This window comes from Gadus chalcogrammus, chromosome 5 (assembly GCF_026213295.1).
Source record: "Gadus chalcogrammus isolate NIFS_2021 chromosome 5, NIFS_Gcha_1.0, whole genome shotgun sequence".
Classification (NCBI taxonomy): Eukaryota; Metazoa; Chordata; class Actinopteri; order Gadiformes; family Gadidae; genus Gadus; species Gadus chalcogrammus.
In genome coordinates, this window is record NC_079416.1 from 6,203,103 (window position 1) to 6,347,281 (window position 144,179).

Consider the following 144,179-nt stretch of genomic DNA (forward strand, 5'->3'; position numbering starts at 1 on the left):
CCTTGTACTGGACAGTGAACTTATACGGCTGCAAAGACAGATACCACCGCGTAATCCGGGCGTTACTGTCCCTCATGCGATGCATCCATTGCAGTGGCCGGTGGTCAGTCTCTAGCACAAACTCTTTCCCCATCAACTAGTACTTCAGAATGTCCAGTGCCCACTTGATGGCCAGACACTCCTTCTCTACCGTGGAATACCTGGTCTCTCTGGGGAAGAGTTTGCGACTGATGTATAGGATCGGCCTCCACTGGTCTCCCTCCCCCTATAACAAGACGGCCCCCAGCCCCAGTCCTGAGGCATCCGTCTGGACAATGAAGGGTAGGTCAAAGTTGGGGCTCTGCAAAACTGGACTGTGACACAGGCTGCCCTTCAGGTCCTGAAAAGCCTGTTCACACTCCTCTGTCCACACCAGCTTGTTGGCGCTTGATTTGCGAGTGAGGTTGGTCAGCACCGCAGCCCTAGCAGAAAAGTTCGGTATGAACTGCCGGTACCACCCCACCAAGCCCAGGAAGGAACGCAGTCCCTTCTTGGTTGTGGGTGGCGGGCAGCCTTGGACGGCCTCCACCTTGTTCACCTGAGGTTTAATGTTACCGCCTCCAAGAACATACCCCAGGTAGCAAACCTCAGGTCTGGCCAGCTGGCACTTCCTTGCATTGACCACCAGCCCGGCAGCCTTGATCCTCTGGAACACATCAGCCAGGTGGGTCAAATGTTCATCCCATGATGAGCTGTGGATGATCACATCATCGATGTAGGCAGCGGCGTAGCTTTCAGCCCCCCTCAGCACCTGGTCCATCATGCGCTGGAAGGTCACCGTCGCTCCATGTTACCCGAACGGCATGGTGGTGAAGTGAAATGGCCCGGTTGGAGCCCTGAAGGCGGTCAGCTCCTGGGCCTCAGGCGTTAGCGGCACCTGCCAGTATCCTTTGCACAGGTCCAGTGTGCTAAGATACTGTGCCTTGCCGAGCCGTTCCACCAACTCATCCACCCTCGGCATAGGGTAAGGGTCGAAGGCAGGGATGGCGTTGAGCTTCCTGAAGTCCACACAAGCGCAGCCCCCCATCCTTCTTTGGGACGAGCACCACGGGGCTGCACCATTCGCTTCGTGATGGCACAATAACGCCCATCTCCAGCATTGACTGGACCTCCTGCTTCAATGTAGGAATCAGCCTTGCAGGGGCCCTCAGTGAAGTCTGGCGGATTGGCCCTGGAGACCTCAGCTTAATGCTGTGGTGTATCAATGTCGTCCGTCCGGGCTCCTCCCGGAACAGACCCCCAGGGACAACCTGCAGGAGCTCCCTCTGCTGCTGGTTGGAAAGGTGCTCCACAGAGGGACGTGAGGCCTCGCCTCCGGCGGTGGGGAAGTACTGCTCCTTCAGTTCCTCCTCCTCGTCCACTCTGCGGGCCCACATCAGGTCGCTGGTGGCTCCCGGTCTGGATATCCACTCCTTGAGCAGGTTAATGTGGAACACCTGCTTCGGCTTCCGTCGATCCGGCATGGCGACCTCATAGGTCACCGGGCCCATCTTGCGCAACACTTCAAAGGGACCCTGCCACTTAGCGAGCAGGCTGCTCTCTGAAGAAGGGAGCAGTAGGAGCACCTTTTGGCCTGGGTTGAAGGTACGACTGCGGGCGGTCCTGTCGTACCAGGTCTTTTGGCCCGTCTGGGCCTGCGCCAGGTTGTCGTGGGCCAGACTGCTCAGCTCCTCCAACTTGTCTCTGACTCTCTCCCATCCAGGCCTCTCTCAGGATATCCAGGGGTCCCCTCACCTGACGTCCGTAGAGCAGCTCGAAGGGAGAGTCGCCGGTGGACGCTTGCGGGACTTCTCTGTAAGCAAAGAGAAGATAGGGCAGCCACTGGTCCCAATTATCTCCCGTGTCGCTCACATATTTCCGCAACATTGCCTTGAGCGTTTGGTTGAAGCGCTTAACCATTCCGTCAGTCTGAGGGTGGTAGGGCGTAGTTCTAATGCCCCTGATCCCTAACAGTGAGTACACTTGCTTTATGAACCCAGAATTGAAGTTGGTGCCCTGATCTGTTATGATCTCTCTAGGGATCCCCACCCGTGAAAATAGCTGCATTAGACTATTCGCTACCTGCCTAGACTTGGTGTTTCTCAAGGGGAAAGCCTCAGGATAGCGAGTAGCATAGTCGCATATTACCAAGATGTACCTGTGGCCAGCCCTACTCCTGTCAAGGGGGCCTACAACATCCATAGCAATCCTAGTAAAGGGGACATCGATGATGGGGAGGCTAATTAGGGGTGCCTTCTTGCCTCTTTTTGAACGGGAAGTGAGCTGGCAGGTCGGGCAGGATTTACAAAAAGCTACAACCTCCTGGTATACACCAGGCCAATAAAACCGGGTAGCAATCCTGTCCAGGGTTTTCTGTTGCCCTAAGTGGCCTGACCAGGGAATACTGTGAGCTAGGTTCAGTACCTTAGCACGCAGTAGCTTAGAAACTACCAGTTGCTCTCCCTCAGCACTTACACGCATCAGCCTTCCCTCTCTCAACACAAAGCACTCTTTTCCACACACTGCCGCCCTAGAAACATCCTCCTCGTTCCTCACTCTCTTGAAGTGGGCACTCAATGTGAGGTCATCTCTCTGCACCTGCCCAAAGTCCGCAACCCTCACATCTAGTGGTGGTAGGGGTAGCTGCTCCTGTACTGGAGTTCCTAAAACTTTTTCTCTCCTCTTAACTGACTTGGGTTTTCTATCCTTCCCCCCTGAGCAACCTACAGGAAAGGGTAACTCCTGCCACGAAGCTACATCCGTGGCGTTAGCCTTAGCTTGAGCTCTAGTTACCACACAACTACTCGCTTGGGGTAAGTGACGCTGCAATAACTCTGCCAACACAGGCACGTCCTGTCCTAGCACCACAGGGTAAGGACAGTTATCCATCATGCCGACATTCAGCAAGTAAGACTGACCTTCAATCTCCACCTGTACGTCAGCTGTCTGGTGCTCACTCTCGTCACCGTGTATACAACGTACCTTGACGCTCCCCAGTCCCACTAACCCCTCTGTACCCAGACATGCTCTTCGGACAAATGTCTGGCTACTGCCTGAATCTATTAGGGCTTTCCACACCTTCCCCTCGATTCTGACGGGCACTATAGCATCCCTAGAGCTAGGGGTTGCCTTAGTAGAACCATTGCATGGGGTGTAACATAATCTGGCATCTCTAGTGGGCGCTAAAGGGCACTCTGGTTTGATATGGCCAGGCTTTCCGCAGTTATGGCAGATTATTTTATACCTAGGCTTACTGGGCTGATTGGGCTGCTGGGGCTTACTATTAGGGCTACTAAGTCCCCTGAACTCACGACCACCACCCCCAGACTTACCAGACGGCTTCCGGTTTATTGTCTCTTGGTTCCCGCCTTGGTAACCTTTCCTGTGTCGGCGGGCAGCGATGAAAGCCTCCGCCAGTTCAGAGGCTTGCTTCGAGGACTGTGGGTTATGTTCTTTAACCCACACCCTCAGTTCCGGGCTCAGTATGCGGAGAAACTGCTCCAGAATGATTATATCTCCGATCTGCTCTTTAGTCTTCTCCGCGGGGCAAATCCACTTTTGGAAGAGGTCGGTGAGTCTTGATTGAAGTTCCCTCGCCGTCTCATCCTCCAGGAAGCCCATGGAGCGGAACCTGTGACGATAGGCCTCTGGGTCAATTTCATACTTTGTCAAGATGGTTTGTTTCACCTTGGCATAGTCTCTGGTGTCCAGTATGTCCATTGCCACATAAGCAGCACGGGCCTTCCCTGACAACAGGGGTACAAGATACAGTGCCCAACTTTCCACTGGCCACTGGTTTGCAAGAGCAATCCTCTCAAACGTGGTTAAATAATGTTCAATATCCTCATCTTCCGCGTATGGGGTCATCTTCGGTGGACTCCATCTGAACGGCGCCGGAGGGAGATAGGGCCTTGGAGTATCCGAGAGAGGGCTGGATGAACGTGACCTTACGTCCGGCCGGGGTATGCTGCTGGCGGGACGTGACGTCCTCGGCGAAGAGCCCGGATGAGGATTTTGCAACGGAGCAAAGTCGGGCGCGCGGTGTGCGTCTTCCTCTTCTTCCCGCTCCTGTCGCTCCTCCCTGGTTTGCTGGGCCTGGAAGAAGGATCTTATTGCAGACTCGATCCGCCATATTCGGTCCTCTGGGGGGGCTGAATGTCCCCAACCGAAGCTGGGTGTCCCCAACCGAAGCTGAAGAGGGTGCCGACGGGGCGGCTGACGTTGCAACCGTGTTGGTTGCTCTCTGCGCCGTAGCAGAGCCTTTCCGCGTCCGTTGGGACATTCTGCGCTTGAGTGCCGACTCTAGCGGACCACTGGATCCCACCACTGCCACCAAATGTCAAGGGGTAGAATGTCGAGCGGTCTTAGGATCAGCACAAAAAGGCAGTGGTGCTGCAAAAATTACTTTTATTTACATTTTCAGAGCATATACAGAGAGCATGGCCTAGCTTCTGCCTTCTAGCTCCCCCCGTCGGGACTGACACGGCTCCCTTATATGGGCTGACCCGAGATTGGTGCATACCAATCCCTCAAATATCAGCGGGGGTGTATACTTATCAAATCAACAAAATATGCATCAAAACTGGTCAAACCAAACGTATCTTAAATGAATTAAACTACAACACCTTAGTTAATATTCGTGCGTCTATACCCGCCACTACTTACAAATTATATATTCCAACAAAGATAATTGATTTGGCGGAGACGCAACGGCGTCACTCGCACACGCCCCGCACCATATAGCTGTCCCCAGTCGGGCACGCGCTTCCTCGAAGCCGCAGGGATCGCACAGCTGACCACGGCGGTGAGCAGTTCTACTTTTTACCACTCCATAAACAAACCCGCCCCACGATCGCATCATACACCAAACCCCAAACAATATGCAGACACTATGCAGAAACTTGATTACGGGTTAATCTTGCACGTCAGATAAATCCGCGTCATCACAGTGTTCAAGCAATTGAAAAAAACTGTAACCCGACTACGGCTCTAAGACGCTGTGAGCATCTTACCTATTGGATCGTTTTTAGGATATTTATTTATTTATTATATAGGCTACGGAGACCAACAGACTCTCGAAGCAACGAGAATGTTTTATTAAATTCAAGATGGGTGTGCGAGAATAAAGATATAGTGCCAGACCGTCAATATGAATTTCATCCAGGCTGTTCATTGGTCATGATACAGATCTTGTTATAACGATAATTGAATAAAAGATGGTCTACTTATATTATAAGTAAATAATTTAACATTCATATTTAAATATAACATATTTTAATATGTAATTAATCATCAATCAATATTAAACCAATGAATTTTAATGGATTGGATAGATTTTTATGGATAGTTATAGATTGCTCAAAACAACAAACGATTTTTGCAGCAGACCCCCTCAAAAACTGAAACTAACCACGTCCCTTAAACCCAGTCTCACACCAGAATGTAGTATAACTACATTGGTCCACCGTGGAAAATGCATTACAATAACGGCTCTAATCATGACATGCCTTATTCTTTTCAATAGGGCTGCGTCCACGTCACTTGACTTTCATGGTTGCTATGTTGGTTAAAAATGTACCAACATTTGCAATTAATTAAATAAATTACAAATAAATAATACTGAAATGGCTACATTTTGGATGAACACATTTGAACGAAATATTCATGATCCCCCAATGTAACCCTGAAGTTGGTAGACTGTCGGAATGGCGGTACTAAAAGGTGTCGGAATGGGGGCATGTCGGAATGGTGGCATGTCGGACAGGAATGGCAGCAAGTAACCTCCAGTGTCCATTAATATGCCATTAAAAAGCCTAACATTACTGGGGGGCCCTCATATATGTGTATTTTGTATGACCCATAAGTGTTAATGTATCTTTTGGAGTTTTGCTTGATGTTAAATGTAATGAATTCATATAACGATTATCATGAGGCTGTTTTTATGCCCCTCCTGCACTTGATGCCCGACACGGCTTAACACAGACAGTGCAGGCAGTGGGGTTGCACTAGGGCCCATGGGGTGGGGGTTCCGTCGAGGGGCCTGATAACAATGTGTTGGACGGAGAATGGGCCCATTTGTGAGATTCAGATCACCACATCAGAAATATGCTGTTCTTTATTTTTTTTACTTCACTGCCCATATTAAACATTGCAGGCAATTTAAGCAGTACAATACAATACAAACACAAACACACAGATACAAACACTCTCTCAAGGAGAGGTTAAAACAAAAAAACATCAACATGGAAATACGCAGTTCAAAGGAGAAATCGCTATGGCTTAAGGGCATGGTCGAGGAAATTGCACAACAAAAGGCCATTCGCCATTTAAATAGGTGAGTAAAGTGAACACACACACGGACACACACCAATGCTCCTACAGTCAGAGATATTAGTTATTCATTAGCTTAGCTTATCTTATAACTGCAGGGCTCTCAAGTTTCATGCATTCGGCGTGAGACACACACAATTTGACCCATGCACACGCTCACACGCCACACTTCGTATTTCTCACGCAGAGAAATTACCAGTATAGCACCCCCCAATTTGCGCCACTATTTAACAGTGGAACAGGTAGGATTAAAATGGGTTCCCCGTACGTAGGGTAACCAGACGTCATCCTTTGCCCGGACATGCCCTCTTTTTGAGACACTTTTAAAAAAATGTGTCCGGGCGGAATTTCAAAATCATCCTGGATTTTATTACAAAGCCTCATACATGTTCACATTGAATTTGCGTTGCGTTTCTCTGAATCGTTCACAAACTAGTTAGGTTATTGTTTTATAGGGACAAACATTAACACATTTCTCCTACAGGGGAATGATGAAGTTCTATCTATTGAACAGAAAGAATCACTTGGTGATACTTTACACACTTTACCACAGCATTGGCCTATTGAATGCGACAGATATATTTTAAACATTTGACTGAATGCCACATAAATATATATTTTTGCAAGTTTGCAACGTTTACAATTTCAGGGAAAAGTATATGCCTCTACTGGTGTTGCTTAGGCCAATAGCCTTTTGAGGCAATGTTGTTTCTGAATATAAGTGTTAAGGGACAATAATGCTTACTATCATACATTTGTCACCATGTCTCTGGATACATTTGTATGCAGTCACATGTTAATATACCCCCCCCACCCGACAAAATATCACGCTGAACTCAGTTCAAGTTACTGGGTTGAATGGTTAGAGATATTAGTTATTCATTAACTTGCTGTTATGGGGTCGTTGAACAGCTAAGGCATTTAGTAAAGACTTGAACCACAAAGAGGAGACATAATGTGAATAACAAAGAGGGAAAGTTAGTGTTAAAGTTAACCTTAAAGCTTATCCACACAGAGCAGCTGCTCACAAGTTGAATCAGTCTCTAAAGCGCCACCCAGTGGACAAAGATGGGACTAGCAATGATAGGGGCACTGAAACAAAACAAACTTCTATACACACTCAGGGCCGTTGCTACGATTCCTGGGCCCCTAGACAAGATTTACTGATGGGCCCCCCTGCGCTGAATTGTTGACGGGGGGGGGGGGGGGGGGGGCGCTATGGTAGGACTATGGGCTGGTAGTAAAATAAAAAAATTTAAAAAAATAAAAATTGTGGGCCCCCCCTGGGCTGTGGGCCCCTAGAATCGTCATCACCTTTCACCCCTTATCGACGGCCCTGTACACACTGATGAGACTCCACTGTTTTGTTTGTGTAGGGATATCCTCCCTCCACACACTGATGAAGAGGTAAATGAAGACTCCACTGTTGTTTGTTTTGACGTGTTGGAGGTAATTTCTCCAGAGGTCGCTGCTTATTGTATCTCAAGCCACCAGTGTGTTGATGAAGAGCCAGCGGGAGGGACTGAACTGAAGACTGGGTCCACATCAGGGGGCAGGACCCCTTAGAGACCTTGGACTGAATACTGGGTCCACTTAAGGGCGCAGGACCCCTTAGAGACCTGCTGGGACCAGAGCCGGCCCTGGGCATAGGGAGTATAGGCAAATGCTAGGGGCGCCGTCATCCGCGGGGGGCGGCGAAAAAAATAAATATATATATGTATATAAATACTACTTTTTTTTTTACCAGTGCCATTACTACTATTATTTCGAAATATTATATAAGCCCACAACAACATAAAGTCATAGCAAAGACTATTAAATTATGGAGAAGCCTTTTTTCTGGGTGCCTGCCTGGCTCGTTGCCCCCGACCGTGACCCCGAGACGAAGAAAATGATTAATGACACTATATCGGAATTATGTCAAAAAGACTGAAGCCATCCGGTGCCCAAGGAAGGAAAAGAAGGAAAGAAGAGGAGGAAAAACGTGAAAAAGATAGAGGTACAGTAATGTCAATGTGAAGACGTGCATGAAATTAATAGTTGAATGCATCGTAGTTACCGTTGTTGGAGCAGAGTGTTAGCTTGCTAGCTATGCCAACACTTTCTGCACTCTCTCAGAAAAAGGGACCGAAAATTGTTTGCTCGTTTCAAACTGATTGGTACGAAAAAAAGGATTGGCTTTGTGGCTGTGCCACCAGTCAGCGGCTGTTCTGCCATCCCTGCCTGCTTTTCTCATCAAGTCAGACTGTTTGGACTGCAACGGGATACTGCGATTTAAACAACCTGCCCGCAGCTTTAACTAAGCATGAAAAGTCATCAGCTCACATTCAGTGTCAGATTATGCTGAAAACCTTCGGCAATTCACGGATCGACCTTGCACTTGACGAGCAGAGGAGGCTGAATATAACCTGCCACAATGAAAAGGTGAGGGAAAACCGGGAGGTGTTGAAGGATCTGATAAATGCGACCTGCTTCCTTGCAAAGCAAGAGCTTTCTTTTCGTGGCAATGATGAGAGCACTAGCTCTTGCAATAGGGGCAATTACATTGAGTTGCTCGATGTCATATCTGAGAAAGACGAGAGGTTGGCTAGACATCTACGTACATCTACTGTGTTTTCTGGAACATCTAACAGAATACAGAATGATCTGATCCACTCAGTGGCAGACGTGCTCCTCGCTGACATTAGGAGTGACATCGATGCGGCCCCCTTTGTTGCTGTGGAGGTGGATGAGTCCACTGATGTGACAAATAAAGCCCAAATATCTGTTGTTGTACGTTATGTATGTGAAGGCAAAGTAAAGGAAGCCTTTCTTGGTTTTGATGATGTGTGCAACGACCGGAGAGCAGCAGCCATTTCGCAGTATGTATTGGGCTCGTTAGAGAAATACAACTGCTGCGATAAACTGGTTGCACAGACGTATGATGGAGCCTCTGTCATGGCCTCAGAGCTAAATGGGGTGCAGGCAAAAATTAAAGAGAAGGTGCCCGAAGCTATATTCACGCATTGCTATGCGCACAAGTTAAATTTGGTTCTAGCCCAATCCGCAAAATGCATCCCCAAGTGCAGAACCTTTTTCAAGACAGCTGAGGGACTTTCTGCCTTTTTTGGCAAATCATCCAAACGCACCCATCACTTGGATGAGACTGTCAAACGCCGCATCCCGAGAGCAGCAGCAACCAGGTGGAGTTCAAATTCAAGGCTGGTCCAAAGGATTTTATTTCACCTTCCAGATCTACGTGCCATGTTTAAAGGAATCGGCGACAATCCCGACAACTGGGACGGAGAAACATTGGCAATGGCTGCTGGGTTTGAGTTGTGGCTAGGAAAACGGTCAACCTGTTTCCTACTGATGGCTTTTGAAGGGATCTTCAATGACACCGATGCCCTCTTTAGCATCCTTCAGTCCAAAACCATGGATATCGGTTTCTGCTGTAATCGCATCAGAGACACAATGAAAGTTTTGGACAGCAAGCGACAGGATTTTGACCGTTTTCATGCACACTTTGAGGAAAGATGTGATGAGATGCAACTCGTTCACCGCGAGACACGAGATGGGCTGTCAAACAAAACAGAACGAGCTCGCATCTACTACTGCATTCTGGACAACGTCAATGTTCAGATGAAGACCAGGTTCGTCGATCACTTTTCTGATCTGGATTTCATTGGACTGGTAGATTGCAACAGGTTTGAGGAGATGTTGCGCCAGTTTGATGAGAGCAAACTGGAGAAGCTGTCAAAGTATGCCAGGTACTTTGACTTCGTCAGGCTGAAAAGTGATCTTGTGGGGTTGTATGGCTCACAAGAACTAAGGGGCAAATCACCAACACAGCTTCTTGACTTTTTAAAAAATTACGACCTGGAAGCAACAGTTCCTGAAGCAACAAAGTTGCTGCAACTGGTGTTGACAATACCAGCCACTACAGCTTCGGTGGAGCGCACATTTTCCACACTGAAACGCATCAAGACGTACAGTCGGAACCGGACCGGACAAGCACGTCTTTCAGCCCTGGCCATTCTGTCCATCGAGAGCCAGAGACTGTGCCAACTGAAGGCCCGTAAAGAGGTCTTTTACAACGCTGTGATCGACGCCTTCACGAGGAAAGAGCGGCGGATGGATTTTATTTACCGATAGGTGAGTCAGAAACTATTTTGGGCTTAATTTTGAATTGATAAGTGTGGTTGAATTAATGTCGACTGCAAGCCATTTGCCTTCATGTTCTCATTGTTGCTGACTGACAAACATAATTGGCCGCTGTGCAATAATTAAGGATACAGTGGTTGTATTCTGATGATGTGTGTGTGCGTGCGTGTGGGAGAGTGAGAGTAATAGACGATATGTCATCCTGATTTGATTTTTATTTATTTATGCATGGGCGGAGTGGGACACAAAAATCTCAGTGCCTACCCACTTACTGACTTCACCGCACGTCACTGGATCTTACAGATTTTCCATTTGTACAGCCATATGGTATGACATCCTCAACCAAATCCAGCATGTGAGTAAACTGTTGCAGTCACCCTCCATGCAGCTAGATGTGGCTGTAGACTAGATGAAGAAACCAGAGATTCCATGGCCTGCTACAGAACCACTGGGTTTTCTGATGCACAGACAACTGCAAAGGAGATGTGTGAAGAGATGAACGTGGAGACTGTACTGAAACAACAGCGGTTAAGAACCACAAAAAAGCACTTTGCATATGAGTCTCCAGATGAGCCGATCAATGACGCACTTAACAAAAATGGAAACCACATTTTTTAATGTGGTCGTGGATACAGTTGTCTCTTCACTCGATGAGAGATTTCAGAACCTTAGAGAGGTAAAGGACAAGTTTGGAGTGCTCCTCAACTTCCCCAACTCAGCAAAAGAAGAGCTGCTACAACAATGTCAGACCCTGAGCACTGCTCTGACCCATGATGGGCAGCAAGACATTAATGACAGGGAACTTTGTGTGGAAATGCAAAACTTTCCACCTTTGCCAGCAAAGAACATGACAGCCATGGAACTCCTGACTTTCCTGCACAAGAAAAAGCTAACAGAGATGTATCCCAAAATGTGGGTTGCTCTGAGGATCTCCGCCACTCTTCCTGTTACAGTGGCTTCTGCGGAAAGAAGCTTCTCTAAGCTCAAGCTTATTAAAACCTACCTGAGATCAACGATGGCACAAGAACGTCTCAGTGGGCTTTCCATTATAAGCAACAACCATATTGTTGGAAAACAGCTGTCATATGATGACATTATAGATGACTTTGCATCAAGAAAGTCAAGAAGAGTAAGGCTGTAAAGTGAGTTTCTTGAGGTGTTGTTGAGACCTTTAATACAATCAACATGCAGATAGCCCCCTCTGTTGGAATCATGTAAATAGCGGTGAATCAAGAGGTCTCTAATTTTTCTTTGTTTTACTGTGTGCAATAGTGCGTGTTGTTATGTCTGCACTGGTTTCATTATTTATTATTTTGTGCAATACCATATTTGTATTGTATGTTTAATTCATTTTATGTCACTTGTTTTCATGTGCAGTGTTCGGCTTAATATGTTTGCCTTATTTATTTTGTATTTTTTATTCATTTTATGTCACTTGTTTTCGTGTGCAGTGTTCGGCTTAATATGTTTGCCTTATTTATTTTGTATTTTTAATTCATTTTATGTCACTTGTTTTCGTGTGCAGTGTTCAGCTTAATATGTTTGCCTTATTTATTTTGTATTTTTAATTTTATCACTTGTTTCTTTCTTTAGTTTTTATTTGGTGTGATATTTTAAAATCTTGCCTAGGGCACCAAATTGCTCAGGGCCGGCACTGGCTGGGACTGAAGACTGGGTACACGTCAGGGGGCAGGACCCCTTAGAGACCTGGGAATGAAGACTGGGTCCACGTCAGGGGGCAGTACCCCTTAGAGACCTGCTGGGACCCAAGGGGCTGGAGGGACATTCCAGGTGTGCTGCAAGGATAACCAAGAGAAAGCTCTGGAGAAACATCTGCTAAGCTTGAAAGAGTTAAACTGAAGAAAGGGGAAGAATCATGGACTGAGCACACAGTGCATGTGTAAAAGGCCTAAGCCGTGTTCTGGAGGTCAGAACCAGAAGGATGGTGTGGCGCTGTGCAGTAAGACTGATAGAAGCACTGCACACTCATTATGCATGTTGCAGAAACATCCTGAGGACCCTAGACAATGCTCTGAAGTTTTGGTTTTAGTTGAGTCTAAAACGCCACAAAGCAAAGAAGGAAATAATGTGTGTTGTGCTTTTTGGCTCAACATGTCCACTCTGACTGCTGCAGTGGCTCAAATGTTTCACTCTGTTTCTCCTGGTTGATGACCGCACCTTGAAAGAAAAGTTAGCCTACTTATTTAACAACTTAAACAACACCTCCAGCCAAAGCTCAACTGCAACATAATGGTGCTGAAATGCAGGATGCAGTGCAGTGACAAAAAGGGTGTCTCTAATTCAGTCACTCTGGTGAGAGGATGAATACGGTTTTACAAACCTACCTTGAATGAACCTATCATTATGTCTTGTGCTCATTTAGTGGGGTTGGGTTCGTGTAGGGTCTCTATCTTCTGTTCGCTTGTTGTGGTGAGTGTTGAGCACCAAAGGCTCTTCAACCATTCCAAACACCTTCACCACACACACACACTTGTGTCTTTTTCACCGTTATCCTGTTGGCCAGAAGGTGAACTGCACCGAGGTGGATTCACCCCTAGTGGCTCCACATGTAATGACGGAGTACTAAAACATGGCTTTAGTACTCCTCATATCTTAATATTTAGTCATTTTATCAGACGCGCAGGGACCGAATTAAGGTGCTGAGGGTGCCTCAGCACCCCGTTTGCTGAGAGGGAAATAATATTGTATATTATATTGTTGTTTTTAAATGAAATACATGTGCTTGTGTTAGCATTATTTAGTGTTGCAATTTAGCAAAAAAAATAGCAGTGTTGTGATGGAAGCAAATAAATAAAGCAGAGAAAATAATTGTGGATGTTTCCACGTTACCTGGAAAGTCTTTGTATGTTCCAGCGCATAGGCCTACTAAGGGCCTTTACACCTTCCCTTACATGGGAGACCAGGGGCCTACTAACTGTACGTTCACACACCAAAAGCTGTAAAAGATGCAAAATCGCCGAATAGCTCAAAACGCAACACTGTCCAAAATATTTGCAGCTCATACCGCTCTTGCGATTTTGCTTTTCTATTTAAAGGAGCCGCGCTTTTTGCCTACTACACGCTCGTAGCTGAGGCAAGTGCTTCTGCTGATGCCGAGCCACAGTTTGGTCAATAGAAAAAGAGTAATAGTCATAAATACATGAAACGCTGAATAACTAATTAATGGAGCGATTGCTTACATGCTAGATTATAGCTTAGTTGATCGCTATCATGTGTGTGTGTGTGTTTGTGTGTTTAATATTGTGTATTATGGAAAAGATCCGCTCAAGGGGAGCATTTGTGCCAGGCAGACACACAGCAAACGGACAACTTAGAAATAGATTTTTGTGTGGTATCTCCCTGCTTCTGAAACTGGCGCACATCTCAACCCACCACTCGTCCGCTGGTTTCCATCAGCATTCCTCTGTGCGACCATCCCTGTTGCATAATGCGGATTGCGTATGCCCTCATACATTGTTGAAATCATATGCTGGATGCTTTATTCTTTCTATGTCATTTTTAGTGAATGATCGGGCTATAATAAGACCACGTTAGCTATGCAATCGTGGACAAAAGGGGATAGTGGTTGGTGGAAAACGGGACATTTGAGCTCGGGACACGCAACTCAAAATCTCACGCATCATGATGAAGGAACTAAATGTGTAGTAGGAACTAGGAACTAAAGTTCTCGCATATGTTTACTGGGACCCACGCCGGTGAGAGACATCTTCAGGTTCCCTTCAGCACAGCAGCAATAGTTTGTGGAGGCAGCGAGGATATAACGAATCATCAACTTTTTATTTATGGCTTCTTATCAGGAGATCCTCTGAAACCAGGAAGTAATAAAGTGTATTTATGGCTCCTATCGCATCTATAGTTCATATGGAGCCTGTGCGTAAGAGACTTCATCTAGATGAGTAGGCTACTGTCTATTGTGTTGTTTCTACTTACTATATATAAGAAGGTGCATGTATTGAGCTCTGGAGAAACATCTGCTGATGATTTCAACTGAAGAAACAGGAATTAGAATCCTCTGAAGAACACCAGAGGCTCAGCTTGCCTTGGCTCAGGGTTCTCACTGCACCCTCTGGTGGCCGCAGCCGAAGATGCAGGCAGGGATGTAAATATCCTGATAATATAATCATTCTTTATTGTCATGCCTTGCAATAACTAATCAAACACAAAGTGTAAACTCATCGTGTGACGTGATTATCTTCATAAAATATGTTTTGGTCTAATTCTGTGGTACGGTGGCTGGCATGGACCCTCTCGTGCGCTAACCCAGGTAATATTTAGTGAACCCCCAACCTTAAAGATTAAACTGATCCTATGCTGAACACACGATAACTTTCAGTTGGATCCACTGAGTTTTTTATTATCATGATGCTTTAATAACAAATAAAACAAAAAAGTAGTCCCTTACATGTACACAATAAACAGAGGGACTTAAATAATAGAAGTATCAGAAATTACAAATCACAAACCCATATCTTTAATAACTAATCATGTTCTGCTGCCCTGTTGTTCCCTGTTGTTCCCAACAGAACACAAGGTATCAATATTGTGTTTAAGGTAATTCAAAACATGAACATCATTAGCTTTACCCAAAGACCATTTGCATTTTGAATATACATCTGTTTTAAATCAGGTTCGATCTTAGTCCTATCAAAATATAAACTGCCCTTTATTAAACTGTTCAACAAAATATTTATACAAATTACATGTACTATAAATCCAGATTGAAGATGGATTTTACATTAGAAATTAAATCTTTGTAAAACTTGCTAAGTAAACCTTACGGAAGATCTAAAAACTCTTTAAGTATAAGTATATAATACATCCACACAATACACATACAAACGGTATTTGTATTCAAACATGTTTGTGTGTGTGAGTAATTATGTGTATTTACCGTAAGACAATTAAAAGAAGAATCCCAACTAAACGCTGAGTTCCTTTTACTGGCCGGGTGCGGCCAGTTTAGACAAATGAACACCGGTGTCAATTAGACGCCGGGTCTGTTTTTTCTAGAATTTGGCGATAACGCACCAATAAGATGGGTGGCATTACATTTGCATTCATGGGATTTTGCTGCCGCTTTTATCCAAAGCGATTTGCAACAATTCATTCACACATTTACACACTGACGGTTGAGTAAACCAGGCAACCAATGCAACCGCCGTAAAACAATAACAAGAAGAAGAAGCCTGAGATTGTAGCTTGAGTGAACGTTTAAATGCCATGCCGCCACTGAGAAAGAAGTACGACCTGAAATTGAAGCTGTCAGCGGTCAAATTTGGGGTCAACAAAAAACTCAGGAGAAGCCGCAGGATTAAGGCTAACGAAATCTATGCCCCCGTGACTGACAGTAGAGATGAGGAATTTTCTGCTAGTGCTGGCTGGCTTGACAGAATCTCCCACTGCAATAACTTTCCTGTCAGAAGACATACAACGGTTGCTCAGAAAGACGCAAGGCACTTCACCGAGAAGCTGGTGAATTTTGTCCCATTTGTGACGCGGATGATCGAGAAAAATAAGGCAGAGGAGAAGAACATCATAGCTATGGAAGAAACAGCGGTGGTCGGCTAAAATACAATGGATACGAGAGGTGCGCGCAGTGTTCCTCTGAAAACTACAGGCCATGAGAAGAGTGACTTAACAAGTGGTGTTGGCTGCGAAAGCGGATTGGACAAAACTGAAGCCTTATGTTGTGTACAAAGGGGGTATCAGGGAAGTCAAGGCAATGCAAAACATCAGTGGAGCGATGGTAGTGTCCTCCAAGAACGGCTGGATGAACGAGGATCTGACTGCAGACTGGCTGCAAAAAGTGGCGGGAAAACTCAACTTCTGTCCTCAACCCCTACCCTGGGATTCGTATCAAATCAGCCCTGCCACCAAAGCGGAACTCAAGCGCGGCTACAACACAACCATGGCTGTCATACCGGAAGGTTGTACAAGATACATCCAGGCCCCTGACGTTGTTTGGAATCAGCCGTTCAAAGGCAGTCTGCATGAATCCTATGATAAATGGATGGCAGGGGATTTGGACAAGGAATACACCGCAGGAAGGAACATAAGAGCCCCAGCTCGCCGCATATTAGTAGCCTAGTCCTAGGTGCGTTAAGCGTGGAACAAGCTGGATACAGAGCGGGTGAAAAACTCCCTCAAGGTAGGTGTGTGTGTGTGTGCGTGCCTGCATTCGTAATTGAATTCCGACTGTAGCGTAAGTACCGGAATACCGTAGATTCCTTCCAGGTGTGTGGCCTGACAGTGGCAGCTGTCAGGCCACGCATCAGAGAGCCATGCGCATCAGGGCGAGAGCCGTTGGTTCAGGCAAGACAGGGAGAATTGGCTGAAGTTGGAGAGGGAGAGGATGAGAAGAACGATGAGGAGGAAGAGTTCAACAACAAACTGGTATTTGAGGACGATTGTGATGAGGAGGAAGATGGTGATGAGAAGTAAGAGGAGGACTTTTGGACATGGTCATTTATTTTACAGTATACCGGTGTGCCACATGCTTGCCCAGTTGTTTTACTGGTAGCCTTCATTCATGTTTTTTGGTTTTATTTTCATGTGTTTCAGCCAACTAGTTCTAGACTACCGTTTAGCCAGGATTTGGCTACCGGTATTATTGTTCAGCCTTTGGCCTACAGTATTACCATATTACAGTATCTGCCTAGCTTACAATGCTTTTGTGTTGAGTTCTTATTTGTAATCGTATAAGGGAAACAGTTTGTTAAGCAATGCAAATGCGGTACGTAAGGCATTAAAAATTCATTGTTGTTAAGATGGTTTAACATATCCCAGTGATTTAAGCAATGTGGTCTACCTGTTTTTTTTTTACATGCATAACTGCTTTGTTAAAAATCTTTTTCAAGTGCAAATAAAGGTTGAAAAAACTACAGTAACTTTCGGCTTTCATCCTTTCTTAGGTAGGGTTAGCTCTCTCTCTCTCTGTCACTCTCTCTCTGTCTCCCCCTCCCTCTCTCTCTCTCGCGCTCTCTCTGTGCATACGAGAGGTGCGCCTAGATGCGCGGTCTCTCGGAGCGAGATCAAACTGAGACAGAGAAACTGATGCACCATCCCATAAGTAAAACCCAGGGAGAAGGTCCTCCTGGGTGAATGTGGACTGGAAGGTGTGGATGTGTGTCAGTGTGTCTGAGGACCCTCCTACATCTGGGGACACTCTGTAGAAGGACAGAGTGCCAGCAGGCCGGTCCAGATACACTCCTACTCTGTTGGAGCCAGCAGGGGCGAGACGTATGGCTGTTTCACTACTGTTGTACAAGGCAGTGTAATGATCATCATAACAAGAAAGACTCCAGGAGTTGTTGTTCCATCCAAGCCAACTGTCATCACCCAATCCTTTCCTTGTGATTCCTCTGTATGTCACTCCTATATAAACTTCTCCTTCCCTCTTTACCTCCCAGTAACAGCGGCCAGTCAGAACCTCTCTGCACAAGAGATGGTGATGTGAGTCAAATCTCTCTGAGTGATCAGGATATGACTGGTCCTCTCCAATCCACGTCACCTTTCTGTCGTCCATAGACAGAGAGAGTCGTCGGTGGGCTGTGTTTGGATCCAGTTTGAGTTCAGAGGCGTCTGACGGGAGAACAATACATGATCAGGCTGTAGAATTTATCATCATCATTATCATCATCATAACAAGTACTATTCTCTTACAGTACTAGTTGGCAGTTGCTTACGTCTTATTTTTCTTATCCTTTCCTTTCTCTATAGCCATTAATTTTCTATCCAAATAATTAAAGGAGCAAGTGTAATCGTGAAATGCACATTATGCCCTGGACAAAGTGCCTCTCCACATCGGCGTCAAGCTATTCAAACATCTTTCAACGTTGCACTCTACCATGAAATGAGTGGCCAAGACCACCAAAGGAGAAGGAGACTGTGCCACAAAACCTAAGCAACTAACTAAAATAGTATAGATTTGGGTTCATTGTTTCTGTTAATAATGTATTGTCTTAAGTGTCCATATTCAGATTTATCATAAATAATTGAACATGCACGTGTATTTTAAGTTTGACACAAGGAACTTGTGTCAAATGTGTCAAATTTGACACATTTGAGCATTAACAAATGTACTTGAAAGTAACAGAATAATTACTTTCCACAGTAACTAGTTACTTATATAATTTGTAACAGTAACTAATTTAGTTACTCAGTTACTAATTTACTTTACTTTTTGGGAGAAGTAACTAGTAACTATAACTAATTTATTTTTTAAAGTAACTTCCCCAACACTGTACACACGTATACATAAGTACACATACATACTATATACTGTATACAAAGACATGTACACATACGCACACCTCCAAACCTCCATAAACATTCTGGAAATAGATAAACACAGAGAACGTATACATACATATACAAGTACATAAAAATACGCACAGGTGTATACATTCCTACACAATACTACTATTAATCATAATAACTCAATAATTAACAATAATAATTCCTACTTCACACAAGTAGGATTAATTGTGACTGTGGACAATATTAATGTTAGATAAATGATGTCAGCCATAATCTTCATTCCCAGTAGGATCTGAATGAACGGACATCACCTCCAGCTGTGTGGATGGACTTTGCATGTTAATAGTTGGCGTTGTAATAAATCGAAATAAACAGACACTTACACTTCTTTAGAGCTGGTTTCAGCCTCCACACTCCACCGTGCTCCACACTGGGGAGGAAACAAAGTGAGAGCAACATGGTGAAACATTCATCTTCATCATCTGCTGTCTCATCATTTTCTACACAACATGAGTAACAGCTGCCTTTTCAAACCCCTTCATCTAGCAGCGGCTTGAACCCAGTGGTGTAGTCTACGTAATACGCAGGTAAACGCCGTATACTCACTAGGAACGCACCAGGATTTGCGTGTACCCCCATAAAAATGTGCACGGATACGTATCAATCGTCTTGTGACTGATCTTTCATTTCCGTGTTTATTTTTCGCAAATACCGGTTGGGTATAACTGCAATAAAATACTTTTAGCATGGGGAAGTTATCTCCTACATTCATCATTCATAAAATTCCCCCTGCTTGCTCGCACTCTGCCCTGTCTCTGTTACGAAGCGCGAAGCTGCCCCTGCATCTCTGCATGTTAGTTTGCGGGCCGAGCCCCTCCTTCTCGCGCTGTGATTAGCAACCTACACAGATTGAAAGTTAAACGCGGGAACAATTGGCATAACAGTTAAAACAACTGGATAAAACGATAAAAAACACAACACAAACACTTAAAGAGTCCCAGGCTACATGCTACAATAACATTCAACATTACAATATGAAAAGCAAACTACACACAACAGCAGATGCCACTACCAGAGCTACGGAGACTAGCAAAGACACAACAGAAAAGTGTGTGTGTGTGTGTGTGTGTGTGTGTGTGTGTGTGTGTGTGTGTGTGTGTGTGTGTGTGTGTGTGTGTGTGTGTGTCCAGTCCCCGCATATTAATGTCCAAACCACATAACAAGTAGTCAACAGAAGACAATGTTTTAATCCCACTGTATATCTCCTTGTTACTTTTAGATGAGAACCCCTGGCCAGCCTTTCAGACTGGGTGTAGGGCTAGGGAATTTAAAAACAGGCATCCTTGGTTAGAGTGGAAGGAAAATAATTTAGGTAAATGTCAGCCAACATGCAGGTATACACAATTGAAGTTCATAATGTTAATCACTATGCAAATGAGAGTATAGCTAATTCATGGTAATTTTTAAGGTGCAGTAATTTCACACTTTTACACAATTCAATTACTGTATGGTATGTTAGATAACAACAGTAAGAGCTAAAATTAGAGCAATTGTAAGCGTGAAACATTAGTCTCCTGTCATCTCCTTCTCATGCACTGGTTAGCCATGGTTGTAAACAGTTCATTCAATTATTTTGAGTAGATTTTGTCCTTGTTTAGTATGTGCTATTGCTGCTATAGATATACAAAGGACAACTTGTAATTTTTGTGTTCTTTTTGTTCATACTGTTATTAAAACTGATAAACCTATTGAGCTTTCCATGATTGTTGATAATCGTTATTCTCTTAAATCAGCAGGTTGTAGTCCCCTGCATTGGTGAGTGTGGTGCGACACCCCATAAGCACCACACACGTACACGTACCGGTGGGACAGGTTTGTACGAGGCTGGGAGGGAATCATCACAGTATACCCAATAAAATAAAATAGACTACACCACTGCTTGAACCCTTGTAGGAGACATTGTCCCTGTGTTGTGAGCTGTCCTCTCGATACCTGAGAGTGTCCAGTCTCCAGCGTGGATCCTCCAGTCCAGCAGAGAGCAGCTTTACTCCTGAGTCTCCTGGGTGATTGTAGCTCAGGTCCAGCACTCTCAGATGGGAGGGGTTGGAGCTCAGAGCTGAGGCCAGAGAAGCACAGCCTTCCTGTGTGATCAGGCAGCCAGACAGCCTGCACACACACACCGACACCGAGACACACACACACACACACACACACACACACACACACACACACACACACACACACACACACACACACACACACACACACACACTCACACAAGCCACTATCTGGATGAGTTATTCTTTGGAATATTCTATATTTAGAAGGGTGAATTGTAACTATTCTTTATGAATATCTGTTAAATGTCTTCTGATATTGAACCTTGTGGTGCATTTTGAGTAAAACTGACCTGAGAGTTTCCACTGTACAGTGTGGACTCCCCAGTCCAGCAGAGAGCAGCTTCACTCCTGAATCCTGCAGATCATTGGTACTCAGGTCCAGCTCTCTCAGACTAGAGGAGTTGGAGCTGAGAACTGAGGCCAGAGCTTCACAACATCTTTCTGACAGATGACAGCCATTCAGCCTTTACACATAAAAACACAACATGTAAGGAACTGTAATTAAAGTTGTACAGGAAATGTAATTATTAGGCACGTTTCATAAGTTTAACTACTGAGCTACAAACAAAAGTTTATTACAGAGGGGTCAGATGGCTAACTAAAGATTAAAAAAACTCCAAAACATTGTCTTAAAAAGGTACTTTTAAGAAGAGGATGTTTTTAAACTACTTAACAACTCTAAAGTCTACTTTACTGTCAGACTACATACGATTGAGTACATTTAGAAAGTTACACAACATAAACCATATAGCATCATTAGAAAACGGAATATAATTGATACCTTATGTCATGGCAACAATATGTTGAGTCATTCAAATGAAAATAATATATTTATACATCTATTAACATTTATGGATGTTAAACTTTTTTTGTCTGTCTTATTGTTTGCACGTTGAGTAAAACTGACCTGAGAGTTTCCATTTTACAGTGTGGACTCCCCAGTCCAGCAGAGAGCAGCTTCACTCCTGAATCCTGCAGGTCATTGTTACTCAGGTACAGCTCTCTCAGACTAGAGGGGTTGGAGCTGAGAACTGAGGCCAGAGCTTCACAGCATCTTTCTGACAGATGACATCCATTCAACCTTAACAAACAATAAACAGGAAAATGTTAGGAACTGTGACTAAATGTTTATGAGGATTGTAAACAAACTGTTTTTACATACATGAAAAAATATAATTAATGTTAATAAACTGGATCTTTAAATATTAATTGTAGATGTTACATAGCTGTTAAATTATTAAACAAAATGAATCATTCTTCCCTAAAAAGGACAGATAAAGACGCTGTAATTAAACCTTAATTATAAACTCCACCTTACTGTCTGACTACATGGCAATTGGTAGAATAAGAATGTCATACAGCATACACCCTATACCTTTATTAAAGATCCCATGGCATGAAAAATTCACTTTCTGAGGTTTTCTAACATTAATGAGTTCCCCTACTAGCTAGAAATTTCTTTGGGTGTAAAACGAGCACCAGGCATTCTGCTCCGCCTTTGAAAAAACAAAGCTCAGACGCGCCGTTTTGGAACTTCCTCCGTATGTCATCATAAGGGGAGATGACACCTCCCCTTTCTCTGCCTTGCCAGCCCAGAGAATTTGGCCCGCCAATGAGACAATGAGCTACGACCGTTCGAGCGCCACATGTGTGTGTGTGATTACACACACTGTAACGCAATTGTTGTACACCTCTTTGTTTTTTGGAAACGGTTCTGCTGTGGTGTTATGGGGCATCAGTCTCATGGTATTTCCACCATGAGATTGTAGTTGGGGTTATCTCAGCCATGGTTGAGAAGGAATTGGGGGAAAGGAATTTGGCTTTGACTCCCTGAAGTACATGAACTGCGACATGGAGGAGAAAGGGATTGTTGCCCGCGATTGTCTCCCGCCGGAGTCCCGCTGCCCGCCGCCCGCTGCCGCGAGGCACCACTAGCTCAAAGCATCCCCACCCGGCAGCAGGCAGCTGGCAGCGGGCACCCGGCAGCGCACGGTTCAGTCTACTTCAGATTGATGTGGAAGTGGAAGAACCAGAGACATCGGTGAACCCAACGCAGTCGTTTGTGATCATAATATCATCTGGAGGCGCACACAGCTTTTGGCAGTGATAATATGTATTATATGATATAGATATCTATGTATAATATGATATTATTTAGATATAGAGCTCCAGGACTCCCGCCAGAGCAACCGGAGTCTTTTTAATTAAATATTTACAAAACACGGCCAAAGGTTGTGTGTGCCTCGCCATTGCGATACATTCACTGTAAACAGAGCGCATTGTACCGTGGCCGCAAGCTGCTCAGGGCCACACCCCCACCCTCCTCCTTGACCCGCCTCTCTCCTCCTCATTTGCATTAAAGCTACAGACACCGAAACGGCGCGTTTGGGGAAAGCTCAATGTGCGACTGGCTCGTAGTGTCTGTAATTCTGCACCACGGCTGAATTTCAGGAACGTCTTCAAATAATGTGTTAGGGGCCCACTAATATTTATATTAAAGCATCCAAAAAGTAGCATGCCAACTTTAAAAATGCATTACACGGCTATGTTGAATAGTAGATAGATTTTGATAGGTATTTCACAGCATTCTACGGTCTGTTGTTTCTGTATAACTTATTGTTACTATGAATAAAACACCGTTGATGGGGTGGATATTCCCAATGTAGAATCTTGATTATTATTTTTTAAAGCGGAAACAATTACATTTTTTAAATCAATAAAATCCTTTTGGAGTTGTTATATTGTTATGATGATGGGCTATCTGTACATTATCCCTAAATAACGTGCCCCTTATACTGTCAAGCAACAAAACTATAAATACGTTGAGTTATTCCTATGAAAATAGTATTTTTCTGCATCTTAACCTTTCAGGGTGTAAATATGTTAAATTTCTTCAGATTTGGAACCTTGTGGTGTAACTGTTTTCACATTGAGTATAACTGACCAGAGAGTTTCCAGTGTACAATGTGGACTCCCCAGTCCAGAAGAGAGCAGCTTCACTCCTGAATCCTGCAGATCATTGTTGCTCAGGTCCAGCTCTCTCAGACTAGAGGAATTGGAGCTGAGAACTGATGCGAGAGTTTCACAGCATCTCTCTGACAGCTTACAGCCATTCAGTCTTATAACAAAATAAACAGGAACATGTAAGTAACTATTGAATGTAAAATAAACAAATAGTTGTTGTTTTTTGTTAAAACTCTCAATGTTTTTTCTTATTACTTTTATATAGTCATATTATGTTTATTATGTTATTAATATTGTAATACTTGTTATTGGTACACCTACCTAGATATTTTGGAGGCTTTGACCACTGGCAGCAGCCTCAGAAGGCTCTCCTCTGAAGCAGAGTATTTCTTCAGGTCAAAAACGTCCAGCTCCTCTTCTGATGACAGTAAGATGAAGACCAGAGCTGACCACTGAGAAGGGGAGAGTGATTCTCTGGAGAGACTTCCTGATGTCAGGTACTGGATCTCCTCCACTAATGAACGGTCATTCAGCTCATTCAGACAGTGGAACAAATTAATGCTTCGCTCCGGAGATAGATCTCTACCTATCTTCTCCTTGATGTAAGACACCGTTTCCTCATTCGTCCATTGGCTACTGACTGTCTCTCTGAGCAGACCTCGTAAGATAATCTGATTGTTCTCCAGAGAGAGGCCCAGGAGGAAGCGGAGGAATAAGTCCAGGTGTCCATTCTCACTCTGCAAGGCCTTGTCTACAGCACTTTGGTAGAGGAAGATGAGTTTATCTTCCCAGGAGATAGGTTGTTCATTTGAGAGCAGATTGACACCAGTGTCGATCAAGTACAAAAATACATGAAGGGCAGCCAGGAACTCCTGGATGCTCAGATGGACAAAGCAGAACACCCTGTCCTGGTACAGCCCACACTCCTGTTTAAAGATCTGGGTGAACACTCCTGAGTACACTGAGGCTGCCCTGATATCAATGCCACACTCTGCCAGGTCTGCATCATAGAAGATCAGGTTGCCTTTCTCCAGCTGGTTAAAAGCCAGTTTTCCCAGAGAAAAAATTATCTCCCTGCTCTCTGAACTCCAGTGTTGATCTGTTTCAGCTCTCCCATGGTACTTCCTATCCTTCTGTATGGACTGAACCCTAAGAAAGTGGATGTACATCTGAGTCACAGTCTTCGGCATCTCTTTTCCTCTCTGGGATGTTTTGAAGATGTCCTCCAGAACTGTAGCACTGATCCAACAGAAGACTGGGATGTGACACATGATGTAGAGGCTTCGTGATTTCTTGATGTGGGAGATGATTGTGCTGGCCAAGGTCTCCTCTCTGAATCTCTTCCTAAAGTACTCCTCTTTCTTTGGGTTGGTGAACCCTCTCACCTCTGTCACCATGTCAACACACTCTGCAGGGATCTGATTTGCTGCCGCAGGGCGTGTGGTTATCCAGATGCGAGCAGATGGTAGCAGGTCGCCCATGATGAGGTTTGTAAGCAGCACGTCCACTGAGGTCGGCTTTGTGACATCAGTCCAGGTCTGGTTGTTCTGGAAGTCCAGAGGAAGTCGGCACTCATCCAGACCATCCAAGATGAAGACAACTTTGAACCGGTCGTATCTGCAGATTTCTGCTTCTTTGGTTTCAATAAAGAAGTGATGAAGGAGTTCGACCAAGCTAAATTCTTTCCCAATCAGTAAATTCAGCGCTCTGAAAGTGAAGGCAAATGTGAAGTCTATGTCCTGGTTGGCTTTGCCTTCAGCCCAATCCAGAGTGAACTTGTTTGTTAAGACAGTTTTACCAATGCCAGCCACTCCAGTTGTCATTATTGTTCTGATTGGCTGACCTTGCCTAGTAGGTAAGGGTTTAAAAATGTCTTCACATTTGATCGGTGTTTCCTGGTTTGCTGATTTCCTGGAAGTTGTTTCAATCAGTCTGACCTCATGTTCCTTGTTTGCCTCTTCATTGCCTCTATCTGTGATGAAGAGCTCTATGTAGAAGTCATTCAGACCTGTTGGCTGTCCTGCTTTAGCGATTCCCTCAAACACAAACCTGAACTTCTCCTTCAGACGGGACTTGATTTTACCTTTGCACACGACGGCAACAGTACCTAAAATAGAAAAAAACGGAAGAAAATATTGTGCTGATATTTCCACAGTTATATGATTGGTGTAATGACAGTAGTATAAAATATTGTACTTTAGATGTGTTTTATAACCTACTAAGTAATGCAATCATTCTTGTGTATCAGTGGAAAAGTGACCACTATACTGATAGACGAACAATAACCCTTCATATTTTCCTCTGTCGCATTCCTTCCCGGCCACGCTTTCTCACTCAAACCGCTGTCTGCCGTATCTAATGAACACCTCCGTGTTTACAAATCTCTGTCGGAATGGTGTCGGATGAGGTCCCAGCAATTAAATTGCCTCATCAGATGCGAAAGTCCCGACTGTCTTGGAGTCTGTGAGGCTGGTTGCTTTGTTGGAAGTTCGTAACAGTCCCAAGAGCAACCATGTTCATAAACAAAGCACTCATTACATCCATGATGACTCCGTGTAGTTAAAAGACTGTTAGAACACCATTCACATGACGGACAGGTTAAAACACGACAGACTGGTTAAAAAATCCACGTTAAAAGACAAAACGGCAAACAAAACTACTGCTGCTTGTTGCCGCAACAGGTGCAGCCCGGCATTTCAACTGGTGGATGATGAAGGAGCAAAAGCTTTATTGTTCTTCTTTGATTTGTCTGCTGTCAATCATTCTCCACAGCCGGCCGCTTTCTATATATATATATATTGTGGCATCCCGCCCCTGAAGCCTCGGCCGTCACGGGCCCGAGGGAACGTGACGGCCGGGGTATACCGCCGCCACCCACCAGCCGGCGACGGAGAGCACCGGGACCGTCCCCCCAATCAGCGGGATGGGGGACACCTGGCGGCTGGCAGGAGGAAGGGCGGAAGCCAGCATAAGAGGCGACGGACCCGGACCGCACAGAGGGAAGACACACGCATGGACTGCAGAGGCTTGAGGCTCACGGAGACCCAAGCGCACCCTTGTCTTATCGGATCATTGAAATAAACGCCGGAAACGGCTTAAACTAACCGCTGCCTTGTGTAGTATCTCTGAACCCCGGCACAATCTCCAGGGCCGGATACCACATATGGTGGAGAATGCAGGCAATCTGCGCGCTCCCACTACCACTACCACACCATGCAGAACCCGGACGGAGCCGCGGCGTTGGCTGCCCAGCAACACCAGCGGGAGACCACCGAGAGCCTCGCCCTGCTCCGCGAGGCTGTGCTGCGGCTGACTCAGCACGCCGTCCGCGCTGCGCCGACCGCCGCCCCGACCAGCCGCCTCACTAAGCTGGGACCGGAGGACGATGTGGAGGCTTACCTCGAGGTATTCGAGCGGACCGCACAGAGGGAAGCCTGGCCAGAGGAGCAGTGGGCGCACATAATAGCGCAGTTCCTCACCGGACCCGCCCAGCAGGAGAGCCAGGACCTGCCGGTGGACGTCGCCCGCCAGTACCCGGCGCTCAAACAGGCCATACTGGCCTATTACGGGCACAACCTCGCGGCGCGCGCACAGCGCGCGCAGGATTGGCGGTTTGATGCGCAGGGAGCTGTGCGCACACAGATCGCGCAGCACAGCCGGCTGGTGAAGCGGTGGCTGACAACGGGAGAGGGTCCCAACCCGATCGACCAGGTGATTATCGACCACACCCTGCGGCGACTCCCGCCGGACGCCCGCCGCGTGCTGGCCCACCATCATCCTGCCACCGTGGACGACCTGGTCCTACAGCTGGAGAACTGGCAGGTGGCCCAGCTCCTGAACGTTAGACCCGCCCCAGCCCCACGGCGCGCCGAGCCCCGCCAAGACCCAAGGGGACCCCCTGTCAGGACCCCGGCTCCCGGCTTCACCCCACCGAGCGGAGTACCGGTGAACCAGGAGGTGCGGCGCTGCTTTGGGTGCGGCTGGCCCGGCCACATCGCTCGCTATTGCCCGAGGGGACGGGATGTATCGATGCCGTCAGCATACGCGGATCCGGGGGTGGATCACACGTGCATGTTGGCGACCTGCTGGTCGCAGGGAACCTCGGGTAGTCCGACGATCCCGGCGCGGGTCATGAACCGGGACACGCAGGCCCTCTTGGACACTGGCAGTGCGGTTACCCTCCTTCGCCCCGACCTGGCGGGGGGGAAGGCAGGGGAACCTATGGAGGTGGCCTGCGTTCACGGGGACACCCGGACCTACCCCACGTGCCACGTGGTTGTCCGCACCCCACACGGGGTGTTCACAATCAGGGCGGGGATTGTCCCCCACCTACCGGTCCCCGTGTTGATCGGGAGGGACTGCCCGATCTTCCACCGGCTGTGGGACCCGACGCGGGAGCTACGGAGCTGGAGAGGCCCTCCCCGCAGAGGGGCGCGGGGGGTTCTGCAGGCCTACGGGGCCACCCGGCGTCCATTAACCCCCGGGAGAGCTGACGGCGGAGGACGAGGAATCTGAGGGGAACGGACCTTCCCCACCGGGGACCCCGGGGCACACAGCGAGAGGTCCCGTCCGGAGCGAGACACCGGAACCTACCCGCGCAGCCTCACAGCCTCCGAGCAGCCAGACCCACCGGAAGACCCGGAGAGCTCCCCCCTCACTGAGTTCTCGGACTTCTTACCCGGGGGGGGGGAAGGCTCGACCCGACCCGGCCAGTTCGCCACCGCTCAGCTCCAGAATGAGGCCCTCAAGCACGCCTGGAGCCACGTCCTGGTTCACGACGGGCAGGCCCGGGACTCGGTGAGTCACACACCACACCCGCACTTCAGCACCAGGGGGGGTCTGTTGTATAGAGTACAGTGTTTCCCCTACCATTGTTCAGGCCTGGCGGCCCGCCAGGCCAACGAGCGCCCCCGCCAGGCCAACAACCGGCCAAAAAAATGAAAAAGAGAAAAAAAAAAAAAAAAAAAATTTTTTTTTTTTTATTATTATTATTAGCCATAATATCATAACCATCCAAGCTCACCACCAGCTATCTCAATATGTATTGGTGCTTTATGCTCCTGTACATGAAATTAGTTTACATTAAATCAACTTTGTTGAATTTTTTTTTTTTTTATCATTGCTTTTTCCCTTATTGCCCAGACGAAGTTTGAAGACATACAAACCCCCCCCCCCCGTCAACAATCGGTCTCTCCCCCCCGCCCCCCCTCCCCGTCAACAATCGCTCTTCCCCCCCCCCCCCCCCCCCCCGGTCAACAATCGCTCCATACCTCTCCCCCCCCCCCCCCCCGTCCAACAAATACCAACAAATACTCTAGCATCCCGTGAAAAATGTATAACAAATCACACTATCAGCTCTTACCACCGGGCCTAAAAAAAATTCTAGGGGAAACACTGGAGTAGCCTCCGGGGAGGGGGGAGTGAGGGAACAGCTAGTGGTGCCTCGCCCCTATGTTAGTAAGGTGCTTTTTATGGCCCACACTCACCTCCTGGGGGCCCACCTAGGCATGGACAAGACCCGGGAGCGGGTCCTAGCCAGGTTCTATTGGCCGGGGGTTAAGCGGGATGTGGAGCGCCACTGCCAGGGGTGCCCCGAGTGCCAGCGGGTAGCCCCCCGGTCCATCACTAGACACCCCCTCATTCCCATGCCCATCATTGAGACCCCCATTGACCGCTTAGCATTAGACATCGTGGGGCCCCTTCCCAAAACCAGCCGGGGCCACCGCTATATCCTGGTGCTAGTTGACTATGCCACCCGTTACCCCGAGGCCCTCCCCCTGCGCGCCGCCACCGCCAAGGCAGTCGCCCGTGAACTAATGCTCCTTTTTAGCCGGGTGGGAATAGCGAAGGAGGTGCTCACCGATCAGGGGTCGTGCTTCATGTCACGGGTGATGAAGGAGGTCCTCAGGCTCCTGCAGGTGAAGCAGCTCCGGACCTCGGTTTACCACCCCCAGACAGACGGCCTGGTCGAGCGCTTCAACAAAACCCTAAAGCAGATGCTCAAGAAGGCCATGCAAGCCGACGGGAAGAACTGGGACCAACTACTACCCCACGTACTGTTCGCGGTACGGGTGGTCCCCCAGGCGTCCACCGGGTTCTCCCCCTTCGAGCTGTTGTATGGGCGGAGACCCCGCGGGATCCTGGACATCGCAAAGGAGGCCTGGGAGAGCCAGCCGTCCCCCCACCGCACCACCGTGGATCACATGGAGCAGGTACGTGACCGCATGGCCCGGGTGTGGCCCATCGTCCGGAGGCACCTCCAGCAAGCGCAGCAGGCCCAGGCGAGGGTCTATAACCGAGAAGCCCAGCTGAGGACCTTTCAGCCCGGGGACCTGGTCCTGGTTCTGGTCCCCACGGCGGAGTGCCGGTTCCTGGCCAAGTGGCAGGGACCCTACGAGGTGGTGGAACGCGTGGGCGAGGTAAACTACCGGGTCTGCCAGCCAGGGAGGCGGAAGCCGACACAGCTGTACCACATCAACATCCTGAAGCAGTGGAGGGGGGGGGGAGCAGACACCCGCCGACCCCGCTCCCTTGGCCCTGGCGGCCCGGCAGGAGATCCCGGAGGTCCCGGTGGGGGAGGACCTCAGCCCGGCCCAGAGACACGACCTGGACGAGATCGTCCTACAGCATCGGGACGTGTTCTCCGACCTGCCGGGGAGGACTGCTGTCACCCACCACGACATCCGGACGGCGCCAGGCATAAGGGTAAGGGTTCCGCCCTACAGGATCCCAGAGGCCCGGAGGGAGGCCATACGGACCGAGGTGCGCCGAATGCTGCAGCTCGGGGTGATAGAGGAGTCCCGCAGCGCCTGGTGCAGCCCGGTGGTCCTGGTGCCCAAGCCAGATGGTACCTTTAGGTTCTGCAACGACTTCAGGCGGCTGAACGAGGCGTCGGAGTTCGACGCCTACCCCATGCCCCGGGTCGACGAACTGATCGAGCGCCTGGGCCCGGCGCGGTACCTGTCGACCCTGGACCTGACCAAGGGGTACTGGCAGGTGCCGTTGACCCGGGCGGCCCGGGAAAAGACGGCGTTCTCCACCCTGGGCGGTCTTTACCAGTACACCGTCCTCCCTTTCGGGGTACACGGCGCCCCAGCCACCTTCCAGCGGATGATGGACCAGCTCCTGAGGCCCCACCAGGACTATGTGGCGGCGTATATTGATGACATCATAATTTACAGCCCCAGCTGGGATATCCACGTCCGCCAGCTAAGGGCCGTGCTGGGAGAGCTTCGGAGGGCGGGCCTCACGGCTAACCCGGCCAAATGTCGCCTCGGGAGAGAGGAGACGACGTACCTGGGGTACTGGGTCGGGAGGGGGACAGTGAGGCCGCAGGAAGGCAAGGTAGCCGCCCTACGGGCCTGGCCACACCCCAGCACCAAGAAACAGGTAAAGGCGTTCTTGGGGCTGGTGGACTACTATCAGCGCTTCATTCCCGGGTACGCCACGCTGGCCAGCCCCATGAACGACCTGACCCGTAAGGCCTTGCCAGACCGGGTCACTTGGTCGGCGGCGGCGGACCAGGCATTCAAGACGCTCCGGGAGGCCCTGTGCTCTGAACCGGTGCTAATTACTCCTGATTTTAATCTCCCTGTGATTGTGCACACAGACGCCTCGGAGGTGGGACTCGGGGGGGTCTTGTCCCAGGTCCGGGCCGGAGAGGAGCACCCCATAACTTACATCAGCCGGAAGCTCCTCCCCAATGAGTGCAACTACTCCACAGTGGAGAAGGAGGCCCTGGCCATCAAATGGGGCCTGGAGAAGTTGCGCTACTACCTCCTGGGGAGGGAGTTCACTTTGGTCACCGACCACGCCCCCCTGAAGTGGATGGCGGGGGCCAAGAATACAAACGCCCGGGTGACACGGTGGTTACTGGCTCTCCAGGATTTCCGGTTCCGGGTGGACCACCGACCGGGCCGTGAGCATGCCAACGCCGACGCCCTGTCACGTCGGGATGCCTGCCTGGGAGGGTTCCCCAGAGACCAGGGGCTTAAGCAAACGAGGGGGGAGTGTGGCATCCCGCCCCTGAAGCCTCGGCCGCCACGGGCCCGAGGGGCCGTGACGGCCGGGGTATACCGCCGCCACCCACCAGCCGGCGACGGAGAGCACCGGGACCGTCCCCCCAATCAGCGGGATGGGGGACACCTGGCGGCTGGCAGGAGGATAGGCGGAAGCCAGCATAAGAGGCGACGGACCCGGACCGCACAGAGGGAAGACACACGCATGGACTGCAGAGGCTTGAGGCTCACGGAGACCCAAGCACACCCTTGTGTTATCGGATCATTGAAATAAACGCCGGAAACGGCTTAAACTAACCGCTGCCTTGTGTAGTATCTCTGAACCCCGGCACAATCTCCAAGCCGGATACCACAATATATATATACACGTATTTATATTGTGGCACACGGCAGGGAGGAGTGAAGGAAGGGAGATTTCTGGCAGCCTGCTGGCTCCACCCCCAAGCCTTCCATGGACTTCCTCCCTTAAGCGATGCAAGCCTGAGGATCATTAAGCTGGGGTGCTTGGGGTTAAAGGGGAGAGCAGGCCACCACACGGGGGGGCTAGCAATCTACAGACAGCATCTGTGTGATCTTCTGGAAGTACTGTTCCGCCACCGCCTGATTAAACCCACTGCGTACCGACCGCTTTGTTTGAGCACCTCTTCTGGCGACGACCCCTGGACACGGGCCAAACCGACTGATTACGGATTGTACCCTAACGGAGGTGGATTACTCTTATCCCACCCTGGTTGTAAATACCCGTTAAATAACTGACTTTGAACTGCTCTCTGTGTTGTGTGGTTTACTATTCAACTTGGAAGCGTGGAAATTGATCTGTAGGTGCCCTCAGCATCATCCAACACAAAAAAAAAGTTAGCATTGAATCGGGTCAAATTGACCCCTAACAAAATAGGAGGTTTGAGATAGCTGTTGTTTTGGTGCTAACTGTAACTCTCTCCGTGCTGTTTGCCAGTGCATTGCTGGACTAGCGTATAGTTGTTATTTTATTCATATTGAAAATTAAATTCTCAAATTATGTAATTTAGTCTAAACAGAACAAATAAGTGTCTCATACTGCCCTTCAAACTAAGCATTTCTTCTCTGTTTTCAAGATAATAGTCTCTACTGCCCTTATTAATAATTTTATTGTCTCTTACCGCGCCACAGTTTATCTGCCAGTTCCTCCTGGTTCATCTCCATCAGGCAGAGCAATGTGATGTCTACCACTCCCTCTGTGGCACGCCTCCTCTGCTCCTCGTTCTTACTATCAACCTTCTCCTCCTCCTCCGCCTTCTGACTCTCTGAGAATTGTGGGTAATCTAGGAAAATAATCCTCCAGAGCTTCTTCAGCTCCTTGTCTAGAAAAGCGTGTGCGTTCTTCTCAGCCCTCTGGAACAGAACAAAAATCAAGGAGAACTTTACTCTGAACTAACTGAGGACATCAGAAGTATCTGTCCTGGACTCACGTCCCACTGTTCTAAAGAGGCAAGCCTGGAGACCATTAGCACCACAAGAGATGCTTTTTACTGTTCATTTAGAGCTCAAGTCAAATGTCTTGGTGGACATTACACACCTTGATCAGCTCTGTTTGATGCTGCTGTACAGACTGAGCACTGGTAACCTTTGATCTCTCATGGGGTTGTCTGCGGAGAGAACATACACACGCGCATACAAAAACACAACACACACACATACACAAAAACATACTTTAGATCTATTTAATTTTTTTTTTACTTTCCTAATAACAATCAACTGTTCTGTTTTCATTGTATGATTGAATCTCCTACCTCTTCTTTCTGGAGGGGCGTCCATCCTTAATGTCAGGAGGATGACCCATAGACCAGTCACTCTTCATGGAGACACAGCTGGGTCCAGGGGAGTCTGCTCTCTCCTGCTGCTCTGGGCTTCAACACAACACACACACACAGCATATCACTGCTGAGCTCTGAGATGGACAACAGTCACTGAGAGATCCTCTTTGTACCTCTTAGCTTTTCTCTGGCGGCCATGTTCCCCAGACAGAGTGGTTTTAGAGGTAGGACCCCCCTCCTCTCTCTCCTCATTCATAGCAGACTGGAGACCTGGACACAAACACAACTACATATAGTTTCTGTGGATTGTATTTGATTAGCGGACAGGAAATTAGTGTAGAGAAGACTGTATATCCTTTTCCTCTCTGACACACACACACCCACACTCTCTCTAGCACTATCTATGTCTAGATCTCAACACTTTATCACTATCTATGTCTAGACCTCATACACACTATCACTATCAATGTCTAGATCTCATGAACACTATCACTGTCTAGGTCTAGATCTACATACTCTATCACCCCAGCCCACCAATTTATCCTCCCGGACCCTGCACACATTGGCGGTTTATTTGGTTTCATTCTGTTGTAAATAAAGCGATATCATGAGCAGGTCTAATAATAACTGGAGAGAAAGTGAAATCCGCGAGCTGCTTATCATGTTAGAGAAGGTGATGCAGTCGTATTAAACAAAGACGTTGAAAGATGGTGCGATTTATGAGAGAGACGCAGGGGAACTGTCCTTACGAGGCTTTTGTCTGGATAAAAAACAAGTGGTCAGCAAAATAAAGAATACGTGGGCGTTTTTGGCCTTGGCACAGATGGAGCAGCAGTGATGACCGGTAAAGTGAATAAATGAATGAAGGAAAATTCCAGTTAAGTTAATGTCGAAACAAATAGGTTGCCTTAATCTAAAACCTTTTTTTTTTTTACTTTTATTTTAGGAAAACAGAATGGCACAGCAAAATTGTTGACTGACTCCTGGCCAGGATTAGTGTCTGGATTGGTGGCACTGTGCTGCTCATTGCCTGGCCCTGGCATGTAAAGATGCAGCAGAGGGGGTGCCATTCATGAAAATCTTCAGAAAGCACCTTCAAGACCTGCCCCTTTATTTCAGGAATAGTGCAAACCGCACTACTACTGTCACGCATATCTGTCATTGACCAATGTTCTCATCCTTCGGGACAAGTCCCAGCTCGATATGATGAGTGCTATGGCATCTGGGTATGATGAGCTACATCTGCTCTACCCAAACCTGTCCCTCCTATCAGCAATCGCCCTCACAATACCGGTCTCAAGTGTGAATTGTGAGAGGGATTTCTCTGCGATGAATAGGTTAAGTCCATTATCATCTCTAATGGCCCGTTCAGACTACACGATTTCAGCCCGATTTTGCCCCTATTCTTTCGTCGCAGACAAATTTGCGAATCGTTCACGAATTTGACAGGTCGGCGACGAGAGGAGGTCTTGTAATGTGACATGCTTGCGATCTGCAATGTTTTCGTCTGCGACGTTCGAAAACCCCACGACGAAAAGTTTGGCATGTCAGAATTTTTTTGGGGAATCGCATGACGCATACATTGTTGACGTGAGGGAACCACGCCCCCAGTTGCGTGAGGGAAGCCCCCGAACAGCTGGAACTCACGCAACTGACTTCACTGCACTACGCTGAGTAGGAGTAACTACTGCAAAAATGAATGCGATCAATAACAAGAAGAATGCTAATAAAGAAAACTATAGAAAATGGAGCAATATAATGGAGACAACTTTGGTAGAAATGTGGCAGCAACGTCCCTGCATTTTCGACGTGTCCTCGAAGGACTTTCACGATAGGGTGAAAAGGGAAACAGCCTGGCGAGAAATAGCCGACACCCTTGACCTACCCGGTAAGTTTGGAGCCATCAGCTGTTGACGTGCTAATAGCTATCATAACCTATCATAAACCGTCTCTTTGCAAAGGACCGCCAGCATATTGCCTAGTGCTAGGTACTCGGGATCCGTTGTTGACGCTTTGTTGCTAGGCTACGTTGTTGCTGCCTCTACTTTGTATAGTTCATGTCATGCGCAACGCAACTACTGTGAGGAAGTGCCGCATTGAGCAGATATAAAAATTACTGGAACCTTTATGACAAAAATGTAAAAAGCATTTATGTTAGTTCTAAATACTAGATTTTCAAAATATCTTGCAAACGTGAATGATACAAAGTAGAGAGCATCGCACCCTCAAATCTTGTAGTGTGGCCAGTCTTATGACGAGACAAGGCCCGATTTCCTGGCTCTGAGATCGTATAGTAATAATAATAATAATAATAATAATAAATGAAATTTATATAGCGCTTAATATGGTACTCTAAGACGCTTTATATATTGCCCTATCAAAACTATGTAAGACAGACTAGGAATAAAAGAAAAACAGAGGTTAAACATGAAGAATAAGGTGGGAGTTAGGTGGGAAGGGCTAGTGTGAAAAGGTATGTTTTGAGGGCAGATTTGAAAGAAGAGAGGGTTGGAGAGACTTTGATGTGGGAGGGGAGTGAATTCCAAAGGGTGGGGGCAGCAACTGAGAAGGCCCGATCACCCCAAGTCCGTCGCTCAGTCCGTGGAACTTGTAGCAGGTTGGCAGAATTGGACCTGAGGAATCGGGAGGGGGAGTGGTGATGGAGTAGTAACATGATGTGTGACATGTTAAATCGTGGAGGAATGTCTGAGAATCTTGTAGTGTGGCCAGTCTTACGACGAGACAAGGCCCGATTTCCTGACTCTGTGATCTTATAGTGTGACATGGTAAATCGTGGAGGAATGTCTGAGAATCGTGTAGTCTGAACCGGCCATTAAGCTTAGATTCTATGAAAATTGTAAATATTATACAAAAGGTATAACTAATCTAAACTATATTTAATATTTAATGTTTAATAAATAATTGTTCAATGTAGTACAGAGTCTGTAGTCTATTCCCCACCCCCCCATCAGACGGCGGCAACGTCCCCTCCCCCTGATCAGAGGGCGACGCCCCCTCCCCCCTTGCACACCACCACCATAACCAACAAATTTTCCTCCAAACCCTGCATATATTAACTATAGTTTTGAACCATGTGTTTTTTCCAGAAAACTATCCATCAACCTATTAATATGATAAATAAGTTTTACATATTTATGATGAATCACGGATCAGAGTGGAGTACCGTACCTTAGTCTTCTCCCTGCTATAATGAAGTGAGCCAAACCAAACCGTCCAACTCGGTAACAAGGAAATGATGTTGTGTACCAACCAGTTTGCGCAGTTCCCCTCCCAGTTGACACTCCTCTCAGACTAGCCTCCTATTGGCTGCTGTTCAATGACATTACTGTATCGGTGTCAGGTGTCCTGCTCCTTAGGGGGCTGCACAGCTTTTCCTACCCTTGTCCCGCCACCAAAATATTGAGAGTATGTCCTGCATTCTGATTGGCTCTAGTTTTAATGCTTTTCTAAAATCTGGATTGAAGCCAAAGGCTGTGAAGAAGGCAGTGAAGGCTGTCATCACAGGGGTGTGTTTGATGTCAGAACAGCGACCGGTACAGGTGCAGTTCGCAGGGCAGCAGAGCAAAAAAAAACAGCGCAGTTTCTGACTTCTGATTGGTTGGGCAGCGTACAGCCCACCCCCTCCTGTAGTCTTGTTGACAAAGCACTATAAAACAGCGTCTCTATAAAATGGCCAATGGGAAGGGTTGCTATGACAACTAAGAAAGACTGCACACACAAACACAGGGCGTGGCAGGTAGAAGCACACACACTATCTGCTTTGAATAATCACAAATGTCCTCTGCAGCCGATTGGACCAGCTGCGAGAGTTCAAATGGGTCAAGGGAGGGCAGTGGTGGACAGTAACGAAGTAAAAGTCATTTGTTACTGTACTTAAGTAACTTTTTAGCTTATCTGTACTAAGGCTATATTATGTGGCTCGACCTTTCATCTACCCATATCAAAACACATCTGGTGAACTCAGCTAACTGCCCAACACATAACACAAAGCTTATTTTCGCAAAAAACCCACCCTTTGATTTTATACTATAATTTTTTAAACGTTAAAAAAGGCTATAAATCTATTATGCGGCTTGACCTTTTGAACTACTTATATCAAAACACTTCTGGTGAACTCGGCTAACTGCCACACACATAACACAAAGCTTATAATTTATACTTATTTTTTTTAATGTTAAAAAATGCTCTTTTTGTATTTGTTTTCAGGTTAGACAGGCGGATGCCATATTCTTCACCCCTGAAAGCATTGTGATAGTTCTTGAGTTGATGATTGACATGGTCATTGATTTAACGAGATTGGCTTCAGTAAGGTTTTCAATCCGCACTAACAATTAATCCCCCGTTCCCTCCCTTGTCCATTCCTTTGGGGAATATGTTTGATAAACAGGTTTTATTTCACTTGTTTACATGCATACATCTTACTACTATAATAGCAGTCCTGTCGCACCAGTTACTCAAATTGGTCAGTGCGCAACTGCGCATGTATCCAAGCAGCCTGCAGCGCACACACACACACACACACACACACACACACACACACACACACACACGCACACGCACACGCACACACACACACACACCCCCAACCACCCTGTTACAGACAGGAACAACAATGTCCAAAGCATTGAACATGCCGCTACAGCAGCAGCAGCTAGCTGAAGACCTGTGAGAAGAAGTCAATGAGTAGGACTCCATGTCAGAAGCGTGTGATATGGAGAACAATCTATATTTTCAATTCTCTCTCTCTCTCTCTCTCTCTCTCTCTCTCTCGCTCTCTCATACATAGGTTTGTTTGTAGAATGTTTGAAATGTTCAACCTCAACTGTAATGTCAATTCACTTACAATATCCTGTATCTTGTACATGGGTTTGTTTGCAGAATGATTGAAATGTCAATCTCAAGTGCAATGCAAATTGCAACCTCACTCACACACACAAGTAAATTATTCATCTTGCCAAATTTTGTGCATATGGCTGTTTGTGATGTTTTGCTAAGTATATGACTGTTTGTGGGGGTTTATCCTAACTACCCTTCTGGTTACATCAATATTGATTTGATCTTAAAAAAAAAGGAATAAACAGTGCTAATTTTCCTGCATTTTGGCAAAGACAGGTGTTATCTGTAACCTTATTCAGATCCACCGACGACGCAATAGCCTTCGCTCTCCACTCAGTGCTGAGTCACCTGGAGAAAGATGGAAGCTACGTCAGGATGCTCTTCATTGACTTCAGCTCAGCTTTTAACACCATAATACCAGACATTCTGATCCCCAAGTTAATCAACCTGGGGCTCCCACCACCCACCTGTTCCTGGATTATAGACTTTCTGGTCAACCGACCCCAGCAGGTGAAACTGGGTCCTCACCTCTCCTCCTCCCGCACTCTCAGCACTGGCTCTCCCCAGGGCTGTGTGCTGAGCCCACTACTCTACTCCCTCTACACATCCGACTGCAGTCCCACCCACCCAGAGAACATCTTTGTCAAATTCGCTGATGACACAACGGTGGTGCTTATAACAGGGGGAAACGAGGCGGCCTACAGAGATGAGGTCCTGAAACTTGGTGAGTGATGTATTTCTAACAACCTGGCACTGAACATCAACAAGACCAAGGAACTCATCCTGGACTTCAGATGGAACAGAGCTCCCCCTGCCCGCCTGCACATCAACGGTGAAGGTGTGGAGCGAGTGCAGTCATTCAAATTTCTCGTCCACATCTCTGCTGATCTCTCCTGGTCGGTCAACACCTCAGCGCTGGTCAAGAAGGCCTAGCAGCGGCTACACTTTCTGAGGGTGCTCAAAAGGGAGCATCTAAACACACAGCTGCTGGTGACCTTCTACCGTTCCACCATCGAGAGCCTGCTGACCTACGCTGTGTCAGTGTGGCACTCCAGCTGCACGGAGGCCGACAGGAAGAGACTGCAGAGGGTGGCAAACGTCGCGCAAAAACTCATTGGCTGCCCTCTGCCTTCCTTAAGCACCATATACGGCTCCCGCTGTCTCAGCAGGGCCAGAGGCATCCTGAAGGACACCACCCAGCCCGGCTACCATCTCTTCAACCAGGCGCTTCAGGTCCATATAGGCAAGAACAAATAGACTCAGGAACAGCTTCTTTCCCAAGGCTGTCACCATACTGAACTCAGATCTGCACTGATGCTTGTTGTCTGTTGGTAGTCTTTACTGTGTATTTAAGTTTTACTGTGTATTTTAAGTTGTTATTTATTAATATTATATATTGCCTTGGTAAATTATTATATATTTATATTCGATTACATGTGTGCATGTATGGAGCTGCTCATTGCATTTTGTTGTACTTGTACAATGACAATAAAGCTTTCTATTCCATTCTATTCTATATCTATGGTACTGACAGTGGGGCCTGCACCGGAAGCGACCTCACAGTGGAGGTGACACACCAAATTTGTACCGGGTGCCAAATTTGTACCGGGTACGTAAACCATACATAATCCATTCCAAACCTGCCTGGCAACAGACGATCGCAGACGATCGCGTCGAATGACGTAGGAAGGTTCAAGAACATTCACGAACTCGTTCATTGAGCGCGACAAGACAGATAACACTTATTTTACAAATTACATTTATTAGCGTTCCTAACTTTATATTTGTATTGTATTTAATTGTTTAATCGCATTTAGCTAGTAACCTGAGTGTGTAGCGTGAAGTAAACCGAGTGTTTAATGTTCTCATAGTCTAGCTAGCTAGCTTGTCTTTAATTTGGATGGATGGATGGATGGATGGATGGATGGATGGATGGATGGATGGATGGATGGATGGATGGATGGATGGATGGATGGATGGATGGATTTAAGGTGCATAGGTTTTTGTTGATGATTGAAAACGGTGTCATTTAATTCTATTTTGTTGTATCTGTCGTCTCAGATGTATGAAGCAGGTTGCTCTCTCACGGAGAAACGGCTGATCCGGAGGGATGAAAAAAAAATAACTCTTAAAGGTATTCTGTAATTAAAAAAACACATTTTATGAAGTCCATCTTAATTCATCTTCCATTTTAACAAATTAGTAGGCGCGGCAAAGGAAACTGAATTGAGTTATAAGCAATCTACAGCTGATGCAGTGCTGATATATGTTCTCTCCCTCTTTAGGGAATTGTATGTACTACCTTGGGGAGAATGGCGATTCAATGAGGAGGGTGATCCTCACTGAGAAAGAGAAGGTTGAGGTGCAGACGTCCATGCTGGCCACTTTGGAATCAAGAGGATGCTGGACAAGATCAACCAACGCTTCTACTGGAAGGCAATTACGAAAGATGTTCATGAATGGGCAAGTGACCAATTTGTTGAAGTTGTGTTTGATCCAGATGAGCTCTAATACTTCCTGTGATACGCTGAGGCACATGAGATTTAAAGAATAATTTAGAGTGATTGCCTTATATAAGTAATTGTTCTTTCAAACCACTGTGACACGAAAAGACAATCGCCTCTACTCTAGAGCATATTATTAAATCTGTTGTGTTTAATTTGCTTGTGTTGTAAAGGTGAAAACCTGTATGTTATGCCAGAGGTCTGAGCGAGTGAAAACAGAGTTGAAGCCCATCAAATCAAAGTCACCATGGCATATGATTGGTGAGATATCTTGCTTTTGGGTTCTGTGAAATGGCTACGACCTCTCAAAGTCATAGTTTAATTTGTATTATTTTCTTAATGTACTGTATTGCCTTTTCTATCTCTCTAACGTCATGGCCTGGGGGCATGTGTTTATGTCTGTCCCTACCCTAGGTGTTGACCTAATTGGACCATTCAAAGCATCAAAGAATGGGAACCGCTTCTGTCTGACAGCAACTGACTTCTTCACCAAGTTGGTGGAGGCCAGGCCCATCAAGGACAAGACTGCAACTGCCACATCACAGGTGTGTAAATCATAGCAACATTTGCAGCGTAGCCACATATTGTGAATGCAGAATGTTGTTACAACCGACAGAAAAGTTTGGTTCATTTTTTTTGGGGGGGTGGGGTGGAGAATGATTACAGCTTCTTTTGATGTTCCACAGGCTATGATGGACATTTTCTACACCCATGGTCATCTTGACAGACTAGGGTCGGGAATTCTGGAACAAGGTGAAGTATTTACACATATAGATGTGTCTTTTAACAGTGATTGATTAACACTGGCAAACAAGAAATCTAATAAATGTTGAATTCCTTAATTCAGGTAAACAAGTCCCTTTTAGAGGAGTTTGGTGTCAAGCACCAAATCACATCAGCATACCATCCTCAGATATAGTGTATATTATACCTGGGATAATCTAGTGAGACGGTCATTATTGAGAAATAAACCCCAACAGGGTGATGCAGGACCCCGACGCGAATATGATCAGAATGGCGTCCATAGCAAAAGTCTGTTATGCAGAAATAACAGTCCGTAGAATGCCCTAATTGACCAATCAGAATCGAGTATTCAACAAAGCTGTGTAATAAAGAAATATAACTGACATAAAAGAAAGATCGATAAGCTTCTAAATAGTCTTACTATTAACTTATACATGTTTGTGACACTCTTTCATTTCTCTATTCCCCTTGCTTGTACTTTGTTGTTTTTACAGACCAACGGACTGGACGAGAGGACCAATCAGACACTGAAGAGGTCCATTGGTAAGACCCTTGATGGACAACAGGAGAGGTGGGAAGACATTAAAATAAATAGTTTTTTCAAATAACTGTTGTGTCCAAGCCCCTTCCAGGTATTCGCCCTTTCGTCTGATGTATGGACGGGAGCCACGTCTGTTTTCAGAGGTGTGTAGTGGTTGACTTTTTCATATTACCGTGTTAACAATTTCTAAATCAACATTTTTACTCTTCAGGGAGGAAGTTACACTTTGTATGGTATGAGGAGACAACTTAAAAGTGGGGAATCAACATGAAAAGTATGTGTCAAAATAATAATTTCTATGAGGCTGATTGGAGCATACCTTTATTGCTTGTCCTTTGCCTTTCTTTTTCCTGTTACTTAAGACCACTGGAGATCTTCCAGATGATGTGGACATTCCTTCTCCAGATAAGAAGGATATTGAGAAGTTCATCCAGGCAAGGGCTGAGAGCGATGGAAAGGTCATTGACAAGGCAAGTGTTTTATAAATGGGAAGCAAATCATTATTTATATTATTATCATTATGTATTTATGTGCACAGAAAGGCAATTGTGAGGGCAGAATATTCATATATCGATTAACTATCCTGCGTCAGGTGACTGCCAACATACAGAAGGCCCAGAAGAGACATACAAGAGGAGGACCAAGAGGGGGACCAAGCACTTCAGGATCACACCAGGCATGGAGGTCCTGAAGAAGAATGAGAGGAAGCGTGGAAGGCATGGTCAAACCATGGACCCAGATTGGCCAACTGTGTACAGGTAAATGGTTAAGATACCCAAAAATGGTTAAGACATCAAGTTTCGAGGACCCCCTCGAAAACAATATTTCATCTCAAGGGGCTTATCCTGCCAATAAATAAATTAAATGAATGGTTTGACTTAATGTCAAATTTTCCAACACATATCCTTTCTTTAATTATATATATATATATATATTTTATATATATATATATATATATATATATATATATATATATATATATAAAACTGATCTAGCTCTCACATTGATGTTTGATATTTTCAGGGTTACTGAGGTTACTGACAATAAGGTTACTGACAATAACCTTGGATGGAAAACCATTGAAGACCAGGACACCCTATGCTTCAGCGAAGCCTGTGCGGAGAAGTATGTTAATTTAATGATTAAAATCCAGACTATAGACTATACTAATAGGCTATACTGAGAATTGATTATGAAGCTTTTTGATAAGGTGCTTCTTTCCCCTTTAGGATCCAAGGCTGCCTGGCCGACCAAGGAGATTGTGTCCAATCTATCTGAGCCAGCAGATTCAGATTTGGAGGAGGACCCACTAGAGGTGAATATTTCAGTCTTATTTCACTGAATAAATACTTTGGTTGCTCTATTACATGCTCACATTGTTGCTAAATGAGTGAGATGCTTGTTTTTTTGGTTTCAAGACTGTGATGTTGTCATCACTAGTGTCCAGCCAGGCCAGGCTTATCCAGCTTCACTGAGCAAAAAGGGTGGAGGAATTCAGGGCCATGCTCAGCAACCCAAGTACTCGGTTGGATGACCATGCTATGGACCATGCTCAGGCCCTGCTTAAGGCTAAGTACCCCAACGTCAACGGGCTCTACGCCACCAGATCCCTAGCCTTGCTGTCCACTTTGACTGAGCCAGCACAAGGGTTTGTACAGATACTCAATATTTCTGCAAATCACTGGGTTATGGTAAGTGACATTGGTTGCCAGGGAGGTTCAGTAAACATTTGACTTCCTAGGACACACCAGGACAGAGGTCTTCATTGAACAGGTCACAGGTCTGCTTGCTTTTCCAGGGAAGAGTGTCCGACTGCATTGGTCTAACATACAGCAGCAGGCAGGTGGATCAGATTGTGGACTGTTTGCTATTGCCAACAGTTTGCTCTCTGCAGCGGTGAGGGTCCCACCACAGTCCAATACCATCAAGGACAAATGCGCAGTCACCTCTTTTCCTTTTTTCAGGCTGGAGAAGTGCAACTCTTCCCTAGAGCCATGAGGTCCCCCACTGCCGAGCCATTCACCATTAATGTGGATGTGCACTGCCTCTGCAGACGGACCATCGGGCAAGGAAAAGCACCTCTGGTCCCATGCAGGAGGTGTAGTAGGCCCTTTCACCTGTCCTGTCTTTCCCATGTACAGAATATTTATGAATACATTTGTCTAAATTGTCAAATCTTATTCTAACTATTCTGCACAGTCTTCTTCCTTTGTAGGACTGGTAGGTATGAGTCCCTTTGCTGGAGACTTATTTGATTCATGTTAATATTCAGATTTTCCTTAATAGTTCTACTGTCAATATTGCTGTTCGTATGTTATGGATATTGTATATATTTAATGCATCTTCTAAAAAGTATAATATAGCCTGATAAATGATTAATTTCTGGAATAAATAATATATGGTTAACGCTTTGCTATTTTTGATTGTACAGCACTTTGGTCAACCGTTGTTGTTTTTAAATGTGTTCTATAAATACATTTGAGTTGAGTTGCTTCAGCCTTAAAAAAAAAACAACTCTCTCTATAGGTCTGTACCTTTGACGTCGATGAGTGGGCTTACTACTAAAACAGACCATTTTTCCATTCCATTTCTGTTTTTCATTGTGGATTTGTTTCATTCTTTGTCTATCCTTATCTCAAAGACAGGAAGAGTTTTATGCAGAGGCCAAAGAACACCAGGGACATCAAGAATCAGCATCTTCTGGAAGTGTGGTGCATTAACCTGAACCTGGAACAAGCTAGACCTGTCACGACTCAGCGCTTATAAATGACATGCATCAAGAAACTGCATTATCACCTTTTTCATTTTATATTGAAGCATGATCATTACATATAAGATTGTTGTCAATGTTAGTTGTATATCTGAGGCAAATAATTAAACGTTATTCATATGTGGCCTGGTGTTAGATTAATTGAAATGAGACTGAGATTGAATGGGTTAAGTGATGCTATGTGTAAGGTAGTGTCACTATGTTGTGTTAGCGCAGTGGACAATAGTGCAAACAGTGTTAATATATTCTACATTGAGAAGACCGACAGGTTCAGAAAATGATTTATGCCCTAGCGTTCTGATTGATTTAACTCCTCCTGAGATGAGATAACAACTAGCCTCATTAATCCTATTCTTAGATCACAAAATATCTGCCAATTTGTTAAATAAATATATTTCCCCATACTGTGCTTGTTTTGTTTTCATTTTCAATTTTACCTTAAGGTTTAGTCCAAAAAAACACTATATCAAGGATATTATTTTAAGTTATCTACTTTTCTATACATATATTATGAATTTATTTATTCATATTATCAATGTATTTATCTATTACCTTAAACAGTAATAGCTTAATGTTATGGGGGTAACGTGAATAATAATAAAAAACCTTTACCAGTTAGTAAATGCCTGCTCACCTATCTATCTATCTATTACCTATAATCTATCTATTATCGAAATTAAATTAAGGCAATTCAATTACCACAAGCTAGCTAGACTATGAAACACTCATTTTACTAGCTAAATTCGATTAAACAATTACGTACAATACAAATATAAAGTAAAAACAAGTGTTATCTAGAATCCGTGTATGGTTCGTTCTTTGAATATTCAGATTTAAAACAAAATAACAGTCATTCTTTGGTTTTTCTGATTTGGTTTTGAAACGGAAAAGGGCAAAAGGAATAAACAATTAAACGGCATTTCATTTGTGTTTGTGTTTTGTTTGTTGGTTTTTTAAACCCGAAACAGAAAAACAAAAATAGATACATCACACTTTTCGCATGATAGGAATAGATCTATTCTGATTAGAAATCGAATTGGTTCAGAAGTGTCCATACTACAGAGTGTCTGTCCGGCTACTGTCTTTTCAAATTGGGTCCTTTCAAGTGTTGTTGTTTTTACCACAATTGCTCTGTGTTGTCAATAGACACGTTAATACACGCTTAACAATATGTTCTGTATATTTTTCAGTCAACATGAGGACACAGACCTTCCCTTGGTCGTTGACCAAATAGAGGAGGTCATCCTCACTTCTCAGGGTCTAAAAGATGTATCCAAGACGCTCCAAGACCTTGCAAATTTTGCACAGGCAAACCGAAGGACATCAATAAGCCTGAGTAACAGCCAGGCGGCAGCTGTGAAGGCAGCATTTGCCTGTATCATATGTGGAGGTTTGTAATATGTTATTATTATTTACCATGAAAGTTTTTAAAAAGTATTCTTCAAAAAAGTCTACGAGCCTCCTTAAAGTCACTAATCTAAAAATTCTCTATTTAAACTGCAGATCCTATTGAGGAGCCCATATTTGCCAGCTGCTGCAGAACCATCCTGGGCTGCAGCAGCTGTGTGGAGCAATGGCAGGTTAGCCACACCTACTGCCCTAAATGCAGAGGTGTGGACTTTTACGGAGGCAACACGCAGCCAGTGGTGGGGCTGGACGAGGCACTGGCTGTACTGCATAATATAATTTCTTAAGTTATTGTTTTTGTTCACCAAATGTTCATGTTTTGTTAGTTATCAATATACCTTTCATTTTTATGTTTTATTCTATTTTAAATTAGTTATTACTATTATTATGTGTTAAAATGTTATGTTAAATTGTTATTTGCCCATTAAATTGTAGTTCTTTCTGAAAATCGTTCTATTGTCATTAATTTTACATACTATTTTGTTTGGTTATAGAATAGTGATTCACGTGTAGATGGACAAATGTAAAATATTTAGCAGCTGTCCGGTTATGACAGTTCTATAAATCCCTCTCAAGCATTTGCAGACACAAGTGGTTTTCTTGCAACAGGTTTTATTGAAGTCTTTTCTTCAAACTCCACTGTGAAAACGGCAGATAAACACATACATTATTAACAGCATCATTAAGAACATTTACAGTTAATCACACTTAACACTTAACAGTATACACAGGCAGTCACACATCCATCAAAACATTTCACACATTCCTCTCCGTGGCATTCAGCAGGCAGAAAAGGGCTTCATGAAATGCACTATGGTCATTGTTGACCACATTGTCAAAAATGACAGAGGGATCAGGGTAGGCCACCGCAAAGTCCCTTTCTGCCCGGCTCCTGTCTTCCTCAGTGTGAAAGGGGTCCACACCAAAGGCTGCCTCCCTGCTGAGAGAGCTTCCAAACTCCTGCTCATATCTGTCAGCAGCAACAAAAGCACTGGGTAGCAGGTCCTCCGATATCTGTGCTGGGCATCCTGCTGCAGCTAGTTCATTAGGTATTCCTCTACCTTGTAAAGGAAACATTTTAAGCCAAAGTAAAAAAAAATTACAGCACATTTCACATTTCAAGACATTTGAAAATAAAATATAATAATGGTTAAGAGAATAGCAAATAAAAATAGGATTTTATTAATATTAGTAGTACGTTTATTTTGGGCTGACATGATTCATTCACAATTTATTTTTTAGCATACCTGGAATCCTATGTGCATTCCATGACTGCACAACCCTGTCTAGCCCAATCTGGCTGAGTTGGCACGTCAGGTTAGACACACAGAACTTCACTGTGTTGTCCTGCATGTCTATGGCCTCTTGGTCAGTCAGGTGCACCAGGGCCTGCTTCAGTGGGTAGTTTACCCAGTTATTGACTTCAGGCCAAATCCGCTCCACCCTAAGATTCTGTTGTGAACACAAAATTCAGTATGTTTGAAAAATAAGTGAGGGCGATAATCTGCTTAAAATGAATAGTAACTGCTACTAATAGTAACTGCTAAATATTTTGTTCGAAGCTGTGGCCATATAATCAGATTTCACCTTTCGTCTCCCTTTTTAGTAGTAATACAAAGACGTACCCTTGAAGATGTAGTCTGCAAGTATGGTTGCCTGCTGAGGTTATACCTGTGCCTGGAAAGGATTTCCTGGATGTACAGGCACAGATAGAACTCCTTCCCATGGTCAACTCTGACTTGGTCCCACATCCCATTGGCAACCACTGCACACCTGGTAGAAATTAGACGCATACATAAAGTACAGTGAGTCAAATGCATTACACTGAAATAAACTTGGAATCATACTTTCAGTTTGATATGAGGAGCCATACAAAACATAATGACAAGTTTACTTTGCAAGTAGTGTAGGACGCACCTGTATACCTGCTCATAAATAATCAGATTGTTTTTCACAGGCATGGTGGCATTTGCAACAATTTTGCTGCTGTTGCCGTCAACTGCCACCACATGTGTGACACCGAACATGCCGAGCTTCTCATTTTGATCCATATGGAGTTTATGGCCCATATATTCTGCATGGTAGGGAATGGGGTTCAGATTACGAGCACCCTTTGAAAGGAAGAGAAGTATAATTAAAATTATTTTTGCTCCAGTGTTTCATGAATATTTACTTTTCACTGTTTACTTACTCTAAATTACTTACATGTCTTCGTAAATCGTGGTCTGGCTGATGAACGTCTCGTCTCGTAAGACTCTCCCAACTCTGCTTTCCCCAGCATGCACACCGATCGATGATAGGTATCCCGTCATAAGTTTTCGACCATAGGTCGGTCCCGTCTGTTAAAACACATCGATTATGTATATCTATAGGCCTACTTAAAAGTTTAAATACTTAAAGATTAAATACACACATAGGCCTACCTTGTTGAGGAAGTAACCACTGCCATTTCCAAATCCGTGTCGGAAACTAGATTTCTTCTTCGCAGGTTGTGCTCCACATATAACCTCCTCACCGTCATAACTGAGCACTTCGGTGCACCAGATTGCCTTAGAGCGGTACTGATCTCGTCGTGTGTCTTTCCATTGTGAAATAGTTCACGAATATAATCCTCATATGGTTCAAGTGCGGCCATAACTAAGGCTAAATATAATTAGACAATCTATTGCTGGTTTAGGTGGTTGGCTCTTTTTTCTTCGCTGCGTTCTGCCTTCTGGTGTAGCCTATAACTTTAAATGTAGGCCTATCTATTTTTGTTTTTCTGTTTCGGGTTTAAAAAACCAACACCCAAAACACACAAACACAATGCCGTTTACTTGTTTATTCCTTTCGCCCTTTTTCCGATTCAAAACCAAATCAGAAAAAACAAAAAACTGCTGTTATTTGGTTTTTCTGATTTTGTTTTAAATCAGAATATTCAAAGAACGAACCATGCACGGATTTGTAGGCTACACCAGAAGGCAGAACGCAGCGAGCGAAGAAAAAATAGCCTACCACCTAAACCAGCAATAGACTGTCCAATTATATTTAGCCTTAGCTATGGCAGCACTTGAACCATATGGGGATTTTATTCGTGAACTATTTGACAATGGAAAGACACACGACGAGATCACCCAGGGGAAAAAATACTAGTTTACTACAGCATTTACTACAGTATACTATATATTACTATAATATACTACAATATAGTGTGGGATTTACTATAGTAATTTTCCAGACATTGTAGTGTTATATGGTAAATACTATAGTAAGTTACTACACAGTGTAGTACAGTATAGATTACTATAGTTAACTATAATATACTTTTTTTAATATATATTTTCATTATTCTGTAATTTGTCCTAAAATGAATATGTAGTATATAGTATATATAGGGTGTACTGTAGTTTATTTACTATAGTAAACTATAGAATTTTCTGTAGTATACTAGTTTACTGTAGTAAAACTACTATAGTAAGGTTCAAAAACACTACAATATTTACTATAGTATATATAGGGTATACTATAGTTTATTTACTATAGAATTTTCTGTAGTATACTATAGTTTACTGTAGTAAAACTACTATAGTAAGGTTTAAAAACACTACAATATTTACTATAGTATATATATAGGGTATACTATAGTTTATTTACTATAGTAAACTATAGAATTTTCTGTAGTATACTATAGTTTACTGTAGTAAAACTACTATAGTAAGGTTAAAAAACAGTACAATATTTACTATAGTATATATAGGGTATACTATAGTTTATTTACTTTAGTAAACTATAGATTTTTTTCATGTGGGCAGTACCGCTCTAAAGCAATCTGGTGCACCGAAGTGCTCCGTTATGACGGTGAGGAGGTTCTGTGTGGAGCACAACCTTCGAAGAAGAAATCTAGTTTCTTTCTTCTTCTATGTAGCCTATTGTACAATATGTAGGCTTCTTGTCATTTAGATGTATTTTTTTAATGTTTTATGACCAGCTAGGTTTCTTAGTAAACAGCCACCTGGAATATCATGGCGATCTTCTCCACGGTCATATCGTCCACTCGCAGACTGAGTCGCCGGCTCCCACGGAAAACAATAAAGCTGGCCATTGTAGAATGCGAGACTCAATGGAAAGTTTGAAACGTCTTTATATGTATTTTTTTAAAACCACGTGCCCTTTTCCCGGCATTCATTGTGGTTTTATCTAAATATCACACAAACAAAACAAGCAACTGGATTGTTCAGTATTCCCGTTTTGATTAAAAAAACAGAAAAATTACGTTTATTTGTTTATTCCTTTTGCCCTTTTTCCGTTTCAAAACCAAATCAGAAAAACCAAAAAACGACTGTTATTTGTTTTTTCGGAATTTGTTTTAAATCGGAATATTCAAAGAACGAACCATACACGGATTATCTAGCAATCCGTTATCTGTATTTGTTATTTCGTCTTTGGCAAAATGAGGGGGAATGTTTTTTGAAACCTGCCTGGCAACGGACAACCCCTACGCCTGCACACTGCACTTCCCAAAGGACTGGGAAGGCGTGTCTGACGGATAGGGGTTGTTTCCAGGGTCGTCAGAGCCCGAGTAGTGTCACAGTGCTTAAATTTGCATACGTGATCTGATTGGATGACGGATCCGTCGCTGCCGAAAAAGTTGAACGTTTTTCAACTTTTGACGGGGCTGTCACGCTAAAATTGTACCGGGGGTGAAAATTGTACCGGCCTACGTCATCCATAGTAATCCATTCCAAACCTGCCTGGCAACAGACGATCGCGTCGATCGACGTGGAAGGTTCTTGAACATTCGCGAACTCGTTCATTGAGCGCGACAAGACAGATAACACTTATTTTACAAATTACATTTATTAGGGTTCCTAACTTTATATTTGTATTGTATTTATATATTTCCCTACACAGTAATAGCTAAATGTTATGGGGATAACGTGAATAATAATAATAATAAACATTTACCAGTAAGTAAATGCCTGCTCACCTATCTACCCATCTATTATCTACCTATCTATCTATAACCTATAATCTATTTTCTAAATGTAATTAAGGAAATTAAATTAACACAAGCTAGCTAGACCATGATACACATTAAACACTCAGTTTACTAGCTAAATTCGATTAAACAATTAAATGCAATACAAATATAAATTAAAAACAAGTGTTATCTAGCGATCCGTTATCTGTAATATATTATTTCGTCTTCGGCAACATGAGCGCGATTGAAACCTGCCTGGCAACGGACAACTGATGACGTAGGCCGGTAAAATTTTCTCCCCCGGTACAATTTTAACGTGACGCCTCGTGCCCACTACCTCCGTCCGTTGACTGATCCCCATTGACTTTGAATGGGGACGGACGCGCAATGCATTGTGGATCCGTCCGTTCCGTTGGTGCCTTCGGCGCTGTCAAAAAGTTGAAAAATGTTCAACTTTTTCGGCAGCGACGGATCCGTCATCCAATCAGATTGCGTATGCAAATTTAAGCACTGTGACGCGACTCGGGCTCTGACGATACTGGAAAGCGGGAAAGCGGGTCATCTTGCATCGCAACAAGCAGGAAGAAGCGGGAAGAACCCGGCGAAGCGATTTGATTGGCTGACGGATGCCTCTGCAAAGACTACTCCCCCATCCGTCAGCCACGCCTTCCCACGTCCGTTGACTGACGGTGCAGTGTGCACGAGGCGTGACAGAGCCTTCTGCGGACGGATCCACAATGCATTGGGCGTCCGTCCCCATTCGTGCCCACTACCTCCGTCCGTTGACTGATCCCCATTGACTCTGAATGGGGACGGACGCGCAATGCATTGTGGATCCGTCCGTTCCGTTGGAGCCTTCGGCTCCGTCAAAAAGTTGAAAAATGTTCAACTTTTTTGGCAGCGACGGATCAGTCATCCAATCAGATCACATATGCAAATTTAAGCACTGTGACGCGACTCGGGCTCTGACGATACTGGAAAGCGGCGGGGAAGTTAATTAAAAAATGGAGGACAAACTCATAATCGCCGTTGGTTCTCGCCCCATTTTATACGACCAGTCCATGTACACCTACAGGGAAACCACACTCAAAGATAGGGCATGGCAAGATGTTTCATTGGAGGTGGGGGAAACAGGTAATATGTATTTCTTTTATGATTATTTTCGATGTATGTACTACTTTTCAAAGGAATCAGTGTTGAATGACTGCCAGCAATACAGCATGCATGGTCCAGCATTAGCATCGTCCAAAATATCTAATTAACTGCTACCTAGAATGTATAGTTGCAATTGCTGACACATGTTTAAACATGCACTTTCTGCATACATATGCGTTTTGGATTTGGACCGTGCATGCAGAATCCAAAAACATAACATAGCAGCTACAGCATAGCTACTGCTACATAGATTATAAAGAGTACATAGACATAAATGTTCAAGTCTTTACAGAAAATAATAATGAAAAGAATGAAGTAGATTGTAATGTGATCAATAATTTTATTTCATATATATATTTATTTACAGTGCCTGAATGTGTGAAGAGGTGGAGATCCCTCAGGGACAGATATCGGAGGGAGAGGATGAAGGAGAAGGTAGCCCATAGGAGTGGGGCAGGGGCCAGTGAGAAGCAGCCTGTATGGAGGTACATGGGGGTGATGGGCTTCCTAGCGCCATTCCTCCAAGATAGAGGGACCACCTCCAACCTCCAGCATCGGAACCCATCCCCGGTGTCGGTGGTGGCGGTGACAGAGGAGCATGGACGTGGTTCACATGAAGAGGCAGGTGCGCTGTCACCCCCAGCACTAGCAGCAGCAATGGCAGATGAGGCAGCCAGAGCCCCAGCCACGGCCCCAGCAGCGGACAGTGGACCTGTGGGTAGGAGCCAGTGGCGTGTGCAGCCCCCAGAAGAGGGCAGGGGTAGGAAGCGACGTAGGCCTGAGATTTCCTCTTTTGAGCAGGGCATGCTTGCGTTAATGAAGCCACTGGCTACACTTGCCTCACAGCCACAGCCACAGCCCCCCTCTGAGGACGAGATTTTTTTTAGGTCACTCCTCCCCGCTATGAGAAGGCTCTCCAGTCCCAGTAGAGCCATGGTGCGGTACGAGGTGTACCAAATTGTTTCCAGGGCGGATATGGCGGCGCTACAGGTTAGGGAGGTTCGGGAGAATGACAGTGAGTGAGTGAGTGAGTGACTGACTGCGTGAGGTTATATTTGTTATGGTGTTAAGTTATGGTGTTTCTGTCGTTTTGTTTTTATTGTTGTTCTGTGTGTTCTTAATTAAAAAAATTACTTTGATTGTGATGCGTTCCTTTTATAATACATTATAATTTGGAACTGGAATTATGTTATATTAATATTAGCATATTAATAATTATTCAGTACACTTGCAGAAAGACAATAGGGATTCTTGAAAGCTGGCACGGGTCATCTGTGAAAAAACAAAACTAAATCATTATCAATCATTATTACATTTACTTTTAAAACTTAACCTTGAGCAAATGTACAATGTACACGCAGGTATAGGAAGGTGCAGGTGTAGTTGGAATATGCTTCTTTTCTTAAGATATGGGTAGCTCTTAAAAGAGCTGTTTGGTGGAAGAGCCTTTGTGTTGCTAGGCTCTTGGCTGCCATGGCACTGCACCCTCCTCGTTGAAGAACGCACAGTAGGCCTCCCGCATCTGGATGGTCAGTCTGGTGGCGTTGTTGGAGCCCATCCTGGGTGCATCACGCAGGGCTTCAGGATCAGTCGATGGCTCGATGTTCGGTTCCACCCCGCATCTTCTCCCCTGCAGCTTCTTCCTCTCAAGAAAGTTGTGCAGCACACAGGTGGCCCTCACACACACCTCAGCTACCTCAGGACTGGTGCCAATCACGCGCCGGTACATGCGCCACCTAGATGTCAAGATCCCGAAGGCACATTCCACTACCAGACAAGCCTGGCTGAGGCGGTAGTTAAACATACGCTTCTCCAGAGTGCGATGTTGTCCAGGGAATGGCCGCAGCAGGTGGGTCATGAGGGGGAACGCCTCATCCCCCACAAACACGTGAGGAAGTGGCCCCCGCTGCTCCGCGCCGGAGATGATGTGGTAGAAATTAGTGAGTATATTCTATGGTAAACCATGATTATTAATAGGTTTTATATTTTAAATAGTGGAAAGCATTGTTTTTGCAGAATCTGGATTCAGAACAGATGGTGCACAGGAAGGGAACTGGGGGGAAGCTAAGTTGGTCTAAGCCTTTTCAGCCTTGGGTCAAGCTAAAGTTGACCTCAGCCTTTTCAGCCTTGGGTCATCTTGGCTAATGAGGTTGATCCATGCAGACCACTGAACTGGGCAGTTGATAACATGCTGTGACGAAGATTGACGGGCGGAAACCCCGTTGTGACTCCATTGTAAACAAAGAAATTCCTATACGTGTATAAGTGAGGCTGCAGCCCAATGTGGGGCCAGTGACTTTGCAAACCCACTCAGGCTGTTGTCGTTGTTGTTTTTCTGCACGATAAAGTCTTTTGTCAATTCTTGCTCCGGACCCCTTGTTTTCATTTTACTCTCTCTCTTGAATTAGTCTAAGTGTTTTATATCTCGGTTAATCTCCGACAATGACACAGTCGGGAGGGTGGTCAAGAGTGCCATCACGAAGAGCTTCCCCAAACGCGGAGTTACGGAGGGAGCCGCTGTCACTCGTGGGAACAGACATCTCCTCCTCCACCAAAGCAGTCCAGATGGCACTGGCTACCTCCCGCACTATCCTACACACTGACGAAGTGCCCACACGATAGCTGAAGCCAATCGTGTGAAAGGAATCGCCAGTGGCAAGATACGCCAGTGGCAAGATACAAAGAAAGCATTAAACAATATACTTCAATTATACTTTAAAATATACAGGGCATGAGTCATGACAGCTTAGTTATATTTATTATTCATACATGGTTGCATGCATACCATGTTCATAGAAAGGCTTTATGATGGAACATATTTATCTGAAACAATCTTCATTGATACATAAATAATCCCATGTGACATCCACAACTAATATGACTAGATTGTTTAAAGATAGCTCTACCACAAAACCTGAGATTTACCAGGAACACTCTGCTTTGCCACCACAGTTGCTATCTAGCCTGAAATCACAGTTCCTTCTGGCAGTGTACTAGTCAGATGATGGCAAAACATATGGTCTTGATGCCATCCTCAAGCCAATTGTTGAACTAAAGACTTTGGAGAACCACGGAATCGTGATTAATTGTCCTGATTTTCAGGGTATTGTTAAATTCACGATTGGACAGGTTGTAGGGGATAATTTGGGCCTAAATGCCATTCTTAGCTACATCGAGAGCTTCTCTGGCCACCATTATTGCCACTGGTGCTAAATAGAAAAGAGTGTCTTAAAAACACAGACATCAGGAGATCTTGTACTGATGCGCAACAAAGCCAGCCACAAAAAAGATCTGGAATTACTGAACCCTTCACTCATTGGTCTAAAAAGGGACAGCTATTTAAATCAGCTGTCTTTCTACCATGTGACTGACAATGTAGCTCCAGACATAATGCACAACATCTTGGAGGGCATAGGGCCATATGAAGTGAAGTGGGTTTTGAACTCAATTATTGAAAAGAAGCATGTGACATTAGACCAAATAAACTACAGAATCACAAGTTTTGACTATGGGTTTGCAGATCGGCGTAACAAGCCATCTGTAATCAGTAAAAATGACATGCGCTGCATTGATTGGGCTATGCGTCAGTCTGCTGCCCAGACATGGTGCTTACTGAGGTTGTTGCCCCTCATGGTCGGTGACTGGGTCCCTGATGATTGTGAGGAGTGGCAGCTCCTGCTCCTGTATGGAACTCATATTTTCCCCCTCGCTAACACCAGCAACAACATATGTGGGTAAGATCATTGAGGAGCATCACACCATGCTTCTAGAACTGTTCCCCAGCATCAGCCTGCGACCAAAGCACCACTTTATGTTACATTACACAACTGCCATACAAAAACTGGGCCCTTTGGTAGTAGTACTGGGCATTGCGGTTCGAAGCTAAACATAGCTTTTTTAAAAGTTCAAGTCATGTAACATGCAACTTCAGGAACATCTGCAAAAAGATGGCCTTCAGACATCAGATGTTGCAGTGCTACTACATCCTGTCTGGTACTATTCTGAAAGCCAATTTTGAGGTAGGGCCAGGACAAAACAACCCAACCCTCCCCCTTTTTACTGAAGTTTTTGTCCCGGCTTGGGTAATTTGCAATGGGTGTGAATACGAGTAACCCCTGACTGCAGCTCGCAGATCGAGGAGGGGCTTAAACTTTCCCTAAATGTGGGCTGGCTTAAACGTTTAAGCAGAAAGCGGGAGAACGTATTTCCGTCTGAGTCCATAATACTGTGCGCTTTGCTGCCTAGAGGCAAGTTGCCGCTCTCTGTTCGTGTACATTATAAACTAATGTATGGATAGACCAACAAGTTGATCATTAAAATATTCATGCAAGTAACATGCATAGGCCTCATGTTTATGTCATGAGGTCGTTTGAATAATAGCATTTAGGCAGTGTTTTTCCATCTTTTTTTAACCCTTTCGTGCAAGCTCCAATATTTTGGGCTTATCATGGTAATATTTTCTAAACCACATTGGTAAAATATGTTTTGTGATGTTTCTGATTTAAATGTTGCTTTTCCCCTCCAGATTTGCCTGTATATTTTATCTACATCCTATCACAGCAAGCACACTGCACCACGACATTGCACCACATAACACACACATTACAAAACCAACAGTTATTTTAAGAACTCCTCTGTCTGTCTGTACAGTAACTAATGTGCTATATTTGTGTGTGTTTCTACCCTAGAGTATGTCTGAGAGAAATAAAGAAGGTAATCAATGAATCATTCACTTGAATTAGAGTATGATAAGGCATAATAACAGGATTTGAATATCAACATTTAATGCATGGTCTTACTCTTTGCATAGTGCATTACATTTTGATATTGGAATTCTGCGTTGACAATGATCAAAATGAATGTAATGAAATACATTCATTTATTCATTATTTGTGTCCGTTTGTTACCCACAGCTACTTTGATTGACCTTGTGTTGCCTTCGTACATATGCGTGTGTGTGTGTGTGTGTATGTGTGTGTGTGTGTGTGTGTGTGTGACAGGTGTCCCACTGCGGTACCCCCAGTTATATGGAGCCCCACATCCTGGGCTGGAGGCCTCTCATGCTCTCCATGGTCAAGCTCAGGCTGATTTACTTCCTCTTCCTGAGGCCATCCCTGATGACGTCAATGTGTCAAAAAATATCAAAATGCCAGTGTCAATTTCAGATGGTAAAAGTTATGTTTTAGCAGGGGTTGAAGTGATGCTGTGCCTTTTAATGTTTATTCTTTTCCCCTCTGATATATAGACACATTAGTATACTTTTGGATGGTGATACACCAAACATTAATAATCACCAACAGTGAACTGTTTCACTGTCCCTTCTGTAAATACGTGGGTGCAAAATATAAGGTTGACAACCATGTAAAAGGACATTTGTCAGTGAAACACAAAGGTGCTTATCTAAAATATTACACAAATGAATTAATTTGTATTTTTTCACAAGTATGAATCTTACTTCCTTTATTCCTCTCTTACAGAGTTCACAATAATCAAGTGTGGATTAAGTTGTCGGACGGCAACACATTTACATTGTTGCTATTGTGCAGCAACACTTAGAAATCGATTCAAATTGGTAAGGCACCTACAAATACACCAGGAGGAGGTGCAAGCTGCAGCCCCTGCATAGCACTTTGTGGCCCCCGCTCAGCTCCCTGTGGCCCCCACTCAGCTCCCTCTGGCCCCCACTCAGCTCCCTGTGGCCCCCACTCAGCTCCCTGTGGCCCCCACTCAGCTCCCATTGGCTCCTGCAGAATGTTCCACGGCCACTAAAGCATCAAGTGAGCAAAATAAATTCTGTTGTCCTCATTGCAAGTTGATGTTAAACAAAAGAAACTTCAAAACACACTGCAGGAGAAAACAAACAAACCTCCTTGAGACGATAACAAAGAACAGATTTTTGGCCTGTCAGTGTATCGATGGTACACATGGTGTGTTTGCAGTTGAAAAATCTTTTTGTGGTCCTGCAACACCCATACATGTAATCAAGAATATGTGGGGGCCAGCACAGAAGATCATCTGTGAGGTCGACCAGTGTCGTTTGAACGCTGACTTTGCTCAAAGGAGCGGGATGTTGCCTTTCGATTGCCACCACATCCAATCATTGGTGTCACGGTCAAAACGTGACACATCAATAATAATAATAATAAATAAAATTGATATAGCGCTTAGTGTACAAGGTGTTATTTTTTTTACAACATATTAACATCTTCCTGCATTTCCTACATCATGCTGCAAATTAGGAGATGGTGGTGTCTCTCTCTCCTGCAGAACTTCCCTTAGCCGTAAGTGCCCTGAATATCACACTTTTGAATCAAATCACAAAAAAACAGTTTTACTCACTGTCAACAAACCAACATGAATGTTTTCATAGTGAATGGATGTTGTCATTAAATCACTAAGGTCTGAAGAAGACCGATTGCAGGACAGAAAACGGCGACGAGTGCAAGGAGGGCTACAGGTGAGAGGTCATGTGATAATTAGTCTTGTAGTCAACTATTGCTAGATTAATCCCTCCACTTATTACAATTATCTGTTTTACATATTGCATTGTTATTGTGCCTATAAGAACCGCAATCTGTTTCCTTTCTAGACACTGGGAAATTGACAGAACTGGAAACCGGGAACAGGGTTGCTTGTTATGGGCCAGAAAAATACCCTGATACTTGCCATTGTTAAACAATTATGGGAGCTTTAGGAATGTATTTGGCTAGGCTAAAACATTTTTTTTCAAAACGTGTTTTACTCACGCACAACGATTCACACACACACAAAATGTGTTTTGCTCACGCACAACGATTCACACACACACAAAATGTGTTTTACTCGTGCACAATGATTCACACACACACACTCAGTGATGTTTGCAAATACAAAACATCAATCACAAACCAATGCATTTTGTTTTGCAAATAAGAAATGTACCTATCAAACAAATGCATCATGCTTGAGAAACAAAGACAGTATGTTTTACACATACAAAGAAACATATTTCTTCAATTACAAAAAAATATCCTCCAAATACAAACTAAAATCTTTCAAGTACAAACTAAAACTGTCACGTGACTGTTGGCACTAATTTTCCACCTTGCTGATCCACACACAAATGCCTTCAGATCAACTCACAACTTTCTTGGAAATATCCTGTAATTCGCTCTCCACAACAGCAGGTGGCGCTGTTGAGACAGTTTGAGGCCGCCAGGACGATATTTTTGTTCCCCCCCAAATTTTTATTTAATGCCCGCCAACAGGTGCTACCGTGTGTGGATTCGACTTGTCGCCCCTTTGACCTGCTCGGAAAGAGAAGAGAAACGCTAGTTTGGGGGATTAAATTCATTTTGAAGACGACCTCAGGCCAAACACATGTTTGAGCACCATCTGAGGAGTCGTGTTAAAGGCCCACTATGCACAATTTTTTTGCCAAAATGTAGTATTCAGTTATAAATACTACAGGAGGTTAAAGTGTAAGTAGAAAAAGCCACAGTGGGGTGTTGTATGCTGCAAACAAACCGGCTTTGAGCACCTAACCTGCAACAGGTGAACTATGGTATATCAATGCTTTTACATGCCGTGCTGTGTGGTGAAAAAACATTAACATCAAGAATAATGGGGGGATTTTATTGTGCATAATTTGAAGAAAGACTAGTTAAGTTTATGTTTTTCTATTACCTTAACAAGTTGATGTGAAGTGGCGAAGTTATGAGATGATGATAATCGAAAAAGCTATTTATTACTTTGGACTGGTAAAAAATGTCTGGCCGTTTAAATTGTTTATGATGCATATAGTTCAATTACCACTTTACCTACAGTTTGCAGTATTTGGTGGTAGTTAAACTGGAGTGTTTTTCAAATCTCTGTAGCTTTTTCAGTAGTTAACTACTTTGGGTCATGTAGATTAGCTAGTTAATTGCAAACTGCAAATTCATAGTATTCGAATACCATTTTTGGTCGTAAAGTATGGCACAATTTCACGGCTCATTGGCCAATGCCACAGTTGTCATTTAATGACAATCACCTGTTATTTATCATTTCATGTGGTTTGAGTTTAAGATGTATATGGCAGAATATTAAGAATTTCTCTAGAAATTTAGAATTTAATTCCACGTTAACAACTGCTCCCAATCCACTCTTTACAACAGAAAACACACCTACGCTTAACTCAGTGTCAGTTCAGTTGCACCTCCATGTAAGGAGATGAAATTCAAACACAGATTGGGATAATTTCTTGTAATGTAGTTTGGATGCAGATTAACTACTTTTTTGTAGGTTTAGTTTGATAAATTAGCCTTTTTTTTTTGGAGTAGTAAATATGTAGTTCAAGTACTTTCCATTGTGAAGTAGCTAGTTGTTTGATTAACTACAGTTTCCCAACACTGGTTACTGGTACTAACGGCAAACTGAGGTATTTCTTGCAGTGTATGCGCTGGTAGAATTAGGTGACCAGACATCCCAGTCTACCTAGGACATTCTAGCTTTCAGGTTTGCCTCAGTATGCTGTAGATTGTCAGAGCCTGCCAGAGAATACCTCCCCATCCCAATTAATCCTAAACCCTATTGTCTGAACCAAAAATTTTATTTACAATAACTGACTATTGTTAACATCAAGTCACAGTGATTTGATCAATTTGCAGAGAACTGTTTAAGAGCCACAATTTGCTGATAACTTCAGATCCAATCCAATCCACTTTATTTATATAGCACATTTTCAGATGTAATTCCAACATAATTTGTTCACCCAATCAGCTAGGTTTTTGGTTATTAATTATATCCAAGTTAGTGTGAACAGATAAAATCTGTACATACTGTGCACATGAAATGTGTGTTTCCTTTGGATTTTAAATTGTCACTTAGTAGATGATATTTATTTTGCTGAAAATGCTTTTAGTTTGTTTTATATTGTCAGAATAAGATTTCAGCAATGCTGCTGCTTGAATTCCCTAAACTGGAGAATTTGTCTGGTGGATGGCTGTTTTATAAGGTAAGCAGATACAGCATGATTTCATTATTTTGGCTGGCAAAAAATTTGCTTTGCCAGTGAATTTTTTCATCTACCGGTCCCCTTGGCTGGTGAGCCAAAACGTGAATTTTCAGCCCTGCCATCTTCATTCCTTAAGGAAAATGGAAATTGCTGTATAAAGTTAACTTAAAGTTTAAAGTTCTGATACGCCATGCATGATTTCAGGCATGGGGTTATATATATGATACTTAATTCAATATATTGTACTCCTTCCCTCCTGGACAACTTTTCAGGCTCACAAACCTTTTCTTACTTTAACCCCTCTTAATTTGATCACTTTCCCACTGTCCAAAATAATGAAGGAGGAAGTGGCCAGAGATAACGTGCGTTGATCCCGCCTGAGTCTGAAGGCTACACCGCAAAACTGCTTAAGAACGTGTCCGATAATGGAGGAAACATGATTTTCATCGTTCCACTTCAAGATGAAATAGACACTACGCCACTTTCTCCTGATGTCCCTGAGTTCAGCAAAATGCCAAAATCGTAATGCAAAACCTGTGGAGAAATGTCACCATTATAAGTTCTGGCTGTGCATGTAGACTCTTGTAGCAAGTCTACAACTGAAGAAGTAAGTTTTTCTTAACATGACACGTAGTTCTTGAAATCATTTTCATTTTCAACGAATAGATATCAAAACAGCAAATGCTACTACTATAGTGATGTCATGGATAATGTTAACATGATCCACTTAACAGGAAAACAATGAGAATGCTGATGAAAAACAAGATCAGGATGTTTCGTTTGTATCTTGCAGTCAGAACAGTAAGTATTCGTACATTGTCATCACACTCTTAAAATAATAACTTCACATATTCGAAACATTACGTCATCGATCGACGCGATTGTCCGTTGCCAGGCAGGTTTCAAAAAACATTCGCGCTCATCAAGACGAAAAAAAATAATAAAGATAACACTTGTTTTTACTTTATATTAGTATTGTATTGAATTTAGCTAGTAAACTGAGTGTTTAAAGTGTATCGTAGTTTAGATTTGTATTGTATTTAATTGTTTAATCAAATTTAGCTAGTTAACTGAGTCTTTAAAGTGTATCGTAGTTTATATTTGTATTGTATTTAATTGTTTAATCGAATTTAGCAAGTAAACTGAGTGTTTAAAGTGTATCTTAGTCGAGCTAGATTGTGTAATTTAATTTAGATAAGAGACGTCATCGTTCAACGCGATCGTCCGTTGCCAGGCAACGTTCAACGCGATCATCAGTTGCCGGGCAGGTTTGGAATTTTCGAACGTGGATTACGTAGGCGGTACAATTTTCGCCCCCGGTACAATTTTGGTGTGACAGCACCACGCCTGAACTCTATCAGGCCTGGAGTCAGCCTTAATAAATAAATAATAATAATAATAAAAAAACCTCTCTAAATGTCTGTACCTTGACGTCGGTGAGAGGGCTTACTACTAAAACAGAACATTTTTCCATTCCATTTCTGTTTTTCATTGTGGTTTTGTTTCCTTCTTTGTCTATCCTTATCTCAAAGACATTGTGACAGGAAGAGTTCACCATGCAGAGGCCAAATAACTGGGCCCTGCTATACAGGACAGGGCCCTAGATGGTGCTGCATGGAGATGTAGACTGCACATTAAATTGGGGGAACTATTGCCGCTTTTCCACCGCACATGTAGCTCGACACGACACGACACGACTCGACACGACACGACTCGACACGGTAGCAGCGCGGGTGCTTTTCCACCGCAAATAGTACCTCCGGGACGTGGGCGGGTTCGCACGCGAAAGGGCCGTGACGTATTTTTGTACGCGACGCAAACAACACCTACGTAACCCACACATGGACAGAACCCACATAACAACAATGGAGAACATCGATGCGATGGTATTCGTGTTCGTATTATTAGCTGGCATGTTGAAGAAGTGGAATATGTTGGCTGCGGCGCTACTATGGCTGTTCTATCGTTACCAGCATGGTTGCCATGTCGCTCTCGTGACTTCGTCACACTCTCTGGCCAATCAGTGGCCGGCCGTCTGCCGACGTCACCTTTTAGCATCGGCTCAGCCGCTTGGAACCTAGAGCGAGGCGGTACTAGAAAAAGCAGCCACTTGAGGTACTAGATCGCGGTGGAAACGCAAAAAAGGCGAGCTGAGTCGAGTCGAGTCGAGTCGTGTCGAGCTGGTACCATGCAGTGGAAAAGCGGCATATGTTGTGCAATGTTTGAGTTTTGTGATGTAGCCTAATCGTCTTTAATTTTGCCATCAATATCTTTTAAACTCAAAATGAGTTTTTTCTCACACACCGAGCGAGAAATCTTTTTTTTGTTGATATATCATTCTTGGCCTGATTTACATTACATTTTAATTTTATGCATTAAAATATGGCGGAAATATAATTTTAAGGCCATTGGCAGTATTTTCTGATTTACTGTATAACGAAAGGAGACATCCATAATCCCCTCTGTACATATGTTTTTATTTAATATAATAACGAAATAAAAAATAATTTTGAGCCTGGATTTTCCATTGGTCAGATTCTTTGCTTCAAAATATATGCAAATGTACGTATAGCCTAATTAGCATCATTGATCAACATCTCACGTGTGTTATCTTAGTTACAAGTGTAATTTGATACATATGTTGGATGATCAAGCTGTTTTTTAACTTTGAAAGTAAGTTGACATCTGTTTCAAACGCCCCGCCTAGTCGGGACGTTTGAAACACACATGCAGGACGAATGAAACAGCATATTTGAAAAATAAACTATTGAACTTACTCTTGTTTTTGTGCAATATACCGGACAACATAGTAGTGTACTCGTCATTGCTAAAATTTCACATAATTCTGCATAATATAAATAGGTTAAAATATATTTTTGGCCCGTGCGTAATTGTCAAGATGCACATTTCGATTAAAACTCACCTTTCTTCTTTTGGACGACTAAATTTGCATTAAATTTACTTATTTCCCTGTCCTGTCATGTTTAGGGATACACAGTTGAACATCCTTTGATTTATTTTAAACAAAAACTACCACGTCAACCGGATAACATGACTCCTGTTGCGTTTGAAACAAGTGTTTCAATCGTCCCGACAGCGACTACTGATGTTGCGAACACACCAAGCGCGTACCTCGCGTACCATGTACGCGCGTAACGCAGCTAAAATGTTGCTTGACCATTTTGTGTCAAAAATGGTCAGATACGAGCGTACGCATACGCGCGTAGATGAGACCTGTTATGAACCTACATTGATACTTTGTTTCTGAATTGTTTTGTTTTGACCTGATTCTGTATTTTATTTGTGGTCAAGGAAATCTAATTTGTTTTTGTCAATCAGACCAGCATGCGTGGTTAGCGATGTTGATAGGTGATTGGCCCATTCCTGATTACACGCAGTATATAGCGCAGAGAATTACGGACAGAGGGGGCTTGACTCTATCCGCGCCGATCCGTGCCCGTGGATGCGCTTTCGTTTGGACGCCACATCTATCCCTGAGCTTTCGTGGACGTCGTGTTTTTGGATCGCCAACATTCTTCACCTCCTCCCTCGTGACGCGGACGTCTCTTCACTCCCTCCGCTCTCGTGGACGCCTTGGTTTTTTGTATCGTTTGGACACTCTTCACTTCCTCCCTCGTGATGCCCTATCGTTTGGACGCTCTCCGACGCTCCGTGGTCGCGATGGACATTGTGTTTAGGGAACCGTGTAACTTTTGGTGTAACTTTGTGAATAATAACATGTCTAAATAATTCAGTTGAAGATAAATATTGGTAACTCATCTATGACTCTCTGTCTGCCTTTGCTGCCACTTTTGACACGTAACAGACCGCCCAAAACTTCCCCCCCCCGCCATTTTTCTTTTGCTGAAACATGGCTGGCATCGCCAACATCGCTGCGCCGTCGTCTTTGGGTGCACAACATCCTCCGGAGACGGCCACAGCTGGGTGAGTTTCACCACTTGCTCCAAGAACTCCGCCTGGATGACGGCCGGTTTCAGCGGTACTTTCGACTGAGTCGGGCCCAGTTCGATGACCTGCTAGCCCGGGTTGGTGCCAGGATCTCCCGTCAGGACACCAACTACAGGCGCTCCATATCAGCTGCGGAGCGCCTGTCTATCTGTCTCCGGTAAGTTGCGGTTTCATAGCCTAATTACTCTATAACAATCAGCACATTCTATAGTCAAAAACTATATACACAACGGGGAGAAATTGTTCGGGCGCGTGTTCTGATAGTGCATACATCTATTTCCAATGCTGTCAATGCTCCACCCAGTGTTTCAACAGTGTTTTTATATATTATCTATGGTTTCAACCTAAACGCAAATCTTCATATACATGCATGTCACCTGAGTTTTATATAAACAAAATAAATAAATGCATCATGGCTCCAACATATTCATTCTTGACCTCCTTGTCATGCTTTTGAAAATAAAATAAGCTGATGCAAATCGCTAGTCAAGACATATACCTGTGCAGTGATATCAGCAAGATAATTGGCCTACATATTTGGTATACAACTAAAATTCTCAATAAGGCTACAATAAATTATTCATGTGTTGCAGATTCCTGGCTACTGGCGATTCGTTCCAGACGATAGCCACCAGCTTCCGGGTCGGGGCCTCCACCGTGGCTTCCATCGTGTCCGATGGGGTGACGGCTATATGGGACTGCCTGGTGGAGGAGTTCATGGCTGTGCCCACTCCCGAGGACTGGAGGCTGATTGCGCAGCAGTTCGAGGAGCAGTGGAACTTCCCTCTCTGTTGCGGTGCCATCGATGGGAAGCATGTTGTTCTGAAGGCCCCTGCGAACTCCGGTTCGCAGTTCTTCAACTACAAGGGAACATTTTCCATTGTTCTCTTGGCAGTTGTCGACGCAGACAAGTGCTTCCGCATCATCGATGTGGGGGGCTATGGGAGAACCAGTGATGGAGGAATTCTGGCCAACTCGGTGTTTGGTCAGGCCCTCCGAGCTGGCGATCTCAAGCTCCCTGCTGACAGAGTACTGTCAGCGGCTGCGCAGAGAGGACCCCTGCCTCATGTGTTTGTAGCGGACGAGGCCTTTCCGCTACGGACCGACCTCATGAGGCCATTCCCCGGACGCATCCTCCTCCGAGAGCGGCGCGTGTTCAACTACCGACTGTCCCGGGCTCGGTTGGTGGTTGAGAACGCCTTCGGCATCCTCTCCTCCCAGTGGCGGATCTACCGGAGGGTCATCGAGGTCCGTCCTGAGCTGGCGGAGAGATGCGTCAAGGCCACCTGTGTGCTCCACAACCTCCTCCGCAGAACAGCACCAACAGCAGCAGTGAGAGATTGCCTCCCTGTTGGTGTGGTGTTGCCTCTGCCAGGGCTGGGGAGAGTGGCTGCCAACAACGCTGGGAGAGAGGCCATCCGGATCCGCGAGACCTTCACCTCCTACTTCTCTGCAGAAGGGACCCTCTCGTGGCATGACACCATCGTATAGTGCAGTGCACAACAACCCCAAAACGGCTCTTTTAAGAGCCACCCACACAAAACCAAAGGGATTCAGAATCAGAATCAGAATCAGAAAGGATTTAATTGCCAAGAAGGGTTTTACACCAACCAGGAATTTGGCTTGGTGATCAAGGTGCATACATTAAGACAATAACAATGAACAATGAAGAAGAGATATATATATATATATATAACACCATATAAACAAGCAGGAACATAAGCAATCAATTAAAAAAGGATCAAATAGAATAAATAAATTAAAAACTAAAGTAAAGATACAAGAATTTAAGATACAATAATATAAGAATTTACATATTGGTGATGGGTATGAGTGCCAGAGTCAGTGTCAGTCAGTGGGGGTGGGACTTGTTAAGGAACCCAACTGAAGAGGGGAAGAAACTGTTCAAGTGGCGGGAGGTTTTGGTCCTGATGGACCGCAGCCTCCTGCCAGAGGGGAGAGTTCCAAATAAACTGTGACCAGGATGGGAGGGGTCGGCCATAATCTTGCGTGCCCGCCTCAGAGCCCTGGAGCTGTGCAGGTCCTGGAGGGATGGAAGGTTGCAGCCAATCACCTTCTCCGCAGAGCGTATGATACGCTGCAGTCTGCTCTTGTCCTTAGCCGTAGCAGCAGTGTACCAGACAGTGATGGATGAGGTGAGGATGGACTCAATGATTGCAGTGTAGAAGTGCACCATCATAGTCTTTGGCAGGTTGAATTTCTTCAGCTGGCGCAGGAAGAACATCCTCTGTTGGCCTTTTTTGGTGAGGGACCTGATGTTGAGCTCCCATTTTAGGTCCTGGGTGATGATGGTGCCCAGGAAGCGGCAGGACTCCACAGAGTCGACTGGGGAGCAACACAGGATGATGAGGGTGGATGGGGCTGGGTTCTTCCTGTAATCCACAATAATCTCCACTGTTTTTAAAGGGTTAAGCTCCAGGTTGTTCCGGATGCACCAGGTCACCAGATGGTCAATCTCCCACCTGTAGGCGGACTCATCCCCGCCAGAGATGAGCCCAATGAGCGTGGTGTCGTCCGCGAACTTCAGGAGCTTGACAGACTGGTGACTGGAGGTGCAGCTGTTTGTGTACAGGGAGAAGAGCAGAGGGGAAAGAACACAGCCTTGGGGGGATCCGGTGCTGATGGTCTGGGATTCCGATAAATGTTTCCCCAGCTTCACACGCTGCTTCCTGTCAGACAGGAAGTCTGTGATCCACCTGCAGGTGGAATCGGGCACGTGGAGCTGGGAGAGCCTGGCCTGAAGCAGAGCTGGGAGGATCGTATTAAAGGCAGAGCTGAAGTCCACAAACAGGATTCTGGCATATGTTCCTGGGGAGTCCAGATGCTGGAGGGTGTAGTGCAGAGCCATGTTTACTGCATCGTCTACAGACCTGTTGGCTCTGTAGGCCAACTGCAGGGGGTCCAGGAGTGGGACGGTTATGGCTTTCAGGTGGGGCAGCACAAGGCGCTCAAATGACTTCATGACCACAGAGGTCAGGGCGACGGGTCTGTAGTCATTGAGTCCTGTGGTCCTTGGTTTTTTGGGGACGGGGATGATGGTGGAGGCTTTGAAGCAGGCTGGCACGTGACAGGTCTCCAGCGAGGAGTTGAAGATGTCCGTGAACACTGGAGACAGCTGGTCGGCGCAGTGCTTCAGGGTGGATGGAGAGACAGAGTCTGGGCCGGCTGCTTTGCGGGGGTTCTGACTCTTAAAGAGCCTATGGACGTCCCACTCCTGCAGGCAGAGAGACGTCACTGTGGTGGGGGAGGTGGGGGACACAGAGGATTGAAGGTGTGGAGGTACTGTAGAGCTGGTGGTGGGGGAGTCAGTGGGATGAGGCTGGGAGAAGGTGTCGTGGGGGATGGTGTCAGGCCTGTTCCTTTGCTTATCAAAGCGACAGTAGAACACATTTAGCTCATTTGCAAGGCGCAGGTTGTTGATGTAGCGAGGGGGGGTTGGTTTGTAGTTGGTGATCTGCTTGAGCCCCTTCCAAACAGATCTAGAGTCTTTGGCTGAGAACTGATGTTGGAGCTTCTCAGAGTACTGACGTTTAGCTTCACGCAACGCCTTGCTAAACGCATACTTTAACTCTATAAACCTTTCTCTGTCCCCACTCCTAAACGCCTCCTCCTTCTGCAGCCGTAGGTTCCTGAGTTTGGCTGTGAACCAGCGTTTGTCGTCGTTATAACTCACCCTGGTGCGTGATGGAATACAACAATTCCTTCATTATTATTAAATTGTTATTAAAATTGTCCAATTAAGTAGTGTAATAAAAAATGTATATTTGTGTCCATGCATGCTAGATCTTAAAATCATATTTTGAGAGAAGAGTTGTGAGAACTATTTTATTAAAAAAATAATTATATAAATAACAAATAACATAAGAACAATATAATTTAAACATAACGGAACAATAACAAATGAACAGTGACATCAGCCTAGTTCTTTCCCTGGAGAGATTGTCACCACCACCAGCTAATAAGCTTAAATAGGTTCCAAATTAAGTGTGAAATTAGAGTTGTCAAATATGAACTTTCGAATTTGGAATTTGACGTACTCCAGTACTTCAGGTGGCAATCTCTCCAGGGAAGGAACTAGGCCCATTACAAAGTGCTCATTCCCGGAGAGCGGGGTAGGGGGAGGCACAGCGTTTTGCCTCTCCAGGGGCCTCATGTACTAAGGTTGCGTACGCACAAAAACGTGGCGCACGTCCTTTTCCACGCTCACGTTCAGATGTACAAAACGTGAAATGACCGTAAAAATGTGCGGTCCCCACGCCAGCTCCAGAGCTGTCATACGCACGTTTCTACAGCTATTGTTCCTTTGGCGACACTTAGAGGTGACGCTGGGAAACTGGGAAAAAAGGTGAAAACCATGACTCATCAGAGTGATTTGCACATCAGAGACACACTAATGAACGATTAACACACCTTGCAATTATATGGGTGGCTATAAAAGCATGCGCAATGGATGAAGAAAATTGTTTTAAAAATGGCTGCGTTAGCGTTGTTAGAGGACATCGCAAATGGTCAAATCCGAAGGGAACGTATATTTAGGGAACGCGAGGACTTACTCGCAAATGTTGATAATTGGCTCATGAGCCGATTTCGTTTCCCCAGGCCAGTATTACTGGAGCTGTGCGCAGAGCTGCGGCCGGCCCTAGAGCGCCACACAGCCAGGAGCCAGGGGTTGTCCGTGCCCACACAGGTGCTGACCACGCTGGGGTTCCTGGCAACAGGGGCCTTCCAGCGGGAGCTGGCCGATCAGTCAGGAGTGTGCCAGTCCACCCTGAGCCGAGCCATGCCAGCTGTGTGGGACGGAATCATCATATGAGATTAATATGAGTCCAGACCGGCCTCATATGCATTAATGCATTAATATGAGATAATTAATGCATCCAAAGCCGAGCCACGCCGCCTTGCCCTGTGAATTCAGTTGCAGCGCAAATATAGCAGCAAATACGTTACATTCTTAACCCAGCAGCGGTGTTGTTCAGATACTGATTAAATGGGTTTTTTAACCATGCGTAATAGTATGGCTCCATGAGTATGCGCACACGTTCTGTGTTCTTCATCTCTGGGCACTGCGTCCCTTTATGTTTTGCAGCGGTTGCATTTGTTCTCTGTTAAAATACATGGTTAATGTATTATTTTTGAGTTAATAAATTTGAAAAAAAAAACAGGAACACCACTAGTTTCTGGCTACGCCACTGGTGTCACCGATCAAAGCGGCCACTCTCAAATCGAAGGGGGAGAGTTCCCCCACTCCCGTCCCCCCTCCTGTTGCGGTCACGCTTCGGCGGTGGGCAGAAACCCTCCGCATCACCTCCACCTTGAGGTCTGACCACTTTTTTTTAATTTCAGAGTGTGTGCGCTGCTGAGACCCCACTGCATTGACGGCCTCGCAAACACGCTCCCACTCACTTCTCTTTTGTTTTGCATTTATCCCTGTTGACAGGGTTCCAAATAGCATATGCTTGCGCATTTCTACCTCGTGGAGCAAAATCTCGAGCTCGGACTCCGTGAAGTTTCGTTTTTTGCCTCTGTTCATGGTGCCAGGTGATCGGATTAAGAGGTGAATCTCAGGTCCAGAGGCCTATTTAAATGAGGGCGTGGACAGGGAGGAGTTTGGCACCTCGGCATATGCGCTCAATTCCACGTTGATTGAGATGTACAAAAGAAACGTGCTTGGATCCATGCGTTCGCACTTTGATACATCTGAATTTATTTGTGCGTAAGACAGTTTCTGGGTTTTGGCGTACGCCTAGTTTCAGTATGAAATCCACGCAAGTCTTAGTACATGAGGCCCCAGGGCCTGGAGGATGGCTGTTTTTATATTGGGGTCCCCCTCCGGTACCCTGGCTCTCTTCCTCTTCGTCCCTGTATGGAATGTAAAACACCATAATTTGTAAGTTAGTGAAAAGCCTATTGAACATGCATGTGTGTTTGGTTTGAAGTGTTGTAACTTTAACTCATAGTATTAATTAGGGCTGTCAAATTAACGCGTTAATTTCGATTAATCAGGGGAGGATCAAGAAGTTACGAGAGAGAGAGAAGGGAGAGAAACAAACGGTAGGCTATACAGCTGTTTATAAACAGGCATAAAAGTGTCGTATTGGTATGCGATTAATTTAGATGAATTAATCACAGAGCCTGTAATTAATTTTTTAAATTGCTTGACGGCACTAGTAGTAATCCATAAACCGTCTTCTTATCAGTTAAAGCTTGTGTCAAACGTACGGCCCGCGGGCCGGATCAGGCCCGCGAACGGGTTTAATCCGGCCCGCGAGATGATTTTGTAAAGTACAGTATTGTAAAAAAAAAAAATTATAATATTTTTTTTTTTATAAAAATCCTTCCTAGCATTACATGGATTGCATTGACTGGCACTGATTAATTTTTTGTACATTGAACTACTGGACAATTGTGTGTAACTGGAAGTCGCTTTGGAATGTAACGTAAAATGAGCTGCTATTTTTCAATGAAAGAAACTGCTGTTCTTAATGTGTCCACTAGATGTCGCAATAGCAATTATTTATGCCTGGGCTGAGCAGGGAGCAAGTGTAAACAGTTAGTGCAGCTAGCCCGGAGATACCTTGTCGCGCTTTGGAACTCTCATTGCCCCAAAATGTCTCTGTCCAAAAGACGAAAAGTGGACACAGAGTGCAGAGCTTTCAAAGAAAAATGGACATCGTCCTTTTTGTTCACGGAGGTAAATGGGAAACCAGTGTGTTTGGTGTGCTCACAGCATGTTTCAGTGCTGAAAGAATACAACATTCGGCGCCACTATGAGACCCTTCATGCTGACAAATACCACCACTTGCAAGGACAACAGAGAATAAATAAAGTTAATGAACTGTTAGCCTCTCTGAAGAAACAGCAGTCTGTGTTTAGTCACAGCAGAGAAATCAATGATGCTGCAGTGAAAGCCAGCTACCTTATTGCTTATGAAATTGCAACGACTTCAAAACCCTTTTCTGATGGTGAATTTGTGAAGACATGCATGCTGAAGGCTGCAGAGCTCGTGTGCCCTGAAAAGCGTCAGGATTTTGCAAATATCAGCCTGACAAGAAACACAATTGCAGACAGGATTTCTGATCTTTCGGCAGATTTGGACAGCCAATTGAAGCACAAAGTAAAATCATTTATTGCGTTTTCAGTTGCAATTGATGAAAGCACGGACATTACAGATGTTGCGCAACTGGCCATATTCATTCGCGGAGTTGATGACACTTTGACCGTCACAGAGGAGTTTGTGGAGTTGGTGCCAATGATGGATACCACAACAGCGGCTGATATTTTCACCGCCCTCATCGGAGCATTGGACAGGGTCGGAGTGGACTGGTCCCGTGCTGTCAGCCTGGCTACAGATGGTGCTCCGTCAATGATTGGGAAAAAAGCGGGTGTTGTGACAAAATTCAAAGAGAAAGTGCAGACTGCAAATGGAGGACGTGATTTTTGGACTTTTCACTGCATTTTGCATCAGGAGGCATTGTGTTGCAAGTCAGTAAAGATGGATAACGTCATGAAGGTGGTCGTCCAAACTGTTAATTTCATCCGATCGAGAGGCCTGAATCACCGTCAGTTTGACAGCCTTCTCAGGGAGAACGACCACAACCATGGCCTGCCATACCACACCGAGGTAAGATGGTTAAGCCGAGGTGCTGTGCTGAGGCGTTTCTTTGATTTACGGGGGGAAATTCAAGAGTTCATGGAAAAAAAGGGAAAACCAGTGGTAGAATTTCAGTCCACAGAATGGATACAGGACCTTGCCTTTATGGTGGATATCACACATCACGCAAATAACTTGAATAAATCGATGCAAGGGCGCAACAGAGTTGTCACACAGTATTATGACAGTATATGTGCGTTCAAGTTGAAGCTGTCATTGTGGGAGATACAACTCGCGGGTGGTGACGCTTCTCATTTTCCTTGTCTGAAAGATGTATGCGCGACCCAACATGCTGCAAACATGAAGCGGTTCAAAGACAAAATAACAGGACTATTGCGGGAGTTTGAACAACGCTTTCAGATTTTGGTGAACTGGAAAAAGACTTCAAAGTTTTTTGCTCACCATTCACCGCGAATGCCGCAGATCTGCCCGTCAACACTCAACTTGAAATAATAGACTTGCAGTGTGATTCAGATTTGAAAGGCAAATTTGCCGCAGCTGGCTTGGACACATTCTATCAGAATCTCTTGCCCGGTTACCCCAACTTGACAGCCCTTGCTGCAAAGGTGTTGTGCATGTTTGGAACCACATATCTTTGTGAGCAAGTGTTCTCTGTAATGAGCATCAATAAAACAAAGCTGCGCTCAAAGCTCACGCACAAGCACTTGAATGAAATTCTGAAATTGGCTGCCACTCAGGATGTGACGCCTGATATTGATGCACTTGTGAAAGCTAAAAGATGCCAGGTTTCAGGAGTAAAATAAACAGTGGGTAACGCCACTTAAAATTGCTGCATGAGACACTGCACCCTGATATAAATGTGAACATGAATGTCTTCTGTGGAGATTTAATGAAAGTGTATCGTGTGGGATTTACTATACTAATGTCAGTCACTTCAGTTCATAAGTTTGGTTGATTGACATTTTTCATGCATTGCACAGCTTTTATTTTTCTATCAATAAAGTGTAGCCTACAAGGCAAGGAGTAAATCAACCTTATTGAATAGTTTCTACCTCCGTTTGTATGGTTTGGTTAGCCCAGGATTAATATGTGGAAATGACTAAATTAATTTGATACCTAGAAGAGATTTTTGTTTTTTGTTCAATCTCAGATAGGCTGAGACTCAAAGTTGTGTGCCTTTGTAGATACACTGAGACGAAGTAGGCTACAAGTTCCAATCGCTGAGGTATTGTTCTTGAAATTGCACACTTTGCACCATTTTCAACTTATTTGAAGTGTTTTTGCAATGGGATTATTTGTTATGTATACATTTTCTGAATGTGCTACTATTTTGTACGAAATTAAAACAAAGAAAACAATCTGAAATTGTCGTTATTTTTAATTATGCCATATTTTTACCGGTCCGGCCCACTTGGGAATAGATTATCCTCCATGTGGCCCCTGAGCGAAAATGAGTTTGACACCCCTGGCTTAAACGGTTAGCCATAAACATAGTTGAACCCCCGAAATTAATGCTATACATCTTTGTCCTGTACATACCGCTCTGTGGTCTTGGGCCAGCCTCAGGGACAGGTACACGGGAAGGGCCAGCGGCAGGGACAGGGGCAGGAGCAGGAGCAGCATCCTCCGAGTCAGACTCACTGCTGGGCTGGTCTATGTTATTGAGAAAGAATACTTTTTTTGCTTGGATGATACATGCATGATCTATATTACAGCACATTAAAGATAGACAGAATCGTGCCGCACTGTAAACCGTTCCTGTGGCCATAATACAGAAGCTGTACGTGTCTTCACTTGTCAACAAACCTGCTATGTGGGATGGCCCTGCTGCTGCCTCCTCAAGCTCCTCATCTTCTCCTGCCCCTGACAGTGAAGTATCTGGAGCCCCGTCCTCCTCTACCTCCTCTGCCCCCTGAAGTAAATTGCTGCTGGTCTCCCTCGGGGTGACAAAGGGGTCGAGGAAGGACAGGACCCCAGCGAATTTCCATTTCGTCGCTGTCCCTGCCGCTGACCCGCTCTTTTTCCCCGCCTTTTCACTCTTTTTGTGTCTCATGTACCTGTCCCTGAGTGACTTCCACCTCCTGCGACATTCGTCCACTGACAAGAACATATATACATATTAAGTTGTGTAACCTGACAAGCGGGACAGTCTGTTGTAGTAGTATCACTTAATATTACTGCTAACTGTTGCTACCGCTAACCGGCGCTAACTTTTTTCATAGTAGAACACAACCGATAGCTGAAGCCAAGCAAAATACACACACACATTATTCACTGATCTTACCAGGACAGCCAGTATCCTCGGCCACGTCGACCCACGCCCTCTCTTTCTTGTTCCTGTCCCGGTACGACACCATCCTGGTGTTGTACAGGACAGGACGGCTGCACACTGGGATGATGAGGTTTTGGTCCTCCATTGCGGTTCTGTCCTCTCCGTCTCTCTGCCAGTGACGTCGGGTCAAGCTCAACGCTGATTGGCTATTGCGGCGCGTATGAGCGTAAAAAGTTCAATTTTTTTGAGCTTATATGTACGCGCGTATATATACGCGCCTCATACGCCCCTAACGCGAGTAAAATGTTGCTTACACGCATGTAACGCATGTACGCGCCTCATACGCGCGTAAACCAATGCTTCCCTATAGAAAAATTGCCGATTTTATACGCGTGGTACGCGGGTAACGCGTTTGGTGTGGCCGTACCTTGACACTTATTTTAGTTGGCGCTCTCGAAAACAGGTTTGGGGGTTAACATTGGAACGGTGGGACGTCATTACAAGAAATTTCGTGGGGTTGGTCAGTCTTGCGTGTTGAACGTAGTGACGCAATTTGACATGAAAGCCTTGCGTGGTTTTCGAGGAAATCGCTGTGTTTCAATCGTCCCGTGTTTTAATCGACCCGGCTCTCCCCTACCTTCCGCCATTGTACTTCAGTTTTATCAACAGCCTCTGTTAGCTTAGCTTCAGACGCTGTGGATGTTAGTTTCTGCTGGTGAAGTCCCACCCACTGGCACTGCTCTAATAGGTCTGTAGCGTCAGTGTACCGTCCCACCCAGGGGTTGGGACTAGTGCTTGTATTCTTACGAGAATCCTCCCCGCTTACACTTCCTATTTACTTCTACGCAAAAATCGTCATCTTAAACAGGAGGTGTTGGAGATCGATACGGATCTCTCCGGTCTCTCCAGAAAATAAGGTAATGATGCACGACCATTAAAAAATATGAGTGGGATTCTAACTATACAAAGCTTAATGGAAATGGGTGAAGTTTCCCTTTAAAGGTTGGGTATGGGAATTGCAAAACGCCAGCAGATTTTGAAAAGACACAACTCAAATGGTCCTACCCCCTCTCCTTCAACGCTGACTCTGACTCCACCCATTCCAAGTACATGGACGCGCAATCATGCACGAGCGCGAACACATTAGCTGGTTAGCTAGCTCCAGTAGCTACTGCAGGATAACAACAAACAGAAGCTTGCTCTCTGGGACACGAGCTTTGAGTACGTGCACGAAGGGGTCACGCGCGGGGGGGGAGTGCAGTACGACCGTTTGATTGACAAACTTACTGTCCAATGCCACTCTGTGATCTAGAAATCATTGGCTGGAGTTTTTCGAGCCCTGCCCGTTCCACAGATGATTGACTTGTTTAATTTTCATGTCAGTATTTCTAACTCAGTGGCTGTAAGTGGGTTATGGTAAGGATTAAGTAATTTTGCAAAAATGGCCAAAATCAAAATGCCGAGAGATCGTCAGGTGTGCCGTGGGAAATTTTCTAATATCACCTAATAAACCATTGTCGGGTGTCTGTGCTGTAATAAAGTGTCGCAGATAATGTACCGTAATTTTCGGACTATAAGCCGCGCCTTTTTTCCCCATTTTTCGATTCTGCGGCTTAGTTATATAACGGTGCGGCTAATCTATGGATTTTTACATTTAACGGCTACTCAGAAAATTAGCATTCGAAGCTTAAATCAGTATTCGGAGCTTCGTTGTTTTTTTTCCACGTACGTGACGTTACAAGAGCGAGGGAGGCAAACTATAAGCGTCAGCGACACCAAGCAGAGAAGCGAGAGAGGTGGAGGAAGAACAGATATCTTGTTTCCCTTTACTTTATAACACAACATTAACGGGATCTCGGGAGGAAAAGTAATACTTGACGAAATGCGAATTAATCGTTTGTTTACGTTCACTGTTGTTGGGCAAAATAACCTGCTGAGCACATATTAATATAGCTAACTCCCACCCTAGCTTGAGGAGCACAACACATGGCAGTCACGTTACAATATAGTCAGCTTTTAACACATAACACAAACATGATAATATAGTCAGGTCAAGGCCAGAGCCAAGGCCCCATTTCCCAAGCAGGCAAATGGTAGACACTAACGGGAGAGCCACATTAATTCATCACACAAGAGATACTTCGATCACACAAGAGATACTTCGAGCACACAAGAGATACTTCGAGAACAAAGGAGACACTGAGGAGCTCTTCCCCGTTAGTAGGAACACAAGAAGATACACTTGCATACACCAGGGCCTGAGAGCCAAGGTCAAGCAAAAACACACAGAACCACACACACCTCATCAAGAGGAGGATACAGTATAAAACTGTATCACACAGGGACTCATGACCCTCCTCTTCTTCTGAAGCAGACCTTCCACGGAGGCGAAGCTCCGGACAAACCATCAGCGCTGATTAGGGACTTAGACATATTCGATTTCTCACGCTTTATGACTCTGTATAACCGTTGCCACTTTACTTAATAAATCCAAGGTCCTCGTGCCGACAGACTTTATTACCTCTCCGTCTCATTTTATCTGGTCCAGTAACTAGACAGACCGTTTTTCCCTTCAATTTGGTGACCCCGACGTGATTTTTCCTGAATTGAACCGCAACTGGGAAACGAGAGACGGAGAGCGGCGCGACCTCGGGACCCCGGAGCACCGGACCGGTTCCTGCAGTCTCACCTCGTGCACGCCCAACAAAAGGTAGGCAGAACCTGTTGATAAAATCCAAACTCTGCATAGTTATATAGGAACCACATTAGGAGGTGAGACTGTGAGAGCGGTTCGCTACGGGATATCTCGTGGGGACGAATAGAGTTGCATTCCAGCATTTCCCCATAAACCCGATTAACCCTGAACGCGTGACACATCGAATATCGGCTCGTTGCATGGTGAAAGAATACCGACGAGACCATAGGGCCTATAAGAATCGGTCATAGTGATACGAGACTACCGATGGCCAAGTAATGGATGTGTAATAAATACACCTGTGTATCAAGAGGGTTCGAGGCCCCACCTGTGTATCAAGAGGGTTCGAGGCCCCACCTGTGTATCAAGAGGGTTCGAGGCCCCACCAGTGTATCAAGAGGGTTCGAGGCCCCACCAGTGTATCAAGAGGGTTCGAGGCCCCACCAGTGTATCAAGAGGGTTCGAGGCCCCACCAGTGTATCAAGAGGGTTCGAGGCCCCACCTGTGTATCAAGAGGGTTCGAGGCCCCACCAGTGTATCAAGAGGGTTCGAGGCCCCACCAGTGTATCAAGAGGGTTCGAGGCCCCACCAGTGTATCAAGAGGGTTCGAGGCCCCACCTGTGTATCAAGAGGGTTCGAGGCCCCACCAGTGTATCAAGAGGGTTCGAGGCCCCACCTGTGTATCAAGAGGGTTCGAGGCCCCACCAGTGTATCAAGAGGGTTCGAGGCCCCACCTGTGTATCAAGAGGGTTCGAGGCCCCACCTGTGTATCAAGAGGGTTCGAGGCCCCACCTGTGTATCAAGAGGGTTCGAGGCCCCACCTGTGTATCAAGAGGGTTCGAGGCCCCACCTGTGTATCAAGAGGGTTCGAGGCCCCACCTGTGTATCAAGAGGGTTCGAGGCCCCACCTGTGTATCAAGAGGGTTCGAGGCCCCACCTGTGTATCAAGAGGGTTCGAGGCCCCACCTGTGTATCAAGAGGGTTCGAGGCCCCACCTGTGTATCAAGAGGGTTCGAGGCCCCACCTGTGTATCAAGAGGGTTCGAGGCCCCACCTGTGTATCAAGAGGGTTCGAGGCCCCACCTGTGTATCAAGAGGGTTCGAGGCCCCACCTGTGTATAAAGAGGGTTCGAGGCCCCACCTGTGTATCAAGAGGGTTCGAGGCCCCACCTGTGTATCAAGAGGGTTAGAGTCCCCCTCTTTGTTTGTGTATTAAATAATTCTATGTGGAAAGAAGGTTAAGAGTCCCTTTGCAGAGGAAACCGTATGCCTGGGGCACGAGTGACACACGGAGAGACTGTGTGTGTGTGTGTGTGTGTGTGTGAGAGGCCCAGAGAGAAAGAAAGAGAACAAGCGTATTTGTGGGCCGGCTAAATATAGAAATAAATCAATTAATGATAACCCGGCTATGTGTGCAACGCTTGCTTGCTTTGTTATGCTCAACGCTATTTTGCCGTATCTGATGATTGTGGGTGCGGGACACAGAATGAGAAGTCTGTTGATATGTGTCTGTGTGCGTCTCTGTGCGCGTGTACGCAAGAGTTGATATGTTTCTGTGTGTGTGTGTGTGTAAGAGGCCCAGAGAGAGAGTGACGAAGTGGCTGTGTGTGTGTGTGTGTAAGAGGCCCAGAGAGAAAGTGACGAAGTGGCTGTGTGTGTGTGTGTGTGTAAGAGGCCCAGAGAGAGAGAGAAGCCACATTCCACCCTTATCTGTTGTCTTGCACCAAACAGCACCCCGTACTGAGGAGGGAGAGAGAGCGTGTTCTCCTGAAGGAGGGAGAGAGTCACAGGGAGACACACAGTGGATATTCACATTATGGCTAATTTGTTTTAGTTTTAGTTTTGTTTTTTGTCTTCCTAGGACAACAGTTATCATTCATGATGATGAACATCGAAGTTCATGAGGTTAGAAGGACAATAACGTTGATACTTTAAAAGGACAACAGTGATGCTAATCTAATGCAATTGGACTAAAGAAGGTGTTGCTATCAACTAAGTGATTAATATTATTTTCACACTGGAAAGAATAATTGAATAAATATGGATATGATAAAGATGAGAATAATAATAAAAAAAATAAAACGTAATATTGATAAACTGTACAAGTAGGACAACACCTATTAAAATATGGGGTATATCTCTTTGGTCAAGGATGACAGGTGGATTAGCGCTACATCTGCTGGGAAGGGATCCTACATGCTATGTTGTCAATTTGGATTCGGAAGTAGTGGGTTTACCTTTCAAATGCCACTACTGCTGCTGCAACACTTTAATAATTTTAACTCTGATAAATGACTTTTTGTTTTATAGTTTCCCTGAGGAGTATTCATTACGCACACACATTTGGCTGCATAGGGCAGTTGAGGCTGAAGACTCTGTCTCCATCCCTCCACTTTGCGATCTATACCACCATATGGGTGGGGATTGATTGTATCCCAGGTGTGGCATCCTGCAGCGAGCCAGTATGGAAGGCTGGTTAGCCAACGACGGGTAAGATCCCACCTTGACACCCGGGACGACCTAAGGCAGGCACAGTCACGATTACTTGGCAGAGTCGCTGTGGGCACTGGCTTACTTGATCATGAAGTCACGAGCTGCAACAATCATAGGAAGTGCCGGGTGGGGTGTAAGGTGGAGGAGGAACAGGGGTCAGATATGTCAGCTCTGGCAGCAGAGGTGGTCTTGGAACGGGGCATGTCGCGTTTTATTTTATTTTATTTTACCTTTGTGGTATAGAAGCCCACTAACGCATGTACGTTTTTCGGTTTAGTGCATGACTTTGGAACAGCGTGGTTTCAGGCGGCTGATGGTAAACCCACCCATATTGGGCTTTGGTTTTGGACATACTGGTTTCGATTTCCCTTCCCAAAAGATTGGCTTTAATTTGCTGATGGTTAAGGTTAGACGTTTCGACGTTGGTTGCACCAACGGCGTTCTTAGATTTGCTTATCCTTTAATGCGCATGGTTTTGACCATTGCGCAAGGGGGGAGGTATTGAGGAGAATTTAAAAAAAAATAATAATAATAATAATAATTAGAAAACAAGGTTTTTCTTCACCATACTTGCAAACAATGATTGACATCCAGCTAAATGAGTGTGAAATACAGTGTTCAACAGATGGGTAGAAGCAGTCCCATCAAAAGACCAAAGTGCGACTACAGTAATCAAGTTTCTGACTGGAGAAGTCAAGGCAAGGTTTGGACTTCCGTCAGAAATAAGCTCAGACAAAACGTTTATTCAGAGAACACTCAAACAAGTGATTCAACATTTGCATGTCAAATAAAGACTAGATTACGCCCCAATCCTCAACCACAAGGTATGGTGGAAAGAGTGAATGGGACGCTCAAGACAAAAATTAACAACATTTGTGCAGGCACTAAATTGAATTGATGCACTACCACTGACACTAATGAGTTATCGCATGAAAACTAACAGAACGACGCATCTAACCCCGCATGAAATGCTTAAGGGTCGACCCATGCCTTCACTTAACATTCAAGGGTCCCAAAAGGGACTTCCATTAGAATAATTAGAAATAGGATTAAGGAAAATATGTTTGAACATCTAACTGTTGTACATAAGTTTGTAATTCCAGCAAGAGGAACACAAAGTTCCAGGGCCAGAGGAGGAGCCAGATGCAGACACGCCCGGAGCCGACCAACTACCCAAGGATGATGCAATCAGATTTCGGCAGGGTTTGAATCAGTCCTGTTTTGGTGGTCCACTATTAACAAAATGTTGTTTGGATAAATAGTATATACTATAATCAGCAACGTTTTGTCAATTTTTCCACGGATAAGGTCAAGGGACTATATAGATATAGATATGCTATTGGCAGAGCAAGGAGGGGTGTGTGGGGATGATAAAGACGACATGTTGTACTTTTATCCCCAATAACACAGCACCGGATGGGTCGGTGGCCAGGGTGCTGGCAGGGTTACAGTCCCTCAGATTAGATTTGGCAGAGAGAATTCCGGCATTAATGACCCCTTCACAGGATGGATGGAGAGCCCAATGAGCGATGGGCGCTACAGGTGCAGCAGGTGCCATCCAAGCTTACCTGGGGATCGAGAGTTTGGACGAGGGACCACCAGAGGGGCCCGACCTGATCCGGCTGGAGAACATGGAACAGACCCCTGCCCCACTGTCCAAGAGCCCCCCACGCAATGCAGCGCGCCAATACATGAAGATCACCTGACCCCCCCCCCCCCCCCCCCCCCCCCCCCCCCCCCCCCCCCCCCTCCCTTCCCCATCCCAGCCACTACAAGCAAACCCCACCACCACACCCCCCCCCCCCCCCCCCCCCGCCTGTGACGTACTAGTAACCTCTCCAGGTGGGCTGCCCCATTCCCGTCCCCGCCAACGGCACCACCCCCTTCCCACCTGATGCACCCACGTCGCCCGGACCAGAGATCTGCGTTCCGGTACCAGGGGCTGCGGTCCGTTCCCTTAAGGCTTGAGGGCGCCCCTGGCTGTATTCGCTTCTGTACGCTTCACTGTTTTTAGCCGCTCCCATATCTATGCCCGCGTCTACGCAACCGACGCCGGGAACATAAATGTTGTTGTTTATATCGCTGTCCCACTAGATGGAGCTCGGGGATACACACGGGCGAGATTCCAGGGGCCTTGATTGCCCGTTTATCAGATGAGGTCCTGAGCGCAGTTGAATAAAAGGGTCTAATGCTCAGGTGGCGCCTTGCGACCACCTGCCCGTGATGACGCTCAGGACTATTCCGTGGTTTCTTAGTTGTTCCCGTGCCCCGGGCCTACCCCGAATACCCCATGCGTGTGATTGCTTATTGTTACACGACCAGCTAACTCCTCCTCACATCCTTAGTGTGTGGTCATCTGGGGATGGGTTGAGGGGGATTGCCATTCGTTATCTACCTCATATCTTTCTATTATTATTACTATTATTTAGGGACACGTTTCATGGTTGCATTTCTTTCCTGTGATTGTTATTGTGTAGTGTCTGTGTGATTGTTGCATTTTTGTTATATTGTTATTGTTTACTGTTAGTCTTATTGCTGCTTTTTGCTGATACTGTTTTTGTTTGGAGTTTGTTTTATTGTTGCATTTCGTTATTATTATTATGGTTTGGTGTTGGTTTTGTTGTGTGGCCAGCTTTGTTGTTGGTTGTTGTTTTTTGGTATAGTTTGATATTTGTTTTAGTATTGTTGTATGCTTGTATTTTTTTTTTTTTTTTTTTTTTTTTTTCTCTTTTTTGTGTGTTACCTGCTGCCACTCTACTTGGTATTGTCTGTTCGCGATGTAAGGCCGGGGTGGATGCCACCCCCTAGGTGGGGTGTGTATGGCATACCCATGTCTGAAGCAGGGGTAGCGTTTCTCCCACGTGGTTCCCCATACACCCGGTCCAGCGAGTTGTTTTAGTCCCATGCTCATGGTTGTTTGTTTTTATGATCATTTTGCCTTCTTTCTGTTATTTCTAAAAAGTGTTATGATGGTAGTCCCGCGCTGAAGTCCTATCCCTCGTACCCCTAATGAGTAAAAGTCGTCTTGCGACGACTTGAGGGGGATATGTTGGGCAAAATAACCTGCTGAGCACATATTAATATAGCTAACTCCCACCCTAGCTTGAGGAGCACAACACATGGCAGTCACGTTACAATATAGTCAGCTTTTAACACATAACACAAACATGATAATATAGTCAGGTCAAGGCCAGAGCCAAGGCCCCATTTCCCAAGCAGGCAAATGGTAGACACTAACGGGAGAGCCACATTAATTCATCACACAAGAGATACTTCGATCACACAAGAGATACTTCGAGCACACAAGAGATACTTCGAGAACAAAGGAGACACTGAGGAGCTCTTCCCCGTTAGTAGGAACACAAGAAGATACACTTGCATACACCAGGGCCTGAGAGCCAAGGTCAAGCAAAAACACAGAACCACACACACCTCATCAAGAGGAGGATACAGTATAAAACTGTATCACACAGGGACTCATGACCCTCCTCTTCTTCTGAAGCAGACCTTCCACGGAGGCGAAGCTCCGGACAAACCATCAGCGCTGATTAGGGACTTAGACATATTCGATTTCTCACGCTTTATGACTCTGTATAACCGTTGCCACTTTACTTAATAAATCCAAGGTCCTCGTGCCGACAGACTTTATTACCTCTCCGTCTCATTTTATCTGGTCCAGTAACTAGACAGACCGTTTTTCCCTTCACTGTACAGCGCTGCGCCAATCAACTGTGACTGGCTTGCTGCAGAGCGTGAGCTTCTTGGGAATACCCGGACAATATAATGGATATAATATGGACACATAAGACAATCAATATTCGGTATTTGTTATGGATTTATTGCACAAATTCCCTGAAAAGATGCACGTTCCAGGATGAATTGAAAAGCTCCCGTAAGGGCTGAGATGGCAGAGGACAGCTGATTTGGAACGGAACAACAGCTGTTCGCTTTCACGGGGAAAAACTAAAGAACTTCAACCTACTTAGGCCTACCAATTAACGTTCAAAAGCTATTAAACATTCAACAAAATATGCAGATACTGTCAAAATCTGTTCCAGGGAGTATATAGGGATTATTAATGTTGTTTTTTATGGTGTTTTTTTCTGGAACGAGTATTCGAATATTCGCTCGGAAAAACCAACAAGTATTTGAAGCCTGAAAAATGGCATTCGGGCCAGCCGTAATGGTAATTAAACATTAAAATGTTGACTTTATTTTCTCGTTTGTATTATAAATTAGTTAATTTGAGTTTGTTTATGCTTTTGTTTTGAAGTTATTAGAGAGGGCGGGCATAGGTAAGACAGGCACTGGGAAGGGTCATGGTTTTTTACCAGCTGTACGAGAGAGACAAAGGAGTGAGGCTGCTGGTTCACACTGTTGCACATTTGTTTTGTTTGCTTGGAAGATCGGAAAATAAACCTGCAGAAATCTAAATTCACGACTGGACAGTTGACTCTTTCCCCTGCACTGCGTAAGATTCGTCCCCTCTGGTGCCTCAGTGGCTATTTTGATTACGTTGCTTTGTTTGACTTCTTAATTTTCAAATTATTGTTTAATTGGGGACAAAACGCCACTACAATATGTATTATATGTACTGTGTTAGTGTCATTTTGTGTCATTTTGGTTGGTGGTGTGCCCCAGGATTTTGTAAATGTAAAAAGTGTGCCGCGGCTCAAAAAAGGTTGAAAATCACTGCTTTAACTAACTAACCATTACTGTGCGTTCACACCAAACGCAACATTTGTCGCCTGTTCGCGTTGTCGCGAGGTTTCGTCGCGCCACAACTTTTGGCCAACAACGGTGCTTTTAAGCACATAAGCTGCCCCCACATAGCCACTAGGAAGCAGGATCGAACACACAAGCTGCATTACCCTCACATAGCCACTAGGAAGCAGGATCGAACACATAAGCTGCAATAACTACCCCAGCCACAAATGGCAGCACCTTTAGCCAGGTGAGGAGGGCGGAGCCAATACGTCACACAGCCCACGCCTACTTCACATAGGCCACGCCCACTTGACCCTAACCAACCAGAGTGAGATTGGAGGCCAGAGACATAGGCGAACCCGCAGAGAGCCTCTGGCCTAAGCCCCGGGGCTCGAAGTAGCTCTTCAGTATATCTCTCCACGCGTATCAGATACAATCCCCTCCCTTTTGCTTCATAGTTACCATACCGAAATACTAATAACTAATACAGTGAGTTAAAAGCGACCCGGATTGGACTTTCTTCAAAAACGCGAGAGTTTCAGATGTCCCGACTAGGTGGGGCGTTTGAAACAAATGCCAATTTACGTTCAAAGTAAAAAAACAGCGCGATCATCCAACATATGTATTCAATTACACTTGTAACTAAAGCCCAGTTTAGACCAAAGATTCGCCTCGCAACTGCTTGCAACTCGCGACTCGACGGGCTGAGAGACGTTCTAAAAACTGGGCCGTTCACACTGCTGCAACGGGCGGCGACGGTAGGTGGTTTCCCTAGCAACTGTGAACGCTATGGCACAGCTGTGAGACGCAACAGCATCAGCATCACTTGCGTTTACTAGTCTCAGCTTAACTAACTTAGGTTTGCGATTAGTTAGGTTTTATTTTTATTTTGCTTGAGAGTAGGCAAGAGTTACTGTGTTGTCATTCTCAACCACTTCTGCATTGGAGTAAATAGTCGGAGCTTACAGTTTGTTATGATTAACCGCTAATTGGATACATTGCATTTTCCGTTAGTTTAATTTCTGTTTGATCTGTCTTTGTTTACCATCGGCTCATCTACCTGGAGAAGGATAACTTAATTATAAACAGGCCTAGTAGTAATGTTAGTGAGAGTGTAATGGTTGCAGTTTTTGCATTTGCTTTGACCATGAAAAGGAGAAGATGGCGAGTTAGAAAGCCGAGAATATTGAGCCAGTTGGCTACTTCAGCACTGTGACTTCAAGAAAGCTCAATGAGACGGACGCAGACGGTTGCTAGTTGGCTATTAGTTCACATGAAATGCAAAGCAGCTTGTTTTCATTTAAATTCAGCAAGAAACGCTGCGAGGAGGAGGAAACTGCAATTTTAAAGGCCCACTATGCAACTTTTTTAGCCAAAATTACATTAAGTATGCAGGTTGAGAGTTATGCTGATGGTTCTGCATCCATTTCTGGGTCGATTGGAGGGTGTGTCATTTTCCCATGTGGCCTCTACAGTGAAAAAGCGCATATGCAACTTGATGCGTTCGGACCGAGCGCTTCCGGATGTGACGCGGCGGAAGTATCCTCGAAAATGTAGTCAGATTGTAGTTTCGAAAATGCTTTACGGCACAGACACACACCCAAACATGGCACCGGCTAGATATAAACAGCCAGATGCGAGGCAATTTGGCTTGATTTACCTTAATATAACAGGCTAGGAGTCATTGCGATGGTTCCATTATACATTTTTGTTCGATTGTTCGTTGTTTCAACTCCCCCTTGCGCATCTTGGCGGAGAAAATGAATATGTTTCTGCCGGCGACCCGCCGCCCACTCTCGCGGGAGTCTCGGGTCTCGCGAAGTAACGAATTGCTTTGCGGCACAGACCCCCAAACACGGAACCGGCTCGATATAAACACAAGTAACTAAGGGATTGTTACATTCATCATAGATCAGCTGACTAAAGAGACAGAGAAACCCAATGTCGGAGGAACAGAAGAAGAGAAAGGGGAGACTGACCGACAGAGAGGCCAGACACGAGTAAACGTTGGGCAAGCTTTTCAGGAATAGCGTGAACTGAAAGAAAAAGAAGACTTCAAATCAGACTCCCACTTGGCCGTGTTGCTTTTGAAATTGAAAGTACCCTTGGGTGAACTTTGTCCTCGTGGTATTCTTGATGTTGATAGTCTCTGTACAAATGTGTTTGCTCAACCATTTTGTTGTGAGCCCTGTACAAATTGTTCTCGACCGTTTTGTTGTGAGCCCTGTATGTTTCTAGCTTGCTTGGTTGCAGCCATATAAACACCTTTGTTTCCATTGGTGTTTTGCTGTTCGTCTGTCTCGTCCCCCAGATACAGACTGAATCCCCGAATCCAGGTTCTTGTTTATTTAGATTATTATGTTGGCCAACACTCTCACACTGATTGTTCTGTTCAACCTAAGATAAAACAATTATAATCTAGGATATAAATTCTCCCCGTCAACTATAAAAAGGATGGCTTTGTTTATTGCAATACAAATACACCATTTTAAAAATGTATAACCTTGCCTACACTTTATGAACATTTACTTCGGACATGGCTCCCCACGCATTCGCCGGCTTCTTTGAAAACAAATGCACATGGCTTGCGTAGAAGTGCATGGGGAAGGGTCGTCAACGAGTTGTTACGACAGTGTTGTAAAATATCTACTACGAAGCTGTAGGGGGCGCTGTGTAGAGAAATGTGCGTGCCAAAACCAAGAAAACAGCGAAGAAATTCCCGAAGTTGCATAGTGGGCCTTTAAGTGACGAGTTACCATCCTGCTCGGCCGCACTCTCCCTATCCAATCCTCCCGTAGCCTGCCCCTAACACCTGCAAGGCAAGTAGCTAACATTAACGTTAGTCTCTGTCTGGCTCTCTGTATGCACATTTTCGGGAGAGAAAAATAATATTGGCAGTGCAGTTGGCAGAGCGAGGTAACTTATGATAGCGTTTTATGTGTTATAGGAGGAGACAGGGTTATGCAGCCTATAAACGCTGTTCCCCAAGAAGAACTGTCACAACCTCCACTGGACCTGTCATCAATAGATGAGTCTGCAAGCCAGCAGGAGTTTTTCTGACAGGTGGTACTCAAAATTCCTGCGGCTTGAATACAGCATCTCAAGAGATGCTGTTTTTTGTAACCCTGCGTTCACACCAAAAGATGCAAAAAGTTGCCGTGCAGCACGATCCCATTCAAAGTGAATGTAGAGACGCGTTGCTGCTTTGCTGCCGCAGCACTTGCTGCCGAGAAAACCGGCAGCAAAATTTGATTTGCGGCGCGGCAAAATCTGGTTTTGCAGCGCAGCGGGCACGGGCGGCGGGCGCGTTCACGTATTTTGCGGCGCGCCAAATGCTGCTCGAGTTGAAATATTTCAACTTTTCGGCAGCAAACGCGTGATGACAGCCAATCAGCGTTCAACAGCGTTGCCACTGAGGCGTTGCCACTGAGTGACATGCCGTAACAGCCAATCAGTGTTACTCCCTTGGAGTGACCAAGAGTTCACTACCGTTAGATTTATTTAGTAACTCGAAAAAACCCACAAATCAGCATTTTGTAGTGTAGTTGTGTTTACAGTTAAACTAAACTATGAGTATGCTAAAGGGCTAGAATAACAACCCCAAACAAAACCCAGTTGGGTAGCAGGCAGCACGAGCCTTCCAGGCTCCGAATGGTCTCATGAACCCATAAACGAGGGGCATTCCGACGTCTCTCCCTCTTCCACAACAGGTAAAGACATGCAATGCTCGTAATGTCGGCCATGGTTGTGAATTAATTCAGAAGCACCGCGGGCGAAACTTGCCGTGCCGCGAAACTTCCCGCGCTGCAAAACTGCGGCGCAGCAAAACTTTTGCTTCGCGTCAAAACCTTTGCTGCGCCGCAAAACTTGATTTGCTGCACCGCAAAACTTCGGCGACAACGCGTTCCGGCAGCAAATGCATCTTTTGGTGTGAACGCAGGGTAAGTCTTGTCGTCATTTCCCTGAAGCAGCTAATGATGCTAGATTCATTAATACGGGCTTCAAAGACTAGAAAGGTTTTTCCTGAGGGTTGCCGCAAACATGAAGCCAGCAGGGCACATGCTTCAGCGCTGTGAAAAATGGATGGTTTCAAGTAAAGTCACCAGCCAGGACGGGGAAATGTTATTAACCAGCTGAACAACAATGCCAGCGACAAGTCCTTCATTGAAAGACATAGACAGCACATCATGATGATAACAGATCTCGTCCTGTTCTGTGCAAAACAATAAAATCCCATTGCGTGGGCATCGGGAAAACCCAGATGCATTAAACAAGGGTAACTTTTTGGAACTACTTGACCTGGTTTCCAAATATGACCCAGAAATAAAAAGGTGACTGAATGAATTACCCAAGAATGCACCACGCTATACAAAATGAGATACTGGAAATCGCAGCATCACAAAAATAAAAGGCAGATTCACATTATGCTATTTTTAGCAGATGAGTGCAAAGACGTGTCAAAAAGAGAGCTGTTGGCAGTATGCGTCAGATACCTGCACAATGGCACATTGAAAGAACGGGCTGTGGGATTTGTGGAAACGGACAAAATGACAACAGAGGCAATATCGGCTAAGGTTTTGGAAGTGCTGGAGCCATTGCAGCTGCACCCGGGGCTGTGCGTCGGATTTGGGTTTGACAGCGGTCATGTCGGGGAACAGAGGAGGGGATACTGAAGAAGACGTTTCCCCACGCTATATATGTGCATTGTAACTAACATAGACTTAAACTTGTCCTGTGCACAGCAGCTAAAGTGTCTCCTGGCATTTCAAAGTTTTTTGATATTATAAACAGCTTGTATAACTTTATGACTGGGGCGCACAGACATGCCAAATTTCTGGAAATTCAAAAGCAGATGCGACCAGGGCAAAAAACACTGGAGCTGGAGAGATCCTGTGATGTTAGGTGGAGCTCTGTTGCGTTTTTGAAGAAAGTAGTTCAATCCTTGGTCGCTTTTAACTCACTTTATTTGTTAAAGTATTTCGGTATGGTAACTATGAAGCAAAAGGGAGGGAATTGCATCTAACACATGTGTGGAGAAATACTGAGGAGCTACGTCGAGCCCCGGGCTTACGGTAAGGCCACACCAAACGCGTTACTCGTGTTGGATAACGCGAGTAACGCGCCTAACCTGACGCTTGATCATTGTGTGATGGTTCAACGCGCCAACGCAGCTAGATGAGCCCGCCCATTTTCTCCCGCTCCTTCTCTTTCCAAAGCTCCACAAACATGAAGGTCACCACCATCGCTGCGCTGTATGTGTTGTGGAAGTTGGAAGAGAAAAATAAACTCAAACGCCGTCGTGTTTGGGTACATGAGATCATCCGTAGGCGCTCAGAGCTGGGTGAGTTTCAGCACCTCCTCCAGGAACTCCGCCTGGATGACGGCCGGTTCCAGCGGTATTTGCGCTTGACTGTCACCAAGTTCGATGACCTGCTAGCCCGGGTTGGTGCCACGATCTCCCGTCAGCACACCAACTACAGGCGCTCCATATCAGCGGCGGAGCGCCTGTCCATCCGTTTCCGGTAAGTTGCGGCTTCATAGGCTAATAACTCTATCAAAATCAGCACATTCTGTAGTCATATACTGTCGGAAAGTGCATACATCTATTTCCAATTCGCTGTTTGTATTTGAGTAGTGACACATTTATTCAAGCATTGTGCACTAGGCTCACCCGTGGCATAGGCCATTGTGACATGACAGGCATACTGTGCCTGGCGCACTGGCAATGTGATCAAGTGTCATGTTGGGTACACTTGAAACCCAGGTTCAATGCTGGTTGGGGTGACCATGACCACTCATCAATGGAGCATTATATTAGTATTAGAGGAGGAGCTAGCATAGGAGAAGAGCAGTAGGTAATTACATAACGAAATTATCATCTCACCTCCACAGTCCCCTCATTTTGGGATATTCCTCCTGAAGGGCTCTGCTGATCTGTCGAAGATTAAAGTTGTCATGTAAACATTGTAAAGACACTAAAACAATCCTTTTTTTCCATTCATAGTGCTTGAAATCACACCAAAGATAGGATACAAAGTTATGGAATCTATACGGACGGAAGGACGACACTCTGGCGACAGACAGACTGGTCAATGATATTCATAGTAACTAAAAGCTTACATCTTCATGGTCGGCATTCTCACTGATGTTCACAGTCCTCCTGCCGAGACCTGCCTGCAGGAGGACGATTTCATCTTTGGGTACATGCTCTTTGTTGCCTTTCAATAGACAAATTTGTGAGGCCCTCTCGCTCCTGATGCAGCTCAACAGATTCCTCACTGCTGCCTCAATAGTGTGTTCTGCAGGCTATTTTTGAAAGATATGGTTAGATAGTGATGTACATTTTGGACAATAGCATTATTTTAAATTTCAAACACAGGCTATATAGCACGAGTGAGAGTGGGGTTGGTAAAGGACATACGCACGGGTATAACTGGTGTATAACTAGACCGTAGCCACTATATTGCTGTTGAGACACATGCTATTTCTATTAAGTCCAGTTGTTTGCACAAGAAGTCAACCTTATTATATTATGCATTCAAAATAAGAACTTACACGAGAACTTCCTGACGCTTGATCCATTCTCTATGTAAAGAAAGAGAGAAAAGAACAATAAAATGTATTCATGCAATGATATCAGCATATCTTCCGACTATTAGGTTGCCTTCTCAGATAAACTTGCGCTGGTCATGTCAAGGTGGATTGCTGCATGCCAACTGGCATATTATTTCAGAACAATTCAAAAGTGCCAAAGGCTATGCGGCAGCGGCTACCCTCCTGAGGCTATGTCAAGTGCTCAATGGACAAGCATGAGTAGCCTATCTATCTGGCGATCGCGTAGCAAATTGTCATTTCATTTAACATAATGTAGGATACCCCTCTCTGTTCAGCCGGACGCCCTCTTCACTTCTCCATAAAGAAACGTATCCCGCGGAAAGATGGCTGGCACGTGGTGGGTCCCAGTGTAAATTGAGAAATGCATCCCTGCCAGCGATTTTCAGTAGATTAGGAAATTATGGGCGGAACTATTTTGTCCCGCCCACAGACGAAATCTTGCATCTATGGCTGCGGATACGAATACTTTTGCTACACATTTACCACCCAGACGTGTTGCAAAACTACCTGCAAAAAAACCCCACAGCTGAGACTTGCAGGAGCAGATTCGAGCAGTTGTAAAATGGATTTGTGCTTGCTCATTAAAATGCTGAATTAACATAGCGTTCTTTATCATTTTATTTATGAGGACATTTTTCACAGATGTGCAACTTCTGATGCATTAATTCAAATTTGAGTTTACGAATGCACACCTTTTGGGCATTTTCTCAGATTATTAAACACGGGTGTGCGAATGTGTTTTGCACCAACTGCACTGCAATAATTGTAGCAAAAGGATTTGTGCACCTGTAACACAGATTCGCGTACTCGTAGACCCTATTTTGTGTTTACAATGGTATAAAAAAATATTTACGACTACAAATGTACTGTTACACATTTGTGACTTTAGACTACACATGGAAAATAAATATATACGACTTCAAATTGACTGTGACTTTAGTGTACCCATTCAAATTCTGCAGTTACAGGTGCTAAAGACTTTTGCTACAATAATACCTTCATGGGTACGGGCCTTCCAATGGGTGTTCAAGGCAAATCCCCTCAGTTTGAGTAGCTGGCTGCTCCTGAAATGTAGTTAGTTCATTGGATGTGAGTAAGTGTAAATAGTTCAGCGTGTAAATAGTTGTTAATAGTTGTATTTTTGTGGAGTAGTCCAGTAGGATTGAGGACTGCATATTTGGTAAACAGAATGCAGATTTCAATGTTGACTTGTTTCAAGATCATTGTTGCTGCCTGTCTGTGTGTTTATTTGAATGCGATCAGGTCTTTCTCAAGACATTTGAGGGCCTCACCTCGTCATGCTCATCTGCCTGTTCCTGCATTTCTTGGTTTATCTCAGATGGACCTGGGTCCTGTTCCTGACACAGACCATGTAAAAATTGAATGTAACTTGTTTCAATGTATTGAACCATACTTTAATTTCACAGGGTGAAATATTATTGTTCATGTGTTGCTTGTTCTAATGGAAATCTGTCAATTAACACACAGGTTTGTTTTTCTAGGGTGACTTGTGTACTGTGAGCGGCCAATAATGGGAAAATGTCCTTGGGACGAGTCCATCCAGGCAAGTCACAATGCTAATCTATATTTTAAGCCATGCTCTTGGCCACTTAACATGCTCAAAATGTTATTACAAGCAAAAAATATAATTTTTTTCTTCAGTTACGTGTTGACCTCACCTCTCCATTGTCCTCATCCACAATTTCCTGCCATTCCCCAAGTTCTGATTGACTTAGTTCCTCTCCCTGATCAAATGTATACAAAGACAGAAGATTGATAACTTAATTGATTTAGCTCCGTCTTATTTATTTATTTTAAAATGCAGTGTTTTCTCCTTTTAGGAACTTGTTTCTGCCAACTCAACTCTTCATTGCCATCTACCAGTTCCTGCCTTTCATTAAGCTCTGATGCATTTGGTTCCTGTTCCTTATAAATAAATAAAAATGTGTTAACTCAATTGATTATGCCCTCTATTTTAATTGATTTATGTGGTGTGCAAACAAAAGTCTTGTAACCTTTATTGTAATGATATGACCACTATGACGGTATGTTGGTTGTGGTATATGTTATCAATATTGTAATTGGTTTTTGACAAAATATTGGTTTGGAGTGTGCGGTTGCCTGGTACCATGGTTGTTACTTGGTACAAATAATATGGATGATTTACGACCATCTAGTGGGGAGTCTGAAAACTGCTAACGAAACGTCATCGAAGTGAAAATAAAATAACAGTCAATTAATTTTAGCCTGAATACATAGGTATAAAGCACCAGACCGCAAGTACCATGGATGGACAGTATCAGAGCGAAAACCTGTTGAACTAAGCGCGCTTGAGCCTCCTTTTTTTCAAAGGCGAGCCGAACAGCTAGTGCTCGTTTTACACCAAACGCAAGTTTTAGCCACTGGAGGACCATAGGCAGGCTAGGGGAACTCATATTTACGTTAGAAAAGTTCATAAAGTGAGATTTTCATGTCATGAGACCTTTAATAAAGGTTAGATGCAATATTTATTGCTTAAGATTTGCTGGTACTTTGGCGAGACCTTTTGTGTTTTTTGCCCTCATGTGGTCAGCTGTTTTAACTTGAAATAGTACTACTAGCCATAGCCTCTAAGTAGCCTAACTTAAATGATCCAGTGTTTGCGTTCTTACGGTGTTGGGTATAGACTAGTGGAGATTACGATAGTGGAGTCGGTGGAGTCAGTCTCTTGTTGACTCAAAGTGACTTTTGGTTGGGGGGGGGGGGGGGAGTGCATGGGTTTTGTTCAGAATGCCATTTAGATTGGATGGATGTGTGTTGTGAATTGAGAACAGCCAGCTAATGATGTGATATAAAGCGTTCAGCTATAATTATTTGTAGCTTTTTCAATCTTGACATTTGTAGTGCTGTGTGTATACGTTTGCCCCTTCTGTACTTAAACACGTAGGTAATAACCTCCTCTTTGTTTATTTTGGTATAGCTCATGTCATGTCACGTCATCATGGAGCAGAACATAGTGGGTCATCATGTCCAATGCTTTTTGAAAACGCTTTCTTCATAAAACGTGTCAGACATCATTTTTTTGTATAAATCTTATTAATTAGCAAGCTACAAAGGTATCCCGTCTTTCAGAACCTTTCATGACCTGCGCTAAAGAAAAATAAGGTGCATCCCCAGCACTTCTGAAAATGCATTCCAGATTGCGTCTCTGTCCCCACCACATTTCAAACCAAACTGACGCCAATTAATAAGGGCATCAATGTTGTAATGCATGAAAAATACCCTTGTAAATTACCTGTATTCTATGTTCTCATGAATAATTTGAAAGGTCTTTCTTTTTTTTCCAAAGTGAAACTCTCTTGAAAGTAAATCATATATGTGGCTATAACCCAGACAGAGTCCGGAAGTTGTATCGTGCACCTGACAATCGTCAGGTGCAGATTCAGATTCAGATTCGTCCAGACTTAAAAAGCATCGTTCCACGGGAAAAGAACAAGGCCCAGCTCGTTCTGCTCCTTGCTGAGACCTTTTAAAGAGGTAGGATCAGTGTTCAACTATGCTCTGATGATGCTGACGCCTCCATCGTGTCTGCGGCTCTAAATGAGGCAACAGAGTCCTCTGTTGAGGTGAGGGCTGAGGACACATTCGTCCTGGTTATGCTGGTCAATCATAGGGCAAACCACCCGGTCTTCCTCACGACAGCTAAAGGATACATCTTATGATGTCGGAAAGATTCGAGAGGCACTCCCGGTGAGGTACCGTCATACCTTATATTCCTATATAGCATCTCTGGCTGTGATACCGTATCAGCAATTTCTGGGTTTAGCAAATCAACTTTGCTCAGCAAGCTCTGCAAGACTGACAAATCAGAGCGGGCCATGGATGTGTTCAGTGACATCAGAGCCAAGAAAAGTGACATTATCAAAGCTGGCTATGAACTGTTCAAGATCATATTCCGTGGAAATCCATCTGAAGATTTGGAAGACACAAATCTTCAGCTAGCGGGCGGCAGCTGGGAGCAACAAGCCTGAGAAACTGCCTCCAACTACAGGAGCTGCAGCACAGCAAATACCGTGATGGCTTCAAGCCACGGGCTTAGACCGTGTCTCTCCGCGGGTGTACCTATTGATCTCTGTCCTCTCCATCTGAATAATGCGCTTTTGCCCGTCAAGTAGGCGTGGCCCCTGTGAAGTGGGCGTGACCGGGGTGACGTAATGGCTCCGCCACCCTCACCTGTCTAAAGGTGCTGCCATCTGTGGCTGGAGTAGTTATTGCAGCTTATGTGTTCGATCCTGCTTCCTAGTGGCTATGTGAGGGTAATGCAGCTTGTGTGTTTGATCCTGCTTCCTAATGGCTATGTGGGGGCAGCTTATGTGCTTAAAATACGTAACAAGAACAATAATACAAGAGCAGAATTGATTCCCCTGTATGGATGCAGCCATTTCATTCTCCATGTGTGATGCGTTGTGATAACAGATTCTGCTCCTGTATGGATGCAGCCATTTTACTTACTATGTGTTGTGCATTGTGATTACAGGTTCTGCATTTCACAAGGCACTGACTGCAGTCGTGCTGGAAAATAGGTTTTTGAACCTGGTGAAGAAGTTCCTTAACTTCAGGTGAGCATTTTCGTCAACTTGCGCCCCGGGCGCAAGTTCATTTCGAGTCGCCTAGGGCGCCGACACGGCCAGCGCCGGCTCTGGGACAGGTCTAGGTTCATCATCATGTGCTTGGAGAATTAGGTGTGAACCTGAATGTACTGAGTGTGGTTGTTCCAGCTATTGAAATTCCATAATGAACATGCATATTCTGAGATGCCTGTTTGGTCATAAAACATAATTTCCAGACCTGGCCAACTGCAAACCCCGCCCCCCACTATTTTCCTTTACTTTACTATGTGACTGTCAGTGTATGTATTGGAAAGCATAGCTGTTTTGTCTGCTAACAGCGTTATTCTTATCTATTTTCCACCAAACCCCATAGGACCACATCAGACCTGGAGAGTTTCCAGAACCATGTGCTGATGTATGCAGCAAAGCGCATGGGATACACACCCTTCGTGTACAAGACACGAACCCTTCTTGCAGCTATACAACAAAACAACCAACGTCAGGCAGCACGCAATAGGGAAGGGCACAAGATGTAAGTTGTTAGAATTGTACTAAACTAATGTAAAGAGAACTTTATTATGGTTTATAAGCATTGGGCTAAATAATGAATCTATCTCATCCTTTGACACCAGGTACAAACGGTCGTACAACAAGAAGTCCAATAACTGGACAGTCAGCACAATGAAGGAAAAAAAAAAGAGTACAGCCTTATCTGTGAGATACAGACAGCCATCCTGTCCCGTAGGATGGAACTGACCTGCCCCGAACAGTGACAATGAGGGCTGGTGACCCAAGATGGCTCGGCCTGCTTGCCCCTGTTCAGCCACCGCCCACATCCGAGCTTGTGAGGGTGCAAGTAGCACGAGGAAACCTGATTCCAGAAAACCCACAAGAGGATGCCACCCAATAGCCACGCCACTTACGCCTTATCCTTTTTTGTCAATAACAAAAATAAATATTTTTCTCAACAAAAGTGTCTCTTTTAATTGAACAAATATAACAAACTAAATGTACATATAACAAATTCAATTCTTAGAAATTTAGATAAAAACAAGGTGTTGCGCACATCCAAAGGTAATCTCCAGGTGGTAGACAATTGTATGAGGTTAGTTTTTTGGCTCAAGATGTAAATTGATTTACTTTATAAAGTAACATTCAGGTGTATAAAACTTCAGTCGTGTAAAAAAGGGGGAAACATTTTAAAACTATACACAAAGAATTTTATTTAAATATTTACAATAGCTACACATCCATTCGTCTCACTCTGAAGCCTGTGTACAGGCCCCTGGAGTCAGGAAAAGTGTCCGTTACTTTCCAGACACAGCAGCTGGGTATGACCACCCTTCTGCCCACTCCGAGGCGGCCATGCTGCCACAGGACAAACTGTCTGTATGCAGCATGACGAAACTGTCTCTGCTCCACTCCTGGCTCTTGGCTGTCCTCAAGAGCAAAAACACCCCCTCATCCAAGACATAAAATGCCATATATGCCATGTTGCTGATGCAATTTAGTGGCAATTGGCGACAGCATACTTTCTCCAGGCCTGTATCCATCTCCCTGCAGTGTCTAAAGGTACACCAGTGGGGGAGAGATCCGTCGGGTTCAGGGTGCAGGGGTTCCTCCATCAGTGACAAGACGTCGAACATCATGCCTGGAGACCTGTTCAGGATTTTTCCCAAAATCGTGTCCTTCTGGCCAGGCTCCAGACTGTTTAGTTTTTCCTTCAAGAAAAAAAGTACAACCATTTATATTACATCACTGGGGTAAGCCTAAAATCAAATTTATGTGATATCTTGTTGGGTTGTGAACATTGTAATTGTTAACATTGCGGTTGTATACAAACCTTTGTCTCTGCTGTGCGGCGCCTCTGCAGATCTTCAAGTCTACTTTGAGTGTCCGCATCAAGGTCCCTTGACCCCTTCCCCTGTTTGGTTCTACCCCCCGTGGAGTTCGGTGCTTTCTCCTCGAGCCCATCGGCACAGGAGTAAAGTCGGACGACGCGGTAGAAGTTGAGGTCTGCAAAAGCAAACAATGATCTGATGTAAATAATAAGCATACCATTTTTGATATAATAAATTACAACATAGATTACTACACCTACTTGAGAAGATACATAAATGTAGACTACGGTTGCTGTACAAATTGTTCATGCTATCGTCATGTATTATGTTGACCAACACTGTAAGTAGGCCTGACACTGATCGTTTCACTGTTGTTTGCCCTACAACATTTTGAGGTATACCTTGGATCAAGCGTTAAGCCCATTAAGGTCTTCACAGATCATAACCCCCTTGTGTTTCTCTCCAGGATGTACAACCGCAACCAACGACTTATGCGGAAAATGTGCTGGCTGATGCTTTGTCACGTGCTATGTAGTAACATGGTAGTTGGTAGTCAGAGGACATTCCAAACATTGTGTTTGGACTTATATAGGTGGGAGTGTTACGTGCCGGTAGCGGTAAAGTGCCTGTTAGGCGTTCTTCCCTCCTGGGGCCTGTTTCAGAAAGCAGGTTTAGTGAAAACTCTGAGTTAGTTAACCCTGAGATGAGGGAAACTCTGTTTTTTCAGTTTCACAAAGCCAGTTCAGCTTTACTCTGAGTCAGTTACCCTGGCAACATACTCCGTGAACCTAACCTGCTCACTGGCAGGTTTTCTTCAACTAACCCCGAGTTTCTACTGCTCTTAAGTTGAAGCCTGCAGACTGAAGGCAGTGGCAGACATGGTGTGTCCTTTTATTGAAGAGCCAGATGTCGAGGCGCAGATACTCGGCAGAAATCTCCGTCGGGAGAGGATTATTAGACCCCGATTGGATGTTTTATCATTCCCTGATGAGTACCTGTTTGAGCGTTTCCGTTTGTCTGCATCATCAATAATTTATATAAACAATATTCTCAGCCCTCACATTGCTCACATGACACATCGTGGACACACTCAGTTCCGAGCAAATTCTTTGTATTCCACTTCATTTTTTTGCCAACAGCAGTTTTTTGTATAACGTCGGTGATGCAGAGCATGTGTCCAAGGCAACTGTCTGTCGGGCTGTCGGAAATGTGACACTTGCACTGAAACGGCTACCATGCACGTTTGTAGTTTTCCCAAGTCACAGACCCACCAGACTACTCAAAGAAGAGTTCCACAGAATTGCAGGTATCAGTCTAAGCAGTAATTCATTTATGTCATAAAGCTCCAGGTGTGATTGGCTGCATAGATGGCACTCACATTCCTATCATAGCTCCTTCAATAAATGAAGGAGATTATGTGAATAGGAGATCTGTCCACAGCATTAATGTACAGGTAGGCCTAAATAGTAGCCTTTAACATTCCAAATGAAATATACTTCACCATACAGGTAATTACTGTTCTCCACTGTGAAGATCATATGTGATGGAGCCCACATGATTAACAATGTGGAAGCGAAGTGGCCTGGGTCTGTGCATGACTCACGAATGCTTCGTGAGTCTACACTGAGTGCCCATGGTGAGTTTATATACAGTATATAGTTACATCCTATGATCAATATTTTGTTTCCTCCTATTGCAACTGAAACAATAAAGTGTATCTTGTATTATCATAGGAGAGTTCGATGGTTACCTACTCAGAGACAGAGGGTACCCCTGCCAGCGCCATCTGCTGATCCCTTACCCTGACCCTCAGCAACACTACAACTTGGCTCACTGCAGGACACGAGCCAGAGTGGAGATGACCATCGGGATACTCAAGGCCCGGTTCCAGTGCCTTCGTAGGCTCAGGGTCACCCCAGAAAGAGCTTGCGACATTATAGTGGCATGTGTGGTTCTCCACAACATTGCCACTATTAGAGGAGAACAATGTCCTACTCTTTCCCCCAATGATCCAGATATTAATCCTACCCCCCCTGCTGATGCACGAGATGGAAGAGCTGTTAGAGAAATGATATGCTTCAATCATTTCTAACTGACCCATCACCTCCCCAAAGTAAAAGAACGACAATATGCATCTCATTTTATGAGGTCTTCTTTATTTCCAAGAAGGACAACTTTTGTACAGTTATTAATCCTTTGTTGTTGAAACAATTAAAAATCATCCACCTGTGGACACGTCACCCACCTTTAACTGATGGTCCAGCATTTGTGTTTCCATTTTTGTCTTTGTGATCTGCAGCCTTATATGGTCCATTTCCATATGCAATTTGTTGATTTGTGCTTGCAAATATACCTTATAGAGTTGTTTCACAGGGAGCAATACGAACATAAATGACGTTGAATTTCCCAATGCCATGTCTACTTAGCGTCATTGTAAGTTGTGGGTCAATGCTGAACAACATCTTTCTCAGGTAAGCTGTTCTGTGGAGGTTGATGGACCTTCTTCCTCATTGTAATTTCCAGCATTGCTCTGTTAGAGAGAAAGAAGTTGCAAGTTGTATTGTGGAACACCACTATTAACTGAAGCCAAAGTTATTTAAAAAAAAAAAAAGGTGTATACTTCAACAGGCCTCTCTGCATCTTCCTTCTCTGTGGCAGCTGATAAGGTGTCTTCATCATCCTCCTGTAATGAAACAGAATGTTTGTTATATTCTACCCATTATGAAAAATCTGTGGAATATTAAAGCCTATGGTGCAGGTTAACCGGAAGTTTCGATTAATGGGTACATAAAGCACTCAAAATATGTATAGCATTCATCTAATGTCTCCAAAATGGTGTTAAAGTCCAGTTTCTGTCGTTTTTTGTAGTAACGGGTGTTTTCTAACGTCGTTCGCTGGTGACGTCACGGTAGGGAGTCGTGGTGGAAGGTAGCCTCAGCCTAGTACTAGAACTATGGCGTCTAACTGGGATGAGGAAGAGGTGGCAAGAACCACAAATTACATTTATGATGGCCCGCAGCCGTATAATTTCGAGCCTGTTAGACGTGAGAGGGCGAATGAGGAATTGCCGAGGACTGATGGCCGTCAAAGCCAATTAAATTCATGGTCAGAGGAGAATGGGTGGAGAGTTGGTGAGGTGTCCAGTGAGTTGCTATCATTTAGCAATGCAGCAACGAGCTCACAAGCTTTCCCCCCCCCCCGATAACCCCTACGATTAGTTATCCCACGTTTTGATGGTTGCCTAATAGCTCCAGTAACTACATATTTTGCCTAGTGTTTATTTCTAAGCTTTTACCTATTCCTCCGGTGAAAGTGTTGTTGCAAACGTACCCGGTAGCCGCCGGTCACGTAGGCTGGTCATGAATTCAGCGTGATTATTTTCGATTCTACTCCTTGTGATTGTCATTGACACCGTCAGGGTACCGCTTACCGAGAGAGGGAGAGTAGTAAGCGTGTCTGTGTCGCTGTGTTTGGCTGGTGTTTGTGTGGGCGGTGCCGTCCCATGGAATCTGTGGTGGAGAGCGTTTTGGTCGCTGGTCGAGGAGCTCAGCCCAAGACCAGCAGATGTGACATGCCTCACTCAGCATCCAGGATTTGAGGCATGCTGCCTGAATCCGTTTGTGCTGAAGATAGCATACACACATTTCAAGCAGGATCATGGTCCCCTTCAAGCCAGCACGCACGAGTATGTTAATTGTTTGTTTACTTTAGCATTCTTTTTATAGAGTCCTATGAACCAACTTAAACAGTTATAGGCGACTAGAGATGTGTTGCATAGACAATAAACATGCATGAATTTTTTTTATTTTCCAACCTACTTCCCTAGGCAATACCGGTACACTGCATACAGGCAGGCTATACGCTGGGCTTATGGAGTTCTTGGCCTGCATATAAGGAAGCCTCTACCCTCCTGTCTGGTTTCAGCCATCAGGCAACAATTTCAGAGTGGTGACCAGACCTATCATGGCTTTCAATGGCCTCGTTTGGATGAAGAATAAAAACCATATTGGCACGTGCAACATGAATACAATTATTTTTCAGTTCAAGAATGAACTCATGCTTGTTGTGTTGCGATCGCTCAACTGCCCTTAAAATTTTATAAAATACACAGAACACGTGAATTCATATAAAAACAGTTTATTAGGTCATCCCAAGTAATGGGGATCGATTACTGAAAAAAGGGACAGGTTGAAAGGCCTGATAAAGTAAACAAATCTCAAGAAAAAAAGGGTTAGGCACAAAGAAACCAACATAAAATAATCTTGCAATAGTGTGGTCTTACCTGAGGGTCAGCTGATGGTTCTCTCACTCACTCACAGACACATACATGCAATGATATTACATAGAGCAGACGCATAGTGATCCAAGAGAAAAGCGCACACAGAGGTCCCTTTCGGATTCTTAAATTATTTTTTATGAATTATGGGGCAAATTGAGCTGTAAAGGAATGATTTGTGCACACAACTAAGTAAAAAACCCAATCAATAAAAACAAAACATGCGACATGCAGTGACCATGGTGATGCTGATAAAGGAATGAATGCCATAAATAACCAAGAGATAATGTTAGTCTACAGATGTTAGGGTCAGCGCAAGAGGTTAAAATGTAAGGTTATAATAAACTTCCTGGAACAATAAAAAAAACCAAGCAATAAACAGCACACAAAGAGAAAACAAAACATGCGGCATACAGAAAACCACCACCAAATAAAATAACATATACTTACTATATACATATATATACATATATATACATACTCACAACTAAATGATTGGACCTGTCTGGGAAAAAAATTATTCTAATTCAATTTTTTGTAGCGTGACTGCTGGGCTAGATAGAGGCTGACAGCCTCCTCCTTGGGAATTTGTTGGAAGGATTTGGCGATGGGGGCAGGTGCACAGGCTGACAAATTGGCGCCAACCTCTTGAAGAGCCTTGGGTGAATCCATGTAGCTCTCCCGAAGGGCCTTGATTAATGACGTTGCATAACCTGCAGACATAATAATGATAAAATACTGTATAAAGATCGCTGTCACTGATTACAGATGTCTTGTCAAAATATGATAGAACTGCATGACACTGCCTACCGTATGAGGCCTTCTCTTTGATGGGAACAACTACCCAGGCACCATTTCTGAAACGTGGATATCGCACGCTATACCTCTCCAAACCATCGCTTCTTCGTGCGGTCTCTCTGTTCGAATTATAGTTGTAATGCAGCGCCGCTAAGAGAAGCCTACAGAATAACACATTTGAGAACACTTTCGAAACCTGGTGTATGTATGATCAAATACGGCAATGTTATTCCATTGGACAGCACTGACCTGCTATACATGCCATGGTATGAAAACCCAGTGTGCTTGGGCGCGAAGTGCAGGATCAGGGAGTGGAAGGCTTCAAGGGAGTAAGTCTGGTGCTGCGGAGACAGCTGTCGAACATCCTTCAGTAAGGATGTCCTTGTGATGATACCCTCCAGTTTTACTGCTGCCATTGAGCCTGCAAGAGACCAAGATAGGTAGGCAGGCAGACAGACACACACACAGCAGACATACAAATAGACAGATTTTCTTTTCTCCAGTGGAAACACACATGAAATTGTCCTGCATATGAATTATAGCAAATAGTAGGGCAAGGGGTCCTCTACCGTAGCAGCATTGACACTGTCCGTGGTCTCACAAGGTGAGGCATCTGTCAACATCTTGAATAAATAAATTAGTGTCAGCGACACGGTCACGTCTAAATACATATGAAAGAGGACCGTAATAGTCACTTTCCATCAGGAAAAGGGCAATTAAATACATCAACTAAATCAGACACACACACACACTGTTGTGAAAGCCGATGAGCGCCAGTGATCCAAACACTAGCCATGGCGCTTTCTAGTTAGATATGACAAGCTTTTGGACATTTACTTCAGGACAATTTTGTTTTGGTTCATATTCATGAATCACGAAATGTGCTTTTCTAATGTCAGACTGATCATGAGTCATGACTGTAGTGGAGGCGGTGTCAAAGGGAATACGGTATGTAGTATACACAGGGCTAGCTAACGCATAGCTTGTAAACATTAGCATGAGGCTTACCATAGCCAGCTCTCGCTTGCGGCTGGCGGTGTCACGTTAAAATTGTACCGGGGGCGAAAATTGTACCGGCCTACGTCATCGTTTGTTTACATCCTGACAACCTGACAACCTGCCCTGCAACAGACGACGCGATGCAGAAAACATGTTTCCAAACGACGAAATAACATAATACAGATAGCGGATCGCTATCTGAATTATGATATATAGCGATAACACTTGTATTTGTATTGTATTTAATTGTTTAATCGAAACAATAAAGAAACTTGACCGCGAAACGGGCGATCGCGTCAAATGACGCGTCAAATCACGTAGGAAGGTTCTTGAACATTCTAGACTATGAAACCTGCTTAAAACACTCAGTTTACTAGCTAAATTCGTTTAAACAATTCAATACAATGCAAATATAAAGTAAAAACAAGTGTTTTCTAGCGATCCGTTATCTGTATTATGTTTCATTAACCCTCCTACGTCATTTGACGCGATCGCCCGTTTCGCGGGCAAAACATTTGTCATTTGACGCGATCGCCCGTTTCGCGGGCAATTTTTTTTATTGTTTCGATTAAACAATTAAATACAATACAAATATAAAGTAAAAACAAGTGTTATCGCTATCCATCATAATACAGATAGCGATCCGCTATCTGTATTATGTTATTTCGTCGTTTGGAAACATGTTTTCTGCATCGCGTCGTCTGTTGCAGGGCAGGTTGTCAGGATGTAAACAAACGATGACGTAGGCCGGTACAATTTTCGCCCCCGGTACAATTTTAACGTGACAGCGGCACTGATCTTGGTGCCTCTCGGTCTCAGGGCAGGGCAGGCAGAGATGCGTGTGCACAGAAGGCACGGCGTTCGGAATAAGCTGTGCCAGGCTCTTTAACCCGAGAGATACCATCCTGACATCCCCTTGGTCGTAATCCTCCTCCGTGAAATGAGCGCTGCAGACCTTGGAGTTCTTTGTGACCGAGGGAATAGAAAAATCTGCTCGTCTAACGCGGACAAACTGTACCCACTGTCTGAGGGTTGCCTTGTCCTTCGGAAAGGCATGAGTTATTAGAGTTATTACACCCAGCACAAACACAGTTGTACACCATTCTAAATCTACACCTACCTACCCACCACCTACCTACCTACGCTATGCTATGCTATCTGTCTTTCTCCCTATCTCTCGGTCTATATCTATATATGTCTATCTATCTATCTATGCTGTCTATCCATCTATCTATCTATATATGTATCTATGAATTGATCTCTTACTTATCTATCTCTTATCTCTCTCGTACTCTACTCTCAATGGGTCTCGAAGGGCTACGTCTGTCGTCTCCCTACCGTGACGTCATGCAACGCCTTCCGGGAGAAATGAGAAGCTATCGCAAACCGCTCCAATATGACCCAGTTTTGACCCAGTTTTCGTATTAAAATCCGTTTTGTGATACCCAACAACATTAAATACAATAGGTAACCATTAAAATGTTTATTACCAACAAGAAAATTGCGCAAATTCGAAAAAAATATAACCTGCACCATGGCCTTTAAGAGTACTTACAACAGCATTGAGGTCTGTTATGGCAGAAGGCTCCACGAGACAGATTATACCATCAGTAACTGGTAGAAGATGAAGATTAGACAGTTGATGATTACCCAGAAAAGTGCCCCACCTAATTTAAAAAAAATTAACAATAGTGTGCAGGTCCCATCACAATTTTTCAAACTCTGAGTAACCTTAAAATAGATTGATATCTGAAAATCAAAAGCAGCCAATTGCAAAGAACTGTAGCCTACTGCTACAAGAAAAATCAGTGTGCCAAGTTGTGTCTAAGACGAATGGGTGGCCTATACTGAGCGAACACTAGAAAAAGGATTAACGTACATGCCATTCATTTGAATAACTTACCTCTTATGTAGGCCCCTGTGTCCTGGGGCGTTGGTGGGTCCGATGAGCTCCCCCCAGAGATGCCCTCAGCAATGGGTCGCCCACTGTTCTGACTGAGGGCCATCTTTTCAGCCTCTGTGAGAGGTGGTGGTGGACCGCCACCTGTTTTGCGGGCCTCATCCTTTTTTCTGTTGGCTATAATGGAGGTCAAATTTAAATACATACAGAAAACATAACTTTGGAGACTTGTATGTATAAAAGGCATTTAGGTGTTGCTTTCATATAGACTATATTAAATACTGGCAGTGTTGGGATTTCTCTTATTTTAGCAGATTTCCCTAATTACTTAAATATATCCATCACATGTTGAATGTAGCCAATAAATGCTGTTTAATGAGGGCAGGCTAAAAAACATCACAATTGCTTGTACTTTATTATACCTTACCTGTTTGAACTACATTTTTATATTTCATCTTTAGTTGCTCCCAAGTCCGTTTGGTGCCTGTTGGCTTTCACCTGTGCTCACAGACACACATATGGAATATAATTGTTGAATAAGTGGAACATTCAAGACAAAACATTTCTTTTTTTCTCCAATTAATACTCACGCATTGACTCGGTCAGCAATTTTCTGCCACGCAAGCTCCCACTCTTTTGCTGCAGCCACAGTATTGCTTCTTGTTAAAAATATATGCTCACTTTCTGCATACGCAGTGTGGCATCCCGCCACGTGGTCCTCGGCCTGGACGGGCCCGGGGTACCGTGGAGGACGGGGTGTACCACCCCCACCCACCAGCCGGCGATGGAGAGCAGCCCTTTCGGCTCCCCAATCAGGGTGATTGGGGGACACCTGGCCGAAAGCACGGGAGCCATGTTAAAAGGAGGCACAGCACAGCACTGCACGGGCACGGGAGCAGGAAGGAAGTGCTCGTGGCAGTGAGAGAGCCTAGAGGCCCACGGAGGCCCGAGAGACCGCATCTCCTTTATGGTTTGATTGTTAAGTTGATTGTTAAATAAATGCCTGAAATGGCTAAAACCCGAAGGCCAAGCGAGTTTTGTCTGTGGAACCCGGTCCAACCGAGGACCGGGATACCACAGCAGTCATTAATATTTCCAACTCCACTGGGGACAAGTAGGAGGATCGAGGCTGTTTACCACTTGTTGCCATGGTGAATCATGTTATCTGTGTTCTTCTTCTTCTTCTTCTATTTGGTTTTATTGGCGGTTGGCAAACAAACATGTGCAATACCGCCACCTGGTTTCTTTATGCATCTTTATTTACTATTGTAACCCTGAGTTACCCGGATTTCATATTTTCTTTATCAAATTTGTTTCTTTTAAATATCCAAATACGTGCCTATAGCATCTATCTCCTGACATTTTCCTTAATATATTCTCTAACTCATATCTTTCTTTAATTTCTGCCAAAATATCCTGCATTTGTCGTCTCTACTTCATACTTTCTACAAATGTTCATTACATGATCTACAGTTTCCTGCTCCTCACAATGATCACACCTCCCTGTGTCATGTTTTCCAACCATAAACAACGATGCATTTAGCCCTGTATGTCCAAATCTTAACCGTGATATTACGGTTTCTTCCCTTCTGCTCCTTCCTGTTCCCCTGGCCACTCCTACTTTCCTCTGAATTTTATAAAACCACCTTCCCTTCCTCTCCTCCTCCCACCTCTTCTGCCATTTCTCCTTCATTTTCCTTTTTAATTATGTTTTTACCCTCCATCTTGCTGATATTTATGCGTAATTCAATTTCTTCACATTTTGTTGCCTCTTTTGCCACCTTATCTACCACCTCATTCCCTCTCACTCCAATATGTGCCGGTACCCACACAAACACCACTGTTATACCCATCATCTCTATTCTATATAAAATCTGTTTTATCTCTATTAGAATGTCCGGCCTGCTATCTGACTTACTGCTCTGTAGACTGGTTAGAACTGAACTTGAGTCCGAACATATTGTTACTCTTACTGGTCTAGTTTCCTCTACCCAATGTATTGCCAATAATATTGAAATCATTTCTGCTGTATACACCGATACTTCATCATTGACCCTTTTACCCACCCGCACCTGAAATTCTGAGACCCAAAATGCTACTCTACTTTCTGCACTCTTTGATCCATCTGTATATATCTTTACATAACCATAGAATTTATCAATATACTCTTGCACACTTATGGCATTACAAACAAACTCTATCTTTATTTTTCCTTTCTAGAATTGTCAGATCTACTGTAGCATCTGGAAGAATCCAGGGTGGGAGTGCTGATATTGGTACTGTTGGACTAAACTGTATCTTTTCAATTCCAATTTCTTTTGCCCTCTGCACTGCTGTCCAACCAAAATTCCTAACTTCCTTTTTCCCAACTAGGTTTTAACGTGTCTTGCGCTGGATGGTCCTTGCTATGTCCTTGTAAATGCACCCAGTATGTCAGTGACAATTGCAGCCTTCTCAAATCAATAGGCATGACCCCCATTTCTACCTGCAGCGCAGCTATAGGTGTTGTTTTAAAACCGCCTGTACATAAACGCAATGCCTGATTCTGTATACCTTCCAGTTTCTTCATATGTGTCTCTGCTGCTGCCCCATATACCACACTCCCATAATCTATAAATGCTCTAATTAAACCATCATATATACCCTTTAGTGCCACTCTATCCGCCCCCCACTCTTTTCCAACTAGACACCATTATATTTATAACCTTTTTACATTTGTCCACAACCTTCTGAATGTGTATATTCCATGTTAACCTTTCATCAAACCACATTCCTAATAACTTAAAGTGTTTTACTCTTTTTAGGTCTTGTTTATAAAGTTTTAATTTAATCTCATCTCCCACTCTTTTCCTGGTGAAAAACATTATGTTTGTCTTCCCTACCGAAACTTAAAACCCCATTTATAAGACCATTCCTCCACTCTATTGATTGCCTCCTGTAATTTTTTAACAATGAATTTCATATTTTTCCCCCTCTTCCATATTGCCCCATCATCTGCAAATAATGAAAAACCCATACCACTCTCTATTTCTTCAAAAACTTCATTTATCATAATGGAAAATAATAGTGGACTAATTATGCTCCCCTGTGGTGTTCCATTCTCTATTTTAAATTTCCCTGACAAGCTTTTTCCTACTCTCACCTGTATTGATCTCCGTTAAAAAAATCTTCAATCCATCTGTATATTATCCCTTCAACTCCCAACTTCCTTGATCTAACTAATAATCCTTCTACCCACATCATGTCATATGCCTTCTCAATATCAAAAAACACAGCTACAACACTTTCCTTATTTATCTCTGCCTTTCTGATCTCATGTTCTAGACATATGGTCGGATCCATAGTGTTCCTCCCCTTTCTGAACCCACTCTGATACTTTGACATAATTCTTTACTCTCCATATAGTATGTTAATCTTTCATTTATCATTTTCTCCATTATTTTACATATATTCGATGTTAAGGCAATTGGCCTATAGTTCTCTGGGTTAGAACTGTCCTTCCCTGGTTTAGGTATTGGTACAATAACTGCCTCCTTCCAACTTTCTGGTAATTTACCTTCCTTCCAAACTCTATTGTATAACTCCAATAATATTCCTTTTGCTGCTTCACTTAAATGACTTATCATTATATAACAAACCTGATCCTTTCCTGGTGCGGTCATCTTTGTTTTCCTTAATGCACGATTAATTTCTGTCATTGTGAAAGTCTTATTAAGCAAATCTTCATTTTCTTCACACTTCATACTCCACTAAAGTAGCCTCCCTCCCTCTTTTTCCCTCTTCACTAATATTTTCTGAACTATGAACTTTCACAAAAGCCTTTGCTAACATCTCCCCCTTTTCTTCTTCCTTCATTGTTATTGTTTCCCCTACCTTCAAAACTGGATATCCATATTCTCTCTTAACCCCATTCATCTTTTTAATCATGCCCCAAATCTGTCCCAATTCCGTTTCCCGTCCCACCGAATTGCAAAAATTCCTCCAACAAGTTTTCCTTGCATTTTTAATAGTTCTCCTTACATTTGCTTGACTTCTTTTATATTCAATAAGGTTCTCAAACCTATGGTTTCCCTTTAGCCTTCTAAATGCTTTATTTCTACTCTTGATTGCTTTACTACATTCTTTGTTCCACCATGGTACCATCCTCTTTTTCCCTTTTCCTTCTTTCCTCTTAATTGTTCTCTCAACAGCCTCTAATATAACTCTGCACACATTCGTATTTAGCTGGTCAACATCTTCTCCTATCTCAATTTCTAACATTTCTTTCTCACTTATTTCCTTAAATAGTTCCCACTCTGCATTTTGAAAGTCCCAATTCATCACTCTTTCTAGATTGCACTCTTCAATTGTCAATTCTACAATGATTATAGGATAGTGATCACTTCCAACAGTCGTTTCTTTCCTTACTTCCCATGAACATACTCCTGCCAGTGTATCTGTTACTAGTGTAAGATCTAACGCTGACTCCACTCCATTGCTTACATTTATTCTTGTCCCCTCCCCATTATTTAAACAAACTATTCCCTTGTTGTCCATTAATTCCTCTGTCACCTTCCCATTATCATCATCTTTCCTTCCTCCCCATAACGTGCTGTGTGCATTAAAATCTCCACACCATATAGCATTTTGCCTTTGTCCTACCCTCTCCAATTCCTCCAACTTCATTTTCTTACATGGATTGTACAAATTGATTAGTCATTTTCCTTTTATTAACCCAGATTTCAATAACAATTATCTCTAGACTAATTTCATAATTCATTGGTACTCTTTCATACAATATTCCTTCCTTAATAAACGTTGCACATCCCCCTGCCTGCCGCTCATTCCTATCCAGTCTAACTGAGTTGTATCCTACAATTTTAAAATCCAAGTGTGATTTCATCCATGTTTCTTGTATACAAATGATTTCTGGTTTAACGTCCAATTTCTCTATACATCTCTTAAATTCTTGCCCATTCGATATCAGGCTTCTGGCATTTCACTGCAGAATAAGGAACACCATAATTATACTACTTAGTAACCCCTTCATTTCTATTGATCTCATCCTGTACCATCTCTCCCGTTACATCCTTTATGTCTAAGTATTCCCTTGCTGCCTCCACAACAATCTTTATCCGATCTGACCTTGTATTTTTGTCCTGCATAGCTAGATTTATGACCTTCGCCATGAAGAATACAAAGTTAGCCTTATCCACAATCAAAGTGTCCTTATTCACATCACATTGCAAACCTACTGGCTTTAAAGCTTGCTGTGAATACTGAGAGGGTTCAACAACACCCACACTTGCACCACCTTGTGGTCCTTTTACTTGTTTGATTGCCTCTGCATATGTTACTTTATTCTGGACTTTATATTTCTGAACTTCTTTTGCTTTAATCTGTGCTTCGCATCCTTGATATGCAGCACTGTGATCCCCTCCACAATTGCAGCATTTAGCTTTAGCCTCTGCCTCGCATTTACCGTTTTCATGTTCCCCTGCACATTTGGCACATCTTGGCTTTGCCCTATATTGTCCTGCTATATGCCCAAACCTCTGGCATTTAAAGCACCGCAATGGCCTGGGAACAAATTCTCTAACCGGGTAACTCAGGTATCCAATCCTATCCTTATCCTTTATTGCCCCTTCAAACTGAAAAAGCACAGACAAACTGTCCACTATTTTCCCCTGGTATCTAGTGGACAACCTTTTTTCAACAGTCACTTTGGCTCCCTTGATTTCTTTCTGCAGTTCTTCAATACTTAAGTCTAATGGCACTCCGGTTATCACTCCACGTATCTTACGATTTTTACCAGGGATATGACTTTTGATTCTCACTTCGTTCAGTGTACTCATTTTCAAAATCTTTTCTTGCTGATCTTTGTTAACAGTTTATATTAACATCCTTCCTTTGCTCAAGAACCTTGCCTGTTTGACCGAACCAATCTCATTTCTCATAGCTTTCGACAGTTTGACTGGGTGTAGCTTGCTACTAGATATCTCTTCAAACTCCACAATCACTTTCCACACTTCTCCTTCCTCCTTGCTTTTTTCGACTCATTCTGCTTTTCTCTGTCACTGTCACTCATCTCAGAACACCTTCTTGTTCTATTCTTTTTCCTACTGGTCACGGGATTCCAAATTTCTGCATCTGAATCATCATACTCCATATCATCACTAACGATACCAGACTTCGCCATCCTTCTTCTCTCTCAACTGTTGCACTGTCCAGTCTCCAACTCTCCTAGCATCCAAACTCTAGCCTCCGAGCGTCCTCCCACCAGCCATGTTATCTGTGTTCCATTGATGAAGGCTTTTTATATCCTCATGTACGGGCTTCACTCAGGGTTACCTTGACTCTGAGTTGATTGAACTAAGTGTTATCACCTGTTCTGAAACCGAAAACTTAAGAGTTTGACAGCTCAGAGTTGGTCAACCTAGAGTTGAGGTTTTAACTCAGAGTTTGTTGAACCTGCTTTCTGAAACGGGCCCCAGAGGGGTGTTCCACGAACTGAGGTTTAACAAACACTGAGTTAACGCTGAACTCTAGGTTGATTGACCCTGTGCCGACCAACCCAGAGTTTTCGGTTCCACCGGTTATGCATTAGTTCAATCAAGTCGGGGTTGGTTAACACAGGGTTGTGCGCGTTCACGACAAACCTATAAAGACGTGATGTATGGATCATGGAAATACCGATCGATATGGCGAAACGGGCCGCATATTTCTCTGATCTCGACCTCCAGGTTCTCCTGGAGAGTTACGATGAGGAAAAGGGAGTGATAATGAGGAAATGCAACACAAAAGCATCTGCCATAATGAGAAATAAAGCCTGGCAGAGGATAGCTGACCGCGTAAATTCGTAAGTGTCATGGTAAAAGCACTATCCTAAATATTTGAACTATGAATCTATTCATTGCCTATCTCAGTTAAGCTTTCTTAACATTCCATAATCTGTTATCTATAAAGATGTAATCCGACGGCCCCCTTGGGAACAAGTAAAAATGAAATACAAAAACGTTGTACAAGCTGGTAAGCTTTTCCCACCATCGTCCTACATATTTGTCAGTCCGGCATTAAAATTGTCATATCATAGGCCTATTTGTCACTCCTCCTGTATTTAAATAGCCCTTTTTTTTTTTTTTTTAAGCCAATCGTAAGAGGGCCGACAGTCGGCAGACTGGATCGGGCCCTCCAATTACCTTCAACCCGGTTGAGGAGCTGGCTCTTAGCATTAATGCAGAGCGCCCTGGCATGGAGGGGATACCTGGAGGTACCTCCTACAAGAGTCCGGGGCCATCTCCGTCCACTGTCAACCCACTGGTTGAATGTAGGTTTTTTGTATTTTATTTTTTGTATGTCTTTGAACACGTGCAAGCCGTGTGTGTGTCACAGCGCAAATGTTCCAAATGTTCTTTTGTAGCTGGGTAGAAAACCCCATGTTTGTTGTATGCCTGCTGTATATGTGGCTCTATTCCAAAACGTGTCTAATTAATCAACTTCACAGATCAAGACTGAGTATTGCTTTTAATCGAGCCGGCTACGAATAAACATCCTCCAGTTTATGTAAGTCCGGTAGGCCTGTTTTTTATTTTTTTATAATTTCTGTTGTAAGCGCATCTCAAAATACTCAGCCAATAGGCCTATGATTGCTCTTTGTATGACAGGAGGCCGATGAAAATATTGCCATGGATGGGTCTGAAAGAACTGAGGTATAGGCCTAGCTTTTTCTTGCCAGTTCCAAGTCATTATTGACGATTAAAGTAAACTAACAGTGTTTTCAAACTCACTTGTCTCTTAACAGACTGTGGTCGAGGAAGCGGTGGGTACATCAGGGTCGCAATATCAGCATGTAAGACATATCCTAGGCTACTCACTTACTTTATTGGCCAAGTATGTCGCTGGAATGTTAAAACAATATTTTCCTCTATTTCAGTTGACGACTAAAGAATTATATCGACTTCATCTTCAGCGGGAAATCGCTAAGGCTGATTTGCAAATGGAGTACACGAAGCTGCTGATAGAAGTAAAAAAGGAGGTTGGGCAGAAATTCAACGCGGACATGATATTGCTATTCAATTTCTAATTATTAGGGGTCCAAGCCAACAGGTTGGATCCCTATTGTTTTTGTAATATTACTTTTTCTCCCTCAGCAACTAAAGAATAAAAATGATGGATAAAAACAGATTTTGGCAAATGTGTTCCCGCATCCTTTGTCCAGCCCTTGAATCCATTTGCGGAATGTGTTCCTCCTCGAGGAACGGGTCAAAGGGGGGAGGCATCTCTTTGCGCAGGGTGGCTATACTGTGGAGGACGGCGCATGCAACAATTATGTCACATGCCCGTTCCGGACAAACCCTTAGTCCACGTAGGCATTGAAATCTGGACTTCAATATCCCGAATGTATTTTCAATTTTAACGCGGGTTCTGCTGTGTGCCCGGTTAAATGTCGTCTGTGGTCCAGGAGCGGGATTAGGGTACGGGGTCATGAGCGTCGGGAGGCATGGATACCCTCGATCTCCTAGGATCCACCCATCGAATTGCCCTGCGATCAAATACAAAGTTTGAGCTATCTTGCACAAGCACAATTATGAGGTCTATGATATGTTCAGAATTCACCTCACCCTCTTGAAATTTACGGCTCAAATTGGATTCACGATACATCCTGGCATCGTGGACTGAACCAGGCCATTATGCCTCTACATTGGTGATCATGTGGAAAGCATCACATATCATCTAGTGATAAAAAAAAAAGATCAACAGCGATTAACAAACCATGGAGATATTGGAAATAGCCAATATAGGCAGTGTACACTTACCTGAACATTTATACTGTGATAGCCTTTCCTGTTCACATAATCAGCCTCATTTATAGATGGGGCCAGTATGGGCACTTAATAATAATAATAATAATACATTTAATTTAGAGGCGCCTTTCAAGACACCCAAGGTCACCTTACAGAGCATATAGTCATCAGAAATCGTTTGAAAAACAAGACATTTTGGAAAAAAATTAAATAAATAAGTAAACATAATAAAACAAAAACAAGACAAAACAAACAAACAATCAAAACAGTGATCAGTTAGACGTTGTGTGCGAGTTTGAAGAGGTGAGTTTTGAGTTGTGACTTGAAGGTTGTAATGGTGTCTGACTGTTTTATGTGTGGGGGGAGGGAGTTCCAGAGCCTGGGTGCTGAACAGCTGAATGACCGGGCACCCATTGTAGTGAGTCGTGATGTGGGGATACATAGTAGTCCAGCAGAGGTTGAGCGGAGGGGAGTGTATTCTTGGAGGAGGTCGCAGAGGTAACTGGGGGCTAGGTTGTGGAGAGCTTTGTAGGTGAGGAGTAGGGTTTTGTATTGGATGCGGTAGTGTACTGGGAGCCAGTGAAGTTGGATGAGGACAGGGGTGATGTGGTCAGATGATTTGGTGCGGGAGATCATCCGGGCGGCTGAGTTCTGAATGATCTGCAGTCTGTTGATGAGTTTGGTGGGGAGTCCGGTGAGGAAGGCGTTGCAGTAGCCTATGCGTGATGTGACAAATGAGTGAACTAGGATTTCAGTGCTGGATTGGGTCAGTGATGGGCGGAGTCTGGCGATGTTGCGGAGGTGGAAGAATGCAGTCCGGGTGATGTTGTGAATATGGGGTGCGAATGCGAGGGTGTTGTCCAGGATGACGCCGAGGCTCTTGAATTTGGAGGAGAAGGGTACTGGGAATCCATCGATGATTATGAGTGGAGCTGGGGTGTGTTGTGATTTAGTGAGGGTGGATTTGGATCCGATGAGCAGGGCCTCGGTCTTGTTTCCATTGAGTTTCAAAAAAACAGAGCTGTGCAAATTGTTTGGAGTGAACTGAGGGCAGATCCACGATTGGTCACATTTGCAATGTATGGTTGGAGAAGGTTATTTAAATGTAGCAAAGAATCATGTGAAAAACGATATCTCTCCAGTAGGGCTGCACGATTATTGCCAAAATGATTATCACGATTATTTGGATCAATATTGATATCACGATTATTTACCACGATTATTCATTGATTTTAGTGATACATTTTTTTATTGAACATTCAAGGAAACTTGAATACATAACATAACACAATATATAACATAAACTTGAATACATAACATAAACATAACACCAACTTAAAACAGGGCAAAGATTCTACAATGTTTAAATTGTAAACGATTTATGTTGAACTTGTAAAATAGGTTATTATTCAGGTGACCTCCGAGAAGCGAAAAAAAAAAAATCAAAACAATTAAATGCAGGACTATGCAGAAAGGGCACTGCCTTAGAGTTTACAGGTTTTTGGCAAGAAACACCAGCCTGTCAACAATTTCTGGCATGAGGGATGAGCGAAGGCAGGTCACCAAATTTCCCCCAGTGCTAAAAACCCTCTCTGAAGGGGAACTTGTAGCCGGGATGCACAAGTACTTTTTTGCCAGCTTTGCGAGTCGTGGGTAGAGTCGCTGGTGTTCCCTCCACCAGCTCAGCGGGTCCTCCTCAGTGTCTAGGTTACCTGACTGTAGGTAAGACTGTAGCTCAGAGGCTATAGCCTGTTGTTGCTGCTCGGGAGAGGGTCTCGGTGTGGTTCCCTCAGTGGTCTTGAAGAAGCTCCCCAAGGTCTTTTTCTTTTTTGGATGTGTGACATCCTCAGCAGTCTCACCATGTGGATCAGTTTGGCCCAACTCCTTGAAAAGTGAAAAATATGAGTATCAATGATCTAGAACAAAACAAATTTAACATTGCTTGATTATATTCATACATTTAATCCACTTAAAGGGACTCTTACCTTTGTTGCATTTTTACACTTTTTTTGGATAAGGTTAAATTGGTATTAATAAGGTAATAACACTCTAATATGCAAGACAGACCCACCAGGAGTAAAAACAAACAATTATTTTACTCATAATATTTAGTGAAAACTTCAACCAATAAAATTCTTCGGACCGAATGACCTTATTGGCCGACAGACCTGTCTGTTTGCTGCATGGATATATAAGGTTTTCCGTCTGCTTCTTGTGGCGCATTCGGGCCCGCGTCATCAAGGCGCGTCCTCAACTAGAGGGTTTGTTTTGATTCCACGGCAGACGGTAGCGAGTAGCGACCGTAGCGACTGACGATGGCAGACCAAAGTGGTCCACGGCGTACTGAAACTGCACCATTCAGTCCGATTAGGGGACTCATCTCGGACTCAGACTCACAGAGTTACCCTCCTCTGGAGCCTCAGGAAGACCTCCAGACTGTTGGCCACCAACTGCACCATTCAGTCCGACAAGGGGACCCGATTCGGCCTCAGAAGCCAAGTGGTCCCGCTCCCCTGGATGATTCTCAGGACCTCCAGACCGTTGGCAACCAACCGCACCACTCAGTCCGATTAGGGGACCCGTTTCGGACTCAGACGCGATGTTGTCCCGCTACTCTGGAGCTACCGGAAGACCTCCAGACCGTTGGCACCCAACCGCACCACTCAGTCCGATTACGGGACCCATTTCGGACTCAGACGCGACGTTGTCCCGCTACTCTGGAGCTACAGGAAGACCTCCAGAACGTTGGCACCCAACCGCACCACTCAGTCCGATTAGGGGACCCATTTCGGACACAGACGCTACGTTGTCCCGCTACTCTGTTTGTAATGCTCATACACCTTTCTTATACTCAGTGGGACCACTGTCCTTCAACATGGGGCCTCAAAACGGTATCGCACGAAGCCCATAAAATTACAGTGAGCCACCTGCTAAATTTCTTGTTTACTAGACCCCTGGTAGATATTATGACCCCTGGGAGTCTAAACATAACCCATGGGAGTCTAAACATAACCCATGGGAGTCTAGAACTTTTGTACTGTAGCGACCCTGGGACAGTTAAATAGTTTGTGTGTTATGTGTTACATTATATTTCGTTGTCCGCTATGCCAGTTGTTCTATGTGTATGTATTGTAATGTTCTTCTTGTCAATCAGCGTGGGGGCGAATCATTAGGTCAGCTGGGGGAGGGCCTTGGAAGAACAGGAGGGTGGGGGCCTGCACGCGAGTGAGACCGTGTTGGGGGTTGCCGGGGTAACCGGGGTTTGTTTTGTGTCGGTTTTCTGCCGTTGGTTACAATGTTACGGGTTTCAGTGACCTGGTTTTGGTTCATTAAAACTACCTTCAACTACTAATGACTCAACATCATTATGTCACCGGCGAGGTCGTTACAGTACTCTACAGTACAGTACTACAGTACTAAAAATAACGCTTAGTTTTGTACGCTTAGGGGGTGGGGCATTGGAGGAAGGCGGGATGATTTGAATGTGCTGTAATTCTCAAATGCAACAAAGGTCAGAGTCCCTTTAATGCAATTAATGTGTATTAAATGTTGTATTTATTCATTATAAATACATACTGCCATGGCTGCATGTGCAGTCCTCCCCATCTCCAAAATCAGCCGGGTTTGGATTGGTCCAACATCGTCCTCACTGGTGTAGCTTAGCTTGAACCGGGGATCCAGCAAAGAGGCCACATTTAGCAGTTCCTGTGTGAGAGGGTCGTTGTACTTGTCGTCCAAGTAGGTCATGATTTTATTCTTGATGGTGCAGGTGAGATCTGACTCATCATCCTGCACTTTAAGGATGGAGGACCTGAACAGGTGGAGGACAGGCTTCACAAAGGAAACACTGACGTACTTTTCGCTGGAAAGTGCATCAGTGAACTCGGTGAGAGGTTGAAGGGCTTTACTGATGGACTCCAGGATGTCTGTGTCCTGCCAGCTCGGGATGAGGTGTCTGGCCTTTCGGTCATCGGACAAGACTTGAGCAATGGCCTTGTGCTGCTCCAGGACTCTAGAAATCATAGCCTGCCTTGATCCCCACCTTGTGGGACACTCGGTCTTGAGCGTATGCTCTGGCAGCTTCAACTCCCTCTGTGCCTCTGCTAGCTGCCTTTTACGCTGCCAGCTGTAAGAGAAGCTGCTTACCAGCTTCTTGCAGAGACCCACTGCTCTGTCAATTCGAGGGTCTTTCATTGCGTTCTCTAAAAAGAAACATGAAATATACATATGTTAAATTAAAGCAAGTTAAACCTTCTCTTCTTGTGCTTTTTAAACAATTGATAAACAACAACCCCAATCATATTATTCAAGATTAAATTAGTATTGCTGTAGGCCTATCTAATATACGAATACATTTCTGTTACTAAGTACATTTATTTGGTTAGTTTAGCAGGGATAAGAACAGTCGCTGTATATTATAATTGTTACTTAAAGAGCCCATGCCATTAAAATCACATTTTTCCTGTTGTTTGTTAAATAACATAGGTCTGAATAAGTTTGTGAGCTGTGGTAAGTTTGAAATCTATGCAGTTTGTCTGCTGAATGCAATAGGCAATGAAAGGAAAAAGGCAGAAGAAATTAGCCAATCTGGATAAGGTGACACTGTGACGTAGCGTTGTCAAACTATTATTCATGGCCCTGCCCACTTGGTTGTTTCGTGACCACCCACAAGAATTCTGAAGGAGTCGTGATTGAGCTAGTGCTAAATGCTAATACGTGTATGGTAGTTGCTTAGTTCGTAGTAACAGGCTAGTTACAGAATTTTGAATGCAATGGCAGAACGACATCGAAGTACATGAACTGCGACATGCTGCCTGCCGCCGGTTGCCGCGGCGCGAGGCACCACCGCCGCGAAGCACCACCGCCCGGCAGCGGGCAGCCGGGCGGTGGTGCCTTGCGCCGGCAGCAGGCAGCGTGCGGTTCTGTCTACTACAGATTGATGTGGAAGTGGAAGAACCAGAGACGTCGGAGAACCCGACGAAGTCCTTTGTGATTCATTATATCGTCTGGACGTGCACACATCTTTTGGCCGTGATAATATGTATTATTTGATATAGATATCTATGTATTATATGATATTATTTAGATATAGAGCTCCAGGACTGTAACGCAAGTGTTGTACACTTCCTTGTTATTTGGATAACCGTTCTGCTGTTGGTGTGATGGCATAACACGTCGGACTCTCGTCTATGGTATTTCTACAACTAGACCCGTAGTGGGGGTTATCTCAGCCATGGTTGAGAATGAATTGGGGGAAAGGAACTTTGGCTTTGACTCCCTGAAGTCATGAACCACGACATGGAGGAGAAAGGGATTGTTGACCGCAGTCGTCTCCCGCCGGAGCCTATGGACCACCGCCTCGGCTTCAGGATGCGGTGATTAGCGCTGACCGCTGCTGAGGCGGCGGGAAGCAGGGCTCAAGCGGGATACATTCGCGGCCAACAATCCCTTTCTCCTCCATGTCGTGGTTCATGTAGCCTACTTCAGGGAGTCAAAGCCAAAGTTCCTTTCCCCCAATTCATTCTCAACCATGACTGAGATAACTCCCAATACGAGTCTCGTTGTAGAAATACCAGAGACGAGAGTCCGACGTGTTATGCCATAACACCAACAGCAGAACGGTTATCCAAATAACAAGGAAGTGTACAACACTTGCGTTACAGACCTGGAGCTCTGCCCTATATCTAAATAATATCATATAATACATAGATATCTATATCAAATAATACATCACGGCCAAAAGCTGTGTGCGCGTCCAGACGATATAATGAATCACAAAGGACTTCGTCGGGTTCTCCGACGTCTCTGGTTCTTCCACTTCCACATCAATCTGTAGTAGACAGACCCCCACCCCCCTCCTTGACCTGCCTTGACACGCCCACCGTATACAGAGCGCATGGTAGTGGCTACAAGCTGCTCAGGGCCACACCCCCACCCCCCTCCTTGACCTGCCTTGACACGCCCACCGAAACAGCGCGTTTGGGGGAAGCTCAATGTGCGACTGTTTCGGAGTGACTGTAACTCTGCACCACAGCTGAATTTCGGGGACGTCTTTGAATACTGTGTTTGTGGCCCACTAATACCTATATTAAAGCATCATAAAATAGAATGGAATGGGATCTTTAAAAAGTATTCAAACACATTAACACAATCAGCATTTTTTTAAAAAATCTTTTTATAAATATATTGTTCAACTCACCTATTGCTAGATGGAGCCTGTGGCCAAAGCACTGCAGCCTAGTCCAGTTATTGAGAGAAGCTGCCTTGACAACATTGGACCCATTGTCTGTTGTAATGCAGACAAGTCTCTCCTCCTGCAAGCCCCAAGAGGCCATCGCTTCCCTCAGTCCCTGGGCAATTAACTCTCCCGTGTGGTCTTGCGGGAAAAATGCAGTTTGCAGGCATCTACTCTGCATCGCAAAATCATCATCGGTGAAATGAACTGTCAAGCTCATGTACGGTTCCATCGTTCTACTTGACCATAGATCAGTGGTAGTGGCAAAGTACTCGACAGCTGTGAGATCCCTCTCTATTTCTCCTCGGCGTTTTGCATACAGTGCAGGTAATGCAACTGTGGAAAAATAATTTCGCGAGGGGATTACATACTTTTTGTCCAGTGTGTTAACCATTTTTTTAAACCCTTCATTGCTTATGGTATTTATTGGACACATATCTTTTGCCAAATGGAAAGTTATTGCATCGGTGATTTCTGTGTGTCGTTGTGACTTGGAGGCATATGGTGTTGCGCTGTACATGCTAGCCATGATTGAAGTCTGAGCTGCAGCTGACGAGGGACCGGGACAGCTGACGTTAGCAGCCGATGCAACACTTCTGGCCTTCATGCAAACCTCATATTGGATTCTGTGGTGTGCTTTCAGGTGGCTGAATAAATTTGTTGTGTTGCCATGCGAAGCAGCCACAACTCTCCGGCACCCTTTGCACATTGTTTTTTGCTGGTTTGTATCACTTGGCCTAAATCCGAAATATTCCCATATAACGCAAGAAGATCCGCGACGAGGGACGAGCTCGTCGACCTCAACTGCTTCAGACATTGTAGGCCTAATTGTGTTTGTCTTTCAAAGTAATCGGTCTTTTCCAGGCTTCGCGCCGCCGCCGATGTACTCACGCAGTCGCAGACCGCAGGTGTACAGGGAGCGCTTGGTTTGCAGCGGAGGTAGAGCGTATACTGCATGGGCGGGGCTCGTTTCTTTTTTCGTTTTCCTTTTTTTGTGGAAGCATTATTTAAAAGAAATATCGCGAAAATATCGCGAGAACACAACATGTCACCGTGGGAAGCCAATATCGTCATCGCGATAAAAATTCGATATATTGTGCAGCCCTACTCTCCAGCAAAAAGTCCTCCGGAAAGGACAATATGTCGAGCCGTGGTCTAATTAATCTCTCTCTGTGAATTGCACGAATTTGCGCTCCGATATCAACCGGCCTCTCGTCAAAAGGGCATTACCGCAAACCCTGGGTTAACTTACCCGGTTATGTGATAAAACTGGCTTTGTGGAATACCCCTCTTGCAACCGGATTTTCAGTTCTAAACAACCCAACGAGAGATGGCATTTTCCATTGCTTCCATGTGTTTCTTTGAAAATTAAAATAAATCAATATCTAGAAATTATTACCAATCGAAACATGTCGAGGCGTTTATGTATTCCCCTGGGGTATTAAAAGGAAAAGTTTGTAAACGTTAGTTTCGTTTTTTTTTATATGAAGACAATCTATTCTCAATATTACTTACATCATTGGTAAAGCAAATCAATTCGCTCCTTTTCTATAAAACGTTTGTGTGGCATAGGATTTCCCCTTGTTAATTTGTTTGTGTAGAACCAAAAAGCAGTTGCTATGGAAACGTGACGTCACACTTAACTCATTGAGCAGCTCCGGTGGAAAATTATAAGCTAACGCTACCGTTAGTCTAACATTAGCTAGATATCGTTACTAAAGTAAGCTTGTATAGCTTAGGGTAAATCACAAAACAGAAAATGTACTACTTTCTAAAATCTCTACAACTCGTTTTTCCAGGACGTGTGGATGATTTTAGGTGAGGGGACTGACAAGGTTGAAGGGTCAAGTGGTCCTTAATCCTGGTGGGGTCATGTCTTTGACAAGCCAGATAAGTACCCCTCCCTGAGTGCGATGGTTAAATGTTGCCTCTCCATCTTTCACGGACCAAGGGTTGAGTCTTCTTTTAGTTGGCTGAATGATGTTATTGACCAAAGGAGTGGCAACATAAATGTACCAACATTTAATGCAATCCAGACGGTCAAGTACACCCTGCAGTCCAAGTTCGGGGAGGTGGACAGAACACTATGCAAGAACATCAACTCTGCAGCAGCCACATACAAACGCCAGCAGAAGATGAATCAGGAAGAAAAGCAGCAACAACAGAGCAAGTATGGCTCCCAAGCATCTGGCAGTGCTCAGCTGGCCAAGAAACAGACTGCTGAAGAAGAGAAAAGGGCGAGGCTGAGACATGTGGCCAAACAGCGAAAGTGGGACATGGAGACACTGGTGGTCCAGGCAAAGAAGAAAAAATTTGATCTGGTTCTGAGAGTATTGACAAGTGTTTAATGTTTGTGTTATGTATTGTGTGTTTTTGCCAATAAAAAATATGGAATATTCAAACATTTCTACCGGGGGAGAATACCCCGGACCCCCCTAGAGGGATAATATCCTCCTCACCTCCCCGACCGAAATGCACAAGCCGCTAAAGTCATAAATCCTGACACGTCCAAACAGTGCCAGTTTCACAGCGCAGTCTATGTGGCTTTTTGATTTACCGTGCCTCTCGATTGCCCGGGACAAGTTGGCAAGGTCCACGAATCCTGTAGTGACCCAGGGATTGTTAAGGGAGCACGAATCCTTGTCAAAAAGAAGACACGGCCAGCAAAATAGTCGCTGAAGTTTGCTGCTGCCAGCTAGCCACGCCGTTCGTGTATGCGGGGGTCACTAACAGGCGGAGCGCGGTCCGGGTCCGGACCCCGACGCCGTCCTGGACCCGGACCTATAGTCAATAAATTATTCAAATATTTTTATTTAGCGTATCTAGCAGCGTATCTAGACATTACGGTACTGGTTTAGGGAATCAGGAAATCCATTGACCCAATTGCATTCCAGTTAAGCCATCCCACGTGATGCTACTCAGCCAATCAAATCTGTGAATTCCCGGCACAGGCTGCCGCGGCCGCCTGCCTGACTCACAGACAGACAGTGAGCGATCATGCGAGAGATGACAGAGGGAAGTGCGAGAATTACAGAGAAAGAATCAGATAAGAGTGAGAAAGACAGCGGGAGAAGAGTGAGAAAGACAGCGGGAGAAGAGGGAGTAATACAGCCGGAGAACAGTGAGAAAGACAGTCGGAGAACAGTGAGAAATACAGCGAGACAGGAAAGAGACGGACAGAGTGAGCCGGAGACAGAAAAATAACTACACATCGCGCTCTCCGAGAAGGGAAAAGTGGACAGCGAAAACAGCTTTCAACCCAGAATGGACAGACTCATTCATGTTCATTCTTCCCACTGGCAACACAAAATCGGGTTGTCTTATATGCCCAGACAGTGGCACTCATAAAAAGTGCCAACGTGAAACGCGATATGAGACAAAGCACAACGGTTTTCAACAAACATACCAAAAGTATGAACTGCGGTCACAGAAAATAAGCAGTCTCCGAGCCCAATATGAAGAATCCAACCGGATCCAGACCCATTCATTCATTGCCCAACAACGTGCTAATGAATGTTCCCTCAGAGTCACTTGGATTTTGGGTCAACACAAAAATACATTTACTGATGGAAGGGTTGTCAAGGTATGCATGAGTGCAGTAGCTGAAACCTTACTTGAGGGGAAACAGAAAGAAGAGCTTTGTGACAAAATAAAGCAAATACCCATGTCGGCATCATCAGCCACAAAGAAAAGTGAAATGTTAACCCAGGATGTGCTAGCTGAGCTGGATGAAGCCATTCATAAGGTGTGTAGGCTTAGCTGTAGATGAGTCTACTGATTTGTCTGACAATGCTCAGGTGTCAATTTATGTAAGGTTCTTCAACCAAGAAAATAAAGAGTTCTGTGAAGATGTGTTAGGTGTAACTCCCCTTAAGACCAGTACAAAAGGAGAGGACATCTACCTGGCCATTAGGTATTTAAACTCCTGGCAGGACAAGCTAGAGCTCAGTTCTCACTGAACAACAGAAAGTGGGGATAAAAGAGGGAAAGAAAGAGAAGCTAAAATTGTTCAATTGTTAAGATGTGTTATGTTTTTGAAATTGGTTGAAACTGTTAAAACATTCACAAAGAAACGGGAAACTCAAGCTGCTGCTATACTTTATTTTATCTTTCAAAAGAAAAGTATATATTTTATCTATATTTTAAGATTATTATTATATTTATTTTCACCATTTTCATTTTAAATGTAGCCCTTTTCCTTGAAGAGATTAGTTTCAGTTGAGTCTCCTTTAATAATACATATCTTCAATATTATTGAGTATAATTGTATAAAAGTGACAATAAAAATTGTCGAAATGTTATTGAATTGTTCTACCTGTATTGATCTGACAGTCAGTTGTTGATTACATGCAGACGTTGATACAACTACTAGGCTACTTCAATATATATCACACTGAATGATAACGCAAGTTAGACGTGATGATGTTCTGGACCTTTGCTTGAGGAAATTTTCTCTAACTGGACCTATTTGAATGTTAGTTGAATACCCCTGGTCTAGGGCTAGGCGATGTAGTTGTGGTGGCTTGATCCGAATATGGGTTCCATCGATCGCTCCGACGACATTTGCAAAAGCAGGGGTCCCTGATAGATCAGCAAACCCTTGCCCTACTGCTCGCAGCTCCTCATAGGCCTGTGGGAAGGACATCACCCTGTTCAAATTGTTCCAGATACTCTGTGCCACCCGGTGTATAGCTCTGTGCACATTTGCCTTCGGTACACTGAACACCCTGGATACCACCCGGTATGAAGGTCCATGGGCAAGCCTATATGTGTAGATAAGGACCTCAATTTGATTCCCCCAACCATGATCTTGCCCCCTGTCCAGGAGCCTCTGCAGGCTGTTCATGGCACTAAGGACAGGCGAAAGTCTTGCCACAGTTCAGCCCCCTCATCGCGCCATATCCACAGGATGGGCACAGTCGCATCCACCCTGCAATACATAGGTGGACGATCCGTCTGGAGAAACAAAGAGACTGATGTTCAAACTGGTGTAGAGATGATGCCTCATGAAATGTCAAAGCCTCTCAGCTAGATTAACCACCAAAGTGGTTTGATCAAATCATTTGAGAATTCATTAAAAATCATTTGGCTAAAATTTTAAGTAGTCATATCGCGGAACAGTGCAACGTAATTTCGCCTATGAATCCTACTCGATATGGAGCTTTGCTGGGCAGGAGCCGACACCTACTCGACACACGCCCCGATGCCTTGACGCAAACCATTACACCACTATTTCAAACCACTTGATGATAACATTTCCTAACTCACCCGGCACTGACAAAAATAAATTAACGCATGCATGGTTAAAAAACAGATCGTAGCTACAAACACATACGAAAGCTAGCCTACATTTCCAGCTGAGCCGACTGGCTAACTGATATTTCATACAATGAAAAAAATAAAGAAGTTATACGTACCATCATTTGATTAGTCAGCAGACGTATGCATCGGTGATACAGTCGTCGCCTGCGGTGTCTTTGTTTAGCAGCAGACAGACGGCATCATGAATTGATAATTAATCAATTGCCACTGTCATGCCAAATTTGTACCGGCTGCCAAATTTGTACCGGGCTCGTCATCCATACGTAATCCATTCCAAACCTGCCTGGCAACAGATGATCGCGTCGTCCGTTGCCAGGCAACGGACGATCGCGTCGAATGACGTGAAATGTTCACGAATATTCGCGAACCTTCTATCTAGCGATCCGTTATCTGTATCGTGCTATTTCGTCCTTGACCTGCTTTAAACACTCAGTTTACTTTCTAAATTTGATTGAACAATTAAATACAATACAAATATAAAGTAAAAACAAGTGTTATCTAGCGATCCGTTTTCTGTATTATGTTATTTTGTCTTTGGCAACATGAGCCCGAATGTTTTTTGAAACCTGCCCGGCAACGGACGACGCGATTATCTGTTGCCAGGCAGGTTTGGAATGGATTACGTATGGATGACACGCCCGGTACAAATTTGGCAGCCGGTACAAATTTGGCATGACACCACCTTTGAAAGGGGTCTGTGCGTGTGGAACTCCACTGTAGACATACATCAAGGTATTGTAATGTTCCGTTACGTAATTGGACGTTTTATGTGTTTTTCCCTCTGAACACCCACTAATCGTAACTAATACGAATTAACGTTTTAACATTATTTAGGATCTTCATGCTCTCCCACCGGCACATTTTGCGTGTTTCCATCGGTTATTTTCTACATTTAATAAAGAAACCAAATGCAATATGTTCTTGTACTGTTGGGTTTGTAGCTTACTCAACAAATTATTCACGACAAGACATGTCTTCTTTTGCAAAGCTCCTCCAAGCGATGTGTGTGTACACCATCGATTGAAGGAGCTTGGTTAGATTTCATTCCAACCAACCAGGGCAATGTTTTGATATGTTGAGGGGAGTGTCTTATGTCCGCATTTATTTGAGAGACCATATGCACAAAAAAGTAGACGGAGGGAGTTACAATGGAGCTCCTGCGAGTTTTTAAAGCCATGTGACGTGTCGCATAGGGAAGTTAACGCCAGCATTTCTGACGTTTTTATCCAATAATTCATTATGTTATGTGAAGCAACGCAACGTATGCTTGATCTGAAACATGCCTACCCCTGGCCTCTGTTGACATAGCAGCGACGATGAGCGACGTTATGGAGGGGTGTCACATTTCTTAGGGGAACGTTTTACCCCTCTGTATTGAGGGTAAGGGGTAGAAATGGGATTGGGCCTAATTGTCTTGCTCAGGGACACATCCATACTCGGAGGAGCTGGGGATCGAACTATCAACCTTTCAGTTACAAGGCTGCTCTACCTCCTGAGCTAAGCCGACCCTTAAATGTATTAAAGATTAAAGAAAAATATAAAATAAAAATAGATGAAAAAATGCATACCTGATCTGGAGACCACTGATGATCTGTGTGCAGATCTGGAAATAGTTAGTTAAAGACTCAGCAATTCTTTTAGCTGCATTGTGTATTTGATGGCAACTGTCCCCATCTATGTCCAGCAACGTTGGGCAGAGTGAATGGCGGATCCTGGTCTCCAGACCTCACTTGCTCCCTCGCATGACACTGCACGAATCCATCATGATGCTCACCAGATTTTGCCACGGAATTCCAATTTCACTGAAGAAGTCAGTGAGAGACTTTTCCAAGCTGGCAGCAGTCACTTTTTGGAATTCAAGAGAGCCAACATGCTCTACCACCACCTTCTCCTTATCCTCATGGTAGTAGCTAATGTTACGTATTTTAAGCACATAAGCTGCCCCCACATAGCCACTAGGAAGCAGGATCGAACACACAAGCTGCATTACCCTCACATAGCCACTAGGAAGCAGGATCGAACACATAAGCTGCAATAATTACTCTAGCCACAGATGCCAGCACCTTTAGACGGGTGAGGAAGGCGTAGCCATTACGTCACACCGGCCACGCCCACTTCACATAGCTCACGCCCACTTGACCCTAACAAGCGAGACAGTGAGTTTTGAGTCCAGAAACATCCGGAAGTCCAGACTTGCGAGTTAGATATAGTGGCCTGCTGTTTGTCGCTCACACGCGTGCACGATACAATTCCCCTCCTTTTGCTTCATAGTTACCATACCAAAATACCTTAATAAATAAAGTGAGTTAAAAGCGATCCGGATTGGACTACTTTCTTCAAGAACGCGGCACTAACCAACATTGCAAGCACTTTCTTGTTGCTGTTACAGGTGCTTTTGTCCATATTAAGAGAAAGGGGACATCTATTTAGATGATAAACTGTCCTTTCAGCGAAAATAACTGCAAGGCCATTGACCATTTTGTATGTGGCTAGTGTGCGTGACAGTTTTAACTGCCAAAGCCATCTTGTCAAGTGCAAGAGTCTGGGCCAAATCAACAAGGACAGGAGTAATTGATAATGGAAGGGACTGCTAGAATAGAATAGAATCTTTATTTGTCATTGGGTTAAATACAAAGTATTTACACAATGAAATTAAGGTGCAGATCTTGTTCAGTGCTTTTTTTTAAAATAAATAAATAGAATACAGTAAGAAATATTAATAAATATATAACAACAATAACCCCAATAACCCCTCCCCCTGCCTTCAACTTAAGGCACATTAAAGTGTCCTACACCCTCCCCTCCATCCCAGACAACAACGCCTTCTGCCCACATCTATCTAAATAGCAGCAGGTCCAGGAAGGTAAGCAAGATGAGGAATGTCCAGAGGTAGTGGTGATCGTTTATGTGGTTGTCTATGTATTGCACAGGGGTTATTTTTGTTTAGCGTACGTATGGCCCAGGGGAAAAAGCCATTGCTCTGCAATGACTCCCAGAACCATAGCCTAAAAAAGGAAACAATGGAGTAAATTACACTAAACACAATCACAGAGATCAATATACTTTTGCTTCAACAAAATAATATACTTAAAAGGTGTTATTTTGCGCTGGCCTACAACACTTTCCTTTTATGCTTCCCTAACAACCTTGCCTACCTCTGCTCTCCCTTATCCTTTCAGGTCCTTGTGCTGGTGCTGGCATTTCTTCTGTAAGGACCGGTGCCACAGTACATGTTGTGATTATGTCTCGTAATTTTCGAACATGGCATTCAGTCTTACAGTGTGCCACTAGTGCTTGGGACCCTCTGTTTCAATAATTTATCTCCTTCATGCATAGTGTACACCTGCCATGGCCTTTCTTGTCAATTTTTTTTATACAATGAGACGATGGGAAAATGTGTGTCTTTGTGTCAATAGTGGGTGAGATTTCTAACTTCAGTCAGTTCCAGCTGCACTTGCACCCTAAATCCACCTGCTTCACAGACAAAGCCTCATCCTCATTTAATTCCCTCATTCTGAAAATAGCAGAATAGGAAACAAAAAAACATCATATCATTTGAAATGTATCATTACTTTTTCTTATTTATATTTATAAATTACTGATAAGGTCCGAAACATGTGGGCCTAGTCCATGGTGAACCAAATTGCAAATTTTAAGTCCTAGTTAATTTCTCATCAACATTTACTACCTGAATGGTTTTTACTTTACCTCCCTACATTAGATAGAATCTGACTAAGAGTCACTAAACAATAAAGCTAAAAGAGTCCCTATTATACTACTTTTCTGGTCTTAATTTCTTATCAATGACTCCTATAGCGCAACCTGACACGAATCACAGCACAAAAAACGATGTAGATATTCGGGAAACTCTTCCTCTCATCTGGGCGCTTTCAGCATTCTCTGTCAATGCTCGGTTTCGTCCTTCTCCGCCCCCTCGCCCCCCTCCTGCCAACCCCAGTCCGTTGTAATTGGTTACCTTCTGGAAGACCTGCGAAGGGCAGCCGAGCTCCATCCCCTCCTTTTGCACGTGCATGTACCCGGCCAGTTGTTGGCCGGGAATCAGCAGATCTACCCACTTTTGCCTGGTACTTGGGTCTTTCGGAAAACCAAATAAATTAAATAAGTTTCCCTCACAACCCAAACATTTTTTTTTTGGGAGGGGAAGGCATTGTTCCACAAACGTGCAAAGCTACACTGAAGTGAAAAGTGCGGACTTGAAGCGCGCACGGGCAGATTTGACCAGGCATATGGGGGGGTGGCTCTACGTAGATCAGGCGTGTCAAACTCAAATACCCAGTGGGCCGAAGTAAAAAAATGGGTCAAGGTCGAGGGCCGGACATGTTCAATATTTATTATGAACTTAAGTTTTACACATATTGAATCTGAAAGTGTCCTAAAGCTTAGGCTTATTGCAATAAGATCTATTCATTTGTAGGCCTAAACATGAACTCAGCCTTAGTTGTACACATATATGTATATAATCTGAAACAAGGAGTCTAACTCAGATCAAATTTCAAAATAAAATAAAGAAGACACTAATTCTCATGCCTCTCAAATTGAAAATCCAAACAATAAGATTTATTTATTTGTAGGCCTAAACATGAACTCAGCCTTAGTTTTACACACATATATATGTTATCTGAAACAAGGAGTCTCAGATCGATTTTCTAAATAAAATAAAGAAGACATTAATTCTCATGCCTCTCATTGAAATTCCAAACATTAAGATTTATTTATTTATAGGCCTAAACATGAACTCAGCCTTAGTTTTACACCTATAAATAGATGTGTAATCTGAAACAAGGAATCGAACTCGAATCAAATTTCAAAATACAATAAAAGAGACACTAATTTCACATGCCTCAATTAAAATCCAAACATATACAAAAGTGCAAAAATGAAACCTATGCAACATTAAACCTCAGTTTACTGCACTGTGATTTGCCCTGGTGCCTGAACCAGATACTTGACATCTCTTCTTCGACGCAAGTTCCTCTATGTTTGGGGTCAGGCTCTGAGCTGAGGAAATCCTCAGGATTGAGTGAAGGTGTTCATCAGTGAGACAACTCCTGTGTGATGTTTTGTTCAACTTCATTACAGAGAAAAGTTGTTCACATAGGTATGTGCTACCAAACATAGAGAGCATTTGAGCAACTTGAGCACGCAGCTGGGGCATTGTGTCAGGGATGAAACTTGGAAACTGTGCAGCACCAACAGAGTCATACTTCGACCTGAGTGTGTCGCTACATTGGAGCTCGATCAGCTCCATTTGGAGGTTGGTTGGTGCGCTTTCCACGTCAACTGCAAACGGATTACTGAGCAGTTCAAACCTACTCTTTTGGGCTTCAAAGTCGGCAAATCGGCGTGTGAAGTCGGCGCTAAGTAGGCCGAGCTTTTCAGCAAATTGTGCACTTGGGAACACAGAGACCTGCTCTCGCATAGTTTGGCAGCACGGGAAATGGCCCAGGTTTTCTCGCAGTATTTGCATCTCCCACAGGCGCAGCTTGGTTTTAAACGCCTTCACCGCAGCGTGCATGTCAGTGATCACATGATCCCGTCCTTGAAGCTGCAGGTTGAGCGCATTGAGATGGCTCGTAATGTCACACAGAAACGCCCATTCACACCAAAACCCTTTGTCCCGGAGCTCTGTTGTGTCTTTCCCTTTGCTTTCCATGAACTGACATATTTCCTCACGCAACTCGAAACATCTGTTCAGCACCCTCCCCCGGCTTAGCCACCGCACCTCTGTGTGATAGACCACATCACCATATTCCGAACCAATCTCCACCAGAAAGGACTTGAATTGACGGTGATTTAAACCTTTGGCTCTAATGAAATTAACTGCTTGTGTTACAGTTCTCATTACGTGATCCATTTTCAAAGCTTTGCCACACAACGATTCCTGGTGTATGATGCAGTGATACGCTGTCAGCTCACCTGCGCCGTTCACCTCCAGCATCTTCTCCCGAATCCTGCCCACCAATCCATTCTTTTGACCGCACATCGCTGGCGCCCCATCCGTTGTTAGTCCCACAAGTTTATCCCAAGGCAGACCCATTTCATTCACACATTTGCACACCTCATCAAAGAGATCCTTCCCGGTAGTTGTGCCATGCATTGATTTCAGTCCTAAAAGTTCCTCTGTAACGCGCAGGCTCGAGTCAACTCCGCGGATGAAGATTGACAGCTGGGCCGTATCTGATGTGTCGGTGCTCTCATCCACAGCGAGGGAGTATGCGATGAAATGTTTTCCCTTTTCCGTCAGCTGCTGTTGTAAATTGCTGGAGAGCTCACATACACGATCAGCAACGGTGTTTCTGCTCAGACTGACGTTTAAAAATGCTTGTCTTTTATCTGGGCACACGACATCGCAAACTTTTAACAAGCAGTTTTTTAGAAATTCTCCCTCGGTAAAGGGCCGGGCGGATTTAGCAATCTCCTACAGCAGCATCACTTTGTATTTGGGCTTTAACAAACATAGTCTGCTGTGACACCAAACTTCGTTTCAACTCCACTACCTTCTGTAGCTTCTGTTGAATGTTCATACTCTTGTACTTGTCTTGATGTCTCGTTTATTATGTTCTTCAAGGAAAGAGGGGTCGAATCCAAAGGAATAGCTTTAAAGATACTTTATTTGTATAAAGTATTTTCGGTATGGTAAACTGATGCTCTGAAGTTAAGAGAGATTGAAGATGTGCCTTAGCACGTGCGAGAGTGTTCTCCTAGCTAGTCCAAGACACTAACCCACCGATGTCCTAGCTTAGCCTGGAGAGTTCTACCTGTCTCCACGATGTGGAGGCTTTCTTATTGACTCGGAGGACCGGAAGACTTGGAGAAAACCGGTGGGACGTAATCCTCGGTTTTCCTCGCTTGGTCTGTGGTGCTGCCCTCTGTGGATAAAGTATCTATTGCAGCCTTCAGTAAGGCTCCCCTTGTGGCTATGTATGGTATTTACGGCTAATATGTTTGGTCTTCATTGGGTCTATGTGTGGGTAGCTTAGATTCTTAAAATACGTAACAGTCCCTCCTTGGTCATCTCAGATGACCATACAATAATATTTTAAATCATAAACACCATTTACCACACCGAAAACATAGTCAAATTAGGATCAACACCATCTACCGTTGTGGAAAACTCTTGAATAGAGGGAAAAACCACAACGGGCTCATAATACTGAAATGGCATCCACCTTGTGGGTCTCATAGGGAATACAGGTCATTATTTAACAATACAACAATGAACATAAATCTTGTTATCATACAATCACATGGCCAAATATCACACAAACAAAACTATTCATAGAAATCCTGAGCTAATACTTTTGGTTATGTGCTACAAGGCCATACAATTTTCATCATGTGCAAAAGTAAAGTAAAAATTGGTAGTCATAATACAATTTAAAAATTTCAAAATAATTGATAAGCTATCATGGATTTGGGGGGGTTCAGGTGATCTTCGTGTATTGGTGCGCTGGTTCATGTGGGTGGTTTGGGCATAGATTTGGGGGGTTCAGGTGATCTTCGTGTTTTGGTGCGCCGGTTCATGTGGGTGGTTTTGGGCTTGTTATTATTGCAGTCATTGTTTTTTCTGTCGCCGTCTGGCCTGTAATTCATGAACCCAAGACTCGTCCCTCCTTGTCAAGGGCTCAACTCAGAGAGGTTACTCCTGCATCATGGGAGCCTTCAAACAGGTTCTCCGTCGTCGTCGTGTCAGTAACAGGTGGCCTGTAAAACAATCGCCTCAAGGAAGATCAACTGTACCATTATTAATGCAGCGATTCAGAAATAACGAGTTGTACTCATAACCAAACAATACTATATAATAACAAACACAATTCGTCTTGGTGGTTCAATAATTAATTATTCACGTAAATCCAGGATATTGATTATCTTAGACACAGGTGCTACAAATGGTGGCATTTTATTCTATATATTGTAATTGGATAGGTTCAGGTTCCTCAGGTGGTATCTCATTCAAGTTCAACGGATTATATCTGATTCCTACGTAAGCATGAATGTCACCTGGCACTTTTGTGGCGCCCAATGCTGTGGTGATCAGCCGATTCAGTAGCCCTCGTGCGCAAGGAATACAACAGCAGCCGACAACAATTAACACGGCTACTGCCATTATTCCCGCGATGAGTACTGACTGGATCATACCTCTCCACCTACCAAACAGGTTCTCCATCCATCCAGCTATTGGGTCACCAATACCGGAGTTCTCGGCCAACTCCAACTTGAGAGATTGCAGTCCTGCCAATGCCCTGGCCACGGACCCATCTGGTGCTGTGTTATTGGGGATAAATGTACAACATGTTGTCCCTATCATCCCGCACACCCCTCCTCGTTCTGCTAATAACATATCTAAAGCTAGCCTATTCTGATAGGTCATCCGGGAGGTGGCATCCAATTGTTCGGACAGTCCTTTGACTGCCTCTTCTGTAAAATTAACAAACCGTTGTTGATTATAGTATATGTAATTTATCCAGTCAACATTTTTATTAATAGTAGACCACCAAAATAGAACTGATTCAAATCCTGCCGCTACCTGATTCCGGGCTTTATGTTCGTTGGGGACCCCTCGGGGTACTCCTATTGCGTCTATGTATATGTTTTTATCAAAACTACCCGGGACTGGTGCATACTCTCGTTTCCGACGGGTCAAGTCCGGGAGACCACCGTTGCTGGATAATGTGAGATCCATCACCGTCTTGCTATCGGGTAAAATGTAGATGGGCATTATTAACTGTATGATTGCGCATGTTCCTGAGAATTCAAAGGGGAGAACTCCCCTGAGGATCAGACCTCCACAGAACCACCATATATCACTACGGGCACGGGTCATATTGGACAACAATTTTATCTCTCTAGTGGTGTTACAAGAGTCAAGAGGAAATGATCCCACCTTTCTCCCTGTTCCCCTTCCTGTGATACAATGATAGTCCGGAGTTAAATTAACTTCAAATCTTGGGGGTAAAGATCTAATCGGGGTCTGAGGATACATGTTATTTAGTCTGGATTTTATTGCAATTGTGCACCCTGGGATGTGGCCGTCCACGAATAATTCCAATAGACAAACAAAACCTTGCGGTGAATTATGCGGGGTGATTCTAGCGGGGGCTGTGGTCAAGGAGGGGCGGCCGGCGGCACAGATAATGCAGTTGGTCTTGCCCTGGGCTCGGGCCGTGTAGTTCATCCATTTTAACCACATGTTCTGATCAAGCTCACCCGTCTTTACCTCCCAATATTCTTCGTGCGTCCCTCCATTTGGGTGCACTACCGGGGGTGGTGAGAGATGTGGCGCTTCTAAGGAATCATACGTCCTTCTAAATGGAAATTTATTGGGACCGCATGCAATTCCTGATAGATGGATAACTACCTTTAGGTCCTCCCCATAAGTATCCGCCCTTAACGTTAGAAAAACCAGGCCTTTGTCTGTCTTATGAGATCTGTTTTCGGGAATGAGTAAATCTGCCCTTACTTTTATGAATATTGACTCTCCCTTGACTGCTAGACCATTATTGCTCCAGACTTCCTTATAGCCATATAATCTTCTGGTAAGGGAGATTCCCTTTTGGATTTCCTTGTAGTTGGACCACAGGGGATAATAGCCCTCCTTGTACCCAGGATGGGTAAGCCACGATGCCTGAGACCACTCTTCGCAGGAATAACCTCTCATGTAGCTACCGTCTCGTCTGGTACTTACGCACATGTACTTTTCTGCCTGGTAGACCCGGTCCATCCTGGTCCCACAGGGCAGCATATCACAAAAATTCAGCTCAAAGATACTTTCTATCCCTCGACAGTACCTTAACCAGACCTGACCTGTTGTTACTGGTTTTGACGGTGGGTACCTGGCGATGTTGTCTCCCGCTCCTTCTTGGAACAGGACTACCAGAAGGAATCCCACCAGGTACTTTACCAAGGGCACGCTGTGGCCCATCGTCTTGGGATGAGGAGTGTTTGTCCTTGGCTTGGAGTGCAGCTAGGTCGGTCAGGGTCTCAGTTGAAGGGAAAAACGGTCTGTCTAGTTACTGGATCAGATAAAATGAGACGGAGAGGTAATAAAGTCTGTCGGCACGAGGACCTTGGATTTATTAAGTAAAGTGGCAACGGTTATACAGAGTCATAAAGCGTGAGAAATCGAATATGTCTAAGTCCCTAATCAGCGCTGATGGTTCGTCCAGAGCTTCGCCTCCGTGGAAGGTCTGCTTCAGAAGAAGAGGGTGAAGAGTCCCTGTGTGGTACAGTTTTTATGCTGTATCCTCCTCTCGATGAGGTGTGTGCGTTTGAGGTGTGTGTGGTTCTGTGTGTTTTGGCTCCCAGGCCCTGAGAGAGCTTCGTAACAGGGGAGAGTTCCTTGTGTCTCCGGTGTCATAAATTAAAACGGGGAGTGCCCCCCTGAAATGTCTCGTGTGTGATAATTTAATGTGGCTCTCAGGCCCCTGGTGTGGGCAGAGGTATCTCTTGGTTCCTCCTAACGGGGAAGAGCTCTCAAAATGTCTCCTGTGTGATAAATTAATGTGGCTCTCCCGTTCTGGAGATGATACTGGTGCATTGTCTGAGTGTCCACAATCTGTCGGCCTGGGAGATGGGGCCTTCAGCTCCGGCCTTGACCTGACTATATATTATCATGTTTGTGTTATGTGTTAAAAGTTGACTATATTGTAACGTGACTGCCATGTGTTGTGCTCCTCAAGCTAGGGTGGGAGTTAGCTATATTTATATGTGCTCAGCAGGTTATTTTGCCCAACATATCCCCCTCAAGTCGTCGCAAGACGACTTTTACTCATTTGGGGTACGAGGGATAGGACTCCAGCACGGGACTACCATCATAACACCATTAGAAATAACAGAAAGAAGGCAAATGACCATAAAAACAAACAACCATGAGCATGGGACTAAAACAACTCGCTGGACCGGGTGTATGGGGAACCACGTGGGAGAAACGCTACCCATGCTTCAGACATGGGTATGCCATACACACCCCACCTAGGGGGTGGCATCCACCCCGGCCTTACATCGCGAGCAGACAATACCAACAATACTGGCCGCAGATAATACACAAAAAAGAGAAAAAAAAAATAAAAAAAAAAAAATAAAAAAAATACAACAATACTAAAACAAATATCAAACGATACCAAAAAAAAAAACAACAACCAACAACAAAGCTGGCCACACAACAAAACCAACACCAAACCATAATAATAACAACGAATTGCAACAATAAAACAAACTCCGAACAATAACAGTATCAGCAAAAAGCAACAATAAGACTAACAGTAAACAATAACAAAAATGCAACAATCACACAGACACTACACAATAATAATCACAGGAAAGAAATGCAACCATGAAACGTGTCCCTAAATAACAATAATAATATCAGAAAGATATGAGGTACACAACGAATGGCAATCCCCCTCAACCCATCCCTAGATGACCACACACTAAGGATGTGAGGAGGAGTTAACTGGTCGTGTAACAATAAGCAATCACACGCATGGGGTATCCAGGGTAGGCCCGGGGCACGGGAACAACTAAGAAACCACGGAATGGTCCTGAGCGTCATCACGGGCAGGTGGTCGCAAGGCGCCACCTGAGCATTAGACCCTTTTATTCAACTGCGCTCAGGACCTCATCTGATAAACGGGCAATCAAGGCCCCTGGAATCTCGCCCGTGTGTATCCCCGAGCTCCATCTAGTGGGACAGCGATATAAACAACAACATTTGCGTTCCCGGCGTCGGTTGCGTAGACGCGGGCATAGATATGGGAGCGGCTAAAAACAGTAAAGCGTACAGAAGCGAATACAGCCAGGGGCGCCCTCAAGCCTTAAGGGAACGGGCCGCAGCCCCTGGTACCGGAACGCAGATCCCTGGTCCGGGCGACGTGGGTGCATCAGGTGGGAGGGGGGGTGGTGCCGTTGGCGGGGACGGGAATGGGGCAGACCACCTGGAGAGGTTACTAGCACGTCACAGGCGGGGGGGAGGGGCGTGGTGGTGGGGTTTCAGCATACGGTGGTGGAAACAGGACGCCGGGGCCGGATGATCTTCATGTATTGGTGCGCTGCATTGCGTGGGGGCTCTTGGACAATGGTGCAGGGGGTCTATTCTATGTTCTCCAGCCAGATCAGGTCGGGCCCCTCTGGTGGTCCCTCGTCCAAACTCTCGATCCCCAGGTAAGCTTGGATGGCACCTGCTGCACCTGTAGCGCCCATCGCTCATTGGGCTCTCCATCCATCCTGTGAAGGGGTCATTAATGCCGGAATTCTCTCTGCCAAATCTAATCTGAGGGACTGTAACCCTGCCAGCACCCTGGCCACCGACCCATCCGGTGCTGTGTTATTGGGGATAAAAGTACAACATGTCGTCTTTATCATCCCACACACCCCTCCTTGCTCTGCCAATAGCATATCTATATCTATATAGTCCCTTGACCTTATCCGTGGAAAAATTGACAAAACGTTGCTGATTATAGTATATATTATTTATCCAATCAACATTTTTGTTAATAGTGGACCACCAAAACAGGACTGATTCAAACCCTGCCGAAATCTAATTGCATCATCCTTGGGTAGTTGGTCGGCTCCGGGCGTGTCTGCATCTGGCTCCTCCTCTGGCCCTGGAACTTTGTGTTCCTCTTGCTGGAATTACAAACTTATGTACAACAGTTAGATGTTCAAACATATTTTCCTTAATCCTATTTCTAATTATTCTAATGGAAGTCCCTTTTGGGACCCTTGAATGTTAAGTGAAGGCATGGGTCGACCCTTAAGCATTTCATGCGGGGTTAGATGCGTCGTTCTGTTAGTTTTCATGTGATAACTCATTAGTGTCAGTGGTAGTGCATCAATTCAATTTAGTGCCTGCACAAATGTTGTTAATTTTTGTCTTGAGCGTCCCATTCACTCTTTCCACCATACCTTGTGGTTGAGGATTGGGGCGTAATCTAGTCTTTATTTGACATGCAAATGTTGAATCACTTGTTTGAGTGTTCTCTGAATAAACGTTTTGTCTGAACTTATTTCTGACGGAATTCCAAACCTTGTCTAGTCCGAAACTTGATTACTGTAGCCGCACTTTGGTCTTTTGATGGGACTGCTTCTACCCATCTGTTGAACACTGTATTTCACACTCATTTAGCTGGATGTCAATCATTGTTTGCAAGTATGGTGAAGAAAAACCTTGTTTTCTAATTATTATTATTATTATTATTATTATTATTATTATTATTTTTTTTTTTTTTAATTCTCCTCAATACCTCCCCCCTTGCGCAATGGTCAAAACCATGCGCATTAAATGATAAGCAAATCTAAGAACGCCGTTGGTGCAACCAACGTCGAAACGTCTAACCTTAACCATCAGCAAATTAAAGCCAATCTTTTGGGAAGGGAAATCGAAAACAGTATGTCCAAAACCAAAGCCCAATATGGGTGGGTTTACCATCAGCCGCCTGAAACCACGCTGTTCCAAAGTCATGCACTAAACCGAAAAACGTACATGCGTTAGTGGGCTTCTATACCACAAAGGTAAAATAAAATAAAATAAAATAAAACGCGACATGCCCCGTTCCAAGACCACCTCTGCTGCCAGAGCTGACATATCTGACCCCTGTTCCTCCTCCACCTTACACCCCACCCGGCACTTCCTATGATTGTTGCAGCTCGTGACTTCATGATCAAGTAAGCCAATGCCCACAGCGACTCTGCCAAGTAATCGTGACTGTGCCTGCCTTAGGTCGTCCCGGGTGTCAAGGTGGGATCTTACCCGTCGTTGGCTAACCAGCCTTCCATACTGGCTCGCTGCAGGATGCCATACCTGGAAGATACAATCAATCCCCACCCATATGGTGGTATAGATCGCAAAGTGGAGGGATGGAGACAGAGTCTTCAGCCCCAACTGCCCTATGCAGCCAAGTGTGTGTGCGTAATGAATACTCCTCAGGGAAACTATAAAACAAAAAGTCATTTATCAGAGTTAAAATTATTAAAGTGTTGCAGCAGCAGTAGTGGCATTTGAAAGGTAAACCCACTACTTCCGAATCCAAATTGACAACATAGCATGTAGGATCCCTTCCCAGCAGATGTGGCATCAATCCACCTGTCATCCTTGACCAAAGAGATACACCCCATATTTTAATAGGTGTAGTCCTACCTGTACAGTTTATCAAGATTACGTTTTTACTTTATGTATATATATTTTTTTAATTATTATCCTCATCTTTATCATATCCATATTTATTCAATTATTCTTTCCTGTGTGAAAATAATATGAATCACTTAGTTAATAGAAACACCTTCTTTAGTCCAATTGCATTAGATTAGCATCACTGTTGTCCTATTAAAGTATCAACGTTATTGTCCTTATAACCTCCTCATGAACTTCGATGTTCATCATCATGAATGATAACTGTTGTCCTAGGAAGACAAAAAACAAAACTAAAACTAAAACAAATTGGCCATAATGTGAATATCCACTGTGTGTCTCCCTGTGACTCTCTCCCTCCTTCGGGAGAACACGCTCTCTCTCCCTCCTCAGTACGGGGTGCTGTTTGGTGCAAGACAACAGATAAGGGTGGAATGTGGCTTCTCTCTCTCTCTCTGTGTCTCCCACCCACGTTGGGTGCGGCCATAACGCCTTGAAAGCGAGTGTGCTCTGGGGGCTGGGTGTGAGAGAAACCATGGGTAGTTCCTTTTCTCGGCCAGCAGAGGGGTTGTTCAGGTGAAACCTATGGACAGAGACTACAAAGAACTTCAAACATGGCAGACAGGGAACTACAAATGTATCAAAGCCTGAAAACTCAACAGAGCTCTACCTGCATTCCTTGGATATGTGGTATTTTATGGCGTATGGCCACCACACGCTTTCAGTTGAACACACTCTCTATTTTCTTTCTCTGTACTGTGTGTTAGTGCGTCTCTCTGTACTGCCTGAATGGTGTAGGTCGACAAATGGGGGGGGGAAATGTGTTCTCTCTCTCTCACCCTTCCTCACTCCCCTTAGGGTCAAGCAGTAGCTAGGACCGTTAACAGATAAGCCTGGAATGCAACATCCTCAACTCTCCATCATGGAACAAGGCCTAATAACTATCTCTCGCACACAAAAAGATCCTTCTGTCCCTTCATTCACAATTCACTTTTCACTTTATTATATATAACTTAATACTGCTCCCCCTTTCCAAATTTCTATATACACAAAACTAGAAGCTGACCACCGAAATTGGTACAGGCCTCGCCAGGCCGAACCAAAACGCCCTCACAGGTTCTAACTTCCATACAATTCTAGGGAGGGGAACTACAACATGAGGTGGAGTAGAGGACTTCAAATATGGTGGACGGGGACCTCAAATGGGAGGACTACACATATGGGAAAGGGGATTACACTCTGGGCCTGAAAACCATACAGAGCCCCTTCTCGTGGTCCTGAAACAACCGTTCATTGTTAGAAAAACACGCACCCTATCGCTACCTCCAACTGTCTAGAGGGAAAATGGTCCCTCTCGATCGTCCTTCGACTTTAGCTCTCCTTGCTATCTCTCCTTGCTATCTCTCTCGCTCCCTCTCACACACACACCTAAACAGACCTTTCTCATTCTGTCTCCTCCAAACGCACACACAGAAACATATCAACGGACCTCTCGTTCTGTCTCCCGCAGACGCACACACAGAAACATATCAACGGACCTCTCGTTCTGTGTCCCGCACCCACACTAATCAGACACGGCAAAATAGCGTTGGGCATAACAAAGCAGGTAAGCGTTGCACACATAGCCGGGTTATCATTGATTGATTTATTTCTATATTTCGCCGGCCCACAAATACGCTCGTTCTCTTCTCTCTCTCTGGGCCTCTTACACACACACACACACACACAGCCACTCCGTCACTCTCTCTCTGGGCCTCTTACACACACACACACACACACACTGTCTCTCTGTGTGTCACTCGTGCCCCAGGCATACTGTTTCCTCTGCAAAGGGAATCTAACCCTGATAAAGGACTCTAACCTTCTTACCACATAGAATTATTTAATACACATTCATTACTTGGCCATCGGTAGTCTTGTATCACTATGACCGATTCTTATAGGCCCTTCTCTTTCTTCTCATTCCCTCTGGGTTCCACCCGCGGCCCAGGCATCCCTCCGGGTTCCATTCTTGGCCCAGGCATTTATTACTAGGCCATCGGTAGTCTTGTATCACTATGACCGATTATTATAGGCCCTAGTTTTTTCTTCTCATTCCCTCTGGGTTCCACCCGCGGCCCAGGCATCCCTCCGGGTTCCATTCTTGGCCCAGGCATACATTATTCGGCCATCGGTAGTCTTGTATCACTATGACCGATTCTTATAGGCCCTATGGTCTCGAGGGTATTCTTTCACCATGCAACGAGCCGATATTCGATGTGTCACGCGTTCAGGGTCAATTGGGTTTATGGGGCAATGCTGGAATGTAACTCTATTCGTCCCCACGAGATATCCCGTAGCGAACCGCTCTCACAGTCTCACCTCCTAATGTGGTTCCTATATAACTATGCAGAATTTGGATTTTATCAACAGGTTCTGCCTACCTTTTGTTGGGCGTACGCGAGGTGAGACTGCAGGAATCGGTCCGGTGCTCCGGGGTCCCGAGGTCGTGCCGCTCTCCGTCTCTCGTTTCCCAGTTGCGTGTTCAATTCAGAAAAAATCACGTCGGAGGTCACCAAATTGAAGGGAAAAAACGGTCTGTCTAGTTACTGGATCAGATAAAATGAGACGGAGAGGTAATAAAGTCTGTCGGCACGAGGACCTTGGATTTATTAAGTAAAGTGGCAACGGTTATACAGAGTCATAAAGCGTGAGAAATCGAATATGTCTAAGTCCCTAATCAGCGCTGATGGTTCGTCCAGAGCTTCGCCTCCGTGGAAGGTCTGCTTCAGAAGAAGAGGGTGAAGAGTCCCTGTGTGGTACAGTTTTTATGCTGTATCCTCCTCTCGATGAGGTGTGTGCGTTTGAGGTGTGTGTGGTTCTGTGTGTTTTGGCTCCCAGGCCCTGAGAGAGCTTCGTAACAGGGGAGAGTTCCTTGTGTCTCCGGTGTCATAAATTAAAACGGGGAGTGCCCCCCTGAAATGTCTCGTGTGTGATAATTTAATGTGGCTCTCAGGCCCCTGGTGTGGGCAGAGGTATCTCTTGGTTCCTCCTAACGGGGAAGAGCTCTCAAAATGTCTCCTGTGTGATAAATTAATGTGGCTCTCCCGTTCTGGAGATGATACTGGTGCATTGTCTGAGTGTCCACAATCTGTCGGCCTGGGAGATGGGGCCTTCAGCTCCGGCCTTGACCTGACTATATATTATCATGTTTGTGTTATGTGTTAAAAGTTGACTATATTGTAACGTGACTGCCATGTGTTGTGCTCCTCAAGCTAGGGTGGGAGTTAGCTATATTTATATGTGCTCAGCAGGTTATTTTGCCCAACACAGTCCACGATCTGCCAGGA

At 44.5% G+C, this 144,179-nt stretch overlaps 4 protein-coding genes across 10 annotated transcripts; 1 reads left to right on the forward strand and 3 right to left on the reverse strand.

Moving 5' to 3' along the window:
- Positions 1-10,777: 10,777 nt before the first annotated feature.
- On the reverse strand, positions 10,778-37,169 carry LOC130382465 (NACHT, LRR and PYD domains-containing protein 12-like). 4 transcript variants are annotated; one of them, XM_056590239.1, is made up of 13 exons: positions 36,856-36,960; positions 36,247-36,299; positions 33,840-33,936; positions 33,643-33,759; positions 33,429-33,498; positions 33,013-33,244; positions 24,177-25,962; positions 23,836-24,009; positions 21,799-21,972; positions 21,182-21,355; positions 20,764-20,937; positions 19,155-19,201; positions 10,778-18,093 (listed from the first exon to the last, which is right to left on the reverse strand). In XM_056590239.1, the coding sequence occupies exons 3-13, from the start codon at positions 33,920-33,922 to the stop codon at positions 17,420-17,422; spliced, it is 3,705 nt and encodes a 1,234-aa protein (XP_056446214.1). In that variant the 5' UTR covers positions 33,923-33,936; positions 36,247-36,299; positions 36,856-36,960; the 3' UTR covers positions 10,778-17,419. The 4 variants fall into 4 exon arrangements, with proteins under 4 accessions (XP_056446214.1, XP_056446212.1, XP_056446211.1 ...); XM_056590237.1 differs by lacking the exon at positions 36,247-36,299 and having other exon boundaries at positions 36,856-37,169; XM_056590236.1 differs by lacking the exon at positions 36,856-36,960 and having other exon boundaries at positions 36,247-36,616.
- Positions 37,170-46,568: 9,399 nt separating this feature from the next.
- Positions 46,569-49,237, reverse strand: LOC130383039 (uncharacterized). Of its 3 annotated transcripts, none has more exons than XM_056591050.1 (5): positions 48,913-49,237; positions 48,407-48,828; positions 48,115-48,262; positions 47,737-47,941; positions 46,569-47,550 (listed from the first exon to the last, which is right to left on the reverse strand). In XM_056591050.1, exons 2-5 carry the CDS (start codon positions 48,556-48,558, stop codon positions 47,246-47,248), a joined length of 810 nt encoding a protein of 269 aa, XP_056447025.1. In that variant the 5' UTR covers positions 48,559-48,828; positions 48,913-49,237; the 3' UTR covers positions 46,569-47,245. The 3 variants fall into 3 exon arrangements, with proteins under 3 accessions (XP_056447025.1, XP_056447026.1, XP_056447024.1); XM_056591051.1 differs by having other exon boundaries at positions 48,407-48,600; positions 48,695-49,237; XM_056591049.1 differs by having other exon boundaries at positions 48,407-49,237.
- Positions 49,238-65,449: 16,212 nt separating this feature from the next.
- On the forward strand, positions 65,450-67,094 carry LOC130382739 (uncharacterized). The gene is made up of 2 exons (XM_056590624.1): positions 65,450-65,523; positions 66,141-67,094. Exons 1-2 carry the CDS (start codon positions 65,450-65,452, stop codon positions 67,036-67,038), a joined length of 972 nt encoding a protein of 323 aa, XP_056446599.1. The 3' UTR covers positions 67,039-67,094.
- A 49,179-nt stretch (positions 67,095-116,273) lies between these two features.
- On the reverse strand, positions 116,274-124,344 carry LOC130382290 (E3 SUMO-protein ligase ZBED1-like). 2 transcript variants are annotated; one of them, XM_056589940.1, is made up of 3 exons: positions 121,347-124,344; positions 118,724-119,349; positions 116,274-117,031 (listed from the first exon to the last, which is right to left on the reverse strand). In XM_056589940.1, the coding sequence occupies exons 1-3, from the start codon at positions 122,197-122,199 to the stop codon at positions 116,639-116,641; spliced, it is 1,872 nt and encodes a 623-aa protein (XP_056445915.1). In that variant the 5' UTR covers positions 122,200-124,344; the 3' UTR covers positions 116,274-116,638. The 2 variants fall into 2 exon arrangements, with proteins under 2 accessions (XP_056445915.1, XP_056445916.1); XM_056589941.1 differs by lacking the exon at positions 121,347-124,344 and having other exon boundaries at positions 118,724-120,030.
- Positions 124,345-144,179: the final 19,835 nt, after the last annotated feature.

What these genes read in the sequence shown, in the direction of transcription:
- LOC130382465 (XM_056590236.1), bottom strand. Translation starts at nt 36,451, where the DNA reads ATGTCACACTATAAGATCACAGAGTCAGGAAATCGGGCCTTGTCTCGT. An exon ending in TGTAAAATGGAAACTCTCAG is followed by an intron (nt 21,356 to 21,798) that starts GTCAGTTTTACT and finishes TTATGTGTAAAG; the next exon opens with GCTGAATGGCTGTCATCTGT. An exon ending in TGTACAGTGGAAACTCTCAG is followed by an intron (nt 20,938 to 21,181) that starts GTCAGTTTTACT and finishes GTGTGTGTGCAG; the next exon opens with GCTGTCTGGCTGCCTGATCA.
- LOC130382290 (XM_056589940.1), bottom strand. Translation starts at nt 122,199, where the DNA reads ATGTCTGAAGCAGTTGAGGTCGACGAGCTCGTCCCTCGTCGCGGATCT. An exon ending in CAGGCTCCATCTAGCAATAG is followed by an intron (nt 119,350 to 121,346) that starts GTGAGTTGAACA and finishes GTTTCTTTTTAG; the next exon opens with AGAACGCAATGAAAGACCCT. An exon ending in CTGCACATGCAGCCATGGCA is followed by an intron (nt 117,032 to 118,723) that starts GTATGTATTTAT and finishes TCACTTTTCAAG; the next exon opens with GAGTTGGGCCAAACTGATCC.
- LOC130382739 (XM_056590624.1), top strand. Translation starts at nt 65,450, where the DNA reads ATGGCTGGCATCGCCAACATCGCTGCGCCGTCGTCTTTGGGTGCACAA. An exon ending in CCGGAGACGGCCACAGCTGG is followed by an intron (nt 65,524 to 66,140) that starts GTGAGTTTCACC and finishes CATGTGTTGCAG; the next exon opens with ATTCCTGGCTACTGGCGATT.
- LOC130383039 (XM_056591050.1), bottom strand. Translation starts at nt 48,558, where the DNA reads ATGGGCCATAAACTCCATATGGATCAAAATGAGAAGCTCGGCATGTTC. An exon ending in ATTTATGAGCAGGTATACAG is followed by an intron (nt 48,263 to 48,406) that starts GTGCGTCCTACA and finishes AATTTCTACCAG; the next exon opens with GTGTGCAGTGGTTGCCAATG. An exon ending in TGCAGACTACATCTTCAAGG is followed by an intron (nt 47,942 to 48,114) that starts GTACGTCTTTGT and finishes TGTTCACAACAG; the next exon opens with AATCTTAGGGTGGAGCGGAT.